The sequence below is a fragment of the Pempheris klunzingeri genome, chromosome 11, assembly GCF_042242105.1.
Source record: "Pempheris klunzingeri isolate RE-2024b chromosome 11, fPemKlu1.hap1, whole genome shotgun sequence".
In the NCBI taxonomy this organism is placed as follows: domain Eukaryota; kingdom Metazoa; phylum Chordata; class Actinopteri; order Acropomatiformes; family Pempheridae; genus Pempheris; species Pempheris klunzingeri.
In genome coordinates, this window is record NC_092022.1 from 22,114,620 (window position 1) to 22,236,428 (window position 121,809).

General features: G+C 43.3%; 10 protein-coding genes across 11 annotated transcripts; 7 read left to right on the forward strand and 3 right to left on the reverse strand.

The window, feature by feature from the left end:
* Positions 1-19,755: 19,755 nt before the first annotated feature.
* kcng1 (potassium voltage-gated channel, subfamily G, member 1) lies at positions 19,756-23,021 on the forward strand. The gene is made up of 2 exons (XM_070840211.1): positions 19,756-20,535; positions 22,245-23,021. The coding sequence occupies exons 1-2, from the start codon at positions 19,756-19,758 to the stop codon at positions 23,019-23,021; spliced, it is 1,557 nt and encodes a 518-aa protein (XP_070696312.1).
* Positions 23,022-25,291: 2,270 nt separating this feature from the next.
* Positions 25,292-49,744, forward strand: src (v-src avian sarcoma (Schmidt-Ruppin A-2) viral oncogene homolog). The gene is made up of 12 exons (XM_070839064.1): positions 25,292-25,410; positions 41,659-41,920; positions 42,043-42,142; positions 43,762-43,860; positions 44,869-44,972; positions 46,268-46,417; positions 46,567-46,722; positions 47,768-47,947; positions 48,141-48,217; positions 48,323-48,476; positions 49,233-49,364; positions 49,536-49,744. Exons 2-12 carry the CDS (start codon positions 41,668-41,670, stop codon positions 49,742-49,744), a joined length of 1,614 nt encoding a protein of 537 aa, XP_070695165.1. The 5' UTR covers positions 25,292-25,410; positions 41,659-41,667.
* A 3,878-nt stretch (positions 49,745-53,622) lies between these two features.
* mical1 (microtubule associated monooxygenase, calponin and LIM domain containing 1) lies at positions 53,623-71,381 on the forward strand. Its single transcript, XM_070839183.1, has 25 exons — positions 53,623-53,640; positions 54,110-54,191; positions 56,431-56,740; positions 57,242-57,449; positions 58,326-58,433; positions 58,613-58,708; positions 58,898-59,053; positions 59,737-59,837; positions 60,106-60,363; positions 60,906-61,021; positions 61,836-61,962; positions 62,364-62,442; positions 62,665-62,812; positions 63,091-63,281; positions 64,351-64,457; positions 64,749-64,811; positions 64,930-65,179; positions 65,595-65,662; positions 65,962-66,727; positions 66,842-66,957; positions 67,051-67,164; positions 67,876-67,969; positions 68,361-68,454; positions 68,622-68,695; positions 69,987-71,381. Exons 3-25 carry the CDS (start codon positions 56,483-56,485, stop codon positions 70,178-70,180), a joined length of 3,786 nt encoding a protein of 1,261 aa, XP_070695284.1. The 5' UTR covers positions 53,623-53,640; positions 54,110-54,191; positions 56,431-56,482; the 3' UTR covers positions 70,181-71,381.
* Positions 71,382-76,475: 5,094 nt separating this feature from the next.
* On the forward strand, positions 76,476-84,174 carry camk1gb (calcium/calmodulin-dependent protein kinase IGb). Its single transcript, XM_070839692.1, has 12 exons — positions 76,476-76,614; positions 78,044-78,155; positions 80,957-81,082; positions 81,229-81,303; positions 81,395-81,533; positions 82,117-82,240; positions 82,434-82,509; positions 82,784-82,896; positions 83,006-83,084; positions 83,251-83,338; positions 83,682-84,028; positions 84,117-84,174. The coding sequence occupies exons 1-12, from the start codon at positions 76,491-76,493 to the stop codon at positions 84,172-84,174; spliced, it is 1,461 nt and encodes a 486-aa protein (XP_070695793.1). The 5' UTR covers positions 76,476-76,490.
* A 4,160-nt stretch (positions 84,175-88,334) lies between these two features.
* Positions 88,335-88,688, forward strand: g0s2 (G0/G1 switch 2). The gene has a single exon (XM_070838975.1). The coding sequence runs from the start codon at positions 88,335-88,337 to the stop codon at positions 88,686-88,688; it is 354 nt and encodes a 117-aa protein (XP_070695076.1).
* Positions 88,689-89,720: 1,032 nt separating this feature from the next.
* taf8 (TAF8 RNA polymerase II, TATA box binding protein (TBP)-associated factor) lies at positions 89,721-95,508 on the forward strand. Of its 2 annotated transcripts, XM_070839651.1 has the most exons (8): positions 89,721-89,892; positions 90,763-90,922; positions 92,732-92,830; positions 92,922-92,984; positions 93,109-93,233; positions 93,475-93,622; positions 93,710-93,852; positions 95,026-95,508. In XM_070839651.1, exons 1-8 carry the CDS (start codon positions 89,845-89,847, stop codon positions 95,164-95,166), a joined length of 927 nt encoding a protein of 308 aa, XP_070695752.1. In that variant the 5' UTR covers positions 89,721-89,844; the 3' UTR covers positions 95,167-95,508. The 2 variants fall into 2 exon arrangements, with proteins under 2 accessions (XP_070695752.1, XP_070695753.1); XM_070839652.1 differs by lacking the exons at positions 89,721-89,892; positions 90,763-90,922 and adding an exon at positions 91,199-91,295.
* Positions 95,509-95,520: 12 nt separating this feature from the next.
* On the reverse strand, positions 95,521-97,645 carry LOC139209791 (ciliary microtubule-associated protein 3). Its single transcript, XM_070839653.1, has 5 exons — positions 97,496-97,645; positions 97,257-97,355; positions 96,580-96,713; positions 96,354-96,471; positions 95,521-95,705 (listed from the first exon to the last, which is right to left on the reverse strand). Exons 1-5 carry the CDS (start codon positions 97,643-97,645, stop codon positions 95,640-95,642), a joined length of 567 nt encoding a protein of 188 aa, XP_070695754.1. The 3' UTR covers positions 95,521-95,639.
* Positions 97,646-97,859: 214 nt separating this feature from the next.
* atp6ap1b (ATPase H+ transporting accessory protein 1b) lies at positions 97,860-102,998 on the reverse strand. Its single transcript, XM_070839368.1, has 10 exons — positions 102,867-102,998; positions 101,474-101,594; positions 100,923-100,997; positions 100,636-100,829; positions 100,495-100,532; positions 100,308-100,393; positions 99,977-100,197; positions 99,815-99,850; positions 98,989-99,226; positions 97,860-98,856 (listed from the first exon to the last, which is right to left on the reverse strand). The coding sequence occupies exons 1-10, from the start codon at positions 102,986-102,988 to the stop codon at positions 98,644-98,646; spliced, it is 1,344 nt and encodes a 447-aa protein (XP_070695469.1). The 5' UTR covers positions 102,989-102,998; the 3' UTR covers positions 97,860-98,643.
* A 919-nt stretch (positions 102,999-103,917) lies between these two features.
* On the forward strand, positions 103,918-108,575 carry gdi1 (GDP dissociation inhibitor 1). The gene is made up of 11 exons (XM_070839460.1): positions 103,918-104,187; positions 105,073-105,180; positions 105,359-105,458; positions 105,712-105,846; positions 105,964-106,162; positions 106,466-106,597; positions 106,713-106,812; positions 106,937-107,108; positions 107,748-107,892; positions 108,046-108,100; positions 108,358-108,575. Exons 1-11 carry the CDS (start codon positions 104,143-104,145, stop codon positions 108,508-108,510), a joined length of 1,344 nt encoding a protein of 447 aa, XP_070695561.1. The 5' UTR covers positions 103,918-104,142; the 3' UTR covers positions 108,511-108,575.
* Positions 108,576-111,904: 3,329 nt separating this feature from the next.
* Positions 111,905-121,174, reverse strand: itih6 (inter-alpha-trypsin inhibitor heavy chain family member 6). The gene is made up of 17 exons (XM_070839185.1): positions 121,061-121,174; positions 120,365-120,400; positions 119,337-119,491; positions 117,648-117,758; positions 117,213-117,460; positions 116,722-116,891; positions 116,511-116,627; positions 116,233-116,404; positions 114,501-116,141; positions 114,342-114,368; positions 114,167-114,184; positions 114,008-114,055; positions 113,881-113,910; positions 113,679-113,723; positions 113,447-113,560; positions 112,920-113,303; positions 111,905-112,158 (listed from the first exon to the last, which is right to left on the reverse strand). Exons 1-17 carry the CDS (start codon positions 121,172-121,174, stop codon positions 111,905-111,907), a joined length of 3,684 nt encoding a protein of 1,227 aa, XP_070695286.1.
* Positions 121,175-121,809: the final 635 nt, after the last annotated feature.

Below are 121,809 nucleotides of genomic sequence, written 5' to 3' on the forward strand. Positions count from 1 at the left end.
CCTGCACCTTCTGCAGTCTCAGCTTCCCTCAGAAATTAATGGCCAATTCCCAAAGGCTGTGCCACAGTGGGACAGCGGCGGAAATCATAAATCACTTAAATGATGTGAATGACTTCTCATAGTCTCATAGTCACTGACTATGTGGTTTTTCCCCGAGGTAAGCAATTACATCACCGTTTAAATCTTCTCCAGAATGTATGTTGGTGAACGCATCACTTTTAAAAGGCACCTCTGTACTAACAGTAAGTGAACACATCATCTTTCTGTTCACACTGAAACTTTGTTGATAAAGATTTGTTCCGCGTTGGCTTCACTATTCAGGCCTGGATGTCACGTCCACTTCTTTTATATAGAATTTAGTGGCTCCCCTTCAAAGACAGCAGAGCTGATGTGGGAGCTGGTGGGCGGTGCCTCCCCTGGCTTGTGGGAGCTGACCAATCAGAGAAGAGCTGCGTGCACAGTATGAGAAAGATAATGTATTCTTTGAACATTACAGCAAAGTAAAATTATTCTAGTAGACCCCACAGATACAAGTTTGAACCTGAAAATGAGCATAATAATCCATACGGACATCATTTTAGGCTCAAATAAATGTGAATGATTGAGGCTAGCCTGGATTTTAAATTACCTTTCATAGAGGGTACAAACAGGAAAATGTCCTCTTCAGGTGGCAGGTAATAGGCCGGGACACAATCAAGCTGTCATCTGCAGCATGAGCAGGTCGTTCTGTGCTGTCCTGTGTGAATGACAGCAAAACTCTAATCTCGCTTTGCAGAGACACCCACCTGTGCTGTGATCCACTCACTGCAGCTTGTCAAGTAGTGACACGGAACATGGAGATTATTTCATTTTTGATTTAGATTCATTGTTGTCATGACGCAGATTATATATTTTATATTTTGTAAAATCCAGCTGCATAGCGAAAGCAGCCCAAAGTGGGTTTTCCTCACTTCACACCTTCTGCTTCTCATGATTTTTCCTCTCCTCTCTACAGCTTACTTGCTTTTGCTGCTCGAATTCTGTATTGTGACTGAAATGTCACGACCCCTTCATTGATTTCTTTTTGAAGACTCTATCAAAGAGTCTCAGAAAAGGAAGAAACTGGTAAACGTCCTCTTTTCACCTTCAGAGGCCTGTTCACCTGGCCTAGCAAAACCTTCAAAGTAGTCACACTATGAAACTGAAGGGCAAATGCACTGCCTCCAATGGTGCTGGTTTTCTCTGCTGTGGGGGTATTCTTCTAAATTCTTTGCAAAAATCAATCAGCTGATATCCTTTTTCGTGGTCGCTGTGTAATAAAATGCGCCTCTGGAGCTGTCAAACTCAATGGCTCAGTGTTAATGCATGTTAAACTAATAATGATGCAGCACGCTGTAATCCAAGATGGCCACCATCACCTCGCAAGTGCAAACACGTTCTGGTGATGGACACAGAGGTCTCAGTCCCGTGTACACATGTTCAGAAATTCTCAAGATTGGTGGATTCATGGAGAGTATAATTACACACAGCATAATTAGAAATTGTGACTTGAATGGGCTTGTTGACAATGTATCATCCATCCATAATCCATTAGAGATGCATCTTGAGTGAAGCTTTGTGGAGAAAAAATAATTTGTTTTTACATTTGGTCTCAGTCTTTTATGAAATTATTGTCTTAAAAAAAAAGTCAGTCTCTAGGCTGGTCTTTCTCTCTCATGTTTAACATCAAGCTGTTCCACTTAGGGCTCCCCCTAGAGGCCTGGAGCACTTCCGTTGTGTTTTACAGTGTTGGTCCGTTGCATTTGTTTTCAGGGTTGGTGTGTTTTTGATTTTGCATCAATTTTATATTTGCTGCATTTTTCCTGTTAATTTATTTGTTTTAGCTTCCTGAATTACATGTTTTTATTTCTTTTTCTATTATTTCAAATACACGTCTGAAGCTGCAGCACATGTCTTGTAATGGTAATGTTTTGGCCTTGTCAGCCAACATAGCAGGCAGCTCCCACTGTGCCTGCTCAGACACACTTAACACGGTTAGCAGCTAAAGGGCTACAAATGTTTCTCAGAAGTTGGTGAAGACCAAAAACAGAGCTAAAAGGAGAGCAGATATTGGATTTGCTTTGACTTACATTTACCAGGTGCCAGTGTTGCTCTGAATCTGATGGATGTGTTTATGGCAGCTGTTTGCTACCATGATCAATCAAGGTCACCTTAAGAGGATATGTCAGTGTTGTGTTCACATCTTGTCCCCGAGGTTTAAGATATTACACGCTCATGTGGGGATTCTTCAATCCTTGATTCTGAATTCTTGAATCGTTGCATCTCTCTTAATTAAAGAGTTTGTTCTAGACCTGCTAGACCTTTTATGAAAAGTGTCTTGAGATAACGCTTGTTATGAATTGGCATCAGATAGATAAAGATTGACTAAGTTTATTTCTCTCCCTACAATGTCTTTTAGTAATTTCTGACTTTGGAATGATGTAAAGTTTCACTTGCTGCTTTGTACCAAACCTTTCCTCTGGAATTATTTAAAAACATGGTGCTTGTATAAATGACTCCACGAGAGACTGTATGGCTGGAATAATTTTAGACTGAGATTATGGCTGACGCGTGCCTTCACTCTGCAAAATGAATAATGTCACTTTCCTTATAGAAGGTTCTCTGGTTCTCCAGTTCCCACTCTAATCTTTCTATTAAAAACTGGAGGCAGCACTTGGTGTGTCAAGACGTCGATAAACCTTAAATATGGACTGTGAAATAACTGGGTACTATGTATAAGGAGCATTTTTTCCACTTAGATAAGCTTTTTACTGGAAGTATTTTGAATCACATGTGCAAATGACAGCTGTGGTCTTTACTGATGTGAGTCTGGAGAGGTGTGTGTGTATGTGAGGCAGGGGAGGGAACATGCTTGTTAGAATAACACACAGCTTCACGACTGATCAAGCTAAGTCAAAGCCCCGCACTTGAATCAGATGAATGTAAATATTTCTCCCATCAGCCTCTTTGTCAGCCACTGTGATCCGGCTGCTTTTAAGCCTCCCGAGCCTGCTGTGTGCTCACAGGAGCCTTTAATGCTGCTTAATAAGCCATTACATCAAGAGGAGAATTTTCAAAATGAGCTCATATTTATAGAGACTATCCAAACTGCTTCACACAACAGATGGAGCTCTACACCTGCCAAAAAAGGTTTGGAATAGATCCTGGGCTACTTCTGGATGATGGAATTTTTAGAGCACCCAGGTGGACGACTTAAAAGTTCATGATATCAAGGTTGAAAATGTGTCGGCAGACAGATAATCAAAGAGCAAAGATTTTTAAGGACATTTTATATCAGGAAGATTTGTACTTTGAATTGAAGGAATTCAGTGCGTCTTTTGTCTCAGAAATTCATCACACTGATATAAAAAAAACCCAAAAACACACACCTTTGTTCTCAATATGCGGCTGTTAGTATTAGACTTCTTTTTCACATGTGAATAGCATGAACAGTGTGCTGTTTGAACAAACGCTGTGGCCTGACAGCTGTCAGAAATAGGCTGAGGTCACCGACACCTCCCACACGTTTCCACACTGTCATACATTACGTTCTGACTCTCCGGCTTTGTGATAGCAGGTCTCGCTATACTGTAAACTCATTCTGCTCTTGTTTGATTCCAGCACATACTGCGCTTTACTTTTCCATCCACTCACACTGAAAGACATTACAATATTGACACTTATCTTGCCAAATCAACTCAAATCAATTGTTTGTGAGGCCAAGTTTGGATTATGACTGATCTCAGTCAACCAGACACAACTGTGCCTCTTTGGTTTGGATTTTTACATTCATCAGTTTTTGAACTAATTGCTAGACCATTCCTCCATCAGCGCTCATGACGTAAGATGTGATACATAAAATGTGAAGTATCTATAAACCACCTGGAGTAAGTTGAGGCCCCGTGTCATGTGTCAGATCGCAGCTCCAAGAGACATTTTCCCTCTAAATTGCTCAGATCAGAGGTCAAATTATCCAACATTTCATAAAAGCTTAGAGAAAAGTTAAAAATGACAATACAAATTTGAATGTCACACCTTTGTTGTTCTTTAAAACCCAGTGAATCATCTCACAACCCCACATATTGATTGTGTAACCCTTTGGAGGGGGCCTGGCTGGAACAACTGTACTAAAATGTGTATAAAGTAGTTAAAACTGAATAAACCTTGACCAGTTAAAATAGTAAAATGGTTAATCAGTATCAGCAATCTGATTGTGTAATATAATATATCTGTTAGAAGGTTTTTCTTATGTTGTGCAGGAACATGTACTATGTATGTTATCCTTAAGTCAGCATTCTATCTTCTTGGCTCCACCTTGTCTGCACAACTCTTCGCACCAGGAAAGGTCGCGCCAATCATTGGGGTACTCCCTCACATACATGAAACCAGACATTACTTGCAGAACCCTATATATGTGTAAGCCATACTCTGTATTCTTTAGTCTCTCATTTATGCCTCTGATGTTAGACTCCGAGCTCATAAACTACATAAAGTTCTTGAATGCATCTCGGTCATTTCAAACAACCACAGACATGCATCCCTACAATATCAATCACAGAGATCATTGGTCAGAACATCTACTGCTCTAATTGTGCTGATAATACTTTTGCACTTTTACTGAGGTCTGATTCTGAATGCAAGACTTTCCCCTTGTAAAGGAGTATTTCTACACTTCTGTATTCAGTATGACACCATAGAAGCAGAGCCACCTTTATTCTGACCGTAAGTGATCATTGCTGCAGGTTGCACATTATGCCTCGTTGCTGTTGTATCGACCTTTGCACTGCTCCTGGCAGACTCACATACTTTTCCTGTCACAGCAGGTCAGCTAATGAGAAAATTGGATGATCAATCTCATTTTTACCTCCTACACACGCTCAGTTTCTTAATTCATCAGAGCCTGGATAGAGGGCAGGTGGAACATGAGTATGACAACCCCAAGCTGCAATTGCTAGAATATGTTGCCATTTAGTTAAGACTTTTGTAAAAACAAGGGGATAATGAGATTAATTCTCATTAACGTCAAGACCTTTGTCTAACTTTTGCTGTGGAGGACTTTTTCTTTTAATTAATGTCATCTGAACTGCAGCACGACCGGCATCAACTGTGTACGTAACCAAGAGCTGCTGATAACAAAGACAGCCATTTCAGTTACTCCGATGACAATGGTGGGGAACAACAGCTGCTGAACCCATGCAATTACTCTGTATGTGAGAGAGCTTGTTTGCCTGTTTGCACGGAAATAAAGAACTTGTCCATTTTTACTCAAAGAGTGCCTCCCACAAAGTACTCTCCTCACATCTCTTCATGGTTGAAACAGTCGCAAACGTCAGCTCGCTCGATGGCTTTTATTCTGCTTGAATGAGAGCTACGTGTCTATGCCCACAGAGACATTTGGACTCATTTGAATGATTATTGGCAGGTTTCGTTAATGAAAACCACAAGCTTTTATAGAATGGATTTCAAGTTCCAGAAACATCTGCGGAGATGTCTTTGTTTTTTAATATGGGTTTCACGTCCGCACACACACACAGGGGCGCATGTGTCTTCCAGATCAATACAACATGAAAGCACTGAGAGCACTGGGTGAAATAGTGACTCAGGTGACAGTTTTATCAGTGGCCATGCCAGTCCACAGGCTGTAAAGACTTAAGCTGTCACTCTCAAGACCTGAGTTCTTCTCTATCAGTGACAAACTTCGCCTTTGGTTATTGTCTCAGCACACTTCACTGCACAGTTCATTTCATTGTGCAGCATTTATACAGTACAAAATGATTAGTAACTGCTTTTAGAGTGCTTTTTAACGCAACCGTCGTTTTTGCCCAAGACTTATCCTCACTGGATGTGGGATGGCAATTAGATGTCTGTGGGTAACAAACACAATGTAAAGATGGTTCTGACTGAACAATATGTCCAGTGCTGTTAATGCACAGCTGTCAGGAAGTGTGTTAAGAATTAAAGTGGAAATAAAGCTGATGCAGAAAGTCGGCTGCCACAGAATCAGACAACATAAACATCATAAAGTAACTATGAAAAGTTCATATGTGATTGAAGAAAACGGGGATACACAAACAGAATAAGAGAAGTTAATAAAAATAACCAGCTGCATACAAACCGAGTTAGATGAAAAGACTGATACAACTCTCATGTCAGGAAAACAGCAGTGACCCCGATAATCACCTGTAATGTCTCACTAATTGAGAACGAACATGTTTTTAATATTCAGATTTAGATTAGACAGCAGTTTGTTATCCAGAGTTTAACAATCAGTAACATCTTTGCCACATCTTTCTTCATAACTTGAGTAAAGTAGGTTCAGGAAGGCAGTGGCCCAGTTGAACTTTTCTGGAGACAAAAGGTGCCTTTGAAAGTAATATTAAGTACAAAGAGCCTCCAGGGAAGGCTGGAAACATTTGGCCTCTTTAAACAGAAGCAGTGGAACGACAGCAGTCCACCGCAGAGAAATCTGACAGGGAAACGTCCAGAGAGCACATGAATCCTCAGAACAAAATGGGCTGTCAGTAATTAGCAATCAACAATCAGCAGGTGAACACCTGCGGGCGCAATCACTGCTGGTGCTGACTAACTGAACACTCATTTCTGACTTCTTAAAATTATTTTTCTTTCTTGTTTTGACATTTTAATTTTCGTATTCCACGTACTACTTCTACCTGATTTGTATTAGGAAACACAGCATGCCAGAGCATCCTAAGGCACTGTGATTAATAACCACGGATTGCAAATACAGCAATGGTGGCTTTGCTCCTGATTTCTGAATATATTTAGACCCCTTGTTTGTGTCATGCAGTCCAACTGAAGCGCAGTTAACACCCGTAAACAGGCCCACTCAAGTGTCAAGCCACAATTAGCATATACGAAGACTTAGTCATGGACAAGTCAAGCCATCTTCAGTCTAAAATATAAAATGAACATTCTTGCTAACAAGCCTTGTGACATGAAAGAGAGCACACATTTTTAGCCTCACTGGTGGCGTGACTCAGTCACTGTGAATGTTTGTCCAATGCTTTGGATTTCTTTGGGTTGACATGAAATTTGGTACAAACATTCATGATCCCCAGGGGATGAACAATATTGTCTTTGATGATACTCTGGCTTTTCCTCTAGTGCCATCAGGGACTGTGTGAATTTAGAGTTTGTGCTCAAGGGAAGATAGTACAAACAGTTGCACTCAAAATTATTCAACCCCCTCATTGCAAATTATGGGCAAAATTTATGAACTATCAGTTGTGTTCGATGAACAAATCAAACAAGAACAATTTAAATAACTCAAAACAGCTAATATTACAGGTGGTTTCTCCAAATTCAACACAATATGCCACTTTTAATAACCACTGCAGTCTCAACCCCTCCTGCTTAAGCATCTTCAGTAGGTAGTAGAGCACCCTTTTGCTGTAACGACCCTCTAAAAACATAATGCATAGCCAGAAACCAAGGAATCATGGGCAATTTTACTCAACCCCTTTAACTCATGCCCAGGTCCATCAGTGCTGCCTGTGGCTGCAATAGGCCTGATCATTTAGCATTTCTTGGAAATAGACAGTATTTTCCTTTACATGGTTTTAATTTACCCAGTGAAATATCTCAGTATCTACTTAATGGGTCTGGACTACCTTTTGACAGTCATGGTTCCCAGATGATGTATTTTTTAGTTGCTATTATCCAGACATTCGTGGCCCCCACAGGATGAGCTGTAATAATCTTTGTTGATCTCTTAACTTTTCGTCCAGCCCTACCATCAGGTCAAAATTTTAATTTGTCAAATACTTACTTACTTAGTGTTAAACTAATGAAATTCCCATCTGCCTCAGCTGATTTCAGCTTGTTTTCTCCTCAAATCACTGCTGTCCCTAAGCAAACCTCAGACACCTCTACAGCGTGGCTGTAAACTCAAATCTTAATCCAGTATTAGGAAAATCCCACTTTTCCCATCCTTTACATTACAGCACTCTGCCTACAATATCTACAATACAGTGGTGCTTGTTTATCTTGATGTCACTGGACATGATCATACATGATACAGTACTCTGGTTTGTGTCCTGGTGGTGTTCTGTGTAAGCTCAGCCGGAACAAAGCTGGCATGCAGCCTTGTGGATTCAACAGAACATATAGATAATGATCATTTAATTTTGTTTGTTTGTTTGTTTGGACAAAAATGACATCTCTCATATCCCTCAATAGAAAATCAGCATTTTTTTAGAACTCAAACTCCCATGCACCAGGGCCATTATGATGATTTTGTATAGCAGAGATTTTGCCTTTTGTCACCCAGCGACAATACAGCTCTGAACACATAATAGCTCACAGGAAGTCCACACTTCCCCTTCTCTCCAGTAGGAAGGAAAAGTGGACCAAAAAATGATGCACATTTAGGTTTTGTCACTTCACCATTACAGGTTATAACAGCTCTTAAGTGGAAATAATAGACTGAGGTTGACTTGTCGTGTCTGTTTACTTGTGCAGTTTCCATTCAGTTCTAGACAGGTAGATCAATAAAGGGATAATAGCCCCTAACACAGGCGACACAGTTTTGAGGTAATGCTCAGACGTGTCACACAAGCTTAAACGCACGTTTTGTTTTCTCTTAGAATTTGCATTTCCTCCATCGTCATGAATGTGAACACAGTGTTTGGTGACTACACTTCAGTGTGCTGGTGGTGGTAATAATCTAAAGACAAGACATCACTTCAGTGGCCTTTGGGAACAGATGATTATAAAAGACATGAGAAAAAATGTAACGGCAGCATTTGCTCTGGTGGTGATAAACATTCTCTGTGTGAGCCATGCCTTCCTCCTTATCATCATACCTCATGATAGCATTTCCCACCACTTGTCTAAAATTGGACACCCTGGTGAGTCGTAGCCAGCCTACAGTGCCCCCCCCACCCCCACCTCAGCCGGGTAACCTGTCGGACAAATATAAACCTTTGTGTGAATGCACAATCAAAAGCTGGTTATTATTCTCATTTAAAGGTGGAAAGGAAGCATGGTTCTTTAGATGGTGGTTGCCATGGATTTCTCTCCAAAGCTTTTAATGGCACACCCACTTCTGATGTCAGCGCTCGGGGAAGGGGGGAGGTTGAGACAGACAGAGAGAGAGAGAGGGGGAGAGATGAGGGCAAAGGGAAGGGAAGGAGGGATGGGGAGGAGGGCAGGGGAAGGGGAGGGGAGGCAGCCTGTTGCTCATGATCATCGAATAACCTCGGCGCGCTCCACAATGCCCAGTGCCTGTGCATGGATGGAGCAGAGTTGGACGAGGCAGCAGCAGGAGCTGAGAACACATTTCATGTTTTCCTCCATGTGCGTCCCTCTCAGCGCCTTGAGCAAACTAACAGCTGCCGAGGAACCGATCCAGGAGAGCAGTGAGTATTTTCATCTTTATTTTTAACACAATTCACACATTCAAACTTGAGCTCTGTTGTACATTAAGGCACACTTTCTCAGTTGTAACGCTTTTGAGAGTTTGTCACATGGATTCGTCTCCACAACAAGAAGTTGTCAATGACGGGGCTGATTTTGGATTGTCCACATCAGGGGCATTGTTTGGAAAATGTATTTACTCTCAGCCTAAGGTTTTGTTCCCACTTTAAAGAAATAATCAGATATGTGCAAGTGTGCAGTGCACGTTTTTCTGGAACCAACTTGGAACCAAGAAGCTGTCACTGATTGATGTGACTCCACTTTTGATGAGGAAGTGGTATTTGTGGTCTTTTTAACCCACCTACAATATGTCTTTAACAGGTGACAGCGATTTGCATACTGAATACACTGCACACACACCATGGTAACAAGGCTGCAGCTACATTACAGCATGTTATGATCTGTCAACATTGACTGATATCTCATCTGAGACAAGGTTCACTCTTGAGGAGAGACATTATTTCCGCCGTGCTCCATGTGCAGCGTGTATTTGTGGAGGCATTTGAAACTGCAGCCACTTCTTAAAAGCGAATTTAAAAAATGAAAATCGATGTAAGAGAAACTTTTGGACCTGAGAGCCACTTCAAGTCCTCAAACAGTGAATCACGGCTGTTATGTTTCAGCAAATCCGCGAGAGATCATTTTCGATACAGCACATGGTCTCACTTTGAAGATGATGTTATATTATGCCCCATGATGCGATTATGTGAGTCCTCAAATGCCTCCCTAAGACTTTGGATCAGTAATATATGATACGTAATAGATCATCCTCCGTCCCTCCTCCAGGTAATTGGGACTATAATGAGATGAACTAATGACTTTTTCCCGTTCTAAGAGCTAATAGTCTGATTCTCCCCCACAAAGAAAGGTTCGAAAACTAATTATAATCTGCTATTCCCAGGTGTCTTTATGTGTAAGGTATCTGAGATACACCTCCTGAAGTGTCATTAAAGAAGATCAAAGAGTCACGGTCCCACCAGCAACACTATTTCCCAGAGCACCAGTGGGTACACAGAGAGATCATCAGCCAGGGCTCAGACTTGACACAAATCGAGCGATGGATGTGCTTTGAAAGCGTAAGTAGGATCAAGTTCTTGTCTCTCTTTCCGCATTCACAGCTTTTCACAAAGGCTTTGGAGGCTCTGAATTTGGTCCATGTTTTAATCACATTGTAGCTCTTGAATCTTTCTCTACATCCTGTCTAAACTCAATGATTTTTTACAAAGAATACAACGAATTCCAATTGTCACTTGCACCTTGTCCATATGTCCGTCGTGTCCTGTGACAGGAAAGCTGCAATTTTCTGCACTCAATAGCAAACATCTTAAGTTCTGCCCACCAAGCACCATATCCTCTTTCCTGTTTCTTCATTCCACATCCATCAACTTAGCTATAAATGTCTGGTCCATTTATTCTGTCTCATCAAGTACTTTTCCACTCACAGTGTAATAGTGTTAAAAGTGGAGTTTTTTTTTTTTCTTCCCCATCGACTTTCTTTGATCGGTCAGTGCTTGTACCTCCTGTCACCTCATCCCACAGGGACCTGCACTGGGTCCTGACGCAGAGCTCTTTTGAAACACTCTGTCTGGAGTGACAGACAGTCAGGTCACCGCCAGTATGAGGTTGGGCCTGCCTGTACACATGCTTGGCTTCAGCACCACTCTCACCAGCTGCGTCTGTGAAAAAGAAATTGTTTACATCGCCAAGAGCGATTAGGTGGCCGGATCATTGCAGCTCAGTCGGAAAAGAGCATCAAACCATGAAGAGTGAGAGTTAGCTAATGCACACAGACAATGCAGAGAACTTAATGTTATGCAATCTTTATATAATCAAGTTAGTACAGCACTCATAAACGGTGATCATCCACTCAGGCCAGAAAAATGCCTGGGATGAAGATAAAAAAAAAAAGAATAATTCACAGTAAATGTAAAGGTGTGGAGTTGGTGAGATGTTTTGAGGGCTGTATGTGGCAGTTTGCTGGGGTAAAGAGGATGAGGAGTGCTGAGGCATAATGTGGAGCAGCGAAGCAGAGATGTGGGGATTTGGTGGGTCGGCTCAGACCCATTCTAGGGGATAGAGTGCTTTACGAGGACGGATTGGACAGACTGGAGTCGGGCTGGGAAATAAACTGTAGACAGAAAATGACAGAGGTGTGATGCTTCTCATTTGCTCTTCGTTTGGGAGACATTTTACCCGAAGAGGGAGATGAAAAAATACTTGAATGGCATTTCTAAAAAGGTTACTTTCCTTTTAGCATTTTAAAATACCATCATGAAGCTTTTTCAAACAGAGGATGGTGTTGGATGGATGCATCAGTCCTGTTGCTCTATTAAAGGCATGTGTGAGTTGCAGTTGAATGGTTAACAAAGCAAAGAATAAACAACCATTAGTGCTAACATAGCTCATTATTGAAGTGTATTATCTCCACAGAGTACTTCAGTGTGCCTCAGAAACAGAGAGCAGCACATTGTGGTGGACCACAGACTGAGTTAGGGAGACAGTTCTTGTCCTGGAGCTATAGCTTCTTCCAGGCTTTTCAGTATGCATTAATACCGCCCACTTACAATACATTTTTGTTTACAACTATTCCTGCAGGAATTACTGTAAGGAAAGGTCTTCTGGGGGTAGCACTGCTTTTGGCATGCCTGACTGTTTCAGTGTTTGACCAGATTTCAAAGCGAGAAGTGGAGGGGGAGTTGGGTCTTGGCAGCTTTTGTGGTTTCAAGCCCATTTCTGGAAATACCACCCTCTTATAGTCCATTAGAGGTCAGTGAGCTGTGAAAGGAATAGAAAGAGAGTTGGTTGTTGGGAGGACCAAAGGGACCTTGTGCGGTCTAAATGGTCATTTAGAGCACAGGGTGGACTCCATTTTCAGGCCAGTCAGACAATTAACAATGATGCATTATTGCTCTTCCAAGGAGAAGAAATACGCAGTGAAATAAGACAGCACTTGACACTCTGTCACCGAAAGGTTATCAGCTGGTAAACGTGTTTCATTTGAATTGTCTCTGAGGTTCAGATCTTCATCAGAAATACTGATCATTCATTCAATTACCATGTGTTTGTATTTCACAGACTGAGTCACGTTGAATCGCAAAGCCTTGATTCAGACACAGATTGGAAGAATTCTGACTCTTTGTGAATTACACTGCGCTTCCACAAATATGCAGATTTGAAGCCATAAATAGCAATCATTAACGAATGAGCTACTTATATCTCTGCACATGTTCATTCTAAACAGTAGATTTTTTATCAAATCCAGTATCATCCTACTGAACGGGAGTGTTGCACACATTTCTCTGCACGCTGATGAAAAAACATTACATCAGCACTTCTACAAGTTTTAAAAGGCTTCAGAATTTTTTGCTGTGCTTCGAGATTTTGCTCTGCTTTGACCTTGCAGTGATCGTTATCACCATTATGCTCATTAAAATCATCTCAATCAATATTGGTGGTGGTGAAGCTCTCTTGAGGAGGGCACTGTGGGAAATGCATGCACAATGCAGTCATGCAACAGAGACACACAACCCAGTGACTCACCAGGCAATCTGGAGAACATGCCCTGTGGGTTAGCTGTGATAACGCTGGCACAGAGAGAGGCCAGACCTCAGCCGATCTGGTGGATAGAACAGCCTTCGCTGTCTTTGCAGTGTTTCATCTCTCCTTCCGAGATAGACTCCGTCCTCCAGAGGATGGAGGCATCTGAGGCACAACAGAGCGGAGAAGAGAAAAAACACAGGAGTTTAAAAAAATGCTCCCGTCTGTTTAAAGGCAAAGTGAGAAATCAAACAGCCGCAAGGGGTTAAGTGTGATTTAATCTAGTAGGAGAGTGGTGTAGGCCTGTGCACATCCACACTGGTGATGCATTGTAGGCGTATCGATAACCTCCGCCGCATGGAGGGAGAATGTGAGAATTTACTGAGTCGTAGTGGCAAAAAGGAGGGATTTTACACTGTTTTGAGAAACGATTTTCATTCTTGTGTTTTGGTTTTGTTAAACAGCCCTAGTGTCGATTAGAAAGGCAATAACTGCAGTCAAAATGTGGAACATGTGCAGATGTGAATGTGCAGATGTAACGATCCATTAGAGACGTATTTTCCAGATTTGATTTTATATGTAAGCGATAAATCTGATCACACTACAGACGTGAGCAGTTCCCCGTGAACTATATCTAAAGAAAGTAGTGCAGGTTGATACAGACCGGCAGAGGATCGGGGCGAGGAGCTCATGGTGGCTTTGCTCTAATTTCTTGGGTGGAGGATGTGATGACTGTAATCAGTGGCTCACAGAGGCTGACAGTGCAGGTGCCTAATAACCATCCAGTGACACATTCACATCCTCGTTTTAGAGGCCGAGGCCTCCTTCCTGACCCAGGATTGGTGGTGTAGCAAATCCAGACAGTGACATTTTAATTCCTGACTGGCTAACCTGCCTCCCCCTAAATAACTGTAATTGATTAAATTAGTTTGGACACAGGCCACGAGGTCCTCACTGCAATGGTGATATCCATTAAACATTTTCTCTTTGCTTACCTCTCCTATTTTTAGATGTTTCTCTCTCTTTATCTAGTCTAGTTTTGCTTGAAAATCTCAGTGCTGAAAGCAAACTGTGAAGAAATTCTGGCTTGAGTGTTTGATTGCTCTCAGTAAAACCCGTCTAACTGTGAGTGTGAGTCAGTACACACACCTCAGCCAATACCTAACCAACCTCACTGCGCTTGTAAAGACACCGAATCTAACTGTTGGGAGAGATCACACAGAAAATCACACAGATCATTTTAATGTTTCAATATAGCATCTTCAGTAGCTGCACAAAGCAGTTACATCAGTGTATTATCTAACAACAGCCAGTAAAACATCAGGCCATTATTTATAATTCCCAGGCTGCTGTGGGGAACAGATGTTCATGCACACTGTTTGGGAGGGAATTCTTTATCCCTGGATGCCTGATGTGTTTAGATCAGTGACCATGTTAAATGATGCAGAAATTACATCTTCATACAGCTAAGACTATGGCGCAGACATGCGGTTTTTGTAATGTAATTTGTAGATAACAGTTGTAGGTAAAGAAGCTATTTAATTACATTTTTAAAGAATTATATTTTTAGTCGGTGCTCTCATGCGAGACATATGTTTAAAAGATAACACCGATCTGTTATCTCAATCATAAGAAACGTGGTTTCTATTGCAGCACAACTCATTTGCTTTTCACCCATAATTTGAAAATATTTACATCAGGGGTGTCCAAACTTTTTTCACTGAGGGACACATACAGAAAAACATCCAAAGGGCTGGGCCACTCACTTTAACTTTAATCCACTAGAGGTGATGTATATCTCCTCACCTCTAGTGGATTAAAGTTGGCAAAATCAATCAAATGTAGGTAAATTCTGCTTGATAACTGAATATGATTCAAGAAAAAAAACAGCCTTTCTATTAGTGGACTTTCATTTATTAGTTGTGGTGCAAGCTGGTCTTTGCCTTGTAGGCTCTTGTTCAGGTGATCAGTGAGATCCACTAAAAATGCCAACCAGAGAAGGTCACTGAACTCATGAAGAGTCCTTCTCTCTTCAACACTGGTCCATTTCTGATCTCAGGGAATAAAACCGCCACGACTTAGCCAGCGCCCCCCACCAGCATCAGAGAGGGAAGCTTGAAATAGTCTGTGCTTGAGCTCTGGTGCTCGAATTAACAGCCTTACCTCCACTTTCTTGCCCCTCGGCGGACACCGTAGATTCCTTTGTGCTCACCTGTCCCAGCTGGAGCTCCATCCATCATACCTCCACACAGCTCGTCCCATTTAACTCCCATCATGCCAACTGCATCTGGCACAGCTTCAAAAACATCCTCACCTGTCGTGGTGCTCTTTAGACTGCTAACATCAAGCAGCTCCTCCTTAATGCAAAAGTGATCTTCATTAGTTATCAGCTGTGCTCTCATCGCACACCGAGTCTGAAACTTTCTACACTCACTTGCTCTCTTACGCTTCCTTAATCCCGCCATTTTGGGTCACCTGTGCGACATTTCTTCTTCTATTACTAATTTTATAGAGAAGCTGCCTCGTTTAAGACAGTTACTCCACCTAGTGGTGAGACTAAGAAGTACAACACAGTCCAGCGCAGGTTCCATGTGTGGGCACGTCACGGGCGTGGTAAAAGTGGACCTGACTACTCAGGGCCCGAGTAGGGAGAGGGGCCCATGGAAATCCTGATATATATATATATATTTTTTTTGTGATGTTTTCATTTCGAAGAAATAGGGCCCTCCAATTAATTGGTGTCATAATTTATTTCAAATATATTGATAACATCAACGGAGAGAATGAACTTTATGTCAAAGTCCTCCCAACATATTGGACATTCTGGGGGCCCCCTCTTGGAGGCGCAAAATGGTTTAGTCCACCCGACAAGTGTAACGTCAGTGAGCCCAGGTTGAATGAGCTGGGGCATGATGCTGCCCATGGAGCACAAGTCTGGGTATCAGAAGAGGAAAGAAAAAGAAAGAAGGCAGAATGAGGGGAGGCAGTGGCAGCTGTTGACTGCTTTCTTTCCCAAAGGTGAACCGAGTTTGCTTGTTATGCAAAGTCCAATTAAAGTTAACGATGTTTGTATGCTCACGTGAAGTCTTTAGTTTACCTAGTTGCCAACCAGGCTGCTTGCAGCTGTACGTATAAAGACAGTTGGTATGTTGGTTCAGGAGGGAGAGACAGAGACAGAGACAGAGAGAGAGAGAGAGAGAGAGAGAGAGAAACCATCACAACACTTGACACATTATAAATCAATATCTGATTTTTTTATTTTTATATTGTTTTTTCTCTTTATCTTTAGTTAATAGGGTCCACTGACATTGAGAGTGTACAGGGCCCCTGGCCGTAGTACAATACATTTTTAGAATTTCCTGCGGGCCAATGAAAATTGGAGCACGGGCCGCAGTTGGCCCGCGGGCCGTAGTTTGGACACCCCTGATTTACACTAAGAATAATTTGGCATTTTTGTAAGTACGCTTAATCACTCTCCTGCCAAGAGATGATATGATATCCCAAACGTTAATCATGGGCCTAGAAGCTGGAGTTGATCAGCTTAGCATAAAGCCGGGGGAGACAGTTCACCTGTTTCTGTGCAAAGTTAAAAATCTGTGCACCAGCACTGGAGCCTTGTCACTACTATGACGTTGCCAGGCAGGCTGGCTGTTTCCCCCTGATTACATGTCTTTATGCTAAGCTAAGCTACAATACAGACCCACAATTATCATAGAGACTTGACAGTGGAAAGTGAATTTTATCATCAAATAATTTGACTTACACGATAAAAAAGAGCAAATATTTCCTCAAAGAAACATTTTGCACCAATAAAACACCAATGAATTTTCTGAGCTACAATAATGTTTGCAGGCAGCGTGGTGGTGCCGTGGTTAGAAGGTTCCAGGTTCAAATGGCAGGTTTGTGGTTTGAGCTTTGAACCTTTTCTCCACATGCTTGCATGGGTTCTCTTCTGGTGCTCCGGCTTCCTCCCACAGTCCAAAGACATGCAGGTGAATAGGTGACTCTAAATTGCCCGTAGGTGTGAGTGTGAGGGTGAATGGTTGTCTGTCTCTGTGTTTTGGTCCTGTGGTCGACTGGTGACCAGTCCAGGGTGTCCCCCCCACCTCTCGCTTAAAGTCAGCTGGGATTGGCTCCGGCCCCAATGGATGGATGGATAATAATGTTTGCCAATCACAGTATTTTATTACGACTGTCTGATGTTGCCTGAAATGAGGCCTGAAATGAGTCAAACCATTCAAAAAGCAAGTTGTGTGTATAATAGACACTAAAAGTTTACACCACATATGCATGAATATTGGACCTACTGTACAACTGTCTGGTGTTGTTAGGAACAGTTGTTTTAAAAGGCTCAGGTAGGTTTGTGCTGCTCTGTGTCTGCTGGATGTTGAAGTGGACTGAAGTTCAACACAAGCTGTGACTAGATCACATGCTAACACAAAGGAGTTTTTCTGCCCCCCAGTGGCAGACAGGCAGTTTGTGCCTTGTGACATTATCACACAATGAAATAATTGTGCGTTTAAAGGGTGTGTGATAAAGGTGGGTGCTATAAGCAACAATCTACCGTCCTGTACACAGGCAGAGAAAGGAAGAGGATTGGCTTGTTTCAGTACCTCTGGAAATATTTGCACATCAATATAAATTATGCATTTCAATGTAATCCATATGCTTGTCAAGGTCACTTAATTCACTGTTTACCAAAGTGTGTGACACACTGATTCTTAAATCTTAAGCCCAAACATGCAGGAAAGGAAGTCAAAGTAAATATTTGCGTATTCTATGTTTAGGAACTTTATGTTTGAAGCGATTCATGTAAAATGATAAGTATTTTTTTTTTGTCCTACAGAAATTTAGTTTAGTTTGTTTCACAAAGACTCACCAAACCAAATACAATGGATATAATATAGTGAAAAACAAGACTAAATAGAAGTGCTCAGATGTATATCACGTTGACGAAATGAATAATGAATTTAGATTAATTCGATATATTAATAGTAAATTGAAAGTCTTGTCTCATTTCCCGCTTTTGCCCTTCATGGCTTGAGAAAACACTGGTGCGCCTATTTGTGATTCCGTGTCGTCTTGCAGTACGCTGTTCATCTTCATGGTTGGATTTTCAGTCCATTTGCAGGCCTGTCAAACTAATTCTCACCCCATGCATAATGTGACCGATAGCTAATGCTACTGCTAATTTACTAACTTATTTGATTGTATTCTCTAATCAGTCATCAGCCGTTATCATTTACAGTGTTGTACAATATTAGATAAAGTGTGCATTGACAGGATTTTACAGTCAAATGAGGTTTTTTTTTTAAGGTTTAAGAGGATATAAGTCAATGTTAACATTTAAAATGAAGACTTTAATGTTAGTTGATCAAATTAATGTTTACATAAAGTTTGCTTTAGTAGGGGACACCGCTCACCAACAACACATCTTACAATAGTCGCTCCTACATCAGAGGGAGGCTCAATGTCTTGGGTTGAAGTGGGAGTTCCTTTTATTCTTATAACTTGATTCAACAGAAAGTTATCAACCATCAAAGACACTGCGATGTCACAGTGTAAGTTTTAGATTTTCAGCATCTCTATAATATTGACTGTATTTGTCTAATAGTTTAAAAAAATTAATTGTGATTAATTGTTTGAATTATTCTCTGTAATGATTCAAATGCTAACTACCATATGTGTTTAGCTAAAAACTAAAAAGTAGACTAAAATTAAAGCTTCCAATAAATGTTTCATTACAAAATGCCAAATTGCCAACAAACTTTTATTACGAAACAACAGCAATATGAAAAATTACTCTGACCCACAGAAAACAAACTTCTCCTCACCTCCGCCTTCTAGTTAGGTTGTAATAACCACTGTGACAACCAACCCCGGTCTCCCCTATTCACATTAACATGCGATATATTGGAGTTTCCCTTCTGTGCCTTAACAACGTCAGTCTTTGTGGTGGAATATTTCCAGCAGGTTTCATCCTTTCATTACATTTCTCCAGTGAGTGGGCTGTTGTGCAGGCAGAACGTGTTTACACAGGGCAATGCCTTAATATAATGACAAGTGGCCATTAGAATTAAAATGCAAATGATCTGAGTGCCTCTTGTGGCAATAATGCTGCCAGAGGCATTCAGATCAATCCTGCAATAATGCTTATCCTTAGATAAAAGGGTCACCACTGTAGATGTTTTCAGTGGTAAGGCATGCTGTTACAGCATTAAAGAAATGGTTTCAGTGCTGCCTCTACTTACCTCCCACAGTGCTGATGAGTTAAAGTGGGTTTATATTAAAGTATCAATGGCTGCTTCTCCATAAAGTTATAAAAACAAAACAAAGGTATAAACTTTCAATGAATTTTGCAATTCAATATGAAATATATATATATATATTTATATATTTTGTATTTTCCCCATGTGCAATAGCCTTTCTATCTCACCTCATTCTTTCATTCTTTCACCATACATTATTTTTTGTATATACTGTACATGTAAACATATATATTTTTTTTATTACCTTTCTTTGTATGTGTGAACTGCTGCTGACTTGAAATTTCCCCATTGTGGGATAAATAAAGGAATATCTTATCTTATCTTATCTTGAAAAAAGTCTAAGTTGTTCCACTGACTTGTTACGGTTGTTGTTGTTTTTTTCAATAATCATCTGTATGTCAGATGTGTTAGACTGATCTGTTCACCCTCTGTTTTGCGTCTGAAGGTGACAGTGTGATGGTGGCAGACTGGGGATGTGAGCACACCAGTAAAGATGACCCTGTTGGCGGGTGATGGCTCTGACTATGACTACAGTGCCCTGAGCTGTGCCTCTGATAACTCCCTCAACCAACCTCCCCAACAAGAGGAGGAGGCTCAGAAGGGGGCCTTCTACAAGAGGGCGCAGCGTGCCCCTGAGCTCAGCTCCATCCATGACGACACGCTGTCCAGCGCCCGTAAACTCCACGCCATCATCAATGTGGGCGGCATGCGTTACCAGCTGCCTTGGACCACCTTGGAGGACTTCCCGCTGTCTCGCCTGGGCCAGCTGCACCTCTGCAGCAGCTTTGACGAGATCATGCGCATCTGTGATGACTATGATGTTGCACACAATGAGTTTTTCTTTGACCGCAGCCCCTGTGCCTTCCGTACCATCCTGACCTTCCTGCGGGCGGGTAAGCTGCGCTCCCTCAGGGAGATGTGCGCCCTTTCCTTCAGGGAGGAGCTGCTCTACTGGGGGGTCTCCGAGGAGAGCCTGGAGTGGTGCTGTCGCCGGCGTCTGCTGCAGCGCGTGGAGGAGTTTGAAGCGATGGAGAGGGCAGAGGAGGAGGAGGACCTCCTGGAGGATCTGCTGGATTCAGACAGTGGCCACGGGGAGCATGCAGCAGAGTCCAGACTCAGTCAGTGCATGGGCAAGCTGAGGGACATGGTGGAGAGGCCTCACTCGGGCCTCCCCGGGAAGATCTTCGCCTGTTTGTCTGTGTTGTTTGTCACCATCACTGCTGTCAACCTGTCCATCAGCACCATGCCTGCCATGAGGGAAGAGGAGGAGGCGGTGAGTGGGTTAATGACATTTAACATATCACATAGGGGGGAAAAAGTGAATTCATACAAAAAGTTGTTGCCAAAAAGTCAGTGAGGAAAAGTAAAACTGGAGACTTGACCCATCACAGCTTGACTGACTGCTGGGAATTAGTCCGCCTTGTTTTTTTTTTTCTACATCAAGAGACACCAAAGTGTTGACAGTGAACATTTGAACCCCTCACTGTGGTGAGGTTGGGTTTGTCTTTGTTCTTCACCAGAATTGAAACAGAGGTACAGTGATGTGTTATTTTGAAAAGCAGTCATTAAACATTCAAATGATGGCATGTTTCCTTTATAACCTCCTTGCAAGCAAGAGAAAGGGAGACTGCTGAGAGAGCCAGCTGTTTGGACGGATTGAAAGAATATATTTGAAGACGTCTCAGTCCGCTTTGATGAAATGCCTTTATTATTATGCCCGCCTTCAATCACAACCGTAATTAGCACGCTGGTCTTTTTAGTCAAGTCAAGTCAAAGGAAAATGTAATATTTGAGTCGCACGTGTCAGAGTAAAGTACAAACAGGTTTTTAATGAACTGATTAATTTCTCTGAAATGTTTTTTTGGAGAGTAATTCCAACCACAACAAGTTTCGTTTTTAGACACAATGTTTTAGTGGTTTTTTAATGCTCTACTTTCGCTTGTTCTCATGTATTCTCAGAAGATATGGTACAAATACTGGTAGTGATGCTGTGGGTGGAGGGCGAAACCAACGTTTTCAGTTTTTTTGAAAAGTAACTGCTCACAAAATTTCACGCTGCTGACTCACGTTTCAGATCCAGTGGGCCTTCTTTAACTTTACATCATGACTCTCTGTGTGTCATTCACTGTTTTGGGGCTCCGGTGCATTAAGCCATTAAACGTGGGATGAGTTATACATCATCTTTTGTGCAGTCACAAAGTCACACTGCTGGACCAATCACAAATGGTGTTCTGGTGAACTAAAAAGGGATACTGAAAAAACAAATTAAAGGAAGTACAATGACTTCACTTTATCTGATGGAGTCGCCCTATTATAATGACACGCTTGCTTTGTCTCCACACTTCAGTATTCTCAGTATGTTTAATTAGACGTGCCGGTTATCGCATTCAGCTCTGCCGCCTGTAATGTCTTGCAGCCAGACGACAAAGTGTTGCATTAAAAGTGTTCCCCTCTCTGCGTGAGATGTGCTGGTGAGGTTTTCATGTGCTCGTATGGGTTTACTCAAACCACGTCCTCCTCTGTGGGAGTGAGTTTATTAGTGATATTTCTTTCTGGTATGGACTGCATTCAAGGGCTCTGTGCCATGTGCAGAGCTGTATGCTTTGAGATGCTCTGAACCTTCTCTACCACACACTGAATCAGCGTCATTACCTAAGAAAAACACCCCCCTTTCCAAAAACAACCATGTATCATGTAGACCAGCGTGGACGTTTTATACGTTCTGATGTTTCTGTGTTTTTATGGAACACATCATACATGAATCAGGCACATTCTGCATGTGAGCTGGATCTCTGACTGGCTAATATTTTTCCTTTTCTTGTTTTGTTAATTGCAGAAATATTCTGACGTTAAACTGTGTAATGCTGTAGAATCCAAATGTGCTTAGCTGCTGGATTTCACATTGAAATGCTTCCCTCTAGTGACTGAAGCCACCACTCGCACATGCTGATCATGCTCACTCTGTCTGTCTTTCTCAACCAGGGCACATGTTCTCAGATGTGCTACAACATCTTCATAGTGGAGACGGTGTGCGTGGCCTGGTTCTCCCTGGAGTTCACCCTGCGCTTCATTCAAGACCGCAGCAAGCTGACCTTCCTTCGACAGCCCCTGAACCTCATAGACGTGGTGGCCATCCTGCCGTACTACATCACCCTGGTGGTGGACAGCACCTCCAAGGGGGAGAAGCGTCTGGGCTCTGGCAGCAGCTACTTGGACAAAGTGGGCTTGGTGCTGCGCGTCCTCAGAGCCCTGCGGATCCTCTACGTGATGCGTCTAGCTCGCCATTCGCTGGGCCTGCAGACTCTGGGCCTGACAGCACGCCGCTGCACACGGGAGTTTGGACTGCTCCTCCTCTTCCTGTGCGTGGCCATCGCACTGTATTCCCCCTTGCTGTACTTGATTGAGAATGAAATGGCCACCACGCAGGAGTTCACCAGCATTCCTGCTACCTACTGGTGGGCTGTCATCACCATGACGACAGTGGGCTATGGGGACATGGTGCCGAGGAGCATCCCGGGCCAGGTAGTGGCCCTGAGCAGCATCCTGAGCGGGATCCTGCTCATGGCCTTCCCCGTCACCTCCATCTTCCACACTTTCTCGCGGTCCTACGTGGAGCTGAAGCAGGAGCAGCAGAGGCTGCTGCAGAGGAGGACTCACTTCCTGCTGCGGAGCCGCATGGCTGGCCTGGGCAGCAACCTCTCCTTAGAGAGTGATATGCTCTTCCCCATAGGCTCTGACACCAGAGACATGGACGACTGAGACTGTTGGACAGGACAAAGGGAGGCTACGAGAGAGAGTGAAGCTGTGAAGTAGAGAGAGAAACAAACATAAATAAAAGCAGGGGAGAGAAGGAAGGAACAGAGATAGAAAAGAGAAAGAGATGCCTCTATAAAGAAGGTACAGAGGAGAAAAGGCTTTCTTTTCTTCTTCTTCTTTCTTCTTAAATGCAGCCTTGCTTGGTAGCAGTGTACTTTTGGATGAAGATGAAGAATACACAGAGAGGAGATGATCATGGGAGGATTAGTATTCTTATTAAATAAATGTTTTCAACAAAAAATCAATTATCTCTGGATGAAATGAATTATAGTCACAGATATCAAATATAAGAGAGAAGAAACACAGTAAACTTCAGTATTCATGCATAACAGTTACTTATAACAGCAGTCACGTTGTGTGAAATATGTTATTTGGCAAAAGAAACAAGTGAAGAGCAGAACCACAGTGTCCTCGTGATCCAACAGCATCCTCATGTTTGTTATCTCTGATTTCTCCAGACTTTTTGATGGATTTGTTGATATCATGTGTTCCTGGGTGGTAACCAGTGTCACTTAAATAAAAGATGCTCTCAGCTTCTGTTCTATCCCAGTGGTTAAATGCAGTTCTAAGCTAAAATATGACCTGTAATCCACTGATTATTTTCTGAACGACTGAAATTCTGAGAATTATGTTGGGTTTCCAAATCCCCCCACCCCACCCCCTTCTGGCACTGTCAGCATCCACATATTAATTATGATGTATCAATTGTCCTCCCTCTACTCCTTGAGGTTCCATATGCAATTTTTTGAATACTTTTGGACGTTGACGAAAGCATTATTGTGCATGTAATTACTGCAGTTGCTGTCCACAGCTGTTTATAATTATTATTTCTCTCCTTAAAGATTTAAACTGAAATCTGTCTTGTTTCATTGTGGCTTCTCATTGTAACTTTAAAGTTTACAGTCCCAGGGGGAAATGGGTTTGCAAAGTCTGCACAAAACTGAACAGAGTCACAGTCAACAGACACATAGTCCACACATGGCGGACACCCAACGGTGACGGCATATATGGTGTCATACCACACAGGCAGAGGGAAAAACAACAGAGCAATCAGTGGTGAAAGTAATGACAATTATAGGCAGAATTTTGAGGCTTTTTTTTTTCCTACTTTATGCGAATATAATACTTTTTACTTTCTGGATTCAAATTTTGCAGTTATGAATGAATGAAGGAGCTAACTGAACACACAGTACAACTAAAATCTGTGTTGTTAAACTGAATTTCTTCGAACAGACTGTTTCTCAAACCGCTGCACATATAGGGCAATGACTTTACAACATCCAGACCACAAAAAAGGCCATTCTGCTGCCTCGTGAGCACTTCAACTTTGGAAAATTGTAGTCCGCTTTGATCCCAACACTTTCAGAACTCTGGAAACTTCTGCCAGCAACGAACAGTAAACGGTACTGCACAGGAGTCCTATATAAGAAACCTGTGATGTTGTTATGCATGCAGAGAGTTTGCAAAACCTAAGAGGCAGAAGTGTGCACTGTTACAGACATGCTACTTCATGTGAACAGTAGGTGGCAGTATTGTGTCACCAGGTGATAATGCATATAGGATCTTTACCACAAATATGACAGAAAGTGTGTTTACTTTACACAGGTTAGGGGAGCAGGGTTTCTCTTAGAATAACACGTTTATTCCATCAGATTTAAGCCACTTAATTGATCTTAAATAACCTTTAACATGGCGACAGATAGATTTGAAGTCAACACATATAAGAATCAAAGCAAAGAACAAAACTAAACAGCGCCCTTCAAAATATTTTTTTTTTAAAATAAGCCTCCACACCGAGCCACCTGGACCTGCACCCTCAGGTGACGGAGGGGGCGCGTCCATGGATCGCCATTCAACCAAATCAGGGATCGATTGCGCTTGAAACGCTCCCACCAATCAGAGCCTTGCAGAGCTCTGGCGTCTCCTCCTCCTCCCCCCCCTCCCCTGATATCTCAGCCCCGTGTTTTGGTCCTGATTTGGTGTTTCTGCTCAGACACTGAGCCGAAGGTCTCCACGCGCACAGCTCGGTCTCCATCCGTGGCCACTCGGACCTTTCCGCCGTGATCCAGCTGATTGAGCTCGCATGTGAGCGAAAGAGGTTTTCTTAGCCTCGGAGTCGGTCCCCGTCATGACCTCGCCGGGCCGCCCCTCCAGCTGAATGGGATCCCTCATCTCTTCTGTGTCGCTCGTCTTGGCACCGACTGTCCCCCGGTTGTAGGATCTGCGAGCTCTCCGTCTCTCTGATCAGTTCATTAATGGTTTGATGCCAAATCCGTCGGTCTGATCGGCAGAGGAGCGACGACGCCAAATCAGTGGTAGCCTGTGCGTCAGGGTGAGTGTCTGAACTTGTTATTTCAGCGCGAGTCACTCCAGAAATGACAGGCGGGCAGACAGGGGTTCATTAAAAAGGAATGAGACCCCAACAGTGCAGCAAACTCCTGTGTTTTTTTACAGATGGATGTAGATGAACATAAAGTTTGCTTTACCCTCCCTGTAGACCTTAATCTTACATCCCTGTGACCCAAATGATCACTCATCTCTGGCTCCATATGTCATACATTTGCTGATATAATTGCTGTTGTCAATAATGCTCACTAGATGGAGGTCACACTGTGATTTCCTCACTTAGTAATTCATCAAAATCGCTGGTTGCAACTCTAAATCAGTCTGAGAGTCAGAGTGACTCATCAGAGCTTTTGTAAAATCCACGCTGCAGCCTTTGATTTAGGCCACATAGTGTACTCCACTGTGCCTGCTCTGCAGTGCTTTTGGGAACATATAGAGCTTAATCACATGGCACTTTTCACTGAGCACATCCTCAACTTTTAAAAGGAATGGCTCCCTGGGAGGAAGCCCTCACGGGACAAACCGAAACCTGGCAGCTGTGGTTGCTCTGCAGTGAGAGTTTTTATGGGAACCTGCTGCAGGCGACTCCTGCAGTTTTATGTGTGAGTGAGAGGATCAGAGCAGATGAAGGCTGTATATATGTATATAAATATATATATTTTTCCCTTTAAATCATTTATTTTTGCTGAAGTTCGCTCAAAATGCAGCAGATTTTCCCTCCCCAGGATCCCACACACTTTAAAGACATGGCTGTCATATGCTAAGGATTAGTCTCTCCCACTCAATATGACTCAAAGGCCCAAATATTGACTCTAATGTGGTGGTAACTAATAATGGAGAAGGCGAGGTATGCGTAGAACTCAAAGTAATTGTATAGTCTGTAATTTATTGAGGTACGTCATGTCCTTGAACACATACGGTCCATGTCCGTCCATATTGTTTCTGTGTTAACACTGGGACCATTCATTGGCCTGTATACACTGTACACATCAGTCCTGACTCTGCCTCCCAGACTGCTGATCCAGGATCACCACACTGATCTGCCACCACAGTCTGCTGTCACCTATCTGAAACCTGTCTAGACCGGATTCACCCGCAGACACCTAAAGATCAGTCTGTCAGTTTGTGCGACACGTCACTGTTTGACATATCTGAGCTCACGACAGTTGAGATATAACTTTGTAGCTCACACACACACACACACACACTTGAACCTGCTGTACCACTATTGCAGTCTGTTGCAGCTTTTCGATCTGCCTGAAACATTATTATTGTGTATAAACCTGCAGTTGTTTTTCCAGTAATCCCTCCTGAAATCTTAAACATATCACTGAAAGGCATCAACTTTTTTTCTTTTTTGAATGAAAATAAAATTGTTATTACATTTGATTATCACTAGTGCATCAGAGTAATCCTCCACAGATTTGACTTGTGTTTGGTTTTTTTTTGTGTGTGTTTTTTTCTGGAGGAATTAGGATGTTTGGCGACAGGCAGGCAAAAACATATTATAGCCTATCCCATGGATTCAATATTCTTCATTTTTTTTGTCATGACATGCAAACCGAAGCTGGGGAAGAAGCCCTGTTGCACATAAACACCCCGGGGCACACACACGATGTCCATTTATGCTTGCTGTTTGTTGTTCTCACGCATCCTGCTTAATTCACACATCTGACAGGGTCACAAAAGAGATGAGAGACGGCTCACGATAGATGTTTTCACCAAGGCAAAAATGTTGCCAGTTTCCCCCACGTTAGTAGCATGCATTCTGTCCCCGGCAGTGCAGCCAAGCAGTGAGTGAGAAGTGTTTCTCAAAGTGGTACGAGATGGTCCATTGTGCCTCCTTGCTGCCAGATTTCAGGCTCCACAGAGGGGACCTAATGCTCCTTGGAATCCCATGAATGCCCTCCAGTGAAAGCCGTAGATGTTTATGTCAGCTCCAATGAGACTGGTGGAAAGTGGATCTTGAGGCCGAAATTCCTGCTAATTGGCAACGTGGCAGTGGACTGGCCCCTTTGTTCCTCCTTATAGTGGAGTGGTCTGTCTGTCAGGGTGATACACCGGGCGCGGCATCAATGAGCTGCTTGTTTCCGCGACTATCCAGCCCTGGAAAATCAACGGCTTCAAGACAAGTCGCTTCCACTTTCAGAATTGCCTTTGTGCAACTATTCAGGAAGATGTAAGGGGACCGTCTAGGGGTGGTCTATAGAGAGACTGCTTCTCAAGCATCCCAGCCAAGCTTTTTGATAGTGATGTGTACGTCGGCGCTGAACTGGACTGAAACAAACTGAACAGTTGCATTGAACGGACTGCGCTGTAGCTGGAGGTTTGCTGAGTTCATCATTTGATCTAGTGAGTGGCCTACTTTCCTTTAGGTCAGATGAGGATTAATTGGCATTGAGCAGTGAGGACATATTGTAACTGTTTGATACTATATAGAGAAACTAGCTTGTTGGCCAGAGGAACAGAAAAAAAGGAGGGCAAAATGAATCGGAGCTCTAGTAGTAGTAGCAGTTATAGTTGTAGTAGTAATGTGCCTCTTCTTCCATTAAACAACACTGCGTTCGCCTTTTGGCGTTGGAGTACTTAACAAACAAAACACTTGTCCAATGCCAGCATCATCCGCTCTTGCCAATGAGATGTGAGATGCTTCGGAGAGAAGGACAGAGCAGTTGTGTATATATAAAAGGGGGGCATCAGATTTGTGTTGGCTTCCCACTGACAAAGGCCTTTGAATTTTTTATGTGGCAGATACTAAACGTCTGTTGCTCTGGCCCAGATTTGGTGCTAATTAGTGCCCGGCTACTTTCAAGAGCATACTGTTGAGTATGGGAATGCCGGTGCCACCTGTTCTCCCCATCTCACATCCCTCCCGTCCTGTCAGCTCTTATCTGTCTGTGTCTGCTTAGGTTCCGTCTAACTTCTGCATCAGTCATCGCTGTCTTCTTTCCAGCGTACACTTTTCCAGCCGTCAGCCTAACAGTCTACTCTGTAGCTCCCCGCAGCTTTGTATCACTGCCTCAATTGGTGACCACAGCAGAGAAGTAGATGTGTACGCCGCTCAAACACGAAGCCACAAAGCCAGTCCGCTTGTCACGGCAAAAGCAGCTGAATAATAACGATGCAGAAGTGGAGCGCTCGGACATATCCCTCCAAGCTCTCTGTCGGTGCGGCCTGTGCTTGCTGGCCATTTGAATGAAGTATCTGATAGTGGTTTGATACAGACAAACAGAGGAGGGCTTGTATCCTCCCAGGATCCCTGGCCACTTCCTGTCTCTCCACTCTGGGAACGGGCCAGGGTGACACAGGCCACGCATCTCCACTCAATCCACCCACTGTTGCCTCTGTGGAAAAGCGATCGCTCTCACACCCTCATTCCCATCGCTCCGTGCACGTTTCTTGTGACAGGAAAAACGTCTTCGGCATTTAGAGAGATGCCTCTGTGTGCGGCTTTGTGTGGGCGCAGCTGTGCGGGCCTGGTCAGGATGATGAGATGCTGGGAAGAGCACATGCTGCTCCCCCACCCCATTGAAACGCAAGGCTCTCCATCTCCTCAGAAATGCTGCAGTATATGTTGACAGGGGGATTTTAATGCGGATCGTGTACATGCAGGATGACTGACCCTGTCAGACTCAACCTCTGACCTGGGCAGAGCTTATAATCTGACCAAAACCAGATAACAGGAAATTATTTGTGTGAAATCTCATAATCAAAATAAGCACTAAGGGATGTGAGTGCACAATATGATTTCAGATCCTCTTACTGGGTCACATGTTTCATTGAAAAGCAGAATCAGAATGAACAGAAATTTGCCTGGTTACTGTATTTACTGTAGTCGTGTCACTGCACAGACAACTTGATCAGATCTGGAACCAGTATTTGTTTGACTTACCAAACATTACCTAGTAACAGCCTCTCAGCTGTGAGGACGTGCTCCTTTCTGCCGTCTTGTGGGATAATTAACTCAATATCTTTGAGTTTACACTTTTGAAAAGACCTAAATGATAAGACATTTTGGGGGATGTGTTATAAAACAAACGGTTAACAGAGAAAATAATGTTTGATGTATACCATTAGTTGGGATTCAAGGCCACGCAGTAATATCAAAGGTGCAATAAGTGATGTTTTTACTGTCTGATATGACAGAATGACCGTAATAGATCTGTGGGAGGTTGCTAAACAATACCAGTGACTCAGTGATTAGTTTGCCAAGTGCTCATAGCCTCTTCTGACAAATTCATTCCTGTTTTAGAATATTCTCGCTTTCCACGTGCTTTAGTTTTAGCTGATCATTGTTGACCATTAGTGCAACATTTTCATTGTCCACACAAATGAATAGCTGTAATATTATTCCAGTTTTTGTATTGGGTCTCTGTTATGCGGGGCTGTGTTGCTACTTGTGTTAATCTCAGGCCAGCAAACCTTTACCAGTTACCTGGCAGTGTTGTGACTGTGTGGCAGCCACTGACGGAGCTCGTAGGGAGATCAGGATCTGTTTCCGCTGGGCCCTGACCTCTGCTGTCACCCCTGTCTGTCCTGATGTGAGTCTGGATGAAATACAGAACCTCTTCCTCCTCCTCAGCAGGGCCAGTTGAGTGAGACCACCGTTCTCTATCTGGTAGAAAGCTCCGACCACACCGCCGACTCCCCGCTCTCTACTGATCTGCCTCGCAGTCGGCGTTCACTGCTTCACCGCCCCACTGAGCTGCATTTGAATATTGAAATCAGTGCCTTCTGAACAAAGGGGTGGTTTAAAGAGATGGAGGAAATCGCTCCCGTGCTGGGGGTCTCGTCCTCCAATCTGTTATGGAAATGTCATGGCTGGGAGCAGTTATGTTTTGATGATGAAGCGTGACACGGGCACATTTTAAAATTTTAATGGCAAACCCTGGTGGGTGTTTCTGATTGTCTCGGCTGCTCTTATTTGTCTATCTCCAAGGAAGCAGGGCCCCGGCACTGGGATCTTTGTGTTTTGTTTTTAGTTTGAATTCAGCCAAAGCAGCTATAGAAATGTTGATGTTATGTATATTTCAGCATCTGCACATAAAAACACAGGCTGTGCTGTCCCTTTGCTCTTACAGTGTTTTGTAGGATTTTGTCCGAACTCTTTATTATTTTTAAATAATAATAATGGTAATAGTTCTCGGAGACAAAGCTGATGATCAGAGGACATGACAGCATGTGACACCCTCATCATGAATTTAATTTTGTGTTGACAACAAGCACAATCCCGTGCAGAGCTTATTCGTGCGCAGGATGAACACCCACAGTGTGTGTCACGACCTTGACTTACAGTCTCGTTCTAACAACGTGGCCGCTCGCTGCTGCTCTCGGTGAAGGGGACGTGCTGGGCTGGGTGAGTGGCATGTATGCGTGGCTCGGGGCAGCCCGGGCACCTGAACATCCGAGGCGGACGTTGTCTGTACCTGCTCCCTGTACATTCCTGCTTTGGGCTGTGCGAGCAGGAGAGGAGTTGAAACTCGCCTGCTCCTCCACTCCACATTCCTCAACCATGACTGGGCTCAGTCGCACCGTTGCAGCAAACCTGGGAATGCCACAATGCACACGATCGCACATGCACACCTGGCTCACGTTCCTCATATTTCAACATGTTTACATGGTTGTGTTTGCTATATATATATATATACATAGTGTGATCCAGCGTTTTCTGCTTTATTTGATTAGCAGCCCTGCTTTTAGGTATTATACATACAGTGTATACTTCCCCTGGGTTAGGCCTTAGATTTCTGGGCTGCAGGGATTTCTCTCACTGCCTGGCTGTGCAGATGAGAAGTTAAACGGTGAAAGCCCTTAGTTACTGAAGCATGAGGCACTTGGGAGTCTCTACAGACTTGAGCAGATCAAATGCTGCGTCTTTGAAATGTGATGAGAGGGGGTGAATTTAAGGGTTTGCTATCGCAGAGCTCAAGTTCACTGTAGGCAACATACAGCCGCGCTACTCTGAAGCATTAAAACAAGCCCTTGCTGTGTGATATTGCAGTGGATCTGAAGTGCATTTTGATGCTGCGTCCCCAGTGTCTTTGTCATGTAGCCTCACCAGCTGAAGAGTTACCGTTCCTTTTGTGTACCCTTCCATCCCCTGCTGTCTCTGCGTGTTTCCCCACCGCTTTGAGTCGACTACCAGTTCACTAATGTTTGGGAAGCAGAAAAAGGATGTTTTTTTCCTCCCCCACGTGACACATGGCTGACACATCTGAGAAATTGAAATCCTTTATTTCCACCATTTCTCTCTGTAAATCTCCTGAAAGGATTGGAGAAATTATGGGGAAGAGAGTGCAGTGAGGGTTGGTGGGCGGGGGGGGCGGGGGTAGACCGAGTGTGAGGGAGTAAGACTTGGGAAAGGGGGGGGGGGTTGGATAAAGAAAACCAAAGCCCTTGAGGATTATCTTTTTCTTCTCGCTCCCTCTCTCTCTCTCTTCTCTGCTTCATGTTTGAACACATGACCGCAGCTCATCAGTCTCAGTTCACATAATGACCATATTTAGATGAGAGCAGCAGAGCAGGGGTGCAGAGAGAGAGAGAGAGAGAGAGAGAGAGAGAGGGATGTGAGGCTGATGTCAGAGTGAAGCCACAGGCAACACAACCTGGATGTTTGTCAGAAGCAGCAGGGCAGATTTCACCAATACAGTAGTAAAATATTCTGTCTATTCTTGGCATTTATTGCGCCACCGGGGAACAATACGAAGCTTCTCACGCTGTCGACACAACACAGTGAACACCCGCAGGTCCTTCATGGCAGTCACTGTACTGTGCATGCCACGCATTCCTCAGATCTCAGTTTTTCAGGAGACATAGCTGCTGCTGGATCAAGTCTGTATTCAGTGACAAGGGGAACAGCTGAGAGACGGGGCATGTGTTTTAACATGCGTTCACTGAAGCCCACAATTGGTTAATGTTCCGTTTGGCATTATCCTCTTTATACATGAAGCTGTAAAATGTGTTGTTGTGCAACGCTAACTATTGGTTAATGTGCTGGAATTTATTTGCCGTTTTGTAACCAATCTGATGAGCTGAGCAGAAGAATTTGCAGTGATGTCTTCTGTCTGCCTCGTTTAACCAATGCCCGTCACACCCAGTTTTGGAAGGTGAGTCAAAGGTCTCAGTCAGACAGAAAGAAGTCACCTGATTTAACTAAGTAGGTACTCTGTGTGTGTGTGTGTGTGTGTGTGTGTGTGTACCAGGAGGGAAACATTCAAAGGTAACGGAGTGACAAGAGGGTTTCAAAGCAGGACACAACCAACTGGTGCACTGTGATTCTGTTGCATCAAATATGATTGTGGGATGAGGACACACACACAAGAAACTGTGTGTGTGTGTGTGTAAACTCACGCACTCCCAGGTACTCAGAGCCGAGTGTCAAGTCAGATATGTGTCATGTGACTGGACTGGTCTGAGCTCTGGATTTTCAGGGGAAATTTTGCATGTCCCACAGTGATGTGGCTTCTTCTCCATTTTTAAGTGCTGCCTGTGAAACTGGGAAGTGTTGGGTTGCCATGTGGGCTCTGACATAATGTAGGGGAAAGAGTAGCTGGCGCTGGTTTCCAGATGAGCTGAAGGAGAAGATGGAAGATGCAGGAGATGAATTCAGATTAGAGGGAAAATGTCCACGTCTCTTCCCGTTGTGCTAAATGAATTGATCAGTATTTTTTAGGAAATGCGTCTTCGCTCTCGTGTTGAGAGTTTGATGAGCAAATCAATAGTACTCTCATATCTGTCAGTGACCAATCACTGCTTCTGGCCAGTAAATAGTCCCGCATATAACCCTGTGTGAAACCACAAGTTGTTTTTCCACCCGCTTTTTTAAATGGGTTAAATAAATGAGGTACGTTTTAAAGGTGCTGGGAGGCATATTTTGTTGCCCTCAGACAGATCCAGGCTGGATTCCCCCTGTTTCCAGTCTTTATGCTAAGCTAACTGTCTGACGCCTCTAGCTTCATATTTAGCATACAGACATGAAAGAGATATCAAACTTCTCATCTAACCTCGCAGCTAGAAAGCAAATTACCATATTTGCCCAAATGCCGAAGCATTCCTTTAAGAGTTTCAGCAAGTCTCTGCCTTCACTGCTTCCTTTCGCAAAAGCCAAGACATCACCTCATCCAAAATGGCCCAGATATTTTTTCACTGAGCCTCAATCCCAAAATAATTTGATGTATGTCATACTCAGATTAGGAACAGGGGATAACAGAAAATCCATGAACCTACAGTTGGTGCCAGCAGTGTTTGTTGTTTGGAAGTGGACAAAATTTTTTTGTGTAAGCACGGGCTTTACGATAGAGTGGCCAGCTGCCCAGCTCCACGAGCTCAGGGATGTCATATGATTTTAAGGTCCTATTTGCTGTGGCTTTTGGCAAACAAAAGGTGATCTGAACACACTGTAGGTCGCTTTTTTAGCAGAAATACGCCTAGTGAGACATGCATGCACACACACACACACACACACACACACACACACACACACACACACACACACACACAGTGAAAGGGATAAGGGCTCACAGCCTCTGATCCTATTATAGTAGCCAAAGCTCTGCAGGCTCCTGAGAGGTTGGGAAAATGGGTAAACATGATGTTTTTTATGGGAATCTGCCTGTGGTATGACCGAAAACATCACAATGGAAAGAATGTCTTCAGGAGACCTCACCTCTCTCTCTCTCTCTCTCTGTCACTTTCTCTCTCTCTCTCTCTCTCTGTGCCCCCCCCACCCCCACCCCTCCACCCCCCTCTTGTTTCTTTCCCAGTCGCTTTCAGGAAGTGACAGACATCCCACATAATTTAGAGAGACGGGGCATCCGCTAGTCTTGTCTTTTTCTTCATCAGATAGGCATGCAGTGTTCTCTGGGTGTTTTTGGCCCAGAAAGTCTGTGTGCAACTATCGTACATCTGTGCAGTTTGTTGGTTTGTGGAATGCTTGGAATCGCCTCCATGGCAACGGCCGGGCTGTGTGTGTGTGCGTGGAGCGGTAAATATTGACTCCACCACCTCCCCATCCCTGTGTCTGTCCGCGACAGGAGCACGGGGGGCGGGGTGGGGGGGGATCGGTACACACACTTTATCCAGGACTCAGCGAAGTGCTGCCATCGGGGGCGTGTGTTTACCTTCAGACTTCCAAACATGGAGGAGCTCACTGGCTCAGAACGGCTTCAAAGTCTGATTCCGTGTGTGCTTACAACAGTAAAACAGAGGTGAAATGCTGGGAGCTTTATGACCTATTGACCCAATGCATATGTAAATGGGAAGTGGGGACCAGTCAGTCGCTGAAACCTGTGTGGGGTGCTGTGCTAATACATCTCAGCAGCCATTTCCTTTTTTGTCAGGTTTATTGGAGAAGAGAAACAAAATGACACATGACCAATGTAACCAATGTTTGTTCTGAACTATCCAGCTCACCTGTGTGGAACATAAATGGTGCTGCTGTGCTAGGTGCTCTCAGATTCTTTGCCGTTTCCCCACAGCAGATGGATTTGTTGAGACAGGATAAGACAAGTGCTTGGAGCAGCAGCAGGAGCAGCAGTAGCAGAAGTGGTTTGACCAGTCCGTCCTGTCCTGTCATTGCTGCGCCCGTTTTGTTCGCAGACCCCAGATGGAATGTCATCACAGCGTTTGGCGAATAAGATTAGGGAATAGATGTTGTTAATCTGGACAGAACAAGCAGGGCTGGATTATGCTACGATTGGTGGCTGGTGACGCAGGAGCCAAAGCCTCCCCTCTTTACCCCCACGTAGTAATTACATAAAAAAAGCATTGAGATGGATGACATCCACCAGGCTGACATCAGGATCACATGCACTCACTCGCACAGTGAGTCCCTGCAGACACATACATATTTCCTGTTCCCTGAACGACATCTGGTGTTCCCCATTCACTCCAATGAGACAAAACCAAGAAGCCTGCGATTCATCAGCAGACTCATCAGCACGCAGCAGTTCTTTATTTCTACTCTACCGCTGTCAAATGGAAAACCCCATTCAAATGAGGTTATAGCTGTTCAGTTTGTTTCCACTATTCCGATTTTGCCTGAGTACACCCTGTTCGAGTTCTCCAGCACACAAAGCACAAATGCACGCACGCACACACACACACACACACACACCCACACACACACAACCACCATATTAAACGTTTGAAGTCTGATTATGCAAATGCAGTGAAAACAGGATGATATCTCCCTGCAGTCTGGCACCTGTTGTTCAACTCTCTTAAGAGGACTTGCAGAGGAGGCCTGTGGAGACTAAATGTTGCGTTGTTGAGTCTATCTTGACCGGCTGCATCACTGTGTGGTACGGCAGCGCCACCATCGTGGACCACCAACGCCTGCAGAGAGTGGTGAAGACCGCGTCCAAGATCACCAGGACCCCCCTGCCCTCTCTGCAGAGCATCTACAGACGCAGAGTCCACCGGAGGGCTGCCTCCATCATCAAGGACCCCACCCACCCCCAACACAAACTGTTCATTCTCCTCCCCTCAGGCCGGAGGTACAGGAGTCTGAAGTGCAGGACGTCCAGACTCAGAAACTCCTTCTTTCCCTCCGCCATCACGCTCCTTAACAGCCGATAGGAGTCAACAACACCCAACTACCTCTAATGTTAATAAAATTGCAGATTTTGTAAATATATTTATGTAGCAATAGTAGTTTATATTTTATATTTATCCTCTCCTTTTACTCTTTTAAACTCTTTGGCATTCAGTGTGGATGGCAAAGTAAGATTTTCATTGTACAGGGAAGCCCGTTTCTGCACTGTACACATGATGATAAACGCTTTGAATCTTGAATTTTGAATTTGTCTCTCTCATGCTTCATGTGTCGTGCAGGGCATGTCCCCATTCAGGATCATATGATCTTGTTTCATCCTGAATTTACTTCTACTTTTCAAGAGGTCAGGCTCGGGTCATCATCACTGCCAATGTCTGAGCATGGAATGTAATCGCTGCCATCACCGTTTGTTCTCAAATGATATGACCATTAATGCATAAAAGTAAAAATAAACCTGCACAAATAGTTGATAATAAAGAAATTGTTCATTTTATTGTAGGTATTTCATCATATGGTGGCCTCACAGGCTTTAGACTTAGATCATAGGTTAACAGGGAGAAATTAAATAGCTGTCATTAAGCAAGAGCGCTTGTTGTTCCAACGAGTGGAAAAAAAGTGTTAATACAACAGCTTCATTGTTGTAATTATAGCGTTACAGCACAGGCTTAATTGTGACCTTTAACCTGTGGCCTGAGGCATTAAGGACTCTGGTGTTTTAGTGGGGGCGGATTGTCAGAACATACCTGATCCATGTTTGAGTCCAGAGGCCAACAGCAACAAGCACTGTGAGGTACAAGAGAGGGGTCTACTGTAGCTGTCATCGCATCCTACAAGTCATGACTTGCCTCCTCACATAGCAGAGTCTCACCGTCTCCTTCAGTTTTACTTTGAGTTTGCTTCGGCTTCGTGGTGGGAAATCTCTCATTGAGCCTCCACACACAACATCTGAAGCGAGCTTGTTCAGTTTTGATGTTCATGACTATTCGATCCTTTTCAAAAGATGAAAAGATTTATTTTTTAAATGAGCTAAAGCACAGTAGAGTTCTTTACAAAGCCTGTGCTGTTTGGGGAAATGGACCAGTGTGGTGATCCTGCCCTGACAAAGACTCCACCGGTAAAGCTTGTTAATGGATGAACGGCACCACGTTCTTTCTATTGTTTCAGTGAGAGAGACTGTAATTGTTTTCTTTTCATATGAACTGAAAAAGCAACCAAAACAGGGTTATGCAGCATCCTGTAAAGGGAAGAAAAAAAAAAAACCCCAGCGGTAATATTAAAAGACTATTCCGATTTACCGAAAGCCCAGGAGACTTGAAGGATTTGGAATTCATTGTTAGATCTTATGCATAATTAAGCAAATCCCCCACCAGCCCAGCCACACCCCCTGTCTTGCCAGGGGGGGTTTCATGCAGATCTGCCTCTCAGACAGTACAGTAGATGCTTGTTACAGTACCTCAGCCCTATTAGGACAGAATCTCGTTATCATTAGCGACTGATGACACACACGCAGGCAGACACGATTCCTGCTAAACATGACGTTGTTTGACTTTGTGACTTCCCTCATTTCCATATTTCCTGCTGGCTGGTGGAGCTAAAACACGCTAGGATCTGGCCGCCCGCAAGCCACAGGCCACTTCTGTGTCTTGTTTATGCCGCCAGCTGCGAGCCGACAAAAGATGGCTTTGTGTGAAACTGAGTGTGAAGAAAGGCCAGAGACTCTTAATGTTCTGCGTCGTGTTTACTTCTTTCGGGCCTCCCTTTTTTTCCCGGGACTTTTCCATGTGTTTGTCTGGCTTCACAGTCTTGGTCAGAGTATTACGACAGTATTAGCCAAAGGAATCAAATCCTATTCAACCTTGAAATTTGTGAGTGGCTAAAATGGGTCTTTTTACATGAACACGCACAGCTGCTACACCACAAGCGTATTCAGCACGCCGGCAGACGTCATTGCATTATTTTGCAATGGTCCGTCCACATAATGTATATCATCTCTTTAAGGTGAAAGCGTCCTGTGTGGAATGGAGGAAGGCTCTATACACAGCCGGCGACTGGAGACGAGAGAGGTGGCGCCTCTGCTGTGCTCTGCCTCCAATGGCTTGTTAACCATGACACCAGTCTGCTCGGGGAGAACACAGATCACACAAAGAGCAGCTCCCTGAGCCGCCCGTCATATCTGTGTCTGCTCTCGTGTGTCTGCGCACGTTAACCTGCGCACACGCTGTTAACGTTTGCTGGGATGCGACCCCCTTTATGCAGACATTGCCCTAGAGGGAGATATTGACTTTCCGGCCCCATTGACCCCTCAGCGCGCAACCCCCCCCTCCTCCTCCTATTCATGATGCCAACCAAAAATGAACCCCCTGTCCCTGTGTTCTAATCCCCTCCCCTTCCTCCTCCTTTTCGTTTCTCTGCTGCCGCTTTCTGTCTGTTTTTTAGCATTTCTGTCTGAGCTCCATCACTGCTTCTCCGGATGAGCTCACTGGTGCAGTTGCCCGTACTGTACATCCGTAGAAATCTCCTAAACTGTCTTAAAACACATTTCGTTGGGAGGGGGAGGGAGGCATTGAAGAAGCATTCAAAATGACTGACAAAAAACCAGCGACTGCTTCACTAGTTCCCCATGCATGCTTTTGCAAACCGTGCTCTTCTTTGTGCCACACATTTTCCACCATATGTCCACATGCCACTCTAGCTGCGAGCATGCCCACTAGCCTGTGTATTAGCTTCTCCCCTGTTTAGGATTTGACTCTTTGCTTGTGGATGACAAGGGGCTCATGCATTGGCTGAATTCAGTGTTCGATCCAACAGATGCACGGCCTCCTGAACAGCCACGGTTAAGCTGGGGGTGTCAGCAGAGCGCTGACTAACCTGGCACTACCCATGTGGACTCTGCTTAACAGGAGGGCTCCCAAACCTCCCCTTAGTGTTTTTAGTGTTTAGATTAGCATTTCCTAGCAGACCCCCTGTGGCTATATCTATCCATGATAGCACCGGCTTGAGTCCCTAAATTATCCATGGCTTAGTTTAATGATTTCCCCGCGCTAAGCTGCTATTAGAGCTACTTCATGAGCCTGAGTGGGCGGTGAAGCTTCAGAAATGAAGAGACACAGAAGAGAAAACAATCCATAATTGCCCTCTTTACCTTTTGGTCTGTTCACATTCAGTCTTAGTAGAATATCCCAAATTAGTGAAAACTCAGTTTCACTAATGCTCAGTAATGTAATTTGAAGACTAACTGATGTTCACATTGATCACATTACTGATTTGATCTGATCTGGAACCACTTCACTGATGCTGTTAAACAATCAGCAATGTGAAAACATAAAAGCTATGTTCAGCTAATAAATTTAGCTATAATTAATGATTTATTATCAATTTGTTTGATTTTTACCATTAAAGCTGGACTAATCAATAATTCTATTTTAGCAATGGATGGGTAACCACAGAGAATTATCGCCTGACTCTTCATTTCCCCTAACTACAGAGCATTTTAGCATCTTTCAGCAAGTATTTTGAGACTTTACTCTTACACCTCCCATCAGCCTTGTTTCCAATCACAGCAGGCAGCTGTTTACATCAAACAAGCTCAAATAAACTCAATGGCTACCTCCCCAGCTGTGGGACACAGTGTTGTGTGCTTGATGTGCTTTCTCGTTTCTTGCTTGTTTCTTACACTTTTTGGATATGCTAACAAAACCATAACCCGTATATTAATGTAGTCTTTGCCTTATCACCAAGATTAAACCTATAGGAAAAAAAACTCCTAATTGTAATTTCAAGCAAAGGTGATTTCTTTTTTTTTTTGGTCTCTGATTTATGTAACCAGACTTCCCTGGTTTTCAAACAATCTTTACTTGACTGTTGATGAATTCTCAAATTTACCATAATAACATTATACTGGAAAATGTAGTGCTAAAATACTGTATCTTGACAGTTAGATGGACTAAATTTTGTCCATCAGGTATGAGTTACAGCAAAAGAAATGTTATATTCTTCCTTCACATGATATATCAGCATCAAATTAATCTCATATTGTATGTGTGCATAATTAAATAAAACTAGCCCATACTTTGGAATTTTGAGATTATTTTATAAAGCAGCCCGAGAGCACGGGCTGAGACAGTAGTGGAGACCAAAATAGAGCTAAAAGGAGAGTGACTTTTGGACTTGGAATGCAGAGCACGTAAATAACGTTCACTAACACATTCAACACAGCAACTTTATAAGGTGATGATGTGTTAACATGTTGCTCAGCTGCCCCTAAATGGCCAAAGAAATCAATTCATGGTCCTTTAATCGACAATTTGCCTATAAAATGTAAAAATGTCATGAAAAAGATCGTCAGAATTTGATGTCTACTGTTGCCTGTATTGTCCAACCATTAGTCTGGAACCCAAAGATATTCAATTTACAGTTGCATAAAACAGAAAATCCTCACATTTGAGAGGTCACCTCCATGCTGTGGCTTTTGAGATGTCAATGTTAGTTATTCAACACTACCACTAACTCATCTAGCACTGTCAGATATTCAGTATGTCCAAAACGTTGGTTCCTCTGATCCTCTGATCAGTTAATTAATTCAGTACAAATACAAAGATGAAGAGCCTTGTACATTTTAGTTCCCCCTTAATGACCAAACTGACATGGATGTGAAAAGGGTTTGATGGGCAGCATTAATAAATAATCAAACCAACTCATCTATAAATGATCAGCTTGAATCACAGTCTGGATGTAAGGATGGACATAGCCACTGTGATGCCACCCATTAGTTTGTGGACTGCCGCTTTGAAGCATGGAGTCTTGCTTTTAGGCTCTGGTATCTTGGTTTTGGAGCCAGAAGTGTCGTTCATTTCCAGCTCTGATTGGTTAGGTTTAGCCATGACCCGCCTCTGATTGGTTAGTCACAAGGTAGCCCCACCCTAAAGCATACCCTGCTTTATCGCTTATCGTCTATTTTTCTCTAAAAGGGATTATATAATTTACTGAATGAACATCATGCTGTATTGAAGAAGACTTGAAACTAGCGACTGAGACCATAAACCCATTAAGAAAGTGTAATAAATCAAGTGAGAAGTAGGTTCATTTTCTCATAGACGTCCCTTTAATCAACTTTTGTTTTGTTTTGTTTTTGAGCCAGTGGAGTCGCCCCCCTGAATGCAGATTTAAGGCACTTCTGCATTGTCTCATACCTGCAAGTTACATCCACTTTGTTCACAAAGTTTATGTTTTAATAAAGGCAAACGAAGCCCTGTGACTCCATAAAATGCTGCAGCATGTCTCTGTGCATCTGTGTCTGACACATGTGCATGCAGGCATGTGCGACATGTGAATGTGTTCTGCTGGTGGAAGTGGAGTGAAGTGGATCCCATGTCCGAGTTAAAACCTGAGGAGTGGCAGCTGCTCCACTGTCCGTAGGGAAGCTTTGGTTCATGGTCTACATGACACTGTGTCTCTGTGGGTTTAGAGCCGAGGTCTCGTTCTGTCTCTGGTTTCAGCATCTGGTCTTGTGGCAGTCTGGGGAATTTTTCCAGAGAATGTATTCTAAGAAAATGACATAAGAAAAAGCCTATTTGATGCAAATTGATTCATCGTTTATTGTGCCATAACATGCGATTTCAATAAACCTCCTTTTTACCTGCAATCTCACAGACTTTTTCTCTGTCCTTGAATGCACTACAGGCTTTGACCATGGGGGGATCCAAGAGTAAGCCCAAGGATGTAGGCCAGCGAACCCGCAGCCTCGACGGCAACCTCAGCTCTGGGGGAGGGGCTGGCGGCCACCACCTCAACTCCACTCAGCAGTCCCTAACACCCAATCGTAGCCCCACTGTGGACGGAGGTCTCGGTGGTAATCAGTCTATGACCAATAACGCAGAGCTGGCCCTGTTTGGAGGTGTGGACAATAATAGCGTCACCTCTCCTAACAGAATCACGCTAGCAGGTGAGAACCTCAGCACAAAGGCTTGGTTTTTAGATCCAGTGGTTTGTTACATGGGTCGTTTCGACTGTGTGCTCTGTATGTTTAGTGTGGTTGCTGATGATCAACATTTGCTCTGTTAACAGGAGGCGTGACGACCTTTGTGGCGTTGTATGACTATGAGTCTAGAACGGCCTCAGATCTTTCATTCAGGAAGGGTGAACGTCTCCAGATAGTCAACAACACGTAAGGAAAATACAGAAAACGATCACATGCCTTCTTGTTATATCAATCTGTGTCTCCTCCGTCACCTCCAGACAAACACTTTATACACATACACTGTGTGATGACTGTGTGATGACGGATAACTGCTGCACATAGTCAGAGACCGAATCTTGCTCAGTTGTCTGACTGGCTGCTTTGCATCCCAAAATGCATGTCACTTGCCGTCTCTCTGAAACCTCCTGTAACCATAGGAACGGGCTTCCCTCAGCAGAGCATGATTTTTTTTTACTGCACAGTTTTTGCTTCATTCACAAAAGGCTGAGTGCTGCTCAGTCCAGCAGACGCGGTGTGAAATCTGTCCAAATCTAACCTGTTTAGGGGTCATCATGCTTGTTTTCAAAACAGGGGCTTGCTCTATAAATCAATAGAGGTGCAGCGAACCGTATACTGTAGTGCTGCACCCCCAGTGCTGCATGCCCACTTACAAACTGCTGACCTAGAAGGCAGGGGCCGAGGACAATAGTGGATTATCACTGCATCTGGCCCCTTAAGCCAAAGACCTGGATCATTATTGGGTCAAGTACACCCAGAATCCATTAACCATCTTTAAGTTTTGTTAGCGTGATATCACAGCTAGATTAGATGTTAGTCATACGCGTCTTGGCTTTCTGATTGGTCCAGTTGAATAATATAGCCGTGCACAGTGACCTGATGGGCTTTAGTTGTGATGATAAAGTGCATGGTTTTCCCTTTAAACTCCTTTTGGTTCATTATTGTGCCTCCCCCATCTTAAGTTATGTAATGGTGTAAATATTTTAGATTCATAACTTGAGCACATGCACTACATCGGTGGTATTGTGAGTTTGTTCTGTGTACTCTGCTGTTCTTCCACTGCTCATAACGTGCTCTTTGTATTTCTTTAACCCCTTTCTCTTCCACCACTTCCCTTTCATCTCTCTTTTCCATTTCTCCATCACAAACCATCACATTTTTATAGGAGGAAGGTGAACTGCAGGTTTGTGAAGCTTCTCTGGAATCGTATTTGAATGTGCTGTTTGTCCGCCCGTGTGTCTGCATCACCTCAAGCACTTCTGCACTGTAATACCACCTCACTAGAGAGAGACAAACCGCATAACCATGTCTTCCCTTGCCCCATGAACCCCTCGGTACGATAGTCGGGGGAATTTGGTGCGAAGCCTTGCAGCACTGTGATCAATTCAGGCTCCGATTCAGTGGAGGCTACCACCATAAACAAACTAGAATTTTAATCACCCTGCGAGGATCTAGTGCTGCAAAGCTACAGCGGCACACACTCCCCGATAAAGTGTAGCATACAAGCACCATTCCTCCTTGTTGTCACACCCACATAAATGCATGTTTGCTCATAATTATAAGACTTCCAAACATTATTTTTAACAGTAGAGATACCTGGGCTCGCATTTATCAAGCTTCTCCGGGTGCGAAGGGCCTCAATTACTGTGGGAAGTAAAGAAGCTTTTGATCGGCTGTAGAAAATGTGGAATGATCAGCATTACCCTGAGACACTTGATAAACAACGGCCCTTGAGCTCAGAAAGACTGTTTTATTTGTGTTTTGGATGTGCGATGAGCCCCGTGTGTGTTATCGTTTCATCTGTGCAGAGAAGGGGACTGGTGGCTGGCGCGCTCCCTGACCACTGGAGAGAGCGGTTACATCCCCAGCAATTATGTGGCTCCATCCGACTCCATCCAGGCAGAAGAGTAAACCTTTTTTTTTTTCTTGATCTGTCTCTTGTATCTGTTTAACATAAAGCGCATGAAAGAATTAACACTCAAATGTTGTATTCTTAAGAATTTCTTCTGGCTTTTTATCTCAATGTGAATTTTAAGTAGTAGGACTGGTTCAGTGCTCATTTGCTTTCCTGCTGAGAGTTGGTTAGTAAGAAGATTGATACCACTGTCTGTGAATATGAAGCTACAGCCAGCAGCCAACTCACTAATTAGCACGCTATATTTTGTTTCTTTAATCCATTAAAAAAAGAGAGTCATAACCGAAGTGTAAAATTTACACTATGTGGTTGGTTGTGTGTGGGACTATTTCCTGCCACAATAACTTCCTGGAGACTCAGCTGGTTGCCTGGCACCCGCACAATGATGACAGGACTCCTGGAAATCACCGCACCAAGAAATAGTCCCACACATAACCCCTCAAAATCCACCGGCTTTTTTTTTTTTTTTTGGACAGAGCCAGGCTTGCTTTTATTCTGTTTCAGGTCTTTGTGCTAAACTAAGCTAAGTGACTGCTGGCATCATATTTAACAAGAACAGTCTTCTTATTCTTTCTACATTTCACCAAGAAAGCAAATAACCACATTTCTCAAAATGTGGAAGTGTTCCTTTTAAATGACTGTAGCATATTTCCTTTTTTCTGCTCTGCTGATCTTCTAACCACATTGCTTCTATTATCAAGCCTTGCAAACTAACCTTCTGTAACAACTCTATTTCTCACTTTTGCCTCCTGCCCCTCCAGTCATCTCAGACTGACTCTAGAGTCCAGGTAAGCAGCTGCTGCACCGTAGGCATGAGTATGTTCTGCATCTGAAATGCAAAGACACTGTACTCGCTGAACTTTCTGAGACCATGAGCAACGACTCACCCGCGCTTTGTCATTCCTCTTCTTCCACCCATATACCTCTGCTTCCCCTCACCAACCTGCTCTCATCTGTCCCATGTTTTTTTTTTTTTCTTTTTTTCTTACAACCTCATCAGGTGGTACTTTGGCAAAATCACTCGCCGCGACTCTGAGAGGCTGCTGTTAAGTTTAGAGAACAGGAGAGGGACTTTCCTGGTGCGAGAGAGTGAAACTACCAAAGGTAAGTGTTCAGAGCCTCATACAATGAGGCAAAACTCGTCACTGACTTTACTCTCTAGACTGCAGCGCTGGTATCAAACCTCAAAACGTCTCAAGCCTCAACCAAAATGTATTCTTAACATCAAGTATCAAAAACGTGTTCATTCTTCCCAAACAAAATCTTTTCTGATTCTGATTTTCAAAAGTACCGTTCTGACTTTGTGCTAAAACTCAGGTAGCAAAGAATTTCAAATGATACCCAGTCCCATTAAACAGCAAACTATTCTAAATAAAGGGGCTCCCAGGAGTGTTTGGACCTTTGGCGTCCAACAACAGCCCAGGGTGGTTCTTTAACTGCCAATGGAGAGTGGATTTTTTTCCTTTAAAACAGAGAATAGGAAAGTAAGTTTGAATAATTAGGTCTGCTCTTTCAGGTCCTGAGAGATCTCACCTTTACAGTCAATGAAATTGATCAACAGTCCTGCCCAGAGAGCATTTTGTCCTTGGAATTAGCAAAAAAATATATACTTGCCGCTACTTTATTTTTGCACTTCTTCATGCTCTTTTTTTAACGGACTTTATATTCAGATGGCAACATGAGGCTGACTTTGAATTCTACGAATCTTAAATCAAGAAGAAGAAAGCAAATTCTGTCTGGCAGTAAGACACGACACCCTGCTGTTCACTGTGAGCCCCAGTCGTGTGGCAGTCTGGGTACAGAAGAGAGACGAATCTGGCAGATAGGGAAAAGGTTGGATGTGCCGCCTGTGGGCCTCGGCCTGGAGATAGTCCTGATAGTCAGCTGCTTCTGCTGCTGCTGCAGCAGCACCGTCCCCACGGGTTCAGCTGGCTGTGTACGGCTGTGATTTGTCTACACGTGTATATTACAGGATTACCGCTGTGACCTATTATTGGATATGTACACTGCACAGAATGAAAAGAGGGATGGAGGGAAAGCTAGCAGATGAGTGAGCAGGAGCAGTGAGAGGTAGTGGGTGGGTGAGCCCGACAGAATTAGGTCAGCGTGGAGCTGAGGCTGAGGACCATGCTACCACAGGCCAGATCACCCAGATCAAACATCCAGAAGGAGAAAGCGTCGCCTTGGGCTGCCTCGCTCTTTCACCAGGCTGATGTTGCCCTCTGGTGGCGTGATGAGCAAATTGTCAGCAAAAAATTCAAATTTTCAATCAATGTGAACAGTTTTATCACCCCATTTAATTTGCTCTTTTATTTCTGTGATGTTCTGATTAAAATCAAACTATTTTAGTCCAGATTATTAGATGTTGTAGTAAACTTCTTTGCTCTTTTTCCTTACAGGTGCCTACTGTCTGTCTGTATTGGACTATGACAACACCAAAGGGCTGAATGTGAAGCACTACAAGATCAGGAAGCTGGACAGCGGAGGCTTCTACATCACATCACGCACACAGTTCAGCAACCTGCAGCAGCTTGTTAATCACTATCGCAGTGAGTTCACTACGAATGCGATGCTTCTGTTTTTTGCCTCTATTAGTGTGAGATATCTTTTCTCACAAGTCGGACACACACTCTGTTTCTACTCCACGAACGTATTTTAAGTAAGTAACCACATTTCCTGTTTCTCTTGTGTCCCCCAGAGCATGCCGATGGGCTGTGTCACAGTCTAACAGACATTTGTCCCGTACTGAAGCCGCAGACTCAGGGCTTATCCAAGGATGCCTGGGAGATCCCGAGAGAATCCCTCCGTCTTGACCTCAAGCTTGGGCAGGGCTGCTTCGGGGAGGTGTGGATGGGTGAGCTGTGCTTTGATCTTTCTCTCCAACAAACCCCAAAATCCCCCAAAACGATGAGAACAGAAAGAGCTTCAGCTGGCTGCCTTGTCTTTATGATGAACACACTCTTGTTTGTCAGTGAACAAAAGAAGTCAAAGCTCCTCTTAAAGTAAAATACTGGCAAACTGTGCAAAGACCAAAGTGCATGAAGAAGTTCTACTCTTTCACACTCTTTAAAGTCTCTACCCAAAAGTACATTGGAACTTTTTTTCTTTTCTCTTTACTGCCTTTGTTATTGCTGTAGCTCATAGCTGACATTCGCCCGCCCATTATGGAAATGATGATTCATGGTTCTGGTCAGTACACCAAATGATTAAAGTGAATCAGCATCAATGAAAATAGGCCTTTAGCTCCTCAGCCCTTCATCAGCACCGCCTGTCGGGCTCCAAATGTTCACCTCACAGAAATAACTAATATTAACTATAATTATGTAAAAGTGGATATTTTTTTTCATACAATTGATCTGTTTTTGTCAGCGGAGTAGCAGAAGCTAGGTGTTTATTTTCCATTTATCCATTGCTTTTAGCTATTTCAACAGTTTAGTCATTATTTTTGGTTAACTGTTTCTACTATGCATCATTTAGCTATCAATTTTAACCATTTATCCATAACCTTCAGCTAATTGTGTGTCTATTGCTTTTAACCAACCATGTCAACCATTTGCTCTCAGCTATTTCAACCACTTAGTCATTACTTTCTAATTTAACCACATATCCATTTTACTTTCAACTCCTCTGACAATTAATCTTTTATTTCTAGCTGTTTCAACTGTTTAGCCAGCATGTTCAGCTGACTTTTCCAACTTCTTTGCTCACTTCTTAGTGAATTTCATGCACTCTTAATTGCATCAATGTGGAATTGTCAGAAGTAATGGTTGGAAATCACTGTAATAGGCACTACTCTGTCAATGTTTCACATGACTCCATGCTGGAAGCTGATCATTAATTGTATCATAACAATCAACACTTGTGACCCTCATTGCTCTTTTTTTTAATCTTTTAATCAGGAACATGGAATGGTACAACACGTGTGGCAATAAAGACTCTGAAGCCCGGCACCATGTCCCCTGAGGCCTTCCTCCAGGAAGCTCAGGTCATGAAGAAACTGAGACATGAAAAACTGGTCCAGCTCTATGCTGTGGTGTCTGAGGAACCGATCTACATCGTTACAGAGTACATGGGACAAGGTCAGCATGGACGTATCGCACTTTCACATATAAACATTTTTACAGTAGAACTCAGGAGGTATAATGTTCCTCATTGTTCTCAAACAAATGTTAGAATAAATATTACATTAAGCTCTAATTAGTTAAGTGTAACTGTATTAAATGCAGCTAAAACAGTGTTGTACTAACCTGCAGTATGTGTTCCTGCGAACAGGTAGCTTACTGGATTTCCTGAAAGGTGACATGGGTAAAATGCTTCGCCTCCCCCAGCTGGTGGACATGGCCTCACAGGTCGGCTTCAGCCATTCCACTCATTCACTCACTTACATTCAAAATTGTACCTTGGGTGTCTCCCCTACAGTACAAGATGGTCACAAAGCTTTGTCTCGTTCTCAGATCGCTTCAGGGATGGCGTATGTGGAGAGGATGAACTATGTGCACAGAGACCTCAGAGCTGCTAACATCCTGGTGGGAGATAACCTGGTTTGCAAAGTGGCTGACTTTGGTCTTGCCCGCCTCATTGAGGATAATGAGTATACTGCCAGGCAAGGTAAGACCACAGGGCGGTGTTGTAGCTTTTAGCATTTGTTTTTTGGGTTTTTTTACAATGTTTCTCAATGTAGCACAGGCACACACCCACATCACTGGTTATGGTGTGATGTGTGTGTATGTGAGTTATGAGCAGTTCCACCAATGTCCAGGGTTCATGCACAAAGCTTGGAAGATGCTTGAATCCAAATGTACCCCTTTGCAAGTGCATTATTTTGATCTGTAGATTGAGCTGCACAATCGCTCATGTAAACCCTTGCAAGCATCAAATAATTCTCGTCAAAATTTATATGAACATCTGGTGAAATAAAAAAAGTGACAAACACAGTGATTGCTTTGTGTTTAAAGGAATTCTATACTTTATTTTTTCAGAATTGCAGCTATAGTTGCAATTGTAGATGTGATAACAAAGGGTTCAAGAGAATTTTCAGTTTAGGTTACCTTGAAAAGCTGTGTTAACCTGTATGTCTGTCTGATTTGAAGAATTGTTTTAGTTTTAAATTGTGAAAAAAGGGAAAATATTCTGTGTCATAGAGGTAAATACATCTTTTCTATCTCATCCCTTTAATCATTCAATGACTCCCCCAGATTTGGGTCCCAGCACCCAAGCTGGGAACCACGGATGTAGCACCTCTAATTATAAGGTGGTAGACTCAAGGAAACTGTATGATTCATGCAGCTGATGTGACGTGTTTTTGTTCCAGTCTGTGCAACAATCATCTAATTTTAACTTGCTGGTAAACCTGTCCCCTGGCAGGAGCCAAGTTTCCCATCAAGTGGACAGCTCCTGAGGCTGCTCTGTACGGCCGCTTCACCATCAAATCTGACGTCTGGTCATTTGGGGTCCTGCTGACTGAACTGGCCACTAAAGGCAGAGTGCCCTATCCAGGCAAGGATCCTTTCATTAAAGATATTTCCCAGTCTGAGAGATGAACATGTGTATTTTGGTGTGTGTGCATGGTGCTATTATTACCTAGACTCAGGAACACAATTCTAATCATATGGTTGCGTACGACCGGTCATGACGTCTTGACCTAACAGCATGTCCTTGCTCTCCTAGGTATGGTGAACCGGGAGGTGTTGGACCAGGTGGAGCGTGGCTACAGGATGCCGTGCCCAGCAGAGTGCCCTGAATCCCTGCATGACCTGATGCTGACCTGTTGGAGGAAAGAGCCCGAGGAGAGGCCCACATTTGAGTATCTGCAGGGCTTCCTGGAGGATTACTTCACCTCCACAGAGCCTCAGTACCAGCCAGGAGAGAACCTGTAACCTGTGGATATGTGCATGCGCCATGCATGTGCCAAACTGAGCATGTGCATCGACTTCAGGGTGCATGGACAAGTACGCGTTGGAGTGTGCATGTGCAGTGTAACGGGGTAGAGAGCCAACTGCATTCTGGGTACAATCACTAACTCTGACATCCAGGAGTGTCAGCGGGACGTCAAACCAATCAGCTACATTCACCTCCTGCCTCTTTCCAAAGTCACCGTCACGCTCTCCAACATGTCAGCTCAGAGACTGTTTTCAAAGGAAAAGACTAGACTGGGCTTTTATCTTGAGTTTATCATACAGTGCTTTCTTATTTTGTTTGTCAGTCAAATCAACGCTCCTCACAGCCAAGCAGGTTTTTCTACCATCGTTGTGTTTGTAAGGCTTCCTAATAATGATGTACATTCCCCCGTGTGCTCTTCCTGCGTTAACTCACCTGACTGATCTTGTAGCTTCTTGTAGCTTCAACACTGCAAGTGACACCAGACTATGACAAAAAAAACTGCGTATGGGTGGAACATGGAGTCCAGAGAATGAATGATGGAGACAAGCACTGTCCTGCTGAAAGCACCGCTTCAGGATGTTTTTGCTGGATTCACTGTTATGGATTTGAACCACGCTCAGACTCTTCCATGTCTTCCATTTTGAGACGTACAATAATTTAGCAGGATATTGTGTGTCTTCATTTTGTTATTAGACCTGGATCAACTGGAATGTTTTCAGGTGGACCATTTTGCTCCCCCCCCCCCCGTGCAACACTGAGGCTAGTTTCCCCAACTGCTGTGAGAGTTTGTGTGAGACCGACACCCTCGATTCCCCCCCGCCAGAGTGAGTGCTGTCACTCGCCAATTGCGATTGGACGAGTTAGTCTATTGCTGTGACCAACATACAGCTCAACACAAAGAAGAGAGGAGCCAGAGTCTGCCTCTCTATTTTCTAATTGTGACTTTTCTTACAAACAAACGGCTACTGATCACTAAAGGTCATCTCAGGATGGAGAAGACTAGAATTCTGCTGCAAGGATTTTTGTGCCAATGAAAATCTCTTTTGTACTCTCTTCTACTGTGTAAACATGTATTTTACTACTCTGAACTTTTCTTACAATGACGTTTGAGTCGTTGCTGTTCTCTCCTCAAAGGTTAATCCACTGTTTTGAGATCCCTGCACCTGTGTACAGTCCCAGCCGGCTCACCAGCATGGTTTCATGGTGCTGATTTGCTCAAATTAAAATCAGGTGAACCTTCTTCCTTGTCTCCTTTCAGACCTGACCTTCATTAATATGACGATTCCTATTCAATTCGCCTCAGTATTTCCCTAACTAGTGCATCTTTGGGCGCAATCGTACACTGGAGATGATGTTAAGTTTATGTGCTCTGTGAAAATGATAAATGAGCAACAGAGTGACACTGTGCTGAGTTCTGCCGTCCTCCAGCCTGTAGGGGACAGACCGGAAAGCCCTCCCATAAACAGCATGTATAGCAAATAAATTGGCATCTTGAAACGTAATTGTAAATATCCTTAATGCTAATATTTTTTGTATATATCATCTTTATAATTTATTCCTCTTAGAATAACCCATTTGTTTATTTTTTTTTTGCTTTCATCCTTCAGACTTAAATGTTTATGGTACATTTATGGGTTAAATAACATCTGACAATGATATAAATATATATTATAGAAACACTTTTACGTTACAAGTATGTTTTTTTTTGTTGTTTTTTTTGTGCACGCATTTCTGTGAAATTTATCTTGGTTGTACATTTTCAATATGACAGAATCGGTGAGGAGAGCTGCTCCCGTATCCCCAGACAACGGTTCTGTCTTGTCGGATACTGATCATCTACCAGCGGTACTCCTTCCCATTATACAATCAAAACCACAAATGTTTACATTGTGATAAGTTTTTGAATCATTTTTTGGTGCTGCTTCAGAGGCTGGTAAACGAGCAGGTAATTGAGTGTCATTCTCGTTTTCCGAGTACACCTGACCAACATGGCAGGTGTGCTGCCATCATCTGTATTGCCACAATCGTCCATGGTTTTCAGAAAGCACTACTGACTAAATAACTCTATCTGTACGGGACACGATACGAATGGAAGGAGTTTGTTATCTTTGTAGCGTCCACTATGTCCCGTGGACATGGGTTATGCCACATCGAATGCACTGACCTGCATGGGTGCAGTTCAGGCTGGCTGGCATTGCCCCCTCCTTTTCCTGACCGGTCTCACTGAACGCTTATAAGCAGAGGTGTGGAGTGTAAAGTGTATGGAGAAAAAAAAAGGTCATTGTCTGTACGCAGTCTTGCTTACAAGCCAAGGATGTTTGCTGTGGGGTTCTGTGGGTCTTCTTCCTGGCTATGCAGATATTTTTTAAAATCCATATATATATATATAAATATATATATATATATATAATATACTCTTTTCTACTGTATTCATTGGGAATTTTTCAGATGAATAGATCTTTGGTAAATTCTGCTGAATATTGTTCAAATTTGACAGTACATTTGAATAAAATTTGTATATTGCCAACTGTATCCTATCTTGTTTATCCCCTGAATGAATCGACTACAAGTACTGGGTAGGAATAATGTAGTGGTATAGAGGATATCACTACATTTATTTAAAAAAATACCATTGAGGATGAAGACACTGTGTCTTTGCTAAGATGTGAATAAGCACAGTAGGACTGCTCAGCTCAAATCCATGAAAAAAATATTAGACCTAATGTCATTTTAAACTTACATTTTTGTTTATCAACTGTGTAGTATGAGAGACGCTGCCCCATGGAGGATTTTTTTTTTACCTCAAATTAGTCTTCTAATTACACATAAATCACATTTAACATTGATTTATTATATACTTTTATACTTATTTTGTATTGTATATAATGACATACCTGTATGCAAATCATGAGAACGTATATACTGTAATGTGATAAGTTTAGTAATACCACAAAGTACAGAAGTATTATCAGCTAAATGTACTTCATATATTAAAAGTAGAAGTACTGATTATGCAGGCCCCAGTCAGTGTTTCATTGTCGTATAATACTATTTAATTATTACGTTTAACATGTAAACAGCATTTTAATGTAACTGGTTGAGGTGGAGATAAATACTTCTAATCTGTAATATTTTTGAATCAGATAACATCTTTCATGTGTGAAATCTGAGTATGCAGAGTAACCGGTTAGTACAGCAGTCACATAAATGTGGTGCAGTAGAAAGTATAGCATTTTCCTCTGGAATGTGGAAGTATAAAGTAGTAAAGCTAATTTTACCATTATCATCAACTATTATCTTCACTGTCGATTGATCTATGGATTCCTTTCTTCAGTTAATCAAGCAATCATTTTATATTTTATTATTATACAACCAACAAATGTATGCCAATTTAAAAAGAAATAGTATTTGTTTTATATCCAGTATTATTAGGCTGTCAAGTAGATAAATGTGGTGTAATGTGTCATGTAGCCTACTGGCCTGCAGAGAGAGAGAGAGAATAAAAAAGAGATGATTTATTTTCCTGTTTGTTGTTTCACAGTCGTGTTGTGGACGAAGAGGCGCCAGTGACGTCCACCAGCGTCTCACACCTGACGCAGCCCTCTTGTCACCCTAAACACCTACCCACCCTGTGGTCACGTGCTCCGGGGCTCGCGCTCTGTCTGTAGTTTTTACCAGAAAGTCCCGGAAGAGGCTGCGGGCGCTCACAGAGAAGGGGCGCCGGGCAGGTGAGTGTGTGTGCGCGCGCTCCTCACCTGTCAACAAAGGAAAAGGCAGAACATGGAGCTGACAGCCAGGCTGCGGTGGGACTGAGAGCCGCTCACTAAACCCTCCAGAGCTGCTGGACGCGTTTTTACGACTCTTTTTACGACTCGACGCTCACATTTGGCTTGTAAGGACACATTTTGTGTAACGTACCTCTGTTTTCATTATGCTGGGAGAGTTTTTTATATATATATCTTATTTTTTAAGCTATCTTAGTTTAAAAGTTTCTCTGTCAAACTCTGTCATAGTTCACCTCACTTTGGAAAATACACGAATGAATGACTGTGTTGTAGCTCTATTTAAAACCATATTTTCTGTGTCCACATATGTCAGCCATCATAGCATTTGGGTGTTCTGTTGAATGTGGCCGCTAGCACTTGGTAACATGCTGTGCCTGCATCCTGCTTTGGCACAACAGATCACATTCAGTGCCACAACTTGTTCCTGTTCATTTACCAGCTACCTAGCTCACATTTGACAGGGTTTGTTTAAATGTCTCACTGCTGTGAGTGTGGGTGTCTGTTGGAGTGACATTTTCTTTTTCTTTCTTTCCTCCCCTGTTTTCCCCGCCTGTGTCCCTCTCCAAAACCTGCCAGGCTGGAGATCAGTGTTTGATCCATCATCCTGATACACACAGCGTTGGCAGACACTCTGTGCAGAGCTTACACATGTAATAAGGTGGGTCAATCCAATCCGATCCAATCCACTGGCTCTGAGCAAAATCAGGTCAATTCACCTTTAAATCCTGGTTGCCTCTGTCTGATCTTGCCCTCTGCCTTCCTGCTCAAACTCGTTTTGTTCTTAGAATTGCTTAACTCAAGTCAGATGATGATGGGGATGATTGTGATAGTGGCGGTGTGTGAGTGTGTCCAGAGTACCTTTGCCCCAGATGACAGTTTATTCAGCATGACCACCCCCGTGCCACATTTAGCAGTGATGTTAAGCATGGGAAACTAGTTTGTGCTTGGTTTTAATGCCCCTGTACATCTTTCAAGGCAGTTAAAAGAGAAAATATAGCACAGAGTATAAAAACAGCAGCCTCCTTGGGAATTAGATAAAAGTTTCAAGATGATCCTCTGAATTATTTTTAGTTTTGACAGGTTGTCTTGTCTTCACAAGCCCGGTAAATGTTTTGTTTTTCTCTCTGGTAGAGCACAGGCTCTGTTTGCTGCCTGTGATGCAATCTTGATTAATCATTTCAGGCCAAATTTAAGTCCACACTGTACATGTCGGGAGGCTTATTTGCTTGTTCCACACTGCAGTTGATGAATGAGGAAACAGAAAATGGCACGAATGTGAGATAAATATTGGTTGCATTAAAGCTGAGCTATGCTTTCACGCTGAAGCACCTGTGTTAGGCCAGTATCTTCTGGGTCTCTATGGAAGCGTATCAAACATCTCCAATTGTTTGCCTTTGGTTTTATTGCAGGTTGTAAACCGTTTGAGGAACAGAGTGAAAGACAGTAATATGATCCAAAGATTATTTTTTGCTACGTGTCAGTGAATCTTTACTAACAACGAAAGGTTTAAAAAAATAAATAGATAAATGCAAGGGAGGACTGCAGCAGCTTAAATACAATTTCCATCATGTTCACACATGCACAGTCATGCACACACAAGTGGTCGTGGTCTAACTGTAATTATAGACTGTGTTGCAGGTGGGGGGGCGGGAGCAGGAGCTGCAGATTGGGTAGCCGAGGGGAGTAGTTGTGAGGTTAATGTTATCACCAGGAAGTGATGCATTACAGGAAATGTCAGCTGCAACTTGCAGTTACTGTTAAAAAATGTTGCTGCATGTGCACTGCGAGATACTTAAAACGGTGATTTCATTGTTTGAGTACAATATTGATGTAAAAGATTAGCGTGTAACCTGTGGTGCCAGTTCTTTCTTTTAAAAGAAGCCACCCTCAGTAAATGTTGACAAATAGATTGTGAGCTCATGCTGTGTCCCAAAATAATGAGAGATTTCTAATCCAAGTACATGAATACAATCATGCTATATAGGTTTTAGGCGTCTTCTAGAAAGCTAGTGCGCTCTCAGCATTGGTAGCGTTGGGGCTTGGCAGTAACTTGTTTATCAGCTCACATTTCAAGTTCACATTTCCAGTCAAATTGTAATTCAAAACCATAATGTAACTAAACCGTGTGTTATTTTCATGGATTCACCTGCACTAGTTTTAGTGATCGTTTTATTTATTGTTGGCCATAACAGGCCGTTAAGCAGTTAATCGAGCAGCAGATTAATCTATAAAATAATTAGCAGATTAATCTATAAAAATAATCAGCAGTTGCAGCCCTACTTGTGTCAACTCTAAGGTGATTCATCACACTACACTGCATGCATTTGCCACAGTGAAGATATTATCAGTTATTAATATTGGATATTAACCTCGACCATATCAGCCGAGAGTACAATCTGGTTTTTCCTGTTTGGTGCAGGCGATGTACAACAGTCACTCCAGTGCGCATGCATGGAAAAAAAAGTCCCATTTTCACTGTGTGTTTTAGTCATAGTGTTTCCATTAAACTGTCTACTCTTGTGCACTGAAACTTCAGACCAGCACAACTCCTGGGGTGGTGTGTGATAATGACACATCATCTGTGGGCAGGCTGTTGAGTGCAGAGCGGTTGTAAAAAAGGAAAGATACAGAGACTGCAGTGAGGAAGTTAGTAATGACTCAGCCGACCAGGTGATAAAGACGTGCTCAACATTTACACATCTGGACTATAATTGGGACACATTAACATGAGTACACTTCCCCCGGCACAGAGGGTGGAAGAGTGCTCTACCTCTATAAATGCAAACAACAAGGGAAACAAGGACTTTGTACTTCTTTGATCATCTACAGTAAACCACAGCCCAGTCATTTCTTGGTAGGAAGTTCTCAAACCATGATATAACGTCGTTTTTTCACAGCTAACCAACAGATCAAGAGACCAAAGGACCGGGTCGACCATCATCCACCATAATGGCGCGCCAGGACCCTGTTAACCCTTCACACGCTACATTTGACCTCTTCATCCAAGCCCAGACTTGTAAGGATGTGAAGCAAACCTTTGCCGAGCTCTGCAGGCAACTGAACATCAATCCTAAGGACTTCAGCAACTTCTACTCCAAGTTGAAGGAGAGACTGAACTACTGGAAGGCCAAAGCTCTGTGGACGAAGCTGGACAAAAGAGCATCTCACCCAGATTATCAGCAAGGAAAAGCCTGCACCAAAAACAAGGTACTGACAACTAGCCGTCCTCTTCTTGTTCTGAATACTGAAAACCCGTAAGTATTCGGCGAGATAAATATCAGATTTTAATATTAAAATATAATAAATAATGGCACAAAATGTCAGCCCCTCACTACTCCAGGCTAAAAATAACCAAACACAAATTATTCAAACCCGAATATATTACTATACAATTAATAATTAATTATGAAGGGAATATGGATCAGTCCATGTTCATTCTTCTGTTTTCCATCCAGCTGCTCAGGTTTTAGACCAACCTTGTCAATGGTCCTTTTTTTAAAATCTAAAATCTTAACTGATTGGTGACACACACAATGACTTTTAATGAAACCTGATCCATCACATGGCTGTGTTTGTAACTTTGCCCTGATTGCCCCACAAGAGTGAATATAAGAATATTTAGTTTTACCTGATTTCCTCACCCTTTGATGGGATTCTCTGGTCATATCCATGCTTACAGTATGCTCATTTCCTCCTCTTCTCTCTTAGTGTCTTGTGTTGGGTGCTGGGCCGTGTGGGCTGAGGACGGCCATCGAACTGTCCCTGCTGGGGGCTCAGGTGGTGGTGCTGGAGAAGAGAGAGGCTTTCTCCAGGAACAATGTTCTCCACCTGTGGCCCTTCACCATTTATGACCTCCGCGGGCTCGGAGCCAAGAAATTCTATGGAAAATTCTGCACGGGCTCTCTGGATCACGTCAGTGAGTGACTAATGGCCGTGTTCAACAGCCTGTCCTTTACTGTGAGCCAGGTCTGGTGTTGTTTTCAAATGTGCTGAAATGCTTAGATGATTATTCGATTCAGAAAATGAATCTGTAACATTTTTAACTTTATATAGCCTTGGTGCATTTGTGATTTGTTCCATCTCATAAAAGCATTTTGGTTCTATAGGTTTTATGATGTAGTCCCAGGTTTCAACTGACTAATTGAGATAGAATTAAAAAAAAAGCTGTAAAAAGCTGTTTGTGGCTCCAGAGAGAGTATCGCTGGACTTGGAGTATGAAGTGAGTGTGCCAGACGTCTTTAGCTCGAGGCTACATTAGCTGCTACTAGCATTACACACCCGAATCTCAGACCCAAAGGTTGAGTTTTATTGTGGGTAATGTAGGCATAAAGGAAGAAGACGCATTGAAGGAAAATACCTCTTTCCGCTGCTTAGATTTCACTGACTTTTTAAAACTGTTCTACTGAAGTCTGACAATACTGTGCTAAATTGGTAGATTTGTAACAAACAGATTTTAGTCCCGCTCTTCGGCCTTCGAGAATTACTCCCAGAGGAACACAACCTTACTTTAGTTTGGTCATTACCAGAGTCAAGAACATTTTTAATTACTGATCAAATACTTTTAAGTCAATGATCAACCAAAATGGCTTCTTAAATCTAAGATTGATGTCTCTGTTCTGTTTTTCCGACAAATCAAGGACGTGTTCTGGGAAATAATGATGGCTATTTTAATGAGTCGGTAATGAAAATAATCATTACTTTAACCTTCTGTTTGTTAAACTGACTGTATATTTACTTTCTCGGTTATCTCACACACACACATTTCCACTGAAATATACATGTGTGTTTTCAGGCATCCGCCAGCTGCAGTTGATTCTGTTGAAAGTGTCACTTCTCCTCGGGGTGGAGGTGCACACCGGAGTGGAGTTTCAGGGCTTGATTGAGCCCTCAGGAGAAAACGGTATTTACATCTCCCAGCCAGCAATCAATCTTCCCACCCGTTTTGCTCGTTACATCATCATCAGTTGTTATTTTCATGAACCAAGAATGTTTATGAACCAGCATTTTTGTAAAGCAGTACAGTTATTATGAAAGCTGCGGAGGCTCTGGACACATAAACGTTTCATGTGTTTCTGACAGGCTGGATGGCCAAGCTGCAGCCATCATCTCATCCTGCTGCAGCCTTCCAGTTTGATGTCTTCATCTGTGCTGGAGGAGGAAGGTTTGTCCCTGATGGTGAGGCAAACACACGTGCACTCTTGAATTATTTCTGTTCTCACTGTTGCAATACAGGGGACAAGCAGAAATTTTGCAAAGCTTGGCCGTCACATATACTCCCAAAACACAAACTTCCTCCTGAAGCCATGTTCAATTAGTGAGCTTTCATCAGCCCAACTTCCTCTTTATTTCTTTCCAAACTATCAGGGTTTAAGCACAAGGAGCTGAGAGGCAAGCTGGCTATCGGCATCACAGCCAACTTCATCAACAGAAACACAGCTGCTGAGGCCCAAGTAGCAGAGATCAGCGGTGTGGCCCGCATCTATAACCAAAAGTTCTTCCAAGAGCTGCTCACGGAGACGGGTAGGAATCTGAGTGCCCTCTAGAGTCATGTTCAGCTGGATGGAAGAGTGCATGTTGACTTGCAGCAAAGCAGCTGTCTGTTCTGTTTCAGCAAATAAGAAAAGAGGAAGTCGGTTGCTTCAGATTAACTCATTTTACACCAGCGCTCACACTAAGTGAGAACATGAATTATGAAGTGGAGTCACTGAACTGTAACATTTCTAATAAGAACACGAGCACTCTTATTTTCATTTTATTGTTCTGCTGCTGTGCCTCAGTGAATGCAGCCCAGAAGGCATGAAATAAATGTTCACACTGTCAGGTCGGGTTCAGTGTGAAGTGCAAAAAGAGTAGCAGTGTTCCAGCCCTCAGTTAATTTCCTGTGACAGATGAAAATCAACCCTTTCCTTTCTAACCTACCCTGCATTAGCAGTGCTTTGATTTTGAACAAACCTTACAGGAATCGTGTGGGCTACTTTCATAACCCTTGTTGCACTTTTCGATCCACTCCGACCTCCTTGTGTCTCCACGCTCCCCCATCCCCCCAGTTATACCAGTAGAAAAGCTTAAGTAAACAAGCTTATGTTGTAGAAAATTTAAATTCTTCTCTGATTCCTTCCTGATTCTCCCACTCTCCCAAACTGGTCTTTCTCTCTCTCTCTTTCCCCATGTCCACCATGCTCTCTCTCCATTTTCCATTCCAGGTATTGATCTGGAGAATATCGTCTACTACAAAGACGACACCCACTACTTTGTCATGACTGCCAAGAAGAAGAGCTTGCTGAAGAAGGGGGTCATTAAACAGGTGAGAAAAACACATCCATTACCAAGAAAAAGTGTGATTCCTATTGGCACCAGCTGCATCTCTAGCCAGTAAAGAAAAAGAAACAAACCAGATGGATGAAACAACCATGCAGGTGCTCCAGTGTGAGGAGATAAACTGTCAGCCATCTCCTCTTTCCCTGCAGCTCGCCCCATTCGATAATGCAGTAAACTAAGTATAAGATGTGTCGCTCAGAATCAGAAATGGTGCCGTGACTCATCAGATCGCACCTGTCATTCTGCCTCTGCAGGACTACAGCGATGCAGAGGAGCTGCTGGCTTCAGCAAACGTGGATCATGAGGCTCTGTGCCGCTATGCCTATGATGCTGCCCACTTCTCCACTGGTGGCAAACTGCCTGACCTCCAGTTTGCTCAGAACCATGTCGGCCAGCGAGACGTGGCCATGTTCGACTTCACCTGCATGCAGCGTGCTGAGAACGCCTCTCTGGTCAGGGAGAGGAGGGGGAAGAGATTGTTGATGGGCCTGGTTGGAGATTGTTTAGTGGAGGTAGGCGACAACATATTTAGTGGTCTGGTGCAAAGTACCCCCAGTTCACATTTTTGGCCACACCGTCGTGGCAATTTTGTCTATGCCACCATGTGGTTGACATTTGTGGTCTTGAGCTTCCCCTAATAGTCCTCTAATAGTTGCAGACTATCTATAGATACCTGCAGAACTAATGACATTCCCATCATCCTCTGCTTGTTTAGTGTTACTTAGCACGTTAGCATGCTAATATGCTAAACTAAGATGGTGAGCATGGTAAACATCATGTTTGCTATGATAGCATTTAGCTTAAAGCACCACTGTGTCAACTACAGAGCTGTGGACTTGTTTAAATAAACATGATGACTGTCTGGAAATTTAATGAGCTCTTATGTAGAGTTTGCATGAAAAGCTGGGCAGCTGTTCCTTTAAGTTTTAATAAGTGACATACATTTTGGTGTGATAATCACTCACTGTATGAAATGTGAATGCTCCACTTACCATTAATTTAGAGATTATCTTAATGTGCTACAATGCTTGTTGTTATGCTGTGTTCTTTGCAGCCTTTCTGGCCGCTGGGAACAGGTATCGCCCGTGGGTTTCTAGCTGCTTTGGACACAGCGTGGATGGTGAGGAGCTGGGGCATGGGGGTCCCACATCTCAAGGTCCTGGCTGAGAGGTGAGCCAGCTTTATAAAACCACCCAACAGCACACACTGCAGACAGTCACATCTCATCTTTCCGTCATGCAAAACACACTGAAGTTCATAATGCAACTGCTTCCTGTTTCACAACCTGCACTGATTGTTTGCTAATTTAATGAAATAATAAGGGAAACTGTCACTTTGTGTTTCCCAGACACAAACTGAAAACCATGGGTTATACTTTTTTACGAAAGCTAAAGTAAGGATCTGAATGTTAATAAAAAGAATACTTTGAAAGTATTGAAAATAAAGTATAAAAATGTAGTGCCCAGATTCATCAGTACGCCTGTGGATCATCTCCTCATCAGCAACACCTGCCTACCCTGAAATAATTAGTATGCTGGATAGTTGCTTTGATTGCATAGGTGTAAAAATTAGTTCAGCATGGTTCCTCGATGTGATAAGAATAAAACAAGGAGGCTTTTAGTGTTTGACAAAAGTCATGTTTTGCAAGACAAGTCTTCAATGAAAAATTACTAAAGTCTTTGAATATGATTGAACTATGAATACGTCACATTTGTTGTGTCATGGTTGTTTTCAACCACATTAACTGCAGTCAAAGTTCAAAATAAGAGGCAAATATGTTTCACACATTAAAAAAAAATATTTTTGTAGAATTTTATTTCTGTTAATCTAGTGTGAAGTCAAAACTGTGAGTGGTCGAGTCATCTCTAAACTCATCCAGTTACATCATCACACCTTTTCTTCGTTAGTGTGGAAAGATTTGATTGATCGGGGTGAGTGTTTTGGCTCTAAAAGGGTATGTTTTCATTTCTTCACAAATGTACAGAGAAAGTGTCTACCAGGTCCTGTCCCAGACCACACCGGAAAACACCAGCAAAAACTACGCTGGTTTCAGTATCGACCCCAAAACACGGTACTTGAGAATCAACCTCTCCTGCATCCAGAGCAACCAGGTCAGAACTGCAGCCCTGTATTGACTCAACAGAGACTTTGATTAGGGTCACTTTAATCGTCATGACGGTTATTCAAAGATGTAGACTACAGATTATAGTCTCATAAAAGTAAGGCACTGTTCCCAAAACAGACTTAGCACTCTGTTGTTAGGAAATAAACAGTGGAATGTTTTTATTTTCATATAATCGTTGCCAGCAAAGTGAAACTGCTAATATGTACTGTATCAGTTCCAGGCCTAGACAGTGGCTTTGATCTCCACTTAAAACTAAAATTGGGTCTTGAATGGCTTACAGCCAATGACAAAAATACATTGCTTGCATTAAAGAATATCTTTCTAAAAGGTTCGTTTAGAGCGCGGTGTTTGAATATATTGACTAACCCCTCCTGTCACTTCATTTAGGTGCAGCACCTGTATGATGTTGATAAATTCAATCCATCAAGCAAGAAACAGAAGAGCAGGTTGCCTCACATGCGTCAAGGTCAGCTCCTCTTCATTGTGTGGACACTCAGGCCTGTGTGATGGTTACTCTGGTTATCCTTTCACTTTATATTCAGATGAGCTGAATTAAGCAGGAAGCACTTTGTGGCTTTGTAGCACAGACATGCCATAATTACACATCACAGGGGGACACTGCGACAACTGTGAAACCACAAAAAGGTTGTAGAGCATTGTTTGATGAATGGTCTGTTTGTCCTCCCAGATTCAGTCAGTGGTTTTGAAGAGTTGTTGAGATGGTGCCAAAAACACACCGCTGGTTATAAAAACGTGAATGTACAAGACCTTGCCCAGTCCTGGAGGTCCGGGCTGGCTCTGTGTGCTCTGATCCACCACTTCAGACCTCAGCTGATGTGAGTCGCTCCCCTGGCATTTAGTTTTGTTTTTCATCTGATAAAACCACTAATGAGACTGTAGGATGCTGTATAATTATGTAGTGGTTTAATGGGGTTAATTTGACCCAGTTCTTTGAAAGAAATTTGCATCAGGTATTTACATTTAACGCATAAATAAAATCAGTGACTAACCGAACCAAAAGCTAATGTAATGCACATATTTGCTGTGAAAACACCACCATATACCATACTAATTAATACTGTAACGTAATCCCTGCTTTCTAATTCCTCCACAGTGACATGTCCTCCCTGGATGAGTCGAGCGCCGTTCACAACAACCAACTGGCCTTCAGCATCTTGGAGAAGGAGCTGGGTATTCCACCTGTCATGTCTGCAAGTGACTTGGCCAACAGCGGTCAAATAGACAAGTTGTCCATGGTCCTGTACCTCACCCAGGTCCAAAGTGCTTTCACCGTGCCAGCAAAAGGTAAAAGTTTGGGTATGTTTTATTTGGAAGGGTAAAAAGAAATGTCAACAAAGGCAAAATTGAACAGCCAAAAAAGCACTTTGTAATATCCCACAGTCAATGTTTTCATTAATTTTGTCATTTTTAATGCTGTCAATGTTCTGATATATTTTTGAAGACGGCTACATTGGTGACGGCAGCATCTATCTTGCATAACTCTGTTGCTTAGACACTGCACAGCATTAGCATCACCTTAAAAGGGTCAGGTGTCCTCCCACTGAAATGTGTTTGGTGTTAAGAAGTGATCAAATCGCTGCTGTCTCTTTAAGAGCATGTTACCCAGAATTCATTTGCCTTAAGTGGCCAGTGCTGTGCTCAGAGCCAGCCTCTACTGGTTGTGCTGCTCTCCTGCACTAAGCCAGCCCAGCAGCAGACAGAGCAAACAGTCACGGTGTGGACCTGGCTTATCAGGGACGAGCGTCTCTAGAGGGGGGATCTACTATTCCTGCACTGAGGAGGATTTTCTCCCGGATGTTTGTAGCAGAGGTATTTTTACAGTCTTTGTAGGTAGAGGAGTTTGTGCAGCGTAATTGCGAGCCCAGCGTTGGAGGCACTGAATGATCTGAAGTGGGTGTGATATATGCTCTGTGTGTCTGTGATGCTCTGCTGCTCTGCTGCTCTGCTTGGGATCCGCTGACTGATGTGCAGGCAGGAGGGAGCTGTCATTCTCCGGTAACCTTATCTGAATGATGAAAGAGTGGGAGTGGTAGTCAGAGCTGGAGCTGAAGAGTTTTTTTTTTTTATGTGGATTGACAAGTTAAAATCAGTTGCTGCTGCTGTGACGCTACAGAAAATACAAGTACAAGGGATTATTTCTATTTCTGAGAGAGTATCCGACATAAAATGATATACCTCGAAGATATTAAAGAGGCACAATCAGAATAGTTTTTGCAGCTGTGTGCGAAGCTTCAAATAGGCCAACAACAACATTCAAGTATCTTTAGATTTGCACCATGTAAATGTAAGAAAGTGATTTTGCTGCATGTCCCTCTGTGGCATTTTTCTTTCTTTAATTTTCTGCTGGCTACAGACCCTGCAGGCTCCCTGCCATCGTCCAAGCCTCTGACTCTCTCCCAGACACAGTCAGCTTTCCTTTTCCTGAACAAGCTGAAGCACAACTCGCTGCAAAGACGCAAGGTACGCCCACTGTGACTCGAGTTCATTGTTTACACAGCACAGAGAAATCTTTGATAAAGATATTTTCAAACGCACCGGCTCGTTGGCCAGAGTTCACGTCTGGGCTTTGGCTCTGTGTTATTGTGCTGTTTGTGACTCACGTCTGCTTTGTCTGTTATTTCTCTGTGTTAGATGTTATTTCAAGGGGGTGGTTTCCAGGCAGTCATTTAAAATGGTTTGAATGTTTGTCTTAATGTTCTTCACATAATCAGGTCATATGATGGCTAATAGTTTTTCTTATTTTCTCTGCAGGAAAAGCTGGCGGCTGAGAAACAAGCAAAAGAAAGAGAGACGAGGATGGGAGATGAGGACAGTGTGAGTTGTGTTCAACTAATCAAATTCTACTTTGGAGGCTCTCTGGACTAATTCTTCACAACGTTTTCTGTCAATGTTTCTTGACTGGCTTTCTCTCCACCTCGACCTTCTCCTTCAGACGGCGGTTTCTCCTGTGTGCCCTGAGCTCAGTCCCACACCTGACCCTGCTCCTAAGCCTGAGCCTGAGCCTGAGCCTGGTACTGGTGTGTCCATGATGAACAGTGAGGAGTGTTACTTCTGTGGACAGAGGGTCTATGCGCTGGAGCGCATCAGTGCTGAGGGCAAGTTCTTCCATCGGAGCTGCTTCACCTGCCATCGGTGCAGCATCACTCTCAGGCTGGGAGGATACACCTTTGATCAGACTACAGGTGAGTCCTCACTGATTGTGTGCCTGCTTTGTCAAAAAAATAACAGGAAGACTGTTCTTACTGTAACCAAATATCTGTCCCTGCTTGGCGTAATATTTTGCTGTCATTTTTTAGCAGCCTGTTGTTTGCTAATCCAGCATGGCTTCAACAGCTATTGCACCTGTGGTAGAACATGTTCTCTCAAAGCCAGGATAAGGTTTTGCTGCTATAAGCAAAGCACTAATTATTTCTTTCTTTATTTGTAATTAATAATTTGCACTGAGACCCTTTTTAAAAGGGTTTTCGTTTAGAAAGAAGATTAATCATTTAAGAAAGCAGAGAACCGTTGGGGAGGGGTCTTCTCAAGCACATTAACATTCGCTTCACTCTGCCTTTTCAACTCCTTTTATTGTTTTTATGTGTGACGTGCCCTCAGGGAGATTTTACTGTGAGCTGCACTCTGAAGAGCTGGAGGTGGAAAATGGGGCTGAAACATCTCATAAGGTGGGTCACTGAGCAGAGCAGACAGAAACCACTCTGATGCTTGCTACTGATGACTCCAGACTCCGTGTTGAATCCTTGTGTTCGTAATGCTTGTGCTACACAATCTTCTACTGCACGACATATCATCCTTCTGGTGCCTGGTCCAATGTCACCAGCCTGCACGGTTGACTTGCTCGCACGAGTTACGCACAACTAATGTTTATGTCAAAGTATATTTAGTCTTTGGACCAAAACATATTAAACAAGGATTTCATTCTTTGCATTTTTAATGTGTTTTCCAATGTAATTTCTGTATGCAGGATAGCAAAGGAAATGAGTACAGGCTTTCCAGTGATGATTATACGCCGTCTCCATCAGATGAGGAATATGAGCACACTCTGGACTGTGGTCCCTCTACTCACACACAGTTACATAAACCTGAAGGACAGGACCACCATATACTTGAATCCAAAGACGAGGCCCAAGAACCACATATATCAAAAAGTCCCACCGATCCAAAATCTAAAACCGAGGAGGAGGCAGAGGAGCTTCCTCCCACAGTGACCTACCCAGTCCCCAAGCCCCGCATCTCTCGGCAGTCTGCACCCAGCCCTCAGCCCTCTACTCCAATCGCAAAGCCTCGCACAGTCCACCTTTTTAACCCCTCAACTCCGACAAAAGAGGTCTCCAAGGTAGCACCAGACTCCCGCCCAAAGCAATCGCTCCGAAAACTTCAGCTGACCGATGAGGAGAAAAACCAGCTGGTGAATCTTCAGAGCCTCAGCGTGGACTCGGACTCAGAGACCCCTGGTGGATCCTCCTCCTGCTCCTCTTCCTCTGCAACAGCTGGAGGCCCAAGCCCTCCTAAACCAGAGGGCTTGGATGGGCAAGACGAGGAGGGCTACTGGAGTGGAAGCACAGCCAGTCACATCCGGGATAAGAGGAATCGACGCTGCTTCAAGAGAAAAGAAATGCCAAGCGGGCAGACCAGAGTACGATCCAAGTTTTCCCCCTGGAATCTCTCTTCCCCGAGGATCAGCAGAGACACCCGGCTCAGCGTCCTCGTCAATCATCCAGGGAGAGTGGGTAAGTTAAGGACTCGTCTCCTCTTTGATCTTAGGTGGAGAAAAATGTTAAAAGGGAAAAACCCTTTGCTGTGGTGTTTTCACTCCTTGCAACATCTATGCATTTTTATCACAGAAACAACATTCAGGCATGCTCACTGCGCCTCCGAGGAGGGCGTCGATGGAGATGATGATGATGATGACGACGACGACGACATGTTTGAACAAGACATCGACTTATTTGATGAGAAAGTGAGGAGAGGAATGGAGCGGATGTTTTCATTTTACATTAGCCGCTACATTTTAAGCAACAGTGCACTTACGATCCTGACACTTTGCCTCTAGTTTCAGACGGTGCCCTCGGACCCTGTTGAGGCTGAGAAGCTGGAGCTGATGAAGATGAGGACGCTGGAGCGGCGAGCTAAGATGAGCGAACTACAACGATTCCGCAAAGCCCAGGTCAATATCCTACTCACAGTGTTACAAATACTCATAGCTCATCTATGTTTTATTGTTCAGTGGTTTCCTCTTTCATTCTGTGAGGCAATAAATGCTCATTGTGCTTGTAGTTGGTCACAACTTTGAGGTCAAGTGTAGTATTTTTGTCTGTTTTCAGAATATTTGTTGTGTGTAAGTTATAAAATTTAAGATTTAATTCCCGGCTGATTTGGTGACACCTGTGGCTATAGGTGGTAATAGCAAGTGTTGGTTACAGGCCACAGCATTCTGGGGACAGCAAAGTATCACCGCTTCAACTTTGTCAGAAATACAACAGGAGAAAGACTGGTGTATGTTTTTACTGTACAGTGCAAAAAACAAACAAACTGAAGTTTATCTGATTAAGAAGTCAGTCAATCTGCTGCAACCAATCAACAGTGAGGCTGATATTAGTGAGAGAAAATGAAAAAAGTAGTGCTGGATTAAATACATGCATCATTTCTTCAGAATCCAGTGTGGGAATGGCGGAGTCCGCCACTGGAAAACTACTATATACATTAATGGTTATGGAATGTAAATGTATTGACTGGCTATTGCAGAACAAATGTCAACCGTAAACACTTCATCATCTTATTCTAAACGGATTTGATTTACTTAAACTAATTACAAAATCCATTAAAGTTACAATTCTTGGGTACGGTTCTTACTCTGTCTTGCTTCTGTGGTTTACAGTCCATCCAGAGGAGACTGGAGGAGATCGAGGTGACCTTCAAGGACTTGGAGGACAAAGGTGTAGTGCTGGAGCAAACTCTGCGAGGAGAGGCTGGTAAGACTCAAATGTTAACAGCAAACCCGTGATTGTTCATTCCTGATACACTAAAGTCTCCTTGTTAGAGGTTAGAGGAGGTTTTAAATGAAAACCATTCATTTTTGAAAGGGAAGAATAGTTTACATTGATTCCTCACATAGAACGTACTAGAAATATTGTACTAAAAATACTAAATGTCATGTGCTTGTATGTTTGAATTTTATAAGTCAGCTGAATTAAGGGAACATTAGATGATCTCACTCACATGGGTGTTGTGTCTCATAAATCTTGTTCAACAACACTCTACCAGGGCTTTCCACACAAACATGTCTCCCTCTTTTTTTCAGCTTACAAAAGAAACACGCCATCGCGCACATGTTACCAAACCGTGTATGTTTTCCACTTGCAGGCAGCAGCGGCTCTCCCGAAATGATCGAACAGTGGATCCAGCTTGTCCATGAGAAGAACGCCCTGGTTTCTGAGGAGTCTGACCTCATGGTGGCGTAAGTGTGCACCTTTGTCGGCCCACTCACGAAACGGCGACACACAGAGGAAGCCTGTGCAGTCACGCTGGGAACACAACGCAGCTTTTGTGCAGCGTATGATGACCGGCAGCTATAACAGGGTGTAATATTGACACGGCTCAGCTGATGTTTGTTTTTCCTCGCAGGTCTCGACAGCTGGAACTGGAAGACAAGCAGAGCATGCTGGAGTTGGAGCTCAGGAAGTACATGGAGCTGAATGGTGTGTGTTTTGGTGTGCAGATATAAGCACAGTTGTTGTCGAGGCTTCTTGAACAGGCCTATTGATTTTGAAGCAGTGACAAGTGACTACTTAAAAATCAGCACCATTTGTGTTTAGCCAGGCCTATTGAGACAACCATTGCGTTTTTCCTCTTCTAATGAGAGGATCAGGGCGTTGGCATTGTGCTCCTGTTCACCCAGTCCTGATCACAATCCGTGCATTTTGTAATGTACCCGAATATAAGATGATGTTTGCTTATGGAAATTATACTGGAAAAAGTGGGGGGGGTCATATTACATTGTAGAACTACATATTTCTATATTCTCAACATTCTTATTGGTGAGAGTACCCGTGTAGCACCGGCTCCTACCACGAGTGTTGCATTCTGGGTTGTTTGTAGCCTTAATGTTGCTAGGCTAGCGAGTTTCTTCAAGTCCGTTTATGATGCGTCTGTCAGAATAAGTCAACCGCCTAAGGACACCGACTTCAGTCAAGAAAGACTCGAAAAAACGTGATTGTTGTACTTTAAAATGTTTAGGAAGCCCAGTTTAACCTACGGGAGGCTCTGGTGACTGTTTTTAAGGGTTTTTTTCTGCCAAGGAGAAATTAAATCCTTGATAAGTAAAAATCTTGCATCTCTGGAAAAATTATCTCTGGGAAACTCTTGTCTGAAGAGTCTTAGCATCCTCAAAAAATCAGTGAGTCTTATTTTTGGGCCAATACGGTGTTGTGCACCCATCCTTAAGTTACACCTCTTTCCTATTGGAGGAGAGATGAACAGAGGAGGCTTACAGGATGACATTTAGACTTATTACATGTGCCTCTGTGTTTAATATACATCTGTGTTACATTAGTGGGTGATTGCATTTTCAATCATTTCTCTTAACCTGCTGTAACTGGGTTTATTTGGCCACTTGAGGGCAGCAAAAAGGAGTTCTGAACACAAAACTGACATCAGCTTTTAAGTTAATACAGTGATCTTGTTTTCAAACTTATTTACACATCTCGCAGTTACAGAATATCATCATTAGTTTCTGGCCACCTGACGACTTAAATCTCTTTTAGCTTTAGCTGTCTTTGGGCTCTACCAACTCCTGAGAGAAATATGTGGCTCTTTAGCTGCCGAAAGCTCCACCAAGTTCACCAGCTTTTTTTACTGAAAACCACGCAGTGACAGTGAACCAGAACAGTAACCGTTTCATATTGACCCATTTCACATTGTCATTGTTGTTGTGATAACTAAAGCTAAATTATAGTCTCTTTAAAGTGTGCCTATGTGTTTGTCTGGCAGACAAGACATCTGAGCAGCAGGCAGAAGAAGATCGTATCCTTCAGCAGATGATCGAGGTGGTGGACATGAGGGACTCCTTGGTGGCGTTTCTGGAGGAGAAGAGGCTGAAGGAGATAAGCGAGGAGCAAGAGGCCTTCTCCATCAGAGAGGCCAAGCGGCACTCGAAGGCGGGAGCTCAGGTTCACTGGGCGTAAGGCTTTCACACTCAAACACACGTACTCGGCATGAAGCTGTTTGTGCCGTAGTGGTAGATGCCCTCGCATCTACTGCACGCGAGACTTGCTGCTTTCAGACTTGGAAACTTTCAGACTTAGCTTTTGAAAAGCCAAAGATGATACGGAGGGTAACTCTCGCGCAAGCAGTCCCTCCGCACTGGGATAAAGAGTTCAGGCTTTCGGTCCAGAGGATGAGAGAATAACGATCCGCCCCCTAGAGGGAGACATAAGCCTGGACATCTGAGGCTCTGTGTCGACATGTCCAACAGCTCCCCGGCTAAGCCCTGCCTGCCGTGATAGTGGGGTCACAGCAACAGACCACAAATGAAAAAGGACCCCAAGGGTCTGCTGCAGTATTAAACAGCCACAACACATCAGATAATGTTTACCCGGCCTGGGACTTGGCCTCGTTTGGTGGCAGAAACATGTGACTCAAGTGCAAAGTCAAGCCTAAGCAGCATAAAATTAGAGCGGTGGGGAACCTGCTTTGGAGCCTTGGAGATCTAAAACACAGGATGGTTAAATAGTTTTTGAAAATACTTTGATGTTCATGTTGGTTTCACTTGTGGCATCATGAATGAAAGTGCTACTGTACACAGTGACATAATATACATATCATAAGTCTATGTTTAGTATTTGTATACTGAATAAATTGTAGAGACACGATGGAGGAAAAAACAAAGGTGTAGTTAATATATTAGAGTTACTGAATTCTGTTATTATTCAGGATTTCATTTTGCTTTTAGCTTTTTTTTCCACTAATGATGATAATATTATGAACTCTGTAGCACTTCCTGCTGTTCACCACATCCTTCCCTGATAGCATGTTGGATAGTTAATCTCAGGGGTTGATGGTTCAGTCCTCTAGGATCAGAGTTAGGGTTTTCACTGATGGCCTTCAGCAGCCGCCTGCTTTTCAAGTGGTGGTGTATTATTATATGAAAACGTGGGATTTCAGGGTGAATGGAAAAACAGACTTAATGGACTGGTTCAGCTATTTAGAAATGCCATCATTTATCATTTGCAGGTGCTCCCATTCATGCGCTGGCAGGAGAGCCAAAACCAAGACAAAGAGCAGTTTGTTAGTGAAAAGGAGCCTTACATATTCATTCTTCTGATGCCATTTTGTGCCACCTGGACAGCACTTCACAGTATATCAAATAAAGATCATGCACTTTGATGTTTTAGTTTTCATGTTTTTGATGATGCATTCAGTGGACGTACACAACAGTGGTTATACACAGGCTGCTGTTCTGCCTTTTAACCTCCAGGGTGCACACGTGTCACTCCAGATTGCAGATTGTGAAGCTAAATAAGACAGACGCTCCTCAGAGTGGAAGAGAATGCATCATAAAGCAGAATGACCCTGTTCAGTGTTATATTGTCATATGTTATGATAGTGGATCATTGTTACTGATGCATGCTTAAATTTATCATAGCTAGCTGAGCTGCTTAGTCTATTAAAACATTTAATCTACCACGTATAACTGTCAGAGAAATGTTGGTAATAATAAATTTTTTACTCTCCTTAGGGTATTAATACAGTGAATATTATTGAGAAATAATTCCTGCAATTTAAACAAAAATTACCTTTCAAAAAGAGAACAGGCACGAGATGCTACCTGAGCCTCTCAGTGACTTCTCGTTCTTCTGAATCCACAACTGACGCAGAATAACAAGTCAGACAAAACGTATATATATGAAGAATCACATTCATGTTCAATATGAACATCTAGAGGAGAAATCCTCTAAAGGCATGTTTTAGTAGCTGTAGGAATAAGATGGTAAATAACTTGTTGGCCTAAATCATTTAAAGGACCACGTCCTCAGACCGTGCAGACATTTATAAACTAGATTATACTATATTATAACGGGTTCCTGTTGACTAAATGTGACTCGCACCTTGTGCTCTTATTGTCTCTGGATGTGCTCAAACTAAAGCTAGAAGTGAAATGATTGGAGTAGACGATTAGAGCGAGACGGCCCACGTCATTAAAAATAATGTTGATCTATTGTTATGGGCCAGGGATTAATGACTTTCTGTGCAGGTGTCACACATGGTCCGCTGCTCTAATGCAAGCACCAGCTTCAATTTAATCTCATTTTATGTGAGCAGTGAACGGTTTTGGCACCAATCAAATTAACTTATGTAACATTTCATACCTTCATAAAAAAAAAAATCACTTCTTCAGCAGATTTAAATCCTTTTCCTTTTAAATTTTCTTTGCTGGATCATTTATTGGGGGTGTATAGATGTGTAGTTGTAGTTGTGCAAATGTCTTCCGTGACTCTTCCTCTTTGTGGCCTCTCTTGAGCTCTGAGCACTTTTCGGTTTCAGATCAGGTTATATAAGGCTTTGTAAATTTACCTGATCCCTTTAGTATAAACCCATTCACCTTCATTTAGTCGCAATGGATCTCAGGAGCCTGAGGCGCCGCTAAGTGCTTTGTTTTTCCTCTCAGGAGAATTAGCGGCTTTGTTTTACATCACTTTAACACCATAATTGAAGGTGGAGTCGGGGATAATCCCACCGGCAGGGTTTGAAAAGTTCCAGGTGATCCCGATTGTTTCCCCTGTAAGCTCGTTGGTGATGTAAGGTCAGGCCTCCTGTCAGCGCTCCAGCAGCCTCGGAAGATACGACACTGTTGTGTAATGTCCAGTGGTAGAAGAAGTAGAGCTCTGCACTGTAAGACACAATCAAAGCAAAGGCAAAAGTACCCATTCTGCACAATTACCCCTTTTAATATATTATGGGATTATTCTCATTTTTAATGCGTTCATGAGTAAGAAGCATTTTACTTGGTTGAGCTCATTTTTATTACTTTATATACTATCTAGCAGTTTCATGTCAATATTTGAGTCCTAACAACCTTATTTTCTTTCTGTACTCCACACAAGAAAATGAGGCTTTGCTGACTTTTCAGTTACTGAAAAACTATATTTTCTATCCATCTTGCAGCATGTTATAGCAGCTCATTCTATTTTTTTGGATGTTCATCATTGCTGTTTAAAATCCAGGAACTGACAGATAAAGTCAGTCAGTAAAATGTTTAGTCTAAAATTAGTGAAGTAGAAGTACAAAGCAGACAATGGAAATACTGAACTAAAGTACAAGTACCTCAATATTGTGGTGGAGTAAATGTTATTGAGTCACTTCCCTCCTCTGATAACGTGACTGCCTCTGTTATAGAGCAGGATGGAGGCAGCTGTACAGTGTTTAAAAGCCAGAGGATGTCGTATGTCAGTTGTCCAAACACAAACACACACACATTGCCCGTTTGTGCCCTAATTAATTTGGTCTATCACTGTATGTCATGTACAAGTTTCTTTATTTCACCCATAAACAAAAATAAAATAAAAAAAAAAGCAGGACAGGATTTAGAGGACAATTTGGAGCCTTGTGTTAATTATATTACTGACTAAATGTATATAATTGAAAATGTATTTAATCACAGAGGTGTAACAGTATAGAACTGTACATATTTGTATGTAATATTTTGGAATTATTTACATAATAGTACAGATCCTGCAGCTATTTCCTGGTCTTTGTTGCCGTCCTTCAGTGCAGCTCTCTAATTGCAGCCTGTAATGATGTGACCTGGTGACTGTGCTGCTTCAGTGCAGTTTAACATCCATCATCAAAGCTGACACTCTCATTACAGAAGCTCCTGTTTCCTGCAGCCCTGCTGCCTTCTCCTCTGACCGGACAACACTTCCACTCATTCTTGTTCTGAAACAACAACAATAACAAAAAAAAACACCTGAAAAGGAGGATGACCATGACAGCCTTTTGAACCAGTATCCATGACAACATGATGAGGCAGTCCAGCTGTTGATACTGTGTCTGTCTATTTTTGGCACATGCCTAAAACTCAGGTAGGCTGTGTTTTGAAGCTCAACACTGCAGCCTCTGATGGCAGATACAATCATCATACCACATTTTTATCTCTCTTAAAGAGCTCTGTTCTGTTGATTAGAAATATTTGTCTGTTAGCGCTGGTACACGCGGGCTTGTTTTGTGGCCTTGCCCTTGACCAACAGTGTTATCAGCGTGACCTGTCTTTAGTCACTGCATGCAGTGCGGCTGCATGTGCGGCGGATGAAATGAGCACCTGATGTGGATTAATAGATAAGCCTGCTAAAGGTTGCCTCTGCACACCATTGTGTGTACTGCAACGTACTTATGAGTCTGCAAACATCACAGTCTGTGCATCACTTTCTAATAAGGCGTGATGATTTCAACGACTTTACAAGATGTAACGGATAACTTTCTTAATAAATCATTTTCCAATATTTCATTTATCATTAATGAGCCATTTATAGGAACATCTTTTGGGTTGCCAGGTTATGAAAAACCTCTCCAGAAGGTGTTTATCCTCCTCCAGCATGACAGTTGCTTTGTCTTTTTGGTTAGCTCCTTAGCACCAGGTAAACGGTTTAGCTCAGATCAAAAGAGCCACCCTGTAGATTTGAATAATTCCTATGAAGACGCTTTATTATTGATTCATAAACATCTACACGTAGACTTGATGATTTATTGGTGTAAGTAAAAAAAATGTTATAGAAGTAAAATTGAAAGAAAAGAAGTCCTGAATGCATCACAACAGCATTTATAACCCCATTATTACCAAATAGAAGCTAAACACCATCAGTCAGTCCTGTCTGACTTCACATATTAGAAAGACTGCATGTCTGTGTTCATCAGTCAGGAAGAAACATGTCCATCAGCACTTGGTCCCAAGCAGGAAACTACATAATGCACACTTTATACAAAAGAACACTCAAATTATTGGATGAAAAGCCTACAAGTCAGAAGCTGTTGGAAGGAAAACTACAACATGTTGATAAATGTTACTCCAGATACTCCTTACAGTCAAACCTCTGGATGCCACATATCCAGAGGAGCTTCATTCACAGTGTATTTGACTAGTCATCAGTCAGTTGTTCCTACATTGAGTCCAACTCTCCTCCTACCCACCGTCCACACCAGTCCAGCGTTAGGTTTTGGCAAATGTAATTTATTTTGGAAGGTAATTTTCACGAGGCATCTCAACACATATGTGCTGTTTGTAACGGCCAAGACGACTCAAGCTGTCATTAACAGCAGTTTCCTGTATTTCCTATTGATCTATGTCATACTGAGACATACTAAGAAAATTAACTCATCAGTCTACCTTCTGCATGTAACTGTTATTTCTACCAGGCAAACAGGAGCATCGCCAAGAAGCAGGTGTTACACACAGCACAGGTCCACTGTGGGCCGGTCAGCTGCAAACTATGGGAACACAACACCCAGCACTACGTGTCAGACGATGCTCTACCTTCTCTCACAGCTAAAACCACGGCTGAAACATAACCACTCATGTGACCACTGGCCACAAAGTATTTTATTTCATGTTTTCTATGGTGCAATGTTTGAAACACAGAGTGCTTTTAGTTTTATATGCTGCTGGTGAAATGACTGTCCATAAACAACTAGAATGCAGAATAAACTAATAAAAGGGATTTTCTCAACCCTATTATTAATTGGTCTATAAATGATTGGTTCATTTATTATTACAGAGCCTATAGAGATATCAAAAACTGGAGGTTTTGAGTTTTGGATTAAAGGCCTTTTTGGACACCGTTTGAATCACTGCTGCAGGAGCATCTACTAAATACTGACCTGGAGGGGAGAAACACCTACAGTAGTAGTTTGTATGTTATAATAATAATAAATTTAGGTCATTTTGTTGAGATTTGTTTTCTCTTGGACTTTAAATGTTTTATTCGGTTGATCAATGAAAAAAAAGCCACATATAATCTACTTTGATTCAGTATTGTGAGGCAATAAAACATGACAAGAACACTTCTTATAGGCGCTGTAGAAAGATAAATAGATAATAGAATAGAATAGATAAATTAGGCCATTAGCTGCAGTGAACCTCTCTGAATGGTGCCACGGTAGATGAAGGTAGTCACAGCAGTGTTCACTGAGGTTCTTCTGAGCCCCATAAATCTCCACTCATCATACATAAATAAATGGTAATCTGCATCTGTCTGCCCAACTACTGTGCGCGTGCTTGTGCGTGTGCGTGCACGTGCTGTGAGCAGTTTTGATTGAATCTCGCAGTTTTGTAAAAAAGCTGCTCATTTCCGCGCAAGACGCGCCGTTTTCTCCAAAAACCTGCAGCTGTGTGAAAAGATGGATGATGCAGCAGCAGCAGCAGCAGCAGCCTGATCTGGAGTCAGTGCCTTCAGTCTCCATGAGCACCTGTGACTCAGTCAGCCCCTCCCCTCGGCTCTACCCATGGATGTAATCTCTGACTTGACAACAGGTATTTGTAAGGTCCCAGACAAAGTAATCTGTCCAGACCTTGGCGAGCTTCTGACAGGAGAGTCTGAGCAGAGCTCCTCCAGCGCAGAGTCTCAAGGTGAGTACGATCCTCTTCTTCTTCTTTTAACAAGTCACTTACTAGAATGTGACCAAGAACCACAGCTGCTTCATCTGTAGAGCTGCAGGGGTGTTTTTTGTTTGTTTGTTTTTTCCAGCCCATAATCAGGCAGGAGGGTCGGTGTTGCCTAATTTGTATTCTGTGCGTAATCTGGGTACATCTGCGTTTCGCTGCGTTCACATTCAGCATCGAGGGTCATCTAACGAGTCCAAACTTGTTGGTGTTTGAGATCTGGACGTCTTATCTGGTCGCTTCTTTGCCGCAGAGTGATCTCCCCACCGCGGATGCCGCATCCAGCCTGCTCTCGCTGCACCGAGTAGAGGTCCGTCCACCGTCGGTCTCTCTCAGCTTGTCTCTTTGCATCCTGTCACCGTTTCTCAGCTTTAGCGTCTCTGCTCTGATCCTGCAGAATAAGGATCGGAGATTGAAACAGAATGTGGGTCACCGCTGCAGGTTTTGTCTGTGCAGATTAGAGTTGCATCGCTGTTTGTGGTTGTGGGCATTTTCTCCTTCTGCGTTCAGTGGGTCTCTGCATGACTGTGTGCACCTGCATGTGCGTGTGCACACGCTGCTAAATAACTACACACTGCAGCGGTGGCAGAAGCACACAGCAGCGTGGACAGCGGGGGGCTGTGGGGGGCTGTGGGGGGGTGCTCTGGGTGTAATTGGGGAGATGCATCAGAAAATGTTCTAAAATGTGTTGTGCTGCAACATTTGAAGATCATCACGTGGATCAGATTTTTTTTTATCGCATACACCGCAGGAGTTTAGTCATTTGAAAGTTATCTGTTCAGGCTCTTCTCAGGTATTTGCTCCTGTGTCAGGGTCAGGTCTTCAGATCAAGAGCTGCTAATCCCTTATGTAAGCGAAAAGAGGGCAGGAAACCAAAGTGGGTCCCCGCTCATTTACAGTGTTCCTAATCTTTTCCAGTAAATCATTCTTTGTGACTTTCTAATCCTTGCAGATTATTTGTTATTTTAGCAAACTCAAGCATTTTGAGCAGTGGACATGTAACATCTGCAGGATGATCATGATGATTTTCTTTGTGGTTTTCTTTGTGATTTTCTTTGTGTATCCTCCGCTGGCCCTGATACAGTGTGGCCCAGACCTGGCACTGCCCTGCACTTTCCTGTGTGCTAGTTACAGCACGGATTAGTGCTTGAACCTTTTGTCTGCCAGACTGAGACTCATGTCTGTCCCATGCTCATCCTCCTGCAGACAGTCTGAGCAGCGCGGCAGACACACCAACCACCAGCTTTGTCACCACTAATAATCCCAAAGGACTTTGTGTTTATGATTATGATGATGAGGGAGTCTGGACATTAAACCGGGATTACTGCAGAAGTTACACACACTTGTGTGTTGACTTCCATTCTTACGCCTTTTTCTCTCTCCTCACTTCTGAAAGAAATCCCTGTCGAAGCGCCTGCAAACATGGGTCGCCAAGAGCCTGACTATGTGTGGAAGAAGAACACTGATGACATCCGGGAGGTTTTTGACATCATGGAGGAGTTGGGATCGTAAGTACATTTTACTTAATCTAAGACACTTGCATTTATTACCATTCTAGAAATCCCAATATCTATTGAGCTGAGTAGCTTTTGGTTTGTTAGCTCCAGTAAAACTTTTGAGCATGGCGTGATTACAGAGCTCCATCGTGCTGTTTGAGGTGGAGGGCAGATTACTGGTGTGATTGGATTGACATGGGGAGGCCTACTTTCCTGAAATGTTAGACAACAAGAGGTTGGAGGGTTCGTGTGGCTCAGCTGTGAAGTCAGCTTAGCAATTCATTCACAAAAAAGCACGCAGGAGCAGCGTTTTGTTTCGTTTTAAATCATTGTTCTGTGAAGTCTCATTGAACTGTGATGGTCTGCTCACACAAAAAAAAGAAAGAAAACATATATTTGATAAGAAAGTGCAGCTGCGACAGTCGATCGATTAGTTGATTGATAGGAAAATAGGTCATTTTTTATGCAAAAATGCCAGATATTCTCTGTTTCAGCCTCTCAGTAGTGAGGATTCTCTGCTTCTCTTTGTCTGATGTGAGGATGAAGGGAATGTCTTGATTGCACAAAACACAACCTTTGACTTTGAGATAGTGATTGGCATTTCTTCACTGTTTTCTGACATTTTAAAGGCCAAGAAAACTAGCTGATGGAAGCATTAGTTAGTTTCAGCCCTAAATACAAGAAGACTGGTGAAATGTATTTATAAATTGATCTCAAAGTTCACCTGCAGGCATTTTAAACTATAATCATGAAGATAATGGTTTGCAAATGTTACCGTGTGCTGTGCATTCACTCTCACTCTTGGTGAGGGCAGCACAGACAGACAGCAGCTCTTCCAGCCTTCTCGAGCTGTTCTTGAAGCGTCTGGAAAGCAGCAGGTGGTGGGCCTGCAGTAAATAAAGGCGCGAGCATGTGAGTTCTGCCAGTCACGTCAGAGTGTTGCTGGAAAACAGAGTGGATCTGAGGGCCGGGCAGGCTGATGAGAGGTTTCAGCTGAACACATGAGCGGTGAGAGGCCCTCCTGAGGACAGTACATAGTCTAATATGGGGGTTCGTTACTTCACAGCACTTATCTTTATTTACCCAAACACTTCTGAGGGTTTTATTGAAAAAAAGACGTGTAGAGGTAGTTGTGGTGATGAGTTTGTCGCCGTAACACCTCGTAAGGAATTAACACAAAATTCAGTGCAGAGTACCATACAAAAATTAAAGACGAGGAACCAAAAGGCAGACACAAAAGCACTTCAAAGGATGTCACCGCCTGAGCCATGCGGGGATTTTTGCTGGCCCACTTTTACCTCTGTTGAAGATGTCAACAGAGAGAACCCTCTGAGCTGTTTTGCCCACTCTCAAAAACATGCTTTGGTTCTCATATCTTCCATCACGGTAAAAGGAGGGGAGCCCAGCGGGGACAGGACATTGCATAGAACACTAAATACAACCTTCCCCAGCGGTCCTAATCACACATAGTGCAGACAACATCCTAATGGTTTCTTAGCAATCAGGGCGCAGACTCTTGAGGGGAAATTTAACTCCCACAGTGTCTCAAAAAGAGAGTAATCTTATTCTAGTCAATATTTTTCAATGTTAAGCCTGCAAATGTAACACTCAAGTTAGTGCGTCGCTGATTTCTGATTGCCCTTTGTCTTTTTGTTAAAAAAAAAAAAAAAAGACTGCTGTCTTGATTTCTCTTGAGAGTCACAGAAAGCCTCAAGGAGGCATTAGGAAGAAAATGAGCTCTGGTAAGCAAGGAGAAATCATTTGGGATGTGAAGTGCTGTGATGATGCTGTGGGGGCAGTTTGTTCCTGTCTGGCTCCCAGAGTCTGAATGTGTGCGTGTGTGACAGGCGTTTGCCGCAATATACTTATCAGAAAACATGATGACAAAATGGTAAATAAAACCAAAAAGAGCTTTGAATTAAATAGTATTAGAGGTACTCAGATCCTCCAGCAGACATTTGTGTCGACCTTCATTAGTACGAGTACATTCCTTCATCCCTCAGGGTCAGGGTCACCACCTTCCAGACGGCAGATCTGTGGCATCCCATGTCTGCCCACAGACCTTGACGCCTGTCTGTGACCTGGTCTGTATCGTACGCAGGAGCTTATTGTTCCCAAAGATCCCGCCGCACATGTTCAGTTGCTGCCTGCCGCCGTTTGCATTACGTCAGGGATAAAGGGCCTAATCCACCTGGTGGTACAACTATTCCCAGACAGCGCTGAAGATAGCATGGACGCACTGCGGAGTGATAAGCCTCTGACATGTGAATAGTTAAGCCCCCAGAGATCTTTAGTAGATCTTAATTTATTTCCTTGATATTGGTATTTCTGTCATGTGTTCACTTGAATTCTGATGCTCACCATGAAATTGAGGCCGTTTCCATCACTGAAGGAAGGAAACTAATAAACCCATAGTAATTACAAAACAGGAGACATTTTGAAGTTATCGGGGCAATTTTCAAATAGAAATTCACTGTAATCGTAAGAGTGGATTAAATATCAGTAGGGTCGGTCCAAAGGTTACAGCATCTCACAATGTCTTGTACCTTTCAGTGTAAAGTGTTAAAAAAAAGATCATGAAGCCCTGCGAATAAATTATCTTTGTTGGAAACCATCACATTTGACAAACGAACAAGTAAGAGAAATGGATGCAAGCAAAACCTGAGAATAAGAGGGAAGACTCATTTCCTCTTAGTGGGGGGAGACCTGCTGTCTCTCTCTCTGATGTTTCAAAGCAACCAGTGACTATATCATCCATAACTAATTTTAATATTAATACAAATTTTCGTGACATTTTTGTGTTTAATTAACAGGGGGGCCTTCTCAGAGGTCTATATGGTGAAGGAGAAGAAGACGGGGAAGATGTTTGCCATGAAGTGTGTGAAGAAGAAACAGAAAAGGGACCTCAATCTGGAGAATGAGATTGCTGTTTTGAGAAGGTGAATTTCTTTGAGCTCGCAGCTTTGATTTCATATTCTCTCAGTAGTCACTGTGGGAAGGAATCACGCTGATCAGCTTTCTCTTTTGCTGCTGCTGATGTTGGAAAGATGTGAATTCAGCTGAAAGCATGTCGTTATCTCAACAGAATCAAGCATGAGAATGTTGTGGGGATGGAGGATTTCTATGAAAGTCGAACCCACTACTACCTTGTCATGGAGCTGTGAGTTTTTCATTTTTCAGTTATTGCTATTTAAATGAGCAAGGTAGCTTTGCAAGTTCAAAATGTAATGGTAGTGGTACCATCTAACCAGTGTTTCAGGCGGTGAGCTGTTTGACCGCATCCTGGACCGGGGGGTGTACTCAGAGAAGGATGCCAGCAGCGTGATCCAGCAGGTGCTGCAGGCCGTTAGCTATCTGCACCAAAACGGCATCGTGCATCGTGACCTCAAGGTGTGACTCAGATAATAACATCATGATGTATTTTTCTCCATGGCATCACTTTTGATTTCTTTTTATTTATCTGATATGGTAATGTTTAAGTAATATACTAGATATATAAAAAGTTAATGCATTTTAAATGCAGTTTAAATTACCTACAGATATATATAGTAGTTTGACTACCTACAAACCAACTATTACAAACAATCCATCAATCATCTACAGCAATTTATTTTCTGTGGAGCACAGGGCTATTAAAACACTTAATGAAATGACTTTCTAATACTCTAAATACAACAGTTCAGCGAGGCTAACAGCTTCCCTGCTTCCATCCTTTATGCTAAACTAAGCTAACAGTCTGCTGGCTTCATATTTACCATACAGACATTACAGCAGGATATAAAGAACAAAGCATATTTCCTAAAATGTCTAAGTGCAAATCTCATTAATAAGCCCATAAGCTCCATCTACAGCAGTGATACTAGAATAGAATAAATAAAATATTTAAGAAGTTGTTCCGAAACACTTTGCGAGGGTTTTCCCGTAGAGTGCATCAGAGTGTGAACAGCTCTTCTGTCTGTTTGTCCGTGTGCAGCCGGAGAACATCCTGTACTACAGCCAGGATGAGAAGTCCAAGGTCATGATCAGTGATTTTGGCCTCTCCAAGATGATTGAAAATGACATCATGTCAACAGCCTGTGGCACTCCAGGATATGTGGGTAAGTAACCGTGTCTGTCTAATGAATGATGGATGGACTCTTGCTGAAATGGGTCAGAGAAATATAAGACACCCAGGGGCGCGCTACGAAGCCAGTGCACACGTTATGTAATATTTATACCGGTGTCTGTCTACATTCAGGCCTAATTTCAGTCATCACAGGCATGGCTTTGACACTTTCTCCTCACTTTCAGCTCCGGAAGTTTTGGCACAGAAGCCCTACAGCAAGGCAGTGGACTGCTGGTCTATTGGAGTTATCACCTACATCTTGTGAGTATGAAGCCATAGTGAATGTGTGCTTGTGTCAGTAGTCTGAAATATAAAGAGGAAAGAGACATTTAAACCAATGATTAGCTGATTTTATTTTAAGTGGCAGGATTTTCAGATGAAAAGCTGCTCATTATGTGTTTAGCATGACACAGTTACCTAAATACAGAATCAGCCAAAGCACATGAGTACATAAACATGCACCTTATTTGTATTTTGGAACATTTTTGTTTGTGCTTCTTTTTTTTTCCAATAATGATTAATGTTTGTGTTGCAGACTTTGTGGGTATCCGCCTTTTTATGAAGAAAGTGAGACAAGACTGTTCTCCAAGATCATGAAGGCGCAGTATGAGTTTGACTCGCCCTTCTGGGATGCCATTTCTGAATCTGGTAAGTACACTAAGCATTAGCGCAGACATCTAGCTGCAGCTGCTGTATCCCTCCACGCATCCCTCCACAGCTCCAGCCCTAATGTGCTGTGTCACCTTTCGATCCGCAGCTAAAGATTTCATCCGTAACATGATGCAGAAGAATCCAGACATGCGCTACTCCACCGACCAAGCCCTCAGGCATCCCTGGTGAGTGTCACTCATCGGCGTTGCGTCATGGGAGAAAATTCTAGTGACACTAGAAAGAACCAGGTGTGCTGTCAGGAGGCAGCGTTAGGTCACACAGATGGGTTCAGGATTAGCGTATCCACCTTGACATGAAGTTAAGTCTTCTGTTCCGTCGTCTTTTTTCCAGGATTATAGGAAAGACGGCCCGGAGCCAGGACATCTACTATTCCGTCAGCGTTCAGATCCAAAAGAACTTCGCCAAGTCCAAATGGAAGGTGAGTCGTCATTGATTTCTTAGCTTCTCTGGGATAAGCTCATTAAGGACCTGCAGTTTATAGTAGATTAATCAGGTACCTACCTAAATCCTTCCTGATTAAGGACAGTTTAATAAGATAGTGTTCCGTAATCAATGCTACTGATGGCTGATGTAGGACTTATTTGGTCAGCGGAACAAAAGTGCACTTGATTGTGCAGCAATAAGAATTACTCTAAAACATAAATCTGTTGTCTGGACAATACCGTACGCTCAGATTTGGTGTAGCAGAAGCAGTTAGAGGTGAGATATGTGTGCGGCTTTCAGATCTCTCTTTGAGCCTCATTTCTCTGTTGACTTCACAGCAAGCCTTCAACGCTGCTGTAGCCATCAACCACCTGAGGAAGCTGCAGCAGGCCCACTCAGAGCTGCTCCTGAGGCAGTCCAGCATCCCAGACATCAAGGTGGTCGACCTGTGCGCCCCGGTAAAAAACTGCAAACGGCTCGAGCCAGACAAACTTGAACCCAAGGTGGCGGAGGTCAACGGGAAGGTGCAAGGGGCACACATGGCCCTGCCCACGAGCCACGTTGACCTGAAGAGCCACTGCCACCCACTGAAGGCCAGTCAGAGTCAGGGCAGCGCACATCATGCGCCCACTATGGCTGAGCAAAGCAAGAAAGCCTACCACTCACAGCCCGCCAACCTCAACGGGTTTGTATTAAACTCAGTTTGATGTTGTGAATTCTGAATTTCGCGGCAGGACCGACACATGACGAAGCTTTGCTCTTTTCTCTTTCAGATATGGGAAAACCTGTGATGGCAAGCCCTTGCAGACTGGAGTGTGCTCAGTCATGTGAAAGCTGCATGAAGTTTACATGGGAATAAAGCATTTTACTCGGTAGCTGCAAGTTACTCTTTACACAATACATTATAGTAAACAAGGGTGCTTTCAATTCCACAAATGAAAAGGATGCATTGTTAAGAAAATCCACATTTGATACATTAACATGTAACATGTTTTAAAAGGTTTATAAGACACTATATCATATTTGTAGATGTATGGCCTTTAGTTACACGCTGTTTAGCAATATACTGTATGTCAATTTACGTTTGCTCCATAGTTTTTGTGTAATTTTCAGCTCATTACAGGCAAATGTGTGTGTCTCACTCCGAGTGTGTTTCTGCCCTCTGCAGGTTCAGTGTTGCTGTGCTGACTCAGCATGCAGCTGTTTGGTGTCAGCAGGTCCCCCGGTACTGAGAAAGAGAGGTGCCTGATCCTCTGATGGATCCAAATGGTCTGCGAGGTCCAAGCAGTCAGTGGGACATTTTAATTTGGAAAGAGTGCCTATGGAGATTCTTGAAACGATCACACAAATGTACACAGACACACACACACATTCAGACGCACAAGACTCACTTTAACTCTGATGGACAGGGTAGATTTCATTAAATAGGACAGTTGGGACAGTATTTAAGGGATTGTCTCCCCCTGGCAGGGGGTCTGATGCGCTCACCTGCTGCTGGGCTCCACTTGAATGTCCAGCTCATCAATGGTGAAGCAGCCCCTGACCCTGACAGCTTTATATGACTATATGTTATATATATGTGTTTGATCAGGGAGAGTTGAATTCATCAGAGCACTTAGTGTCCAGCTTAGTTTACATGCTGCTTATGAAAATACTCACAATATAATAAGACATGTCATTGTAGTTCATCATGTATAAAGTATCATTTAGCCAGCCTCCAAGCACAATAGAATATATGGACAAACTGCATGCTTGCTACTTTGAATAAGCCTCAGCGGTATAATCTATTTTCGTAAAGTTGTCTTTTATTTTTGTTATGTTCCTTATATTAATTGTTTTTTTTCTGTTTTTTAAGTATTTGGTTCCTTTAAAAAAAAAAAAAAAATACAACAAAAAGGTTTAAAAAAAACAGAGAGAGCTATACAGAAGAGTTAAGAAAAAACAAAAACACATGTTCAAACTGACTGTAAATGCCACAAGTATATCCAGAACTTGCCAACTCATAGCTCTCACATGCCATCGACCTGCTACAATGTAAAACTTGTATTCACTGTAATTAACGTCTCTCCACTTACTGTAAGATGTTTTTCTGTTTTTTTTTGTCTCTCCGGCCATGTGAAGCTTTGTGTTGGTGCGTTCAGCGACACTGATCTAGTCTGTGTGATACGGTGGGGTCACTGTGTGCTCATGAATAAAGCTTGTACAGAATCTGCATTAGTTCTGCTGCCCTTTTATTTGTCTTGATTCTCTTTCTGTCCTCTTGGAAAAACCACTGAATAATATATATTTGATACGTATGATGGCAAGAGAATGGAAGTAATTAATGATAAACCAGTAACAAACTATTGTTGCCATGGCACAAGACCGTATATTTTTTTTCTTTTAGTTTTTCAGATGAAAAATGAGTGGGATTCTGAGTTTGGAGAACATCTTGAGAATGAAACATGGAATGAGATGTCCGCACAGTACAGTTACCGTCACTAATGCAAATGTGCAAAGATACATTTTTATCCTCAGAACGGAAATAAGTCCCAAACTCATGCCCCGTTATGTTGAGTCATAAAACAACTCAAAATGTTTTATTCTTATTGTTATCATTTACTCACATTTTATTTGCTGCAACTACATTTCTACATACTACAAGTATTTTAGCTAATCTAACAGAGAAACTAAAACTAAATAAGCCTGATTGTGTGACCTGGCTGGGTATCCTTAATTAAATTAACCTCCAAGCCAGTTACCAGACTGTACTTCTTCAGTGGATTAGATGACACATCAGCCCTTCAAGCCCAGCCAGGATTACCATGAGTGATGTCTTTAGAGCCGCAGGTTTACTGTAAGCCCTGGCCTTGAATCACTGGCCTTTGCCAAGTGGGGAGAGCCTAATTTTAAATAACACAGTAAAAACAACAGATTCCACACTCACTGATTCGGCTTTTAAATGTCAGCTTTCACCCAAAATCACAGTGTGTGTGTCATTCCCTGCCATTTTTGCGGCTCTGTTTCTTTAAGCATTTCATGAGAAAACCAGTGTGTACTTACCCTTTTCTCCCCTGAGCTGCTGTTGAAAGACTTTTCACATCTACACACACCGTGAGCCCTCCGCGCCCCCTGCAGCCACATCATGGTTGACTTGGTGAAGGGCAAAGTAGAGACAGACAGTCCATTCAAGCAGAAGAAGCCAGAAATATGGGGCAAAGGTCTCCAAACAGTCTCAACCTTTTCCCAGCAGTGGCAAACAGAAATGCCCAGAATCCAAACTGAGTGGTTCAAAGAGGAACATTATTGACACTGTAGTTATATTGATAGTGGAAAATCTGTAATCTGAAAAACTGACTAATGGGGGAAAGGTTGTTCTTGGGTTTAGCCACATTTCATCACTGCTGAGCAAAAGTTAAAATCTTGATCAATAAATAACAAATAGAGTCGTTGCACAATATTTTTCATTTCTGTGTTTTGAAAGTGTGTGAAGTGCTTTCTGCAACTATTTGAGTTACTAAAGTAAAGTAAAGTCAAGTAGAATTGTTCATGTGTTTTTGAATCTTTGCGTCCCCTTGCTCATTTCAAGGCTTTGCTGGCTCAGTTGGTCACGGATCAACAAGACTAAGAGTCTGTAGCCTATCAGCTATCAGCTCTGTGAGACTGTACTTGAGCTAAACACTCACATTAGCATGTTAACATGCTGAGGTCATGAACCTAGTTATCGGACAAAGTAAAATTATGGCCAGATGCAGGTTCTAGATGAAAAAAAGTCATTAAATCCATCCGGAGAGGAACATGAGTGTGTGCTCCAAATGTCACAGCAATCCTAATGGTCGTCGAGATATTTTAACGAAAAACAAAGTGTCAAAATCAGCAGGACGCATCATCTGGGAACCACGAATGTCTGAACATAATCACAATCCAGCCAGTGATCTGTAATATGTTTCAGTCTGAACTAAAGTACTCAGGAAACCAACAGACAAACACTGTATGTGATGGTGCCAAGCGTCTATCGTCTGGTGTGCTGATGTTGAACCGACATGCAGACGTCTCGTGACGTCGGCCTGTTGTCACTCTCACCAAGAGCCCGTGACACATGTCTCTTTGTGACAAAGATCAAACACATTTCACAACCAACAACCTCTCCTGCGGTGAGGGAACGAGGTCAAAGGGCAGAGCATTGCAGACGAAGACACACACACACACACACACACACACACACACATGTTAATGTTAATGTTAACCCCTGCAATCTCTCACTGCTTCATTGTCAGCTCCATGATCAGACAGTGAACATGAGCCTGAGCAGCTCAGGGCTGCATGACTGGGGCGACTCTATTGAACCATTTCTTCTATCGGACCTTATCGCTGAATGTTCAATAAGGTATATTTCATATCTAACCATACAGCTGTCAAACAATACCTCCCAGCCAATAAAACAGCCTCTCCATAGTTTCACATACCGTGATTGGACAGTGTTGGAGCTCTCCTGATGAGGATCAATGTTTACGGTGACAGGCCACGTAACACAAACACAAATTAACACATTACATTGTGGTACAGGTTCTGCTGCATGACACACACCGACCTCATGTGATGTCACATGCACAGTTTGACCAACAGGGAATATTTGCTTCACTTCTTCTCCTGGAGGTCCGCGCCCTTTTACCCAAACAAGCCCTAATCTTCATAACCTACTTTCAGTGCCCTCATGAATATGCATGTTGTCACCGCTGTGGGAGTCGACCAGGCTCTGCTTGTGTTTAAATTGCAGGATCGACCCTCGACTGTCTGCCTGCAAATGCCTGACTGGGCTGAATACTGAGTTAAGTCAGAGTTTGGGGTCTGCTTCAAAGTGAGTATCTGTGTCAGCATTTGATGTGTATAACAGAAAGTTTATCTACTTTATACTTTGTTTTCTACGCTACATCAACAGTTCTTGGAGTTTTTTTTCTAACAAAACATCCTTTTATTATTTCTCCTCTTGCTTCAACAGATTAAAACACATCATGGAAACCATTGGCGAGATCATTCCATTTGCAAAGGAGATGCTCACCCAGAGGCCCAGCCGCAGCATGCTGAGGATCTACATGCTCGGCTCCACTCTGGCAGTGCTCGGAGTGGTGGGTGGGCTGGTGGAAACAGTTCTCCTGCCATTTGTGGAGCAGGAGGGTGCAGAGGACGCACCAGCGGAGCTGATCATGGTGAAGAAGAAGGAGAAGAAACAGGTGTTGAAGTCACATGCTACCATGGTTCTCCCTGAAGTTGTGGACGTGTCGGAGACAGCTGTGATGGAGACCAAGGCCAAACATCTGGTAACAGCTGGGCAGAGAAGTTCAGCCAACCGCTTATATGCTTCTTAAAGAAACCCTCCACTCCCAAAGTAAATGGACTGAACACTTGCAATGTTGATGGTAATGGTGGTAAATTAAATCACCATGTTGAACTGGTCACTTTGTACTCATTCTTTTATTTCATGTTTGGATAAACATGCGATTTGCCCCTGGTGATTGGCAAGAAATTCGATGCGTAGATACACTGAAAAGTGCAGGGCACAGTAATGTGTGGCTGCTGGGCAGCAGATACTTGTGGGTGTGACTTGATGAATGTGTTGGAGAAAAAAATAGGATGTGTGTGACTAAAGTCATTTTGCACTCGAATAAAGCTATTTTTCAAGTGGCAGCTGATTCAGGTCATGATTTTACAGTAATATAGACCTTTGTAATTGTTGCAAGAAGACATTCCTCAAGTAAGTGTATTGGTAATGACATGGCGTACACTTGTAAATTAAAAGAAAAAACGATTTAAATTTAACCATGGCACATTTGATCAATTTTATCTTCTGTGTGACAGGTTTCTACTTAATACACTAACTTTCCCATGTATGTTACTGATGAGAGGAAAAGCATCAAACATTCAGATCTGTGCATTTCTCTTTGTATACTGCACTGGCATCTCCCTCAAATCTATGCTCAGCTGCCAGTTTATTAGGTAAACCGAACTAAAACCAATGCAGTCATAGAGACAGGTGTTTCTGTTATTTAGACTATACTCACTGATATAAATGGGCTGGACAAAATAATAAAATAGCAACTGCCAATATACCACAGTACAGTTCAACAGCACCGCAAACTACATCCCCCAAATTGACCGTACAGTTGAATCTACACCTGTAACATATTTTCAACAAAAACTGAACATTGAAACATCCATGATGTAGAACTTATTACAGGGCATTAGACCGCATTAGCTTAACTAGGTGTACCTAATAAACTGGCAACTGAGAGTGTGTTAAAACCCTCTGGTGTAGGAAGGTGTACTTCTACATTCAGACACCAGGGGGCGGCAGTAAATACACTGAGCGCTCACCTCAACTTCCGCCCGGGGAACGGAAATGACGACATAAATCCACACCGTGTTTACTAACGGCGGATGAACGGTCGTCCGCCAAATTGTTATATTTAAAGAGTTAGTTAAATCAATTCAATCCAACGAGCAGAGTGGTGATATTAGATACGGATGGCGGACCCTGCGGTGGCTTCGGGAGGTTCACTGAATGCAGGAGCGGTAAGAGCAACACTGAGACTCACTGGCAGCCATGTTTAGCTAGCAGCAGTCAGACCAGACCTGTCTGCAGGAAGAGTCCCGTCTGTGCTTCATGTGTCTCAGCAGTTATAAATGACCTAAAATAACCACTCTCTAGTCCAGTATCTATCAGCTGGACTTCGTTACAGACCACACGGTTTGCTACATTACCGTTTATGTTGTTAATTTGCCTGTAAATGAATGAGTGCTCTCAGGCTAAATGTTAGCATTTCCAGCGTTATGAGATAAGTAAGTGTACCGTTGCTCGTCCTGTTCAGGCTGTGCTGCCTCCTTCACCCGCTGACAGTGTGAATAACCTGCAGAAATGTGTCTGTCTGTGCTCATTTCTCTGGATTTTCTTTACCCTTAATGTTACACCTGCTAATGTGTGTGCATGTGCTCCTGTAAAGTCAAACCTGTCAGAGCATAAACTGGTGGTCCTGTGTTTTATAGTCAGTTTTTGTAAGAGATTTGCACCTTCGTACCAGAGTTATTATAGTTTTATATGCTTCATTTTTATTTTGTTTTTAATTGTTCATTTCAGTTTAGTTTCCAGAATGGGTTTGATCGTGTCTGTTTGGTTTTTATTGTTTAAAAAGGCTTAGTTTGAGATTATTTTGTATTAGTTTCACAATTAGTTTGACTATTAATTATAACATGGGGGTGTATGTCAGGTGCAGGATTTAAGACAGGTCCAGCGTGGACCAGTTATTACACAGTGTGGACTGGCGGCTAGAGATGTGCCACCCCCACCCCCACTGGGCACTGCTGATGTGCTCTGGAGCGAAACTGGATATTAGATTTCCCCCAGCGGGATTATTAAAATCTGCATTCCTCTTCTATGTTTTTCAGCGGGGGAGTGGTGGTAAAGCAGCCACCAGCCCTGCAGAGAACTACCACCTGGCCCGACGACGCACCCTGCAGGTTGTTGTCAGTGCCCTCCTGACAGAGTGCGGCTTCGAGAGCGCAGAGAAGGCAGCAGTGGAGACGCTGACTGAGATGATGCAGAGCTGTATGTATGAATCCTAAAGTAAAGCCTCCATCCGCTGAGGATGTGCCCGTTTTCATTTCCCTCAGAATTGCATATTTGAGTGTTTTTGTGCATCAAATTTAAAATACGTCTCTCGACCCTCATTCAGGGCACCATGCTTTATTCACCTCACATTATGACTGAAGCCTAAAATCTATTTGGGGGGGTGTCTGCATTGCTTTCCGGCTGTGATGTGGCTGCTTGAGTTGATGGTGAGCACTCTAGTGAATGCTTTAAGTCCCACCAGGCGTGCTGTGGTTGGTTGGAGCTCCGCTCTGCTAAAGATACATGCCAGGTCTGTTTTTGAGGAAGTGGTGGCCCAGCTGTGCCAAGCAGCACAGAGCAAATGAAGCAGGTAGGAAGTCAGGCAAATAAACGGCGAAGAGAATCTGGTCATTTTTCAAAATAAGACTTTCCGTGCAGATTTTCAATAGTATATTCCACCACGTCATCAATATTATTTTATAATCGGTGGCACCAGGCCAGACGTAAACCGAGTTTTAACACATGGATGACGAGGGGTTAGTTTTCCTTTAACTTTAACCCGCTGTCTGTAGCTACAGCACAACAAGTAGTACATACATACATGAAACACAATTAAACCAGACATAATAAGAAATGTAGCCTGTTTGTTAATGTTAGGAGCATGAAAATCAGGAAACAGGAAAATGACCAAATCAACAAAATTTGAGCAAGTCAACTAATCAGATTGGCAAAACGTTCCAATTCTGAAATGCTCCCTGTGGGATTTGAAGCAGGGCAGAGGATGGAGCAAAACCGGGCCGCATCTGTGTATAAAGAAACGGGAAGCAACACCAGACCCAACCCTGATGAAGGCAAGATTGAAGTAGACAGATAACACGTTGTAAACATTTGGTGTAATACACAAATAAAGCGTCAGAGAAGAGTTATGCATCATGTTTTGATAACCTGTGTGTGAGTTCTCAGTAAGTTACCAAATATAACAGATTATGGACCAAAAGAATAATTTACATCCACTCATCAGCTCTTCACCTCTTCTCTGTTGAACTTCCCTTTTGGACCTCTGTAGATATGGTTCAGTCCTTGTGGAGGTCATTCATTATTACTGTTGCTGTTATTGATGTCCTGAGCTGATTTGTTTGACCAGAAGAGGCCCAGATACCAACCTTATTACGCATATTGACCAGATGCGACAGGTCCACATAAAATACAGCTTTAGTTGTGCTCCATTCATCTACTGCTGTGAACAATTTTTGAAGTATTAATCTTCTGCTGATCCATTATTATTATTATTATTTATCGGTCATTGCATTTTAAGAAAGCAGTGATAAGCTCTGACTGTGAAACTGGAAGTGTTGACAGTGGCCTCGCTGGTACCTAATGTCACCAAAACCAAAAATCAAGACTGATGTTACATCTTAAGACAAAAGACAGAGCCATGTATGGTGCGTCAAAGGGAGCACTGGTACTGGATTGTAGCGGCAAACCCCCTGTGTTTAGGTATCTGTCATTACTGAGTACAAGGAAAGTACAAGTAGGGTTGGTGCACAACTACCGAGTAGCTGTACATCATGTCTAAACCTTTATAACAGCCTGCCTGTTGCTGTATCTATTACTTTCTATAAGCACCGTGTACATCCACATATTTGTTTTAATTTTGGCCTCAAAACAATATGACCAATTCTGTTTCTTGCTGCTTCCTGCAATGACCCGTCATCACGGCTCATTCATTCCTTTTGATCTGCAGATTGTTCAGTGTTCATAAGCAGAGCCTTTTCTAAACCCCACAATGTTTTGCCCTTTGCCCAGATATCACTGAAATAGGCCGGTGTGCTAAAGCTTATTGTGAACACACAGCGAGAAGCATCCCAACCCTGTCGGATACAGTGGTCACACTCATTGAAATGGGTAAGTACTAAGGGACACCAGCAGGTGAATTATACATTTCTGACTCAAGGTGATACAGAGGACATCATTTTTTCTGTTTGTGCCCCTGCAGGTTTTAATGCTGAAACCCTTCCTGTGTATGCCAAGAGATCCCAGAGGATGGTTATAACTGCCCGTAAGTAAGCACTGTTGGTACGGAGTATGAAACAGTGTTTTAATAGCAGGCTCTCTTTCTACGTTGATTCTAATATGACAGCTAAAAATATCTTCATGACATCTTCTTTTTTTTTCAATTTCAGCTCCGGTGACGAATCCCCCTGTGACTCCCAAAGCTCTGTCAGCAGGGCAGAAACGCACACATCCAGCTTACATCCCCAGCCACTTCCCAGAGTTCCCTGACCCTCACACCTACATCAAAACACCCGTGAGTCAGACGTTTAAAGAACCCCTGAAAGAATGTAATTTTCATTATTGCCAAAAAATCCTTTTGGTCATTCAGCATATTAAGGATAAGATATAGGCTGAAATTTGATAACGATAAATATAAGATTATGCATAATGACATGGAAACACACTGCAATCAGGTTTTCAACCAGCCAGGCTTTCATTAATGTGTCAGAATTCAGAGTGAAGTGTGTGAAGTGTGTTTGCCTTTCTGCACTCAGACGTTCAGAGAGCCTGTGTCAGACTACCAAGTGGTGAGAGAGAAGGCAGCGAGTCAGAGGAGAGACGTGGAGCGCGCACTCACACGCTTCATGGCCAAGACCGGAGAGACCCAGAGCCTCTTCAAAGACGACATCACCGCCTTCCCACGTGAGCGACTCTTTAAAAATGTTCTAGTATGCCTCGTTTTCTATGTGGTATTTGCACGAGTTCTTATCCCTTCGACTATGTCGTCAGTGATCGCAGCACAACCGACCACCATCCCATATCTGAGCGCCCTCCTGCCCTCAGAGCTGGAGCTGCAGACTCTGGAGGAGACGGACTCCTCTGAGCAGGACGACCAGACAGACAGCGAGAACACAGCAGGAAACGTCATCAGTGTAAGTCCTCACTGCTGGGATTTGTGTCTGAGTGTCTGTCATAGTCTGTGTTTTCCAATCGGGGGCTTTCCCAGATTTCCTGTGATTTTAAAATGAATATTTCCTGGAAATATACCACTGTTTCTCAGGGATTTCTTGACATAAATTAAATGATATCTAGAGAACTTGAGATATTTAACCGCAACATAACAGATTCTTAACCGATTCTTTCACAAACATTAAGCAAAATCGCAATTTCCTACAAAAAAGGCATATTGCCAACCATGCAACATCTTCTCCAACAAAGAATTTCCCTCACAGATTAGCAGGAACTACTGCAGCTGCAAGGTCCAGTTTGTTTTCTTTTTTTTTTTTTACTGTTTTAACGGCATTTCAGTGTTGGACTTTACACCACTTGCACAGTTTTAGAAGCAGCATCTTTGTTTGGCGCTTTCAGCACAGACTGGTAAAAATCCTGGGTTCTTGTGGGTGATTTTTCTCAGAACTGGAAGCAGGATGTGGTTGAGAATTCCTGGGAAATACCGGGAATTTCAGAGTGCACAAAGTCAGCTGTTTACGTGATCTGAGTGACTTTTTATAGACTCGGTTGAATTTGAATTCAGTATTTTGGGAAATAGACTTTATTTCTGAGAATTAGATGAGAAGATTGATGCCAGTCAATTATGCGTTTGTGAATGGATGGATTTAAAGCCATGAGACTTAGCTCAGCTTAGCATAGAGACTGATAGCATAATAAGATAAACTTTCTATTGATCCCCACTGTGGGGAAAGTACACCGTCATCATGGGGCAGTGGCTAGCGTGGCTCTGTCCAAGTAAAACAAATAAGAATAATGCTACCCGCACCCCTGTAGCTAAACTAGTTGTGGTTTTTCTTGGTCAGTAGCAGTGATTTACATTTCTGAAACACAAAACATAATGTGTTAATAAGTCAGCTTTAAAGGTGCAGATTTTTAACTTTGGGCTGAGCCAGGCTAGCTGTTCCCCGTATTTATACTAAGCTGGCTCTAGCTCTACACTTAATCCACAGACATGAGTTATATCAGTCTTCTCCTTTCAATTGTGGCAAGATGCAAATAATCATTTCACAAAATGTCCCTTTAAATGTGATGTGTGAGTGTGGTGGACTGCACTGCAGTGATCGCTCACTTCCATCCTCTCACTGCTCATTCAGGACGATCCAGGAGCTGACAAAGAGAACTCCATGCTTCCTCCGAGCGGCGTTGTTCCCTCCGCAAAGGCCAGCGAGGACAACGTGATCGACAACCCGTACCTCCGGCCGGTCAAGAAACCCAAAGTGAGGCGGAAGAAGTGAGTCCCCCCCCCCCCGAACCAACAGACTCACAATTTTTGCCACAGTGGTGGGTGCTCTCAGCAGTCCAGTCAGCGATTCCCTCCGCAGAGAGGAGCAGCCCGGCGTTGAGGCCTCTGCGGTGTGAGCCGGGACCAGCGGCTACTTTTCCTGAATGTTGGGACCAGTGCTGCTGTTGGCTTTTTGTACTCTGACTGACTTCTATTGTAGATAACTTTTTGTCATGTTAACCGTCATTTTTTTCAAGAAGCACTCACTTTGTAAGCAACATCAAAGTGTAATATACAAACCACGCAGGACGCATCACTTATTTTGTGAATAAAGAAATATGATTCTTTTTTTTTTTTAATTCTGAGCTTTCCAACTTTGCTTCACAACAGAGTCCAGTGAATCCGTTTTCTGCTGCTGTTTTGACAATAAAACCAGCACCATCTTATGTCAGTGTCACGATGCATTTTCATCCTCCGACTTTAGAGTTAATAGTACAAACTCAGGTAGGCCACTCTGCTCCTGTGCTTCAGGAACTCCTTTTCACTGGTAAGCTGAAGGAGGAAAAAAGGGGAAAGAGCATTTGCTGTTTTATATAACAGGAAACATTATGAATGCACCACTCTGACTCCTGTGGGTTCAGTATAGAGCTCTGTAGAGACCACTCACACCGAGAGACTCAGCTGGCCTTTCTCTGGCCAAAGGCCAAAAAAATCTGTCTACCAGAAAGCGGGCATTAAACCTGAAACAGCTCCGTGTTGGTGGGGGTGTGCTGCTTCAGGCACCAGTGAGACAGGGAATCTGATCCAGTAACACATTGAGTAACACATACAGTGCAGCTGTTTGAAGGTTCATTAGACCCCAAAACACTGCAGAGATTTCTAACACTGAGACAGGATTTTACAACTTTGGAAAGGTCTCATCATTTTATCTTTCATCACTGTTACACTGACACACACACACACACACACATATAAACCCAGTGTCATTTTGAATTTTTGTATCAAAGGAAAAAGATATGCTTCCCCAGTTTCCCCCTTTCTCTAACGTCATATTTAACAGATCTCATCCTCATCTCAACACGAATGGAAGCACTTTCTAAAGTGGTGAGTGTTCCTCTAATCTGAGCATGTATGAATCGGATCAGTTTTGGTACCAGCTTTAGGCTGCCCTCTGACCGTGTTACAGAAGCTCCATCCCACCTTCACCCGGAGTGACTTCTTCTCCAGCTGAGGCAGTCTGGACCAGTCTGGTCTCCCAAAGCACATCTGCCAGCTCACTTTCTTGGCCGTCACTGTATTATGATCGTAGGTTCCAGGGCTGCAGCACAAAATGATCACCTTTCAGCACTGTTACACTGGAGCTGTCTGTGTGTGTGTGTGTGTGTGTGTGTGAGTGTGTGTGTGTGTGTGTGTGTGTGTGGCTCACCCTGGGCTGTCCTCAGCTGTCCTTGACATGCTTTCAAACCTCTGTGTGGTTGAGTTAAAAGGTGTTTTGCAAGGAGGGAGGACTCTGGACCAGGTTTGATCCTGCTGGTACTGCTGCGGGGAGGGGGTCGCTGTCTGGTGATAGAAATAGTTTTTTAAAAAAAAACAAACTTAAAGTTAAACTCGACACACTAAAGCTAACACCATCTACTTAAATGTGCCCTGGAGAGGAGTACTGTACTTCAGTACTAATTCCAGGTACTTTATTTGACAATTTCCATTTTAAGCTACTTAATCTTTTACTCCTCTACTTTAATTTGATATCTTTAGTTTCTAATTACTCTCTATTTTCAAACTGTTACACAAATATGGCCAGTTAATAAACTATGATGTATTATTATGGACAAAGACCAAGCTTTATGAATCAATTATTATAGGTATAGTAAACCTTTACTAGCTGTTACACTGAAATAATGTCTATGCATCAATAATTCAATAATTCCAGTTTATTCTGAAATGACCGTTCTGCATGGTGAGTACTTTTACTTTTCCTCCAAGTACATGCTGATGCTTTCACTGGAGTGCAGTGTTGAATGCAGTATTTGTACACAGCACTGGTGCTCAGTACATGCTTGATGGAGATGGAGGACTGGTCTGAGGTCAAGTGTTGTCACGCACCTTGCAGCAGGGCGGAAAGCGGGCTGCAGTCCTCGCAGAGAGCCCATACCCTTTGCTGCTGGTCGGTGTCCTCTGCAGCTCATACAGGATGGTGCCGACCTGCGACGGAAATGGACACAGGTGGACCCTCTAGTCTGATACCGGGCAAAGATGGTAATGACGAGGGTAATGAGTAAAATCAGATGTGATCCCCGCCAGGGTTTGCTAGTTAGACAGGGAGAGAAACTTCAGAGACGAACCTCATGGTTGTCATAGCAGCCGGGGCCGACATGTGGCGCCTCCTGTCGTGACATTTGGTTTCCCAGCCGGTCCGGTGCGTAATGGAGGGGAAAGAGCCTCCTCTCCTGAGAGCTGCCGAAGACCTGCCTCCGAGCAGGAGCTGCTGACATCCCGCAAACAACTTGGGAGCGATTAAGTTTACGTGAAACGAAAAAGAGAAAAGTTACGCGTCTCCACCTGCAGCTGTGCCGTCGTGTTTTGACATCCCGTAACCACGGCAACCCACGTCGCGCATAAATTATGCAAATTAACGAGATTCTTATGTTGGTGTGAAAGGTTACACACTGCACGTGTCTTTGTATTCAAAATACTCATTATTACATCACAATTTAAAGATATCTTTATTTTCAATGAAAGACAATCAACATTCATGGCAATTGCACTTCACTTATTTTGACAAAAGCAGAACTAAGGCACCGTCATTAAATTAGTTGATCAAACTCAAGCTGTTTTTTTTTATATATATATAAATAAATTACTACGGGTTGAAGTGGTGGCACTGGTGAAGGATTCGTCTGTGAAGAGTGAGAACAGAACTAAAATCCAAGGTGAAGTATTAGGATACTTTTGTGAGCCAAGTCCAACACGGCACTTCGTCATAACTCGCGGCCTTTAAATTACAGTAGCGTTGGAAAAATAGAAAAGTAAGAACTGAGGTCTGAAACGGTCTTACAGCGTCCAGCAACACATTCATGTTGGCAGCGTAGGCATTCTCTGGTAAGAGCAACTATTGCAAATTATTTTAGGGAAAGTATCCACAGTGTCTCGCCAACCTTGGCACAAAAACATCTTTTAACACATGCACTCAAAATTAGCACATATTTACATATAAAAAGGAGCATCCATTTTTTGGCACTTGCAAATGTGGAGAGATGAAATGGAATGTGCCTTGTTAACAGCATCCCAAAGACAGCTGTTGAAGAAAGGTTCAGGAAAGAAAACGACAGGAGAGAACATCGGAGGGGGGAGAAGTCAATCTGCCTGACAAGTATCTTCAGAGAAAAAGGCCCAAATGCACAAAAGCTGGACGACAAGGAGGGACTCTCCTGGGTCCATGATCTACAAAGAGGCACTAAAGGGCTGAGGAGTGTGGGCGTTTGGGAGCGCTTCATTCCAACTGTGGCACCGAAATCGATGGTCCTTTGGGGTCGTCGAATCGATCCATGGTGTTCAGCTGCATGATCATGTGCAGACCGTATACGAAAATGAACAGCATGAGCAGTGAGGTCAGCAGCCCCATCCAAATCCCCGGGGTGAAGAAGCCTGCGCAGTCATTGGCGTAGGAGAAATTCGTTCCGTTGGCCAGACTGAAGCCCTGAATCTGTATTGGAAAATGACATGCATCAATGAACAGAAAGACTAAACAGACACTTTACCATAAAAATTAAAGAAAACACTCTTTAAAAATACATGAGGCGCTGGCAGGATTTGAAGCGCAGCACTAGAGTTGTACCTGGAAGTCGGTAAAATTGAGCCTCCAGTGCGACGTGTTTTGGTTGGTGTTGTTTGGCACTAGCAGATTGTCCTGGAAGCTGGTGACAAACTGGCAGTGGTAGGAATACTCTACAGGGGCGTAGATGTTGCGGCTTCCAATGAAAGATGCGGCGAGACCGCTAAACTGCAGCTCCACAGAGTCCAGGGTGGACCAGTTCCGTGCAGACACACTATAAAACCTTTGACTCATGGCAAAACTGGGGATCGACAAAACAGAGCTGCTGAGCATCTTAACGGTAGTATATTAGTGCAAAACACTGTTATTCATGGCTAGAATTGTGACAAATGGTTACTATTGTGATCAATCTAATGCTAAATCATGTGATTCTGTGCGATTAGCTTAGCCTAGCATACAGAATAGAAATGGGAAAGTCAACTAGCCTAGCTCTGTCCAGAAGTAACCAAATCTGCAAAACTCACTTAATTACACATTACATCTTGTTTGTTTAATAATCTGTACAAAAACCAAAGTGTAAAACAGCTTGTGGTTTTATGAGGGTTATGCAAAGAAATATTTCTTGGCCAGATGTAGTGATTTCCTGGAGTCTCTGCCAGTTTTCTGCAGAAGCCAATTACTGTTGTGTTAATTAAGCTTTAGAGGAGATTTTGTGACCTTTGGACAGAGATAAAATAACAGATTTTCCCCTGTTTTGTCTTTGTGCTAAGCTAAGCTAAGCTAAGCTAACTGCTGGCTGTAGCAACATATTTAACAGACGGATATGAGAGGTGTTGATGTTCTTATCCAACTCCAGAAAATAAAGAAAAGTAGCAATTAATTGTCTTACCTTAGCGTGAAACCTGTTTCATAAGTGAGGACAAGCCTAAAATGAGAAAAGAAGAATACATTTGATTTCATCGATTCAAATTCATCGATTCCCTAAAATAACACACGACTGAAGTTCTCTTGTCAACAGTCACAGAAAACGCCGACATGCTGGACATCTCACAGTGAGCTGTTGCCGTTGCACCGGGATCCCACCAAGGAAGGCGTTTCAGCAGCAAGGTCAACCCAAGTTTCTGAGACGCTGACTTGGAGGTTCTGAGCCCAAAGCATTATGCAAGGGCCACCGGTTTCATTAAACATGATGGGTGCTTTGACAGTAGGTTCAACTGTCTGGAGCAAAGAGCGGCCCGCAGGCGGCTGAGACATGGACGTCTCTGAAATCACCTGCAGACACAAGGAAATGAACATTGTGATGCTTTACAGTATGTCTTAGTAAAATCTGATGTTGGACAGAAACATAAAAAAGTATATATGTGCTAGTTAGAATATCTTACTTGCGATGGCTGGAGTCCTGTGTATATCGCAGTGTATGGGACATTTTTGTCTTTCATGATGTTCAGAACTTTCCCAATAACCTCATCTGTTGAGAACAAAACACACAATGATACACGATTACAACCTAATACAGTGACCAAATGATGACAATTTTATTGTATAAAATTCCTCAACAGTTAAACTCACCATTGTCATGGAGAACTTCTTTGCAAGACTTGTGCAAGCTATAAAGAATAAAAAAAAAAATAGTGAGAATGCTCATTTTCATCCACTTTAATATAGAAAAATGCTGTTCGGCTCTCTAATGCTGCAGTACACAAGTCTTACCCAGTACAATAAGGGAGATTGACAAGCAGTAGATTGCTGTCAGCTGTGTTGATGCTGATATGTGACAGAGTGTCTGCGTCCACAAGCAGAGGCGAGACACCGAGCTTCTCTTGCAGCAGAGCCGGGATGGCTGAGGAGCCCGACCACTCCAAAGCAGGAAGAGTCACTGACGAGGAAGAAGATCGCAGCGCAGCCTGAAGAGTGAGTGAGTGGAGGGAATTATCAGTAACATTAATCTGACAAAATCATCTTCATTTAGGATTAATGTATGAGTCAGAAAAACCTACCTCAAGGTTTTGAAAGGCGCTATCCTGCTTGTTCCCAAACACTCCACCAAAGACTGTGAAGTCATCTTTGCTTAACTGAACACAAATAAGGGCAATAAATGATCACAATTCGACTACATGAGCAGAAAAGTGGGAGGTATTTGTTTCTTAATAAAGCCAAAACTGCAGTACTGAACTATCAATCAATCAATCAATTCCATTAATCAGTCACAACAATGACCATCCGCCACTGAGAATAGACCTGAACGATGTGTTAATGGGGGACTGTGAAAGGGGAAATAAACCAAAGCTCACTGTCACACCAGAATGAGAAGACTGTTACGCAGTGTCACACGGGCCGGCGGTGCAGCTACATGTGACTCATTACTACCATGTTTTACACAACCGACATATCCATGGACAAGCTAACTAATAATAATAAAAAAAAAAGCCCAACTGTGAAATCTCTGAAAATCTCCCACTGCACAAGCTGTTCCTCTTCAACACTGACCCCATTTAGTGACGGTTACACAGGTATATATATATATAGTTCTCACATCTCAGAGACTGACCTTGTCCTGCAGAAACAACAGTACAGTGTGGGGGCCAGAGCCAAAGGCAGAGGTGAGGTAGGCAGTGAACTGGTCACTGGGTGTGATGTGACCAGCTGTAGGTGAGGCCAGTGGTGGCAAGCTGAACACACAGGAAAGACAGAGACAAATTGTGATGGAACAATAGGCACAATCATCACATCAGTTTATACTGTCCAGTAAAGCACTTCATTCACCACTTACTAATAACATTTAACCTGTGATAAAATAAATCAAGTATTAAGCAGTGTATCACTGCCGAGGCCCATTCCTGTTTATCACTGTTTAAGACAAGGCACTAAAACATCAAGAGAATTGAGTCAAACCATTATTCTTAATTTCATTTCTCATTAAGACTTACAGTGACCCAAACATGAAGTATTGTATTCCTTAATTTCTAGCTTAAATGTAGACCCAGAACTTTAACATAATGTTATTTTGTCAGAGTTGAGTTTTTTTCCCCCTCATTCATTTTGACAGCACATGTAACAGATGTATATGTGGGGTTTGGGATTGGTGGAGAGCCTTTGTGTGCACGTCCTAGTTGATGTTACCATATTGGCCGTTATGAGTTGTCGGGTTGTTTAATTTATTATAATTGTTATTTATGCATTTAGTTTTTAGTATAAATGTCTGTTAATTCCCATGCTGTTGTCCCTGAGGGCCCCTAAATTTCAGTCCCATAAGTCCCATTATCTCTACAGACAACTGAATGACATGGTTTTTTTTATTTTTATAACATTGTACAGTAAAGACAAACGTCTCAGTCAGTTTCTCCTGTCTCACAGATTTTCATCTTCTATCAGATCATAATATTTGGCCCTGAAATACACAAAAATCGTTAGTAACAGTGAAACTCTGTCTCCTCCTGCCCTCTGACCGAAGCACCGCACATACTGAGGTGTGAGCAGGCCTGATGTCCCTGTCTAATATCTGTCTGCTCCATACTAAGAAACTGTCTTTTTAGGTTTAAAGACTGTAGTGCAGTGCAACTCAGAACTATTTATGATGCTACAAGATTACTATTAGTGTATGTGAATTATGGCTGGCTAAACATGACACGAGGACGCCCGTGGACCTATCTGAGGCTGTACTGATCAATAGGGAAGCGGAGTAATCCATTTTGATCTCAGAGGCCAACTCACTGCAGCAACAGGAAGTGCATTACTAGTGAGAAATGAGCCTGAATTTAAGGATCGTGTTTTAAATTCGACGATTGTACCAAACCAGCTGCGTAAAATAACCCTAACATATGTTGTTTATAAGACTGCAGCTTGTCTCACCTGACTAGTTAGCTACAAGAGTTAGCATTAGCATCGACTGTTAAAAAGTGAGTCCAACTTGACGAATTAATAAGAAAGAACAGATATATTACCCGTCAGTGGACCACATTAGAAGTGGCACTTGGGCGGTGGAGCTTGCTGTGGCGAAACAGGCGAAGAAAAGCGTCAAAAAAGCCATTAACCGCACTCTGCTCGGACACCTCGCTCCTGCCATTTTCGTTTGTCTCTCTTTCCGCAAAGCACTGGTCACGTGACGCGAGCCAGCTGACAGTCATGTGCGCTCTCGGAGAGGACTTCCTGCTTCTTGCACTCTGCCCGCCCTGCCCACAGCTGTCTTTCCAACACCACAACAGGCTGCGACCACTTTTATCTGGTTAAAAGAAAAGAAAAGCTAACCCGAGGATAGTTCAGTGTCTCTCCGCCCGGACACAGCTAGTTAGCTAGTTAGCATTAGCTGCCACGATCTTCCTGTCGGTGCCGCTAAAGCTAGTTTGTGGACACTTCTGTGTTTAGTGCTGCAGCGTGCTATAAAACTGGATGAGCCATAAACAGACATGGATAATGCACGTGATCCGTGCGCTTTGTCCAAGGTACAGGTGCACCTGGCAACTGTCCATGGTGCTGAGACACTCGTACATTTGGCCATTTCATTACTCATGTAATGCCTCATCGTGCACCCGTGAGGGGTTTTATACACCGTATAAAGCAGCAGACAAAACAAGCAATGCCTGAAAAGTTTCCCACAGTGTTTCTGTTGAAAAGGCCTGCGTGCGGCCAGCAGTCACCGAGAGCAACTCCCATCCACACAGCTGTGGCGGCGGAGGGATACCACTGCCTGCATCCACGCAACGCTGCGCCTACAACTGGAAAGGAAGGATAGAAAAGAAAATAGAGAACGCACAGACTTGGGCAAAATGTAGTTAAAATCGCAAAACACGTTAAACTCCGAGCCAAACTCCAAAACGCAACTCAGCGTGTGCATAATCGCCCGAGAGAGCCCACCCAGAGCGGGGTGTCCCGTTACAGTCAGCTTTTCAGTTTGAGTCCATTGTGTGACAAGATGGGAAGAGAGAATCGGAGGATGCGCACTATTTTCCGACGCGCTCTAACATTGTTCTAGAGTGCTCCACGATCAGGGCCATCTTTGGTCGTCCTCGCCGGTGACAGTGTGGACAGTATATTCCATTTGGTCATTAAAGCCTAATGATTCATAAATAACAGTGAACTTTGAACGAGCCGCTTAAAGCTCTTGGGCAGAGAAAAGGGAGCCAAATCCCCGCTTTTGTGGACTCACTGGCATTCTTTCCTTCAATACCCTTCATTTCTCAAGGCAAAAAGAGGGCGAGACGGGAGAGGCGGTGATACAACATGGATGAGGAATATGATGTGATCGTTTTGGGCACCGGACTCACAGTAAGTAGTCAAGCTTCGTTTGCACAGAAGATTGATCGTGTGAACTTCCGAATGATTATTAAAGCCGGACCACAGGCCCGCTGTCCTCCATCTCCCCGAGCCCACAAGTGAAAGCCTCCTGCATCCCTGTGTGCTTGTGACATTAGAAAAAGATCAGTAGGGATACGCGCCGTGGAAATGTCGCAAAAAAAATGTGCCAGCCGAGCCGCATGTGCATCAGAGGAGGGCGACGACGCCGCAGGAAGCCTTTCTTTATTCCCACAGGCGGCTCAGAGTCGTTTCCACCCCGAAGCATCTTTTAGGCGTAACCCCACAGTGTGTCATGGTCCTCTGTGCACAGACAGGCCTCCATCCTGAGGTTGGCGCAGGCCTGAGCACGGGTTTATTAAATGACTGAGCCTTTCACTGCTGCTGATCTCGCCGCAGTTCCCCCTCACTTATCGCACCCAATGCGGCACAAACAGGCCGGATACGTTGTCTGTGATGTTAATCCAGGTTTTCGCGTGCACGAAAGTCGACATTTTGGTAGTTTTATCCAAGGTGTCAGATATCCCTTTGTCAGTGCACAGCCACGAGAGTTTGTATTTTATGCCGTGGCAATGCCATTCAGATGTTGTTCTTAAGAATTAGCATTATTGTGTTTATTATGATTATTGTTATCATTATTATTATTATTGTTACAGTAGATGCATGGGTGAAACGATCCGGTCGCGCATGCGCACACCGGTCCCTCTGCCCTCCCTGCAGGTTCTGTCAAAACCTCCAAACTTCCCCTTATGCCTTCTATTGAATCTCTCTCCTTCCCTCGAAAAAGCTGCGCCCTAAATTACTGAATTGATGTTGTGCTGCTGGTGTCGGGTGTTAAATCTTTGTTTTGTCCCGCAGGAATGCATTCTGTCCGGCATCATGTCTGTGAATGGGAAAAAGGTTCTGCACATGGACAGGAACCCCTACTATGGTGGCGAGAGCTCTTCCATCACCCCTCTGGAGGAGGTAAAGAGCTCCTGGGATCTATAAAGCCAATCAATATATCTTACGGCTCTCAGTATATCTCATTTGACTTATTTGCCCGCCGCCTCATCCTCCATATTGCTTCAGATTCCGTCTGCGTTGTGGATCTCAACCTCTTAGGATGTAGTTAATGTTTCTCTTTCTTGTCCTTTTCCCGCAGCTGTACAAGCGCTTCACTCTTCCAGATACTCCGCCCGAGTCGATGGGCAGAGGAAGGGACTGGAACGTTGACCTCATCCCCAAGTTTCTCATGGCCAATGGTCAGTCCCACGCCACTGATTCTGGGATGAATACATCACCTTGAAACTCTCTGGAGAGGAGATTATTAGGATAATTAGTGGATAATCATGTGTAATCATATAGGGGATATGTGCTGTGTTACTGATGAGGCCCAGGAATAAGAACTTACCTTGTGATCTTCTCTATCTTGATGCCACCAAGGCAGAATGTTTGATTGTTAAAGGTTGGTGACAAGCAATAGGACGTAACACATGTCTGTCTGTGTGATTGCAGGTCAGCTGGTGAAGATGCTGCTATACACAGAAGTGACACGATACCTGGACTTCAAAGTAGTGGAGGGAAGCTTTGTCTACAAAGGGGGAAAGATCTACAAGGTGCCGTCGACTGAGACTGAGGCACTAGCTTCAAGTAAGCTGCTCGAACACGTCTCATCGCGGTTAATGAGCAAAGATGACAAGAGTATTGAGATGTTATTTAAGTAATCACGGAGGTGCTGCAACAATAAGTCTTTGTTTGAATCTCCAGATCTGATGGGAATGTTTGAGAAGCGAAGGTTTAGGAAGTTCTTAGTCTTTGTGGCCAACTTCGATGAGAATGACCCCAAGACCTTCGAGGGCGTGGACCCCAAAACCACAACGATGAGGGACGTTTACAAGAAGTTCGACCTCGGCCAGGATGTCATTGACTTCACTGGCCACGCCCTGGCCCTCTACAGGACAGATGAGTAAGAACAACAGCATAAAGTCAAACATACATAACCTATTGGAGTCTTAGATAGCTTCATTTAGCTTAACTTAGCAGCTGCACTTTAATTTTAACATGTAATAGCTAAAGCGTATATTCTCTAATGGAGGTTTAATGAAGCTACAGTGTAATAACTGACTCCCTGAAGTCAAAAACATTAATATTTTTCATCTGACCCACTTAGAAATGAAGATTTTTGTGGTTGTTGTTGTTTAACAAAACTGTATATAGACTGAAATGAACCTAAAAAGAACTTATCATCCTCCTTTCTCTTCTCCTTCAGCTATCTTGATGTTCCCTGTTTGGACACGGTCAATCGCATCAAGCTGTACAGTGAATCGCTGGCCCGGTATGGGAAGAGCCCCTACCTCTACCCCCTGTATGGCCTGGGAGAGCTGCCGCAGGGATTCGCCAGGTGTTTTAATAAAGCGTCTAGTGCCACATTACCTGATAGATTCCAGCTTGTCTTTAATAGTAAATACAGAAGTGCACTGCATGATTTAACAGTTCTGACTCTCTGGTCATTTTAGATTGAGTGCTATCTATGGAGGGACCTACATGCTGAACAAACCAGTGGATGAGATAGTGATGGAAGGTGGCCATGTGGTTGGAGTGAAGTCTGAGGGCGAGGTGCTGATTTATTGTCAATGATTATGCAAATGTAGCATTGCCATTTAGTTCATTCGCCCAGATATTCTCACCCGCGGGGGGTTAAAAATGCAGCATGCACGTCTCTGTCTCATTCTTGCTGCAGGTGGCTCGTTGTAAGCAGCTCATCTGCGACCCCAGCTACATCCCGGACCGCGTCCGCAAGGCGGGTCAGGTGATCCGTGTGATCTGCATCCTCAGCCACCCCATCAAAAACACTAATGACGCTAACTCCTGCCAGATCATCATCCCTCAGAATCAGGTTAACCGCAACTCAGGTGAGGATCATCGTTACTGTGTGAACGAATCAGCTGGATCAGTGGTAGATGGATTTTAGTTCTTAGAAATTGGAGCAGTAAGATTTTGCTTTTCTCTTAAATGTAGTTGATTTGATTTTAAACATTGGCGACATCAAGGGGTCAAATCAAATGATGCATATTGGTAAATTTATTATTATTTATTTACTATTACTTATCTCATTAGCGCTAAAACACTCCATGTTTAGTATTGATATTACAGGATTTTTCTTAAAGGGCTTAGGATCAGTGTTCTTATATTAACGGTGGATCACATGACTGAAAAAGGTCTCCCATAATAACAAACCCACTGGACTCAGTAGTTCCCCGCAGCACTACAAAGTATTATCATCTTTCAGTTCGTTGTTTCAGTTTGCTTTTCACGGCTCTCATCAGCTTGTGTCCAGATGCAGTCGCCTTGTTTTCTGCAAAAAATCTCAGTCACAGTTGGTGACTGGCTGGTGAGCAAGGCAGAGCATTTGACAGCTGAAGATATTTCTCTCCGGAAATGTTGATGAGATAATTTGTTGGTGTTGTGTTAACAGCTTGTTTCCATTGGTCCCCAAATAGCCCAAAAACCAGAGAAAAGTCAAATCAAAAAATCTTTTGTCGTCCCTGCAGACATCTACGTGTGCATGATCTCCTATGCGCACAATGTGGCAGCCCAGGGGAAGTACATCGCCATCGTCAGCACCACAGTGGAAACCAGCGAGCCCGAGGCTGAGATCGAGCCGGCTCTGGAGCTGCTGGAGCCCATCGACCAAAAGTCAGCATTTCGACATTCCGTGCATTTATGGTTTCACGAACAAGCAAGCCGTAAAACTTAACACAATGTTTTAAACACATTTTAGGAACCCTGTGATTAATACCTGGGTTTAGTTAATGGAGTTGGGTTTTTCTGTGTGTGTTTCTTTGGCAGGTTTGTGGCTATTAGTGACCTTTATGAGCCCACGGATGATGGTACTGAGAGTCAGGTAGGAGAATTTCTTCCCCAACAACACTGCAAGTATAGATATGAGAAAAAGAAAATGTGTATGATGCTCACATCCAGTATGTTGGTGTCTATGGATGGCTTGATGACAGTGAATCCACCACTTTAGCCCAGGCTAAAGCCTCAGCTTCATGTTTAGTGTTAACTAGGGAAGTTTGCATGCTAACAGGCTGTGCCTAAGCTCACAGAGCCACTAGCTTGGCTGTGGATTCTCACTCCTGTTATCTTATCGCCCCCCAGGTCTTTGCCTCAAGGTCCTACGATGCCACCACTCACTTCGAGACCACTTGCAACGACATCAAGGACATCTACAAACGCATGACCGGGAGCGACTTTGACTTTGAGAACATGAAACGCAAACAGAACGATGTGTTTGGGGAGGATGAGCAGTGAGCAGTAGAGGGGCTTCCGAGAGAGGGCGGGGCCGGGAGAGGAGGCGGGACGAAAAGGGGGGAATGAGCCGGCAGAGCCTGCAGTAGGGGGCCGGGGCTGCCCGAGTAGTGCTTTAAAAACACGGGAACGGGCCGGGGAGGGGGGGGGGGGGGGGGAATGAAATGGGAGTGTGGCGGAGAGGGTGTGCTTGTGGGCTCTGCCTGCCCTCAGCTGTTTGCCTCCTTTTCCTCGCGTCCCTCTCTCTCGTCACGCATTCAGACACACAAATGCTCACAAACACACACATACACACTGTTCAAATACTCACACTCCTTATCTCTGTCACAGAAAAGCAGGGTTGATATGGTCTTTCATTCCATTGTAGAATTTACAATATAATCATGTCTTAACTATTATCATTAGAGGTGAATTTATTACTTGTTGTTGGCGATTTTCAGAGCATTTCATTCTTTCTGTAACGTCTTTCTCCTCATATCAGAGGTTGTCTGGACAGAGGGCTGATGGCGTTGGGAGGTCTGAACTGCGAGCTCTGACATGAGAGATCTGTAATGGCTTAGCGTAGAATCCTCTGGAAGGGTCACCTCCAGTTGACATGCATGCATCTTTTCCACACAGTAGTATTGTACATAGACTCCAATGACACTGCGGTATGAAGGCTGGACCATTCCACACATCGCTCCTGTCAACCCTGCTTTCACTTTTCTCTTACTTGGTCTTTTACCTGTGTTACTTCAAAAGACGCCGCTCCTTTTGGCAAAATCTGTCGGTCGGGCAAAAAAATGTGATGAAAAATGACATCTAAATGGGCTGTTCTGTCAACTGATAGTGCTCACTTTGCAATGCTGTTGTGTTCCCTGTGCTAGCAGGCAAGCTAACCAGTGGCTATTAACTGTCACCCCCCCCCCCACCCCACCCTCCCACCCCAAAAAAACTGTTCCTTTGTTTATCTCTGTTGTGTGATGTCAATTTTGAATTTGAATAGTTTACTTTCTAACATTTTAAATTATTGAAGAGTTTTATTTCTATATATTTGGTGCACATTTCACTGGCTGAAGTTATGAAGTTTACAGATCTGAGGTTGAAACTGTGGTCTTCAAGTTGAACATTGAAAAAGGGAATGACAGGAGCGAAAGAGGCAAGGGAGAGGATTTTTGAGGTTGTTCTGGAAGATTTGGAATGAGTGGTGAAAACACGCTGATTATGGCAAATGATACTTGTCGAGATGCGAGGAAGAGTGCCGCGGGGGAAAAGAATGTATGCTGGGAATGTTTTGGAGTTGACTTTTTGGAAAGTTTCACTTTTGAGTGAAGAGGGCGAAGACTGAAATTTCGGCTCATAGTGAAAGCACCAGATTGTGTCTTGGTTGTTTCAACCCTTGTGTATGTCATTTAGATAAGTCATTCCCTTAGGGACTAAAACCCTATGAAAAAGTGTAGTTGTTGAATAGTGGGAAAAGCTGGAAACCCATAAGTTTAAATGACTTTGTAGCATAGTGAAGGTTTGAAGCCACAGTTGCAGGTGCCGCCCCACAACGATGAACCAAGATGCTTTTATTTGGTTTAAGCCTTAATTTGGGGTCTTATTCAAATCTTTGGGCCCTTTCAAAAATTGACTGCTTTGCTCAAACTAACCTCCAGTGGCAGGTCAGTCTCGTGCCAAAAATGGTGTTGCTGTTGTTGGCAAAGCTTGCTGACAGTGTTTGGTAGATCTGACTGAACACTACAGAGAGGATGTCGCTTCCAACCAAATCAGGGCTGCTAATGTTACATCTGAGCCGAGGCAGTTCCTCAGATCTCTGCAGCTCTACAGCCAGACTGACCTGTGGCTCGCACCAACGACGCTCTGGTGGTTCTCTTGAAAACACTGAAGCAGTTCCATTTCACTTTTACCCACCACGACGAATCCCTTAAGAACTCTAAACAAAGTCATCGCGTGTTTGGGGTGCTGACGTGTCTTACTGTTGTGCGCTATTTATTTGAATTTCACTGACGTATTGTGGAGAGGTGTATGTCAAATGCTGAATATGCTATGCTAATAGTTTATGTTCTGATGATAAAACGGATTTTAAAAGTGATGCACACCAGAATCATTTGTTTTTGTTTGTTAATTGCTGTGTCATGTGTTCTGTTCACCTTATTTAGTGCTCATACCAGTGTTGCATCATGATTTAATATGATTATTAGCATTCCTAAGAAACAGGTTTTGATGGCAGGACAACAGTCAGTCATGGAGATGAAATCAAATTCTAGACAGCTGTGTATTCACGACAGTTTTGGCACTGTGCATCATTCAACATTGTGTGTGCTCTTCATCCTGGAAACATGTTAACTGATAAAAACTGGAACACTGTTTACTCTTTGAACATAGATATATTTGACGCCCTCCCTCCCCTGTCCTTCCTCAGCATCAGATACTGTCCCCTCTTTTTTAATTTATTGAAAACAAAAGCCTCATGTGTGGTTGTACTGTTTTAATTTCCTTCCAGTTTGGCCTTTGGAAACCACTATTGACACTATCCCTTGAAATTGACAAAAGAACTAGTTCAGGCTGAGTAGTAGAAAACTTACTGTCCTTGTTTGATCACTAGTATGTGAACAATGCCTAATGTCTTGTGTAACAAATAAAATGAATTAAACTATGAATGAAATGATAGAAAAATAAAAAGCACATGGCAAACCTGGAAAGACCCTGATTTCGGTTTGTGCTTCTTTTTCAAGATGCAATCACTACATCCAGGTCAGTAACCTTTTGAGGGAAGACTAACAATACATACAAACATACATACAATAATATTTTATGTACACTAAAAAAATACAACTTACAGAATGATTCAGTTTTAGTAATTACAGACGATTCTGAAATAGAAGAATCTGGCTTTGCCTAACAATCATTCCATGATGAAATATAAGAATAATCTGATAAATATCTTAGAAGTTGTGAACAGAGTTAGTGTGCGAGACATTTTGGAGCAGGCACAAACTGCTGCAGCACAAATGGACATTTTGTGGTTGCCATGTGAACAGGAGGAACATCACGTCTCTGTCACAGATACAGAACACAGAGCCCGAATCCAATTCAGAGTCACTGATGGAGGACAGCAGCATCGTTCAGTCCTTTGCCATATTTGTCATATCATTACTCATGACTCCTTTAAACGCAGCTTTCTGTCTCACTGTTGTCTCTAGTCTGTCACCACCTCCTCTATAGCCCCACCTGTGTCTCGCTGCTGCTTACAGAATATTACATCTCACTCAGAGACTGTGGCAATATGTCATTTTAGCCTCATGGAGTCCCAGTTCTTGCTCGTCCTTTGTCCAATAACCATGTTGTGATAATAGCTGTGACCTGAGCTGTGCAGCAGAGAGGCAGCAAGGTGGAGCTGACTCGGCTAGAATTACACACGATCCACCACGTAGCTCTCGTATGGATGACCCAGTAGTCTCTCTATCTCTGCCTTGGGCACCACCCAGCACTTGCCTATGTGGCGTTTCCGCACCGTGTCTTTCAGCGTCTTGTCTTGCAGGGTGACTGGCAGGCGCTCTGATCCCCACCTCAGGATCCCCCGGGCTAAAACTGCCTCCTTGTGAGCCCCTCCATCCAGATAATTCTTCAACGCAGTTACACTCATGTCAGCGTGCTGGAACTGGCCTGTTGGCAAATAAAGTGGTGAAAAGTAACATAAGTGTATTTACTGTACTTAAGTATAAAACAGAGGTGAGTGTACTTTACTCTAGTTTTTCAATTCTATGTTCCTTATACTTCTGATCTGCTACAGTTCAGAGGGAAATACTGTACTTTTCACTCCGCTACATTTATAAAAGTTTAATTTATAAGACTTTACATAAATATGATGAACTTAGAAAATAGAACGCATTGTTTAAGATTAAACCAGTGGTTCTCAACCTTTTTGTCTTGTGACCCCTTATAAGCACTGTCTAGTTGGGGCCCTGTTATCATGTTTTAGCGTCTACGGGCACTTAGCAGCAGGAGTGATTTCTCCTCAAAACGTCTCAGATGATTTCACTTAAATAACTATTTGAAGCCCCAAAGAGGTAAAAAAGCAAAGATTAGAAAAAGGCCCAAAAATTGAGCGTAAATTCTCCTACTGCATGAATCAGTTCATGGTCCCTCAGATTAGCTTGTGACCCTTTGGAGGGGCCTGAGGTTCACAGCTACTGTATTACTACTTTGTAGGCTATATAAAGTAGCTCAAATTAGCTAGAACTTAACTGCTACAGCAGTAAAATACCACAAGTGATGTATCAATAATAATCCAATAACGCTATATAATAATTCATCAGTTAAAGGAGCCTTTTTTGAAAGAGGACTCATTGGTACTTTGATACAGGTGTGAGTTTGCACATAAAGTTTCAGTGAGAGCCGACAGAGAAGAGCTGATGTGTACATACCCAGAAGGCCTTGGGTTGAAGCAGACAACCCCCGACCGTCTGTGATGTAAAAACCCAGGTGAGCCATCTGCAGGTAGCTGGGGTGTTTGTAGTGGTGGAACAGGACCAGGAACCGCACATCCTTGGCCAGCTCGATCCAGCAGCTCCGATGGTTGTCAACCGTGACCATCACACCCTGCCTCGTCACCGACCCCTGCTGACTGATGGGAAGTTTGTCCCACCCTTCCCCTTCCACCACCACAGCGTCCAGTGAGAGGGTGATCATGATGTCACCAGAGCTGCCTGTGGCTGAGGAAATGGTGAGCTGGTCGAAGTAGGTTCGAGAGCGGTCCTCTGCACCATGCTTGGAGGGAGCCCCCATTAGGTGACCATCGACGATGATCCCTTGGGAAGGAAGGAAGGGAACACACATTTAGCTATACACTTAAAAGGTCAACACTAACAATGCAGCACTTTGTGTTAGATTATCTTAAAGCATGTATGGTTACATAGTTAGCTGTAATGGGGGATCTTGGTCCTAAGCATACCTCTGTGTGGGTCCTCTAACAGTCTGAGAACATCATTAGCCCTGCCGTCTACTGTGAAACACAGGTTCTGACGCAGCTTTGGCAGCTGAACCACAAAATGAGGATCTCCATCAACTACAACAGACAATACTGAGCATTAATACAACACGAATACAATATAACATAACATATATAATATAACAGTCAACTGTCTTTGACGTATATGAAAACAAATAACATGGAGGTTCTTGACCTGATGAGGAGAAGACCCGGATGGTGCTCAGTCTGGACGGAGGTTCTAAAAGCACAAGACATTCAACTAAAGGACAGTCCCCCTCACTCCCAAGCACTGAAACCAATGACAGGACTACACAGGTACTGCAAGCAGTGTCTCTGCAATAAATGACATGTTATTTAGGACATGAAGGTATCAGCAACACCCACTAAATACTTACCAAACGACTCTGTGTCTGCAGTATCATCCCCTAAAAATAAGTCAGAAAAGGTATTTCACATGAAACTTTTAAGGGTCGGACAGCAACCACAATACAGACTTGCCTCTAACGAGCATTTAAAACTTACAGGCATCATAGTTGAGATCATAGTCGTAGTCATAGGTTGCATCATAGTCTAAAAGGATGGAAGGAAGCAATGAGAAGAAGAATGAATTCTGTTGCTCACTAAATTCCTTTGGATTTTACAGGAAAAGACAGGATAAGAAGCATTAATAGTGATACTCACCTTTCACAAGGTCAATATCTGTAAGAATAAAACATGAGATGCTGTCATGTAGCTGATTATCATGCTATGTTATTATTAAAGAATAATTAAATACATTTTCACCAGATAAAATGTAACTGAAAGCACAGAAAAAAGTGATCTGCCACTGCAATATAGGGAGAAAATTCTGTTTCACCTTTTCTCTGAATGAAGGTAGAGACATCTAGTGGAGACATAAAGAACATTCAGTTAGGAATAAACTAGACTGTTCACCCTCAGTATTGAGCATGTAATGTCTAAGTGCACAGAAAGGCCACGATAGCAGATTAGAAAGGCAAAACATCGTGCAACCTACCCAGAAGCCCTGCTGCCTCCCACAGTCGTGGCCCATCTGTTACACCAGGCATGGGAGCAAAGGTGGCCGACACAAAGGTGGCGATGGTCAGGTCTGTCTCTGAGTTTGTGTCGTTGTCCTCTGCAGTCTGAGCTGGTGCCGGGGCGGGAGAGGTCAGCGGGGCCGGCGGCTCGGGCAGAGGGGCGTTGATTTCAGGCTGAGGAACATCTGGAGCAGATGTGGTGCTGTTGTCTGCTTCTGTGGAGGGTGCAGCCACTTTGACAGGAGGGAGGGATATCCTCACTGTGCTGGGCTGTGGAGTGATGGATCTCCCGGGGAGGGGTACTGGGTCAGTTCTGACTGAACTGAGCGGTGGTGTGGTGCTGGTGGTGAATGTTAACATAGTGGTGGTGGTGGTTGTTGGGGGAGTGGCTGTTTTTGAAGCGCTGGGCTGGGGGGTGGAGACTTTTCCAGGTGCAGGGGGTGGCACTGTTTTTAGAGCATTGAGCAGAGAGGTGGGTATCTTCCCAGCAGGAGGAGGAGAGGCAGTTTTGGATTCGTTTTGGGAGGGAGTGGGCTTTTTCCCGGAGAACGGTGCTGGGGCAGTTTTGACAGAGCTGGGGCTTGAGGTCGTTGTGGCCTTCTTGGACGGTGAAACCACTGTTTTTGCAGTGAAAGTTGACGGTGAGATTTTTTTAGTTTGGGGTGTAGTTGGGGGTGGCTGAGGAGGGCCTGGTTTTGTCTTGTTAGGCCTGGGGTTAGAAGGTGAGCTGGGCTTTTTTGCAGCACCAGCAGCTGTCTGTTTGGTGGTGGCAGTAGTCGTTGCTGTCGTGGTTATAGTAGCTGCAGTGGTGGGTTTTGAAGTGGTTGGAGTTGGAGCTGCTTCATCTGCATCTGGCTTAACTACAACTAAAGAGGTGAATGGTGTTACAAAGTTATATTTGAGAGAAAGGTTGGTGGCCTTTTCTGCCAGTAACCTCTGTGTTGCAGGGTCAGTAGTGTTCAGTTTAGCCAGCAGCAGCTCTTTGATGGTGAAATACGCCCAGAGACGGTGTACAAAGTTGGAGATTCCTTCTAAGCCTCCTGAACAGTCTAGTGAATTGGTACTTCCGTTCCCTTTCACAGGGGAAATCAACACATCGTTGTCAAGCTTGACACGTTGCTTTGAATCAGTGGCGGACATTGACACCTTCAGATCCTTGACCCCTGGCTTGACCCTCCCCGCCACCACCAACTCGGAGCCTTGGAAGTAGTTTGGAAACAGGGAGCGGGTGATATCAAACGCCTGATCATCCAGATACGACAGTTGGATGTCTGATAACAAAGGGCTGGCTACTTCATCATAGAAGCCCTTCAGCTGCAACGCTGCGTCTGCATCCTCGTACACCATCCTGGCCACGCCGCGGTTATCCAGAGCCAGGCGTCTCAGGAGGAGGAAGTCTGCATCATCTCCAAAGGCAAGGCCAAACAGAGAGGCGGAGCCCAAAGCCTTCTTGGCGTTGTTAAGGATGGTGTCGCCGGCTGTCACTCCAATAGTTGCCTCCCCATCGGTGAGAAAAATTACCAGAGGGACACGACGGAATGAGATGTGGTTAGAGGAGGCAGAAGATGCAGGGTTGATGAGCTGGGCAGCTGAGAGCAGAGCTGCGTTGATATTGGTCCCTGGTACAAAAAGGTAGACAACAAACAAGTGTCGAAAAAGGGTACAATGATCAGCTTGTCAAAGCTCAAGCAATATCGTATTTTTACTCACATCCTTCTGCAGTGATCCTCTTCACAAAGTCTTTGGCGTCTCGTACATTCTGCCGAGTTGCCCGCACTGTTCGTCCTTTCTTCCAAGTGTGAACCTTGTCTGAGAAGGTGATGATATTGAAGTGGTCGCCCTCTCTGAGGTCCCCGAGAATGGTACCCATGGCCTGCTTGGTCTACTGACAGAAATGATTAGAATTATTGATAGAAAGTCCATATTATCTCTGCAGAATGCTTTATTAAGATTTCTCATCTCAGAACTGTGGCGTTGGCACACTTTACCTGTTTTATCTTAGTGCCTATCATTGAACCACTGACATCAATGACAAATATAACATCCTTAGGAACCACAGGAAGTCCTCTGGGTGCAAAGTAGTGCACAAAGTAGCCATCATACACCTGAGAGAGGAAAGCGAAAGTGAAAATACAAAATAAAGGGGGAAGAAGACAGTACCAAGAACACATATTGTGACAAATGTAAAATGCTCCTGACCTGGACTTCACCCATAAGGTCTCTGAGGTTCACGTCGTACTGAATGGTGAAGTCTGCGTTCAGACCTTTGGGGGAGATGCTGGTCTGCTGCTGTAGAGTGGGACTGTAGTGAACCCGAGCGCAGGTGGTGCTCCGCTCAATGTGAGAGGAGGCAGGGGCGTCTGCATCATCTGTAGGAGAGCAGCACATGGTTACATCCATGTAGCAGTAATCCAAAATGGTTAAAGTGATGATCTGCAACATGTCCATTAAAGGAACAGTTTGACATTTTGGGAAATATGCTTATTTGCTTTCATGTTGAGAATCAGATCTGCTGCCATAAATACAAAACTATAGCCAGCAGCCAGTTAGCTTAGCTTAAAGGCTGGAAACAGGGGGGAACAGCTAGCCTAGCTTTGTCCAAAACTAAGAAAAGCACCCGTAAAGTCCCCCTAGCTTTATATCCTGGCTGTTTAATCTGTACGAAAATGTAAATCCAAACCACATTTTACCCTGAGCAGTGTTGGAAAGCAGTCTGCTGGTCTTGAGAGGAAGGACTTTGATGAAGCTGATGCCCGTCCGCTCTGTTATACTGACATCTAAGGTAAGGTTCTGCACAGGCTGTCCCGGCCTCAGACCCAGACTGAGCTCATAGCGGCCGAGTCGACGAGGCAACAGCTCCTCATAGGACAGGGAGAAGAACATCCGAGCTCCTGAAGGCACACTCACTGCCACACGGAACCTCTCAATCTCCCTCTCTCTGGAACAGTGCAGAGCAAAGGGGAAGAAAACACAATATTAGACTGGATGCCTGTTTCCTCTTAAAAACTGTGTTAGAACAGATGCAGCATGGCATTGCAAAAGAAAGAGATTCTTTAGGAAATCACATGCAAAGTTTTATTTTGTGGAAGTTAAAGAAAAAATAACAAATTTTTCCTGGGACTGACTTGGTAGCGACAAGTCCGGCTGTTTTTCCTTGCTTCTTAGCAGCATCGTAAATTTTCCTGGCAGCAGCTCTTTCCTTCACCTGGGCCACATACACCTTGCCATTGGAGGTGCTGATGGGACAGAGAAAATAGGAAGAAACAGCCCTCTGTGAGACTCACAGTAGGCAGATTATATTTCAGTCAGAAGCACGCCTGGCCTGCCTTGAGTTGTTGAGCATGATTTACTTTATTTTTCTCCTTGTATTTCCAGAGCGATCACAAAGCTGCTTCACAAACACGCCTCATGCTTGTTTTCAAATGGAGTTCATACCATGTGAAATGGGGGTCGGTGAGTCGTAAACAGGGTGAGTGGAAAAGAGTAATTTCCCTCGAAAAACAGCATTAATGAGGAGAGATCTTGCAGGCCGATGACGCTCCGAGGGAGTGCCCCTATGCGCTACGCCTTGCAAAAATCCCAACCAAAACCACCGCTCAAAAGTGCAATCCAATTCACACAGTGCACTTCCTAGACTTTGGTGACCGCTCATGTCACGTGACAAGGTGCTAAATTAAGGTCAAGTCCTTTGAACAAATATATCCAAAGAGAAAAAACATCAAGGGCTAACTAAAATAAACCCACAGGCTTGAAGCGGCTCTTGTTGGAGAAACAGAGCAGAATGGCATGAGAGAGCGGAGTGGAAAATGGAGGCGCTTGTATTTATATGTGTGGTTGGCTGAGGGGGTTCAGGAATGGCTGTACATCAGTGACCTGCACACAGAACACAGAGTTCTTAGTTTCAGACACAGAAATGCCAAAGAACTAACGCAACACATTTGCCACAGCTTTTTTCCCCCCCTCTCTTGGTATTTGGTGGTGTGCAGACGGCTGCATAGGACCTGAGTGTGCGTGTGAAAATCTGTTTGTGTGAGTCTGTGAAAGTCAAAGGTAAAAGAGCGTGAAAGAGAGATGTGGGGGATTATGGTTGTAAAAAGCTGCACACTCACACATACTTAAAAATGTACAGTTAACATCCACGTGCATGTAGGCACGCAGTAGATGTAGGCGCATGTACGTAGCGTATCTAAACTGGCAGGCTGCCTTGGTAAACTGTGTGGGGGAGAAAAGGGGGAGTGGGCAAACTCCTGTCATTTTCTCTATTAACTTTCTGACTTCCATTCACAAAGCCTGGTATTCATCTGCCCTCAGTTTCCCCCTCCCCCTGACCTGCTTCCGCTCCCAAATCCAGCTCCAGGCTCGGTGTTTGGCCTGCCATGTTGACTTATTTGTTTTGTTTATATTTAGCATTTTTGAAGGAGAGTGGTCAGCAACCCTCTTAGTTATCAAATTATGCATCTCCTTCAGACCGGAACTATAGCTCCTTACATAAGTTTTATTTCTGGATTCAGCCCATTAATGAGAACATTACTTGTATTTATTTCAATTTCTCACCATGTAGCAGGGAAATATTATTTCTACAGGCAAGAAATAATATTTCCCTGCCAGCTTCAGTCCTTTTCACACAGTATGTGTGGATGCTTGAGATGTAATTTCAAAAAAGTCCCTGTTTATTGTTAGGAAACACAGATGAGTGAGACAATGACTTGTTTTGTTTCCTACTTAAGTACACAAGTAAAGAACAAATGTTGTTGATGTAGCTGTATACTGTAGGTAACACAGAGACAGTGAGGGACGACGTAGGACTGACTTACATGGTGAAGTTGGAGATGAAAGCAGACGAGGGCAGGTCCACCTCAAAGGCAGCCTCCTTGGTGATGGGGAGCTGGTTCCATACTGAACTCTGGACTGTGGTGACAGCATAGCGGGACACCACTGAACACCTCACATGGTAGTCTGTCACCTTTAGCTACCACAAATACATCAAAGTTGAGGATTCATGGAAGATTTTGATCACAGAGGAGCACAGCACTGTTTTACTGAGAGGGATAAGACACAACATTGTGATCCACAGAATGCAAGAAAGCAGTTTTGCCACCTGAATTAAACGTATCTAAATCCAGAAAGTGGTTGGAGTCATTCCTACAGATCACAAGTGAGGGATTCATGCTGCATTTATACACTGATGTAACACCACCAATTTGAGCATTACAGACGACCATAGATGCTTACTTAAGCCCACCATCCTTCTCTGACATGGTATGAAAACATAAACATAACATAAACCTCACATATGACTTTTTTATCCCCCCCCCCTTATCACGGTTTGCCCTGCATCGCTCTGACGAGTCAATGAAACAACACAAAGCAGTTCCCTGCATGGTGTCTCTGTCCTCCCCCTGTTTACTCGGGCTGCGCCGGCGCCTGCTGAGACCAATCTGGTCAGCACAGGCCACATTACTGCAGCGCGAGGCGACAAGGCAGGAGGAAGAGAGCCGCATCAGCCCTCCAGCTCACTGGTATTTAGGAAAGCTGTGGTCTGTGCCATACAAACTGAATTACTGTACGTTTTCAGGGGATTGCTTCACAGTTAACACAGAAGCAAACCGACGGGCGACCACAGTGGAGCTACTGATGATACACAGAGAGGTGTAGACGGCTGTTTCCCTGTCTGTGATGCTTGTTCTGTAGCACACTGCTGCTCTTTACTTCTACAGGTATTCTTTTTGCAGGAGCAGCTCTACGTTTTGCAGCACGAGAAGCTCAACTCTTACACATCCAATTAAATGAAAGTTTGGCATTTCGTGCAAGACATTTCATGACAGTGATCGCACAAACTTACCGCTGGTCTTGTTGGTTTGTTCTGACGTTTTATTCTCTGGAGGAAAAAAAAAAAACAAGGCAGCAGGTAAATGGAGCGCAGGTGGTTTTGCTATGGTGCTTTATGACCATGTTTCAGTGCCACAGTTTGTTCAAAATGCCCCCCTTTTCGAAGTAATCTCCACAATCTGCCTTGGTAAGGGTTGGGTCAAGATTTTGTGTCAAAATAGTCTGAATCAAAGCCATTCACGAATGGACGGGAAGTGGAACTGGAAATAAATGCTTTCACTGTACACAGGGCCAGTGAGGGTTGCACAGTTTGGTCTCAAATGTTAATTCTCAAATAAAGTCACTGCTGTGTCAATATATTACCACATATCCTGGTCGATGCTGGGAATTCAACATAAACAAATAACTTTAAGAGTGGAAATCCTTTATAGGGAAACATAGAAATCTAGGAATAATATAAAAATAGGAATGTATATGTTCTGCTAAGTGGGCCACTGTATTGGCTGTATAAGACTAGTACATTTTCAAGATATAGTCATCAACAGCATTTTGCAGACTGATAGTTCTACCAAACATTTGTGATTGAGCTGTGGTTGTGGTAGAGCTGTTCTTAAATGCAAAATAAAGTTCTGTATCAATTTTCTTACACTGTCTTCAATGACTTTTGACATGAAAACTGAATTAAAAAAAAGGTAAAAGGAAATTATACCTGTAAAAGAATATTTGCTCCGAGGTCTGCCTCATAATCCTTTGATAATCCCTCCTGCACATAAAAAGTGAAGAGAACTAGGATGCACTGAACTTTGAAGTTCATCATGTCCATAATAGTTGAGGGTTCAGGCTCCAAAGTGAAGTAAATTGCCCAGTGGTCTCACAGTGTCAGCGGGACTCAGGCAGCTCGTACAGCAGGACGCTGAGCACATACCTCACATTTTACACAAGTTAGTTTCTGCAAGGGGCAGTCTCTCCCCTCCCTCACCTCAGCTTAGTTTAAACGGCTCCACTGCAGGGCTTATGACAAAATATATGTTTTGATAAGAGTTAAACATCCGTCAGTTGTTGTTGGGATAAAAAAAAAAGAAGAAAAAAAAAGAAAAGAAAAAGATTTTGAAAAAGTGTGAAGTTCAGTCAGAAAGTTGCGTGAGTCCCGCTGGGTTTGGAGAAGGCAGCTCCCAGCTTGTGTTCATGCACACTGGAACACTGGAAATTTCGCGGACTGCTGCCACCGAGGTGCACGAGAAATGAGGGATGATTAACCCCTGCTCGACTATTTGGGGAAAACACCCCTCTACCAAAACACCTCCTCCTCCTCCTCTCTGTGGGAGTGCTCCTAAAAATGACCCAGGCTGAGTTTTACTCCTTAAATCACTCCCAAATGCGACTTTTCATCTCTCCTGAGTGCTCCTCCACAAAGACCCATTGCTGGCAGAAAGGAACAGTACATTGGTCCATTAGAAA

Coding starts and splice junctions, on each gene's coding strand:
- kcng1 (XM_070840211.1), top strand. CDS start 19,756: ATGACCCTGTTGGCGGGTGATGGCTCTGACTATGACTACAGTGCCCTG. Junction 20,536..22,244: donor TGAGGGAAGAGGAGGAGGCG/GTGAGTGGGTTA, acceptor TTTCTCAACCAG/GGCACATGTTCTCAGATGTG.
- src (XM_070839064.1), top strand. CDS start 41,668: ATGGGGGGATCCAAGAGTAAGCCCAAGGATGTAGGCCAGCGAACCCGC. Junction 42,143..43,761: donor CTCCAGATAGTCAACAACAC/GTAAGGAAAATA, acceptor TCATCTGTGCAG/AGAAGGGGACTGGTGGCTGG. Junction 43,861..44,868: donor GACTCCATCCAGGCAGAAGA/GTAAACCTTTTT, acceptor CAACCTCATCAG/GTGGTACTTTGGCAAAATCA.
- mical1 (XM_070839183.1), top strand. CDS start 56,483: ATGGCGCGCCAGGACCCTGTTAACCCTTCACACGCTACATTTGACCTC. Junction 58,709..58,897: donor AGGAAGGTTTGTCCCTGATG/GTGAGGCAAACA, acceptor CCAAACTATCAG/GGTTTAAGCACAAGGAGCTG. Junction 65,663..65,961: donor GGGCTGAAACATCTCATAAG/GTGGGTCACTGA, acceptor TTCTGTATGCAG/GATAGCAAAGGAAATGAGTA.
- camk1gb (XM_070839692.1), top strand. CDS start 76,491: ATGGATGTAATCTCTGACTTGACAACAGGTATTTGTAAGGTCCCAGAC. Junction 81,534..82,116: donor TCGTGCATCGTGACCTCAAG/GTGTGACTCAGA, acceptor GTCCGTGTGCAG/CCGGAGAACATCCTGTACTA. Junction 82,897..83,005: donor GGATGCCATTTCTGAATCTG/GTAAGTACACTA, acceptor TTCGATCCGCAG/CTAAAGATTTCATCCGTAAC.
- g0s2 (XM_070838975.1), top strand. CDS start 88,335: ATGGAAACCATTGGCGAGATCATTCCATTTGCAAAGGAGATGCTCACC.
- taf8 (XM_070839651.1), top strand. CDS start 89,845: ATGGCGGACCCTGCGGTGGCTTCGGGAGGTTCACTGAATGCAGGAGCG. Junction 92,985..93,108: donor GAGGATGGTTATAACTGCCC/GTAAGTAAGCAC, acceptor TTTCAATTTCAG/CTCCGGTGACGAATCCCCCT. Junction 93,234..93,474: donor ACACCTACATCAAAACACCC/GTGAGTCAGACG, acceptor TTCTGCACTCAG/ACGTTCAGAGAGCCTGTGTC.
- LOC139209791 (XM_070839653.1), bottom strand. CDS start 97,645: ATGTCAGCAGCTCCTGCTCGGAGGCAGGTCTTCGGCAGCTCTCAGGAG. Junction 96,714..97,256: donor GCTTTCCGCCCTGCTGCAAG/GTGCGTGACAAC, acceptor TTCTATCACCAG/ACAGCGACCCCCTCCCCGCA. Junction 95,706..96,353: donor AGAAGTCACTCCGGGTGAAG/GTGGGATGGAGC, acceptor TTCCTCCTTCAG/CTTACCAGTGAAAAGGAGTT.
- atp6ap1b (XM_070839368.1), bottom strand. CDS start 102,988: ATGGCAGGAGCGAGGTGTCCGAGCAGAGTGCGGTTAATGGCTTTTTTG. Junction 101,595..102,866: donor CTAATGTGGTCCACTGACGG/GTAATATATCTG, acceptor CTGTGTGTTCAG/CTTGCCACCACTGGCCTCAC. Junction 100,533..100,635: donor AATCTCCCTTATTGTACTGG/GTAAGACTTGTG, acceptor TATTCTTTATAG/CTTGCACAAGTCTTGCAAAG.
- gdi1 (XM_070839460.1), top strand. CDS start 104,143: ATGGATGAGGAATATGATGTGATCGTTTTGGGCACCGGACTCACA. Junction 104,188..105,072: donor TTTTGGGCACCGGACTCACA/GTAAGTAGTCAA, acceptor TTTGTCCCGCAG/GAATGCATTCTGTCCGGCAT. Junction 106,813..106,936: donor GAGTGAAGTCTGAGGGCGAG/GTGCTGATTTAT, acceptor TTCTTGCTGCAG/GTGGCTCGTTGTAAGCAGCT.
- itih6 (XM_070839185.1), bottom strand. CDS start 121,174: ATGGACATGATGAACTTCAAAGTTCAGTGCATCCTAGTTCTCTTCACT. Junction 113,724..113,880: donor TGCAGACACAGAGTCGTTTG/GTAAGTATTTAG, acceptor TTGTGCTTTTAG/AACCTCCGTCCAGACTGAGC. Junction 112,159..112,919: donor TTCAACCCAAGGCCTTCTGG/GTATGTACACAT, acceptor ATTTGCCAACAG/GCCAGTTCCAGCACGCTGAC.